The sequence below is a fragment of the Megascapheus bottae genome, chromosome 4, assembly GCF_031878675.1.
Source record: "Megascapheus bottae isolate mThoBot1 chromosome 4, mThoBot2.hap1, whole genome shotgun sequence".
In the NCBI taxonomy this organism is placed as follows: Eukaryota; Metazoa; Chordata; class Mammalia; order Rodentia; family Geomyidae; genus Megascapheus; species Megascapheus bottae.
The window spans coordinates 8,122,294-8,266,472 of NC_143512.1; the positions used below are offsets into that span (position 1 = coordinate 8,122,294).

At 39.7% G+C, this 144,179-nt stretch overlaps 1 protein-coding gene across 3 annotated transcripts; it reads left to right on the forward strand.

Moving 5' to 3' along the window:
• Positions 1-12,172: 12,172 nt before the first annotated feature.
• Prelid2 (PRELI domain containing 2) lies at positions 12,173-82,465 on the forward strand. 3 transcript variants are annotated; one of them, XM_090331091.1, is made up of 8 exons: positions 12,173-12,298; positions 27,611-27,668; positions 29,679-29,753; positions 30,460-30,494; positions 31,442-31,602; positions 47,174-47,279; positions 78,190-78,259; positions 82,252-82,465. In XM_090331091.1, the coding sequence occupies exons 1-7, from the start codon at positions 12,224-12,226 to the stop codon at positions 78,247-78,249; spliced, it is 570 nt and encodes a 189-aa protein (XP_090187217.1). In that variant the 5' UTR covers positions 12,173-12,223; the 3' UTR covers positions 78,250-78,259; positions 82,252-82,465. The 3 variants fall into 3 exon arrangements, with proteins under 3 accessions (XP_090187217.1, XP_090187216.1, XP_090187215.1); XM_090331090.1 differs by lacking the exon at positions 30,460-30,494 and having other exon boundaries at positions 29,679-29,752; XM_090331089.1 differs by lacking the exons at positions 30,460-30,494; positions 82,252-82,465 and adding an exon at positions 82,192-82,247 and having other exon boundaries at positions 29,679-29,752.
• Positions 82,466-144,179: the final 61,714 nt, after the last annotated feature.

A 144,179-nucleotide genomic window follows, 5' to 3' on the forward strand; every position in this document is an offset into this window, starting at 1 on the left:
AATAAAACAAAACCAACCAACCAAAGAGAAAACATGTAATTATTCAGACAGAGGCCAGAAACATTAAGCTAATCTATATTCCTGTAAGTAAAACAGTCAAAGTAAATGACTACCAAAAATACACATGTGTCCATGTAGAAAGTCCAAGTATGTGAAATACAAGCTTCAGGAAATTCTACTACAGTGTCAAGTGTGATAGTAATACAGTGTAGTTGGCCTTGTCAAATACTGCTTGCATACCTCTTCTGCCTAAGCTCTGTTTGAAGAAGCTCATTAGTTGTATTTGGAAGAAGAGATTTGGTGTGGAGAAATGTTCAACTCAGAGTAAGTCATGTGGACGTTGCAATGTGGGTGTCATCTGGGTCATTTTTCAGACAGGTGTTGTTGTGATGGACTTACCGGGAGTCACGTGCTTGATGCTGAGCACTAAATTCTCTTGGTGACCAGGGAGGTGAATCTGTGCTTCATCTGAGCCTAGATCTTAGGTGTACCCAGAAGCCGGGGAAGGTAGCAGTGTCACCAAATCACATAGGTGAGAATGCAAGTAGAGTATTTTCTCCAGGAAGACTTGGATACTGATTCCAGAAGAATATGTATGGATTCTGAGCCTTTGTAGATCTTTTCTTTCAAGTCTATGTTTGAAGTCTTTTCTTCATGAGAGCTTCTCTGGGTACCCAGGACTTTAATTCTCTCAGTATTTCCTTCATTTTTTTGAATTCCAGGCTACATATGCAATTCGTATTTTTGTGTGTTGAATTGTTTTGCACCTGTTTCTCTCACTAGGTAGATGTCTTAGACCTATTGTGTTCATTATGTTTCTTCATGCCTAGTGTGTTGTTTATTTAGTGAAGAAAACAATGACAAGAACTATGTGGATATTTTTTTTTTTGCCAGTCTGGGGGCTTGAACTCAGGGCCTGAGCTTTCACAAAGCTAGTGCTCTATCACTTAAGCCACAATACCGTTTCTGGCTTTTTCTGTGTATGTGGCACCAAGGGATTGAAACCATGGCTTCGTGCATGCGAGGCAAGCATTTTACTACTAGGCTCCACTCCTGGCCCAATATTTACTAATTTCTTTCTTTTTTTTTTTTGCCAGTCCTGGGCTGGAGCTCAGAGCCTGAGCACTTTCCTTGGATTTCTCAAGGCTAGAGCTCTACCACTTGAGCCTCAGCACCACTTCTGGCTTTTTTTTATGTATGTGGTACCAAGGAATCGAACCTGGGTCTTTGTGCATGCTAGGCAAGCACTCTACCACTAGGCCAAACTCCCGGCCCCTCTTTTTTCTTTTTTAATATTTAATGATTCTAAGAAAAGGATATGGAACATGTGATGCTATGTTAGTTTCTCATTGCCATGACAAATATCTGAAATAAATTGTATGTTTCTATATATATACATATACTAGGCATGTATATATATATATATACACTCTCTATTTAGAGAGTTTGATCTCAGTTCGTTTTGCTTGCTAGACAAGTGCTCCACCGCTTCAACCACATTCCTAACCCTTTTTGATTTTGGTTTTCAGATAGGGCCACAAGTTCTTATTTTTCCTTGGGCTACCATTTTTTGGTTTTTGTCTCGCAAGTAGCTAGGACAATAGGAAAGTCCTACCATGTCCAGCTCCTGAGAGAAACCATTTATAGCAAGAGGTAAATTTTGTGATCGTAGTTTCAGAGGTTTATGTATATGGCCAGGAGACTCCACCACTTTTAGGCTTGTGGCAAGGTAGAAACATGAGGAAGAAAGACCATGGCTGAGGACAAACTTTTTTTTGTTGTTGTTAGTTTAAATTTTTTTCATATATTTTTTATTGTAATTTAATAGAAGGGTTACATTATATTCACCAGATAGAAGGTGCATTACTTCACACACATAGATACACTTTCTCATATCTTGGTCCCCCATTTCCCTCCCCCACCCCTGCCCCTCATAGTACGTAGTACATTAAGGACAATAATCACTCATTATATGACTTTTGTTTCTATATCCTGGAGGTCCTTTCATTTAGTGTCATACTATATGGCCTTAGGTATCTAGGTTTTGTTCTATTGTAAATCTCTGCTGATTATGACAAATGAGGGAAACCATTGAGCCTAAGTTCCTTTGAGTCTGGCTTACTTCACTTAATATGATTTTTTCTAAGTCTTTCCATTTCCTTACAAATGGGGCGATGTCATTCTTTCTGACAGCAGCATAGAATTCCATTGTGTATAAATACCACAACTTGTTGATCCATTCTTCAACTGAGGGACATCTTTGCTATGGTAAATAGTGCTGCAATGAACATCGTTGTGCTAGTGGATTTAGTATGTCCTCGTTTCTGGATGATTGGGTAAATGCCAAATAGTGTAATGGCTGGGTCATAGGGGAGCTCTATGTTTAGTCTTTTGAGGAACTGCCATACTGATTTCCATAGTGGTTGAATGAGTTTGCACTCCCACCAACAGTGTAGTAGTGATCCCTCCTGGTCACATCCCCTCCAGCATCTGTTGTTATTAGATTTCTTGATCCTGGCCATTCTAACTGGAATAAGGTGAAATCTTAGAGTTGTTTTGATTTGCATTTCTTTTATGGCCGGAGATGTCAAGCATTTCTTCACGTGTCCATAGGCCATTCTTATTTCTTCTTCAGAGAAGTCTCTCTTTAAGTCTTTGGCTATGTTTTAATGGTTGTTTCTTTGGGGATTAGTTTTAGAGTGATTCAATTTTTTGAGCTGTTGATATATTTTAGATATGAGGCCTTTGTTTTTTGTATGGTTAGTGAAGGTCTTCTCCACTAGGTAGGCTTTCTAGTTAATTTGCTAGCTATAGGACAAACTCTTTGATTCATGGCAGAAGGAGTCAAAAAGGACTAAAAGGGAGAGGCAATGGCATGATCCATTGACTCACTTCCTGCAGCTAGACCCCACTCTCCACAATTGAATCACCTCCCAAAGGCTATCCAAGTTCTTAATCCATCAGTGTATTAAACCATCAGTAAGTTCAAAACGCTTATGGTCTGATTGTCTCTGGAATCATTCTTGTACACATATCTTGAAGTGCTTGACAAATCTCCTAGATGTGTCTCAATCTAATCATGTTGGCAATAAATGTTCACTATAATAGATGGTTAGTTTTATGTGTCAAATGGACTGAGTTAATGAATATCCATAAAACTGGTAAAATACCACTTCCTGGTGTATCTTCAAGGGTGTTCCTAGAAGAAGTCAATATTTGAATCAGTGGACTAAATAAAGATCTTTTTTTTGTCTCTTTTGTGAAAACATCACACGATCTGTTGACATTTTAGAAAAAGCAAAAAGGAAAAGGAAAGTGAACGTACACTTCTCTAGTGCTAGGACATCCTTTCATTATCAGAGCTCAATGCCCCCCCCCACACCTTAGTATTAGGATTCTCCAAAAAAGAAGCTAAATAGAAACAGTGGATTTATTATGGGGAATTCATGTGCTTTCTAAAGTTGAGAAGCACCAAGATCTGCCATCTACAGACATTTAAAAAGAAAAGAAAAGAAAAAAAGAAAAGGTAGTGGTATAACTCAGTCAGAGTCAAAGGCTTGGAACCAGTGAAGATGATTTCACAGCTCACAGTCCCCAGGTCAAGTGCATGAGACGCAGGAAATGAGTACCCAATGAGATATGGTGCAAGAATCAGACCCAGAGACCTGGAGCTGTGATATTCAATATTTCAATCAGTGGAAGCCAGGTGCCGGTGATTCATGCCTGTAATCCTTGCTGCTCAGGAGGCTGAGACATGAGGACCATTGTTGGGAGCTAGTCCAGGCAGAAAAGTCACTGGGAGACTCTTATCTCCAATTAACCATTCAAAACTGGAAGTAGTGCTGTGACTCAAGTGGCAGAGCCCTAGCCTTGATCATGAAGAAGCTCAAGGGCAGGGCCCAGGCCCTGAGTTTAAGGTCTACAACTGACAAAAAAAGTAATCAAATAATAAAAAAAAGCTTCCCTTTCATTTTGTTATTACGATTATCTGTGGTACTATTAAAACTGCCCTTCAGTAATGTCTGGCCTTCAGTCTGGTATGAGATCTGTCTTTCAAAATTGATCTTCCAAGACAGGAATATAATCTTAAATAGATGCTTTTAAAATGCATGTCATTAATTGCCACTGTTATTATAAAGAAAAGTTCCCCTTTGTTCTTATAGTGTGAGGCCGGTGGCCTTAAAGGATGAAATGTTACCAAACTAAGTGCATAAAATTATCATATTTCTAAACAGTGAAGGTGAAAACAAGGAGTCAAAAAAAAAAAGAAATATGAACAACAACTTATCTATCAAATCAGCTGGGCTGATTTGTAGAGAACAGGAAGACAGAGTGGTCCAAGGTTTTTTTTGTTTCCTTTTTTCCTTCCTCCCTTCCTTCTTTCCTTGCAGGTACTAGGACTTGAACTCATGGCCTGGTCACTGTCCCTTTGTTTTTTTCCCCTCAAGGTTGGCACTCGTACCTCTTCTTGCTTATTGCTGTTTAATTGCAGACAAGAGTCTCATGGGTTTTCCTGCCTGGATAGCTTTGAACCATGATCCTTAAATCTTCATCTCCTGAATAGATAGGATTATAAGTAGAGCCATTGGTGCCTAGCTCTTTTCTTTCTTTTAGCATATAAACTCACAAGTATGGAATTTTTTTTCTCCTTTATCATATTAAGTAGGACTCTGAGTTCAAAGTGATAGAAAATTCAAAGGAAGATGAGCACTAAAAGAGATTTACTAGTGGGATCCTGCTGGAGTTCAGAGAATCTAAGAAGTGATTATGAGACACAGGGTAGCATGCAATTCAGAGGCTGGAACCAGAGACCCAGTACCACAAGAATCTCTCTTCATCTTCATCTCTGCCTGATTATATCCAGTGTTATGGGTTAAATTGAATTATCCAAAAAGATGGTGACATCCCAACCCCCAGTAACTATTAATGTGATTTCTTTGGGAAAGAACGTTGAACCTAACTAAGAGGAAGGGAGTTTGGCCTAGTGGTAGAGTGCTTGCCTAGCATACATGAAGACCCAGGTTCAATTCCTTGGTATCACATACCAAGGAAGAGGTTCTGCGACTCAAGTGGTAGAGCCCAAGTGACAAAGCCCAAGGACAGTGCTCAGGCCCTGAGTTCAAGCTGAAGAACTGGCACACAAAAAAGAAGATGTATTGGTTTCTAGGTTTGTCATAACAACCTATCATGGGGTCTGATGACTGAAAAATAGAAAAGTACTTCCTCATCTTGCTGGAGGATATAAATCTGAGCTGAAGGTGTTAGCTGAGCTGGCTTCTCTTTGGCTTGGAGATAGATGACCATCTACTTCCTTTGTCTTCAAAAAAAAAGTATTTTCTCCCTATGTATCTGTTTCTTTGCTTATCTCTGCTAAAAAATGGGTCATATTGGATTGGGGCACACCTCATAATCCCATTTTATTTTAATACTATTCAGAGTCCTTGTTTCTAAGCACAGTGACATCAGCTTTGGTTGTTGCTCAGGGAAGTATGTGAAGTCAGCTTCCAGAACCCAAACCAAATAAATACCCAGAATTCTATCCTGAGGCTACCGGGAAGTTTGGACTCTAGAGTGACACAGTTTGGCCCATAAGTGTTGAAATCATTTGGGTAGATTTTAACCTGAGACAACTGACTTCCTTATTAAAATTCAGCCACAAAAACCAGATGTATAGGAAGAAGCTGGTGTGAAGACACTGTTATATTTCCATCTAGAGCTAATGAATACCTGAGGCTGTTTACTAGAAGCTGGGAGACAGGGCATAGGACAGTCTCCTTTATGGATCTCAGAAGGACCTCATTCCCTTGACAACACTTCACTTCTAAACTTCTGAACTCTAGAGCTATGAGGCAATCCATTGCCCTTGTGTAAGTCACCTGGTTTGTGACACTTGATTACAGCAACCCCAGAAAATGAATGCAGCTGGATTTCATTCCTTCTACAGACAGGCAAGCTTTCCCTAGGTGTAGTCAGTGAGACCCTAGCCTCCCTTTTACTCTTGGTATATCAGGCCATCTCTACCTAGAGATCTTTGCTCAGAGATATCAGAGACTCAGAATCTCTGCTGTTTCCACTTCCGGTTCCTGTAGTTTCAGCTACTATATCTTTCATCTGCATTATACCAGCCTCCTTTCTGGTCTCCTTTTTCCCTTGTCTATCATCAACAAGATATGACCAGAGAATACACCATCAGCATTCACAATTGCCTCCTTAGTGGGGACTTTGGGAATAGTAAGAGATCAGATATGAACAAGGTAGGGACACACTGGAAATGTGGCTTAGTGTGGAGTGCTTGCCTAACATGCATGAAGCCCTGGGTTCAATTCCTCAGTACTACATACACAGAATAGGCTGGAATTGGTGCTATGACTCAAGTGGTAGAGCTCTAGCCTTGAGCACAAAGAGGTTTAGGGACAGTCCTAGCTGTGAGTTCAAGCCCCAGAACCCACCAGTAAAAGAAAGAAAAAGAGGGTAAGGACAACGTTAACTTGGTCCATCGTGTAAGAAATGTCCCATATCTTTTGTTGTTGTTGTTGTTGTTGTTGTGGGACTTGAATTCTGGGCTTGGGCTCCGTCCCTGAGCTCGTCATCAAAAGTCTACCGCCCTACCCCTTAATCCACAGTGCCACTTCCAGTTTTCTGGTAGTTAATTGAAGAGTCTCAGACTTGCTGGCTTTGAACCTGATCCTGTGATCCTCAGATCTTTGCCTCCAGCATAGCTAGGTTATGGGTGTGAGCCACCCCCCGGCCCTGCCATCCCGTATCTTTTCTGTGTGTCATTCAGAAAACAAACAGGATGAAGAGTCATCAAACAAACTTTATAATCTAGTTCCCCATTATCACATTCCAATTCTGTGGCTGTGAACTAATCACTGAATATTAGATAAAATTATAAAATTGAAAAAAAATATAGTTCTTACAAATTAGCCTGTTGGTATTTATCTAGAATCTTAGCACTTTGAAGGCCGAGGCGGGAAGGTCAACTGCCTTGGCTTAAAGTTCTCCAGGACCTTCAAGTTCACTAAAAGCTGTCATCTTGGATTCTAGAAATCAGTGACAGGACTACTAATTAAACGTCCTGTGACAGTCTTTGGTGACAAAGACTTCTTTGTAGTGCTAAGGCCCAGTCTGAACAACTCTGAGATAACAATTAACCAGATCATGTCTTGGACTAGGACTGCCCAAGTATTCCCTTATTTAAACCTGAAGCTTCTGTCTGAGCAGAAGTGCTTTCTTGACCTCTCTCTGCTCTGCTGCTGTATTAATAAATCTTTTTCTCTGCTCTTCAATATCACTTGTTTCTTTAACTGGCATATGGAGCATGTATCTCTTTTTCCAGGACAGTGTTCTATCATCTGAGCCATAGCACCACTTCTGGTTTTTTCTGTACATATGGTACCAAGTACTCAAACCCCGGCTTTGTGTGTACTAGGCAAGCCCTCTACCACTAGGCTACACTCCCTCCCTCTTATTATTTTTTTCATAACTTTATTTTTCTCCTTAGCACCCATTCTTATCATACTGGGTATTTCCATATTTATTTGTTAGGCAGGCATTGAACTTGGATTGACCGTCAGATAATTAGATGAACTGTTTGCCATCTTGGCGTGAGGTATTTCTCCTCTAAATGACTGAAGCTTTTTAATTTCCTTTGAGTCTATTATTAATTAATCTATTACCCTTTTTCAGTGTCTTGTCTTTTTCCTAGAGCGTTTTTTTTTGTTTGTTTTTGTTTTTGTTTTTTTGCCTAGGACTTGAACTCAGAGTCTGGGCTCTATCCTTGGGTTTTCTCAAGGATAGTTCTATACCATTTGAGCCACAGCACCACTTCCAGCTTTTTCTGTGTATGTGGTATGGAGGAATCGAACAAAGGGCTTCTTGCATGCTAGGCAAAGACTCTACCACGAGGCCACACTCCTGTCCCTGTGCTCAAGGCTAGTGCTCTACCACTAGAGCCACGGCTCCATTTCTGGCTTTTGGTGGTTAAGTGGAGATTAAGAATTTCACCAGCATTCCTGTCTGAGTAGGCTTCAGACTGAGATCCTCAGATCACAACCTCCAGAGAAGATAGGACTACAGGCATGAGCCACTAGTAACTAGTTTATACATTTTTCTTCCTTCCTTCCTTTCTTCCTTTCTTTCTTCCTTCCTTCCTTTCTTTCTTTCTTTCTTTCTTTCTTTCTTTCTTTCTTTCTTTCTTTCTTTCTTTTTTATTATAATTAATAGAAGTTATATTCACAGTTATATATGCATTACTTCACAAACATTTCTATCCCTTCTCATGTTTTTGTCCCCATTTCCCTCCCCACCCCCACCCCTTATCTTGTTTTCCTCCCTTGCCTATCAGATTTCAAATAAACAAATAAACATATATACAATATATCAGATAACAGGGTAAGATACTGTAACAATATGAGATAAACAAGGGACAACAAAAGATATGAGAAATAACAGTATATTGAGAAAAACAGTCATACCTTATTGGCTCTTGTTTCTATATCTTGGAGGTCCTTTCATTTAGCCTCATCCTATATGGCCTTATGTATCTAGGTTTTGCTCTATTGTAAACCTTTGCTTGGAGAGTCCAAGTTTATACTAATTATGACAAAGGAGGGAAACCATTGAGCCTATGTTCCTTTGAGTCTGGCTTACTTCACTTAACAAGATTTTAAGTCTTTCCATTTCCTTACATTTGGGGTGATGTCGTTCTTTCTGATGGCAGCATAGAATTCCAGTCTGGTTAGCACAATAGCGTGTCAGTCTCATAATCCTTTTTTTTTTTTCCCTGTGGGTTGTAGGGCTTGAACTCTGGGCCTGGGTGCTCTCCCTGAGCTCTTTAGTTCAAGGCTACATCCCTACCGCTGGAGCCATAGCGCCACTTCCAGTTTTCTAGTGGTTAACTGGAGATAAGAGTCTCATTTTCTTTTGTGCCAAGGCTGGCTTTGAATCATGATTCCTAGATCTCAGCCTCCTTATTAGCTAGAGTTACAGACATGAGCCATTGTGCACAGCTAGTTTATCAATTTTTTAACTGAGAATGAAGAGAAAGAAAATGTTTGGTTCTTTGATGGTGTGGATTTTACTTATCCTCATTAAAATTGTTCTGAGATTTTGCATTGTTTTCCCTGTGAGTTCCTGTCTTGTACTTGGGTTCCATTCACCATCTACCTGTTGTCTATCCCTGTGTGTTTAGTGCGGGTCTAAAGGGAATTTAGAGATAATCTAGGCTGACTCAGTCATTTTGTTGGAAATCTAAGGTGTGGGGCAGAAAGGAAACTGTTCAACTGTATTACACGTTGGACTAAGTACATTCATATATTTATTTCATGTTTACTATGTCCCATGCCCTGGACAGAGAAGAGCAAATAACACATGATATCAGTCCCTAAGTCAAAACAATCTACTAAAAAATTTACACACTGACCATGATAAGGTGGGCTGCGTTCAGAAATGTGAACTGAATCACCAGAAGGTTCGGAAAGCAGAAGGGGAGGGTGAAAAGATAGTAAGGACTAAAACTATCCACTTAAATCTCTCAGAGTGTACAAAGTTTTCCCAATTCATCAATCCATTCATTCATTTATTCATTCAACTACCATGTATTGGATGTCTACTATTCAAATCAGTGAGCTTCATTCCAAAGACATAAAAGGCAGTTGATGTCTTAAAGACCAAATAAGTTCTATAAGCTAAGATGTCCAGCAAACTTCCAAATTCTAGTGACTGACCAAATAAGACATTCACTTTCAACACAAAGGAAATTGGTTTCACAGCTCTCTTTTTCTCCCCCAGGGGCTATACATAACAAGTTAGATTACAATTGTATAAACAGGCTTTGTTTCTAAGATCACAAGCTTAGCATGCATTTTCTACCTAGGGAGTGGCTGATGTCCTTGAAATGGGCGGGTGGTATTTGTTCTTGGACAAGTCACTCAGCCACTCAGATAAGAATTTAATATTCAGAACTCACTTCTTCCTAATTATGTTACTTCTGTTTTCTATTATCTATCTCTCTATGTCTGTCTGTCTGTCTGTCTATCTATCTATCTATCTGTTTATGATATTCCTGTCTCAGTCCTGGGACTTGAACTCAGGGCCTGAGCACTGTCCTTGGGCTTTCTCAAGGTTAAGAGATCTGCCACTTGAGCCATGGCACCACTTCTGGATTTTTCTATGTATGTGGTACTGAGGAATTGAATTGGGGTTTTCGTGCATGCTCTGCAAACACTCTACCACTAGGCCAAACTCCTGGCCCTGAATACATTTCTCTTTGGACAGTGTCACCCTTCCCTGGCTCTCCCCCATGTTTTTCCTCCTGGCCTCACCCACAAATTGTATAGTTCATTTCCAACACATTGTACATTTCTTTCTGTGCCCTCCACCCCCAAAGATAGGAAAATGAACAAATAAGACAGAAAACAAAAACAAAACATCCAGGCATGGTGGCTCAAGCCTGTAATCCTAGCTTCTCAGGGGGCTGAGATCTGAGGATCGAGGTTCAAAGCCAGCCCAAGCACTAAAGAACATAACAAGAAGTGGGGCTGAAGCTCAAGGGGTAGGATGGTAACCTTGAGCTGAAGAGCTCAGGGACAGTACCCAGGCCTAGAGTTCAAGCCCCATGCCCACCCCCCCACACACAAAAGAACACAACAGCTACAAAAACAACTTCATTTCCATTTCGTCTGGTGACTCTTTATGCCCATCATATGTAGATAGTAGACATATTATCATTGTTTCCAACTCTCTAGTGATTTCACATTGATAGCTTCAGTGGTGATAGAAGTTTTACACCGCAGTCATTGACAACCCTTAGACATCAAGCTTATATTTTAGTTGTCTCCTAGAGCGCTCCCTGTTAAGTTTCTGTGAGCCCTCCCTAGGATTCTGAGGAAAGGTGGAGGGATACCCAATACTAAATGTTGACAGTTTACCCACAAAGAAGAGAAGACACTGCTGGGTAAATGGGCCAGTATGTTTAATACGTTTCTGATTTTCTAAGTGGAAAAGGTAATTGCCTGAGAATTAAGCTGGGAAAGGAAGTGTTAGCGTCTTCATCTCTCTCTTTCTGTGCTAGTGCCAATGAATTTAAGGCATGGGCATTGTCTGTGAGCTTTTTTACTCACAGCTAGCACTCCACAGCTCGACTTGCTTTTTGGTAGTTAATTAGATAGAAGAGTCTGGCAGATTTTCCTGCCTGGCCCAGCTTGGAATAGGGATGTTCAGATCTCAGCCTCCCGAGTAGCTGTGATTACAGCTGTGGTCGCCCTACCGCAGTCCCTGCTCTTTCCAGTCTCTTTTAGAGGAACCTTTAGTGTAGCAGTGTGGTGCCCTGCTTGGCTGAGGCAACAGTGGAAGTTACCATTCACTAGGGCTACATACATCCCATCCAGTGTTCTGAAATGTTAGCCTTTTGTTTATGTACCTCCATGGTGGCGGGATGTCACCTCCTGGGGGCTTATCCACTCTAACCAGTGCGGAATCCTCCCTGCTTTTTGTTTATTAAAGAATTTATTAATATTGGTTTTTACATCATATTTCAAATGACATGTTTAACAAGTAATTCCTCCCTGTTTTACTGTAATGCCTGGCGCAGAGTCGGGCCTCTGAAACCCAGTGGAAACCTTACTGGCTATGATGGATCAATTTGTTTCTTCTAGTAACATCTGTTCATTGAAGCATACTCAGAATTCTTTGTATCCTTTTGTTCGTGGATCCCGGGTGTGTAACCTCCAGTGAGCAAAGACAGCTTTCTAGGAAACAAAGCCCGGGTTACTTCCCTGTGGCTCAGATGTGGGCCTCAGTTCGCTCTAGACCCAGCCAGGAAGTGTGGATGATCACGCCGGAGGCTTAAGGGTAGGTTAAGAATACGGATTTTTTTTTAATTCCTTAAAAGTTTCTTCTGGAGCCCTTCTCGGCAGTGTGGGTTTACTCTGTGACTCCCGATGACTTTAAACTGGCTAGAAAGTTCAAAGCTTTCGACCTGGGGCTGCAGGGAGAGCGAGGCGTGGCCTGGGCGGGTTCGGGTTCCCCACCCTCGGTCCACTCCTTAGGTTGGCGGAAGGGGTGTGGGCGCGGCGGGCGGCGCAGGCGGCACGGGCTGCTCTAGTGAGTGGACAATAAAGTTGGCCAAGTTTGAAGGAGGAGGCGGGGAAGTCCACGCCCCGCTCTGGGGCCTCGGAGCCGAGCCCCGGGCCTGCGCCGGCGGAGGCGTGGTGGGCGCGACATGGGGGTCACGGTGGACGTGCGCCAGGTCTACCAGTACCCCTTCGAGCAGGTGGTCGCCAGCTTCCTCCGCAAGGTACCCTTACGCCCCCCGCGCCCCTGCCGCGCGCGCGCCCTGGCCTCGGCTGCGCCCTCATCCGGACTCCGGGGCCCACCATCCCGCCTCCTCCCTCTCAGCAGTGCTGAGTGGATTCGTGGGGGATGGAGGGTGGCGATGGGGGTCCCGGGTCCTGGGGTGAGGGCGCTGGCGCCTTGCTCTGCGTCACTTTTGCATGGGGGGGGGGGGACTGAGCCTGGCCGCGCCCTGGACCGCGGCGTGGAGCGATCTATCCATCTCTCTAGGAAAAGTCGCTGCGGGCCGGGGAAGCTGTCTTGCACGTTTCCCGGGTGGAGGTAGACCAGAGAGCCCAGCGCTGTCTTCTTCTTGGAGAGCTGTGGGATTTAGGGCAAGATGATTTACAACCTCGGGCTTTTAAATTGGCTAATCTGGAACCAGTTTCTGGAGTGAAGCTTCTCAGTCGTGAGGTTGTTGTTGGCCTAGCTTTTAGGAACCCTTGTCATCCTGAACTGCAGTCCTCTGCCGAGTGCGGAGGCATGTACCCCGAACCAAACTCTGGTTTCTGCTAACTGGAAGCAGAGGAAAATTCTTTGAAAAACTCCAAGTGCCTTGATTCCCGTCTAGTTCTGTTTTGTTAGTTCTCCGAAGACTCTGGCCGAGGCTCTGTCTTATCACTTAAGATTTAGAAGTAATCTGTATAAGATGAGGGAGTCGAGGGTAGCGTTGGTACACACCTATAATCCCATCTACTTGCGACAACCGAGAGGTTGAGGCCAGCCTGGGCCACAGAATTGAGACACTTGGTCAAAAAATCCATCAGAAGGGTTAGAGGTGTGGTTCAAGTGGTAAAGTGGTTGCTTAGCTTGTGGAAAGTCCTGGGTTTAACTCCCGAATACTGAATAAAATATAATAATAATAATAATAATAATAATAATAATAATGATGATGATGATGATGATGATAAAAAGCCGGTCGAGATGGCTCAAGCCTAGCTACTCAGGAGGCTGAGATCGAAGGATCAAGGTTCAAAGCTAGCCCAGGCACTAACTACCATGAGACTCTTATCTCTAACCACTAGAAAACTGGAAGTGGAGCTGTGGCTCAAGGGGTAGGGTGGTAGCCTTGAGCTGAAGAGCTCAGGGACAGCACCTAGGCCCAGAGTTCAAGCCCCAAGCGTCCCCCCTCCCCAACACACACTAAAAGGAGATTGTAGCACAAAGTCTGTTAAGGCCCTTTGCTTTCACATCCTGTTGTGTATGTGCACACATAAACTCGTACTGGACTTAAACTCAGGGCCTCATACTCAAGTTTGGGGCCTTACCACTTGAGCCACAGCTTCACTTACAGCTTTTTGCTGGTTAATTAGAGATAACAAAATTTCACAGACTGCCCTGGTTGGCAGGCCTTAGATCTCAGTCTCCTCAGCAGCCAGGCTTATAGGCATGAGCCACTAGAGCCTGGCAGTTTTCATGTTCTTAAGCAAAATTGGCCGAGATCTAATTTGCCTTGGATAGTAGTCATGCAACTTGAATTAAAGGAGGTGCTGGGTAGATAATCAGGCTTTGCCCCATTACAGAGGGTGACCAGGGTCCTTGGTCACCCAAGAGAGAGTAAGGTGATAATAGGGAAGTCCATTTTAGAGAGAATGTCAACTGGATAATTGTGCTTGAGCTCTGGTATCAACCATTAGTGCCCCACTCTTACTAGGAAGGCAGTCAAAGAGCTGGTAAGTGAATAGTTGGAGAAAAGCATGGACACATTATGGGTAGATTTTGCCTTGGGTTAAGCTTCTGAATTCAGAACAAAATACCAGCACCCCACTTTTTGTCCTGACCAGCACATTTGGAATGTGCCACTTGTGCTAGTCAGTTTTCCATCATGATAAGGAAACAATGGAGACAATTTGTAAAGGAAAACGCTTTTTTCTTTCTTTTTTTCTTTCTTTTTTTGGGTCATGGGACTTGAACTTGGCCTGGGCACTGTCTCAGATCTCTTCAGCTTAAGGCTACCACTTTACCCCTGGGCCTGGGGCACTGTCACTGAGTTCTTTGGCTCAAGACTACTGCCTACCCTTGAGCCAAGCCCCACTTCCCCTCTTCTAGAGGTTATTTGGAGGTAAGAGTCTCAGGTTCTTTTGTGCCCGGGCTGGGTTTGAACACGATCATCAGATCTCAGCCTCCTGAATAGCTAGGATAACAGGTGTGAGCCATCATGTCCAGCTAGGAAAACGTTTCTTTTGTCTCATAGTAGAGATCCTAGTTCATCATCAGCTGACCGTGAGGAGGCTGCAAGTGGTGGCAGCAGCCCATAGTAGAGTATATCTCAGTCAGGGAGAAAAAACAGGGGTGAGGAGTGGGCTGGAGTCCCACAATACCCTTCAAGGACACACTCACAACGGCCTAAGGTCTTCCCACAAGGCATGGTGTCAGCCTGCAGATCCAACCTTTGGGGGTTATCCACATGATGGTACCTCTACTTCTTTGGAATGCTGCTCTGGGCTGTCATGTCCTCTTCCAGTGGAGTCGATGGTCTCAGGGGGTGAAATGCACATTAATAAGTTATTAATGTCAATAAATTAAAGAAATGAGCACATAGCTTCCATAGAGACTGCATATGTGACATGGTATGGTGGCTCAGGAGTGGAGCAGAGGCTTGCTGGAATCTCAGAGAATGGTTCTTAGGAAGGCTTTCCCACAGTACTGGAAAACGATGGCAATGCATGAATAGGAGTTTTGTAGATCAGCCTCTGTGTGTGTGTGTGTGTGTGTGTGTGTGTGTGTGTGTATAAGTGTATAATTCTGCTCTCCACATAATTTTTGTTTGATAATTTTGCCTTGGAATACTGGGGTTGAACTCAGGGGCTTGTTGCTTGCTAGGATCTCCTCCATTTAAGCCACATGCTCAGCCCTTTTGTTTCTATAATGAATATTTTCAAAATTAGCATTCATTATTATTATTTGCCCTTATTTGAGTTTGATCTCAAAACTTCAAACTTGCTCAGCTTGCTTGATTAGCTGGTACTGTACAACTTGAGCCATGCCTCCAGCCCTGCTTCTTGCTAATTATTATTATTATTATTGGTCATGGGGTTTGAACTCTGGGCCTAGGCATTGTCCCTGAGCTCTTCAGCTCAAGGCTACCACCCTACCCCTTGGAGCCACTGTTCCCCACTTCCTGTTTTCTAGTGGTTTATTGGAGATAAGAGTCTCGCTGTCTTTTCTGCTCGAGCTGGCCTTAAATTGAGCTGGCCTTGAACCGTGATCCTCAGATTTCCTGATTAGCTAGGATTATAGGTGTGAGCCACCACACCTGGCTTTGCTAATTATTTTGAAGATAAAGTCTTGAGACTTTTCTGGCTGTCCTCAAACTTAGGTCTTCCAAACCTCAGCCTCTCGAGTAGTTTGAATTACAGATGTTAGACACAGTGCCAGCTCTGTAGTTTGGTTCTTAACATAGGATTTGCTAACTTTGCTGAGCCTGGACTTAAACATATAATCTCCCATTCTATCCCCTGAGTAGGTGGGGTTATAGGCATGAGCCACAGTACCTAGCATTCTATACAGTATTATTTTTACTCTTTCCAGCTGCTTTATATATCATTACAACTGCCTTTTCTTTCACAGTATGGGTACATTGAGGTACTGAATTTTCACAACCTCTCCCAGCTTGTCAAGTAAGAAAACCAGGCCTTCAGTCCAGGGGACTCCAAGGCCCATATCTTTGCTTGTGGGCTGTGCTGCTCTGCCTGTGCGTAATGGGTAAACAGATGTGGGAGAACAGTAGCTCAGTCACCTTCTCCAGTCTCAATTTCCTGTGCCTGAGGTAGACATCCAACTTAGATATGTGTGAGCCTGGGCATCTACAGTGCCTCCATTTTCCATTGCAGTGGAGCAGAGCTCTCCGAAACATCGTATCTTAAGCTAGTGGCAGATGTTGAATTCTCATGATTCCAAAACCCACGAGGTTGGGTTTTGAATGCCATGTGGTAAAATTGAAGTTGCTTCCTAGCTGCATGGTGTTAGAATCTGCTGTGATTCCAGCAAGGTGCCTGGAATGTATAGAAGTGAAGGAGGCTCTGGGGACCAAGACATGTGAAAGGGTATCAATGTATGGGAATTAATGCACCATCTATCTGGCAAATATCATGTAACCCTTCTATTAGTTACAATAAAAAATATATGAAAAAAAAAGAAGTGAAGGAGGCTGGAATCCTAGTTACTCAGGAGTCTGAGATCTGAGGATCATGATTCAAAGCCAGCTGGAGCAGGAAAGTCTGTGTGACTCATTTCTCTATTAGCTATCACAAAAGCCAGAAGTAGAGCTCTGCCCAAGTGGTAGAGCACCAGCTTTGAGTAAAAAGCTGAAGGATAGAACCCAGGCCCTGAGTTCAAGGTCAGGACAGTCACACACAATTGTACAGAGTCACACATAGGTACACACACACACACACACACACACACACACACACACACACACACACACACACACACACAGCTTCTTCCTCTAGGTGGATGTCATCCTGGTACCATCCATAAGCCTGCTTGACCAGGGCCTTTGTATAGTGAGCAATCAAAGCAACTGTAAAAAATAGCTTCCACCTTTTTTTTTTTTTTAAGTTTTGTAGGGATTATGTCATTTATTCCAACTACCTTTTAGGAGGGTGTGAGGATCAAAAATGTAACAGTTTAACAAGGATATACATTTTCTTTTTTCTTTTTGTAAGCCTAAGGTAGAAAGAATTACCTTTTTTTAAAGATATGCTTTTATTTTTCTTTTATTGTCTGTAAATATATATATATATTTTTTTTTTTTTGAAAAAATACGGGAAAATCATGTGGGGATCTCCAGGAAATATTTAATCTGATTTTTTTTCACAGTGGTATTTTTGAAGTTGCTTTAGAACTGAGGAAGTTCTATTTTAAATAGAATGCTCTGATCTATGGCTTTTGGTATGTTAGGACTTGCCTTCCAAGTTATAATACACTTACTATTTTTAAAACCAGAAGAATCTTTGCTCTTCTTCCACCTGTCTGTTGGATATCACAGTCAAAATGTTGGCTCCATGCTTCCCGCGATAAGTGGCACCTTGAAAACAAACAGCACAATATTCTTTTTCTGTAGAAGGCAGCGCTTCTCCATTAGGACTTCATGGAAAAACACTGTGAAACCTCAAATGGTTTATTCATCAAATGCTAAACTGTAAAAATCAATGCACTTGTCAATGTGTTTTGGCTTCTTTCGTTGAGTCTTACTTTTCCTGCTCATCACTTACAGCTGTTTCCTTTTTTTGACTGAAAACCATCTACAAAGAGAACATGAAGTTACATGGGTAAACTCAGCAGAATAGAAACCCTGATTTTCCTGAAGGCTGTGTGTGTGTGTGTGTGTGTGTGTGTGTGTGTGTGTGTGTGTACTGCAGCTTGAAATCAGGACCTGGGCACTATCCCTTAGCTTTTCTACCAGCATTTTTTGGTGGTGAATTGGAGATGAGAGCTCTTCAGACTTTCCTATCCAGGCTGGCTTTGAACTGAGTGTCTGAGGTCCCAGACTTCTCGGATCCCAGGGGTGAGCCACCAGTCCCTGGCTCTACATGGCCTTTCACATGGCCTTGCTCTTTGTGAGTCAGGTGCCAAGAGATTGTCTTACCTTTCCTCTTCCTGCAATTTAAAGACACTTAAAAAGACCCAAGTGAAGTACTGCTTTGACGAGATTTTCTTGTGTGTATTTAAATGAGGGAAGGGAGATAAGTTGCTCAGGTTGACCTCCCTTATATTCTGTGAGGAAAGAGTCACTGGGAAGAGAATAGACTCCATGGGCAGGCATTTTTGTCATTTTTATCCTGAGTACCTAGAAAGGTCCTGGACTATAGTAAGTGCTCAGGAAATCCTTGATCCATGGAAGAAAGGAGTGTTAGCCTATAAAATTTCAGATTAAAGTCAGTACTTGGATGGTGTGGCAGGATAGCATAGATTACTCCTCTCTCGCTCTTCTTCTCCCTTCCTCTGATTCTCTCCCTCCCTCCACAAGAAATTCCACTAACTTCAGTGTAGGTCTCAGAAACATGTCCTTACTATGAATACTGAATAGAGAGATTAAAATAATTTCTTTGCTTCCATCCATGACCTAGGGCGTTATTTATGCTAGTGGGAAGCATGGTGCTCTGAATGAAATGACTTGAATGTTTACCCTTAAGCTCATAAAGGGGATTTATGAATGGCTATTTCCATTTAGAGTAGAAAGTTGATTGGGTAATTAATAATGTTTCCATTTCTGATCTTCTCTTCCTTTGCAAATCGGATCCTTACTAACGCATGCGAACATCTCTTCCCCACCTCCAGAAACATTTAGGGCCTGCCTGCATTTCCAAAGGAAATAGTTTGATAAGGCTTCAGCTCATGTACCGTAATGGTTGTCTGCAGATTCTACTCACATTTATCATCTCATCCTCAGTTCTAGGCATGGCATGGAGAAGGTTGACTCATGAGAGCAGGGCTCTGATGTCAGGCTAGAGTGCTGACAGCCAGGAGTGCATGAGAAGCTTGTCCACTGCCCCCTGCCCCCCTGTGTGTGCCTCAGTTTCCTCAGCTGCCAACAATGATAATGTATCTATTCTGGAGCTATTAGGAAAATGAAATTGGATGATGCATTCATGTATCTAGGTTTGTGTTGGGACAGAGTAGGTGCTTTTTTGAGGGGGCAGCACTGGAGTTTGAACAGAGAGCTAACCTCCCTGCTAGGCGTTCCCTCTACCACTCCTGCCAGTGGGGTACAGTACAACACAGTAGGTGCTTTTAAGTTACTTGAAGAATAATGGTAAAAATTCACTGTGTTTGCGTTATGAACTTGAAAATAAAAAGTTGGGGGAATAGTCTGTAGGAATCTCTATCAACTTAGAATAATACAGAAAGGTTAAACATGAACAATGACACACTTCTGCATGAGACTATTTTTAAAATGCAATTTAAATAATTTAAAATTGTAGTTAGCAGCATGTCTAGTGTCAGCTTATCTAATGCCACACTGAAGTAGATGGCAAGGTAAAAGCCAATGTTGACTTTAAGTTTTCAGAAGTATTGATTTTTTCTTCTTTTTGTATTTTCTGGTGAAGTTAGACTTCTCTTTTGTAGATCGGTAGATGCTCTACCATTTGAGTTACACTTAGCTCTTTTTTTGCTTTATTTATGCATTGTCTTTTTTTTTTCCAGTCCTGGGGCTTGAACTCAGGACCTGAGCATCAAGACTAGTGCTCTACTACTTGAACCACAGCACCACTTCCAGCTTTTTCTGTGTAGGTGGTACCAAGAAATTGAACCCAGGGGCTTGGTGCATGCTAGGCAAGAACTCTTACTATTAGGCCACTTATTCTTTGTCTTTTAAACAATGATAATGGGGTTACAAGTCAGAAGTCAGACTGTACATTGCTTCTTGGTCAATGTCACCTATTTTGGTTTATTTTTTTAGGTAGGGTCTCACATTCTGTTTAGGATGGATTTGGATCAGTCCTCCTGATATCTACTTCTAGTGGAATGGCAAGGCCAGAGCCACCACAACCAGCTGCAACCTCATTCTCTTTTTAATTTTAATTTTTTTTTGTGGTACTGGGGTTTAGTGGAACTCACAGCCCTGCGCTTGCTAGGCAGGTTCTCTTCTGCTTGAGTCCTGTCTCCAGCTCTGATTGATCTTTTAGCACCATAGGTAGCTGCCACTCAAATGACTTTCATGGTGCCTGAGATTATTTATTTTAATGTCTTTAATAGCTGTGTCAGGCAGGGATTTATTTTTATTTTACTGCAGAAGAAACTAAAGCTCATCAGAGTAATTTGCCCAAGACTTCCCAGATGGACTTTAAGCTCAGGTCTCTTACATTTTATAACATTCTATGTATATTTTTTAATTAAAAATTGATTGTATTTTTTTAAACTTTATATTTAGAAATATTTTGACTCCCAACACATTGCAAAACATTATCTTTCTTAGCTTCTCCAAATCATAGTATAATTTTTATCTTTTTTGTTTAGTGCTAGAGATTGAACCCAGGGCTCTGCACATCTTACGTATATACCACGATGGAGCTACAGTCAGTTTCTGAGAACATTGAAGGTAATATTAACACAATGTAGCTAATGTAGGAGCTTCATTCAAATTTTATTGCTTATTAATATCCTTACATTGGCAGTTCTGAGGGTTGACTCAGGATCCGAAGCTTGCTGAGTAGACAATTGGCCACTTAAGACATTTTGTCAGTCTATTTTGAAATCAGGTCTCAAGTTGTACCTGGAACAACCTAGACTGTCATCTTCCTATTTCTGCTTCCTCAGGTCACTGGAATGACAGGTGTACACCATTTGCAACCAACCTTTGATAGAGGATGTTAGGTGGGTCTTGAGCTACTTGTTCTCTCTGCCCCCTCCACCCTATTTCACCCCCACAAATAGCAAAGAATTACAGACCTGACCCACCTACCTTGCTTAAATATCCTTTATCTAGTTTCATGTTCAATACTGGATCCTGTATTGCACTTCATCATTATGCCTCCAGTGACCGTGAAGGTTGACACTTCTCAGTTTTTCTCATCTGTCTGAAGCATGGTGCTTTCCCCCCCACTTTTTAAAATTTTATATATTTTCTTTGTCCTGGTACCTGAGCTGGAACTCAGAGCCTTGCATTCTTGCTCATGGCTGCCAGTTTACTACTAGAGCTATACATCTAGTCTAGCATTTGGCTGGTTAATTAGAGATGGAGCCTCATATATTTTTCTGACTAGGCTGGTGTTGAACTGAGATCCTCATCTCTTGGCTTCTGGTGTAGCTAGAGTGACAGGCCTGAATGCTAATGAGCTGTTTTGTAGATTTTGATTGTTTTGAAAATCGTGTGTGGGCTGGGAGTTTGGCCTAGTGGTAGAGTGCTTGCCTAGCATGCACGAAGACCTGGGTTCAATTCCTCGGTACCACATACGTAGAAAAAAGCCAGAAGTGGTGCTGTGGCTAAAATGATGAGCTCTAGCCTTGAGAAAGTTTGAGGACAGAGCCTGAGCCTAAGTCCAAGACTGGTAAAAAAAATCTGAGAAAATCTGAGAAAAGAGAATTATCCTCTTTATAGAACTATGAATCATCTTTTCAAAAAATACCTTTGTCAGTTTTGATTATTGGAACATTTCTGGAAGGAAGAGGCTGCCACGGTGTTGGTCTACACTAGATAGAGTCATAGCTTGTCCTGAGTGGAAGGACTTGGAAGACTGTTGGGATTTGCTGTCTGGCTACATCAGGGTGTGCATGCCAGATTCTGGTCCTCCATTCCATCCTGCTGATCTGAATAACCATTCAAAACATATATGGACTTAAATACGTTTATGAGTTAGTCCTTCATTGGTTGAAGGTTTTGTTTTGTTTTGTTTTGTTTTTGTGCTCGTCCTGGGGCTTGAACTCAGGGTCTGGGTGCTGTGTCTGAACTTTTGTGGTCAAGACTAGGTCCCCTATCATTTGAGCCACAGCTCCACTTCCAGCTTTTTGGTGGTTAATTGGAGATAAGAGTCTCATAGACTTTCCTACCTTGGATGGCTTTGAAGTGGGGTCTTCAGATTTCAGCTTCAAGTAGCTACGATTACAAACAGAGCTACCAGTGCTCTCCCCCTACCTTACTTTTAAAATTTAATCCAGGCTGGTCTTGAACTCTAGTGATAGAGCACTAGCCATGAGAAAGCCCAAGGAAAATGTCCAGACCCCAAGTTCAAGCTCCATCTTCCAAGATGAGATTAAATGTGAGTACTGCAGATCATTGAGGTTTGAGTTGAACTTTACTCTTTTTATTTGCTCCATAAATTACACTATGAAGACTGAAAAAGGGATATGGAAGCCTATGGTTGTTTGGTGAATTTTTTAAAAAGAAATTTTATTGTAAAGGTGATATATAGAGTGGTTACAGTTACATGATTTAGGTAATGAGTCTGTTTCCTTTTGAACAGTCATCCCCTCCTTCATTCTCTCCTGACTTCCCTCCCCCAAAAGTTGCATAGTTCATTTCCAACACAGTGGCTAGTGGGTTTCACTGCTGAATTGGTTCACTGTTTGTCCCACCTTTTCTGTGCTCTGTGCTTCCCCTTCCCCTCTCCAAATCAGATAAACTTTTTTTTTTAATTGTCGGGATAATGTATAGAGGGGTTACAGTTACATTTGTCAGGTAGTAGGTGCATTACTTCTCACACATTGATAGTCCCCTCCCAGCTTTTTTCCCCCCATTTCTCTCCCTCTACCCCCTCCCATTCATCTTGTTTTCTCCCTTTCTCTTTCCTATTTCAAATATACAAATAAACATATATACAACATATCAGGCAACAAAGTCAGATTAGTAACAATATGAGATTAACCAAAGGACAACAAAAGAGAAGAGAAATAACATAGTACATGAAGAACAACAGTCACACAAGATAAAGCTCTTATTTCCATATCCTATAGATAAACTTATATACAAGACAAAGAGAACAGAAATTAAAAACAGCTACAGAAGGGAATAATGCAAAGAAAAATGGAAAGAAGAGAGGAAAAACAGTATAACAAAGAACCCTCATGAATTAATTAAACAGCAATATAAATATGCACACCGTGAGACTAAAGAGGGATATTCTTAGGAGAGGATCGCAAGGGCTCAATGGCTATGTGCATAAGATCTTTAAAATGATGCTTATCGAAATGAACTCCAAGAAATGGTCATTTCTTTTTGTTGCTAAACACCAGATCTCTTTACATCAGCTCAATTGCTTTGCATATACATGTTTGGAGGAAGCTGAAGGAAAGCAGATTTCCTTACAATAATAAAGCAAATGCATGTGTACTCACCTGCCAGGCTTTCTTTTAGGGGCCTCCTGCCTTCCTCACAGGACTCATCAGACAGATCAGTCAGTTCACAATCTTCCTGTACTTTCTTGGATAACCCAAGTTGAGAGTTGGTGTTCAGTGACTCCTTGGTGGGTTATTGACCTGTTGTTCGGGGAGAGGGTTTCATAAGGCAAGTATTTCTGGAAAGTCTATGAGACTGCTATCTCCAATTAAGCACCAAAAAGCCAGAATTGGAGCTGTGGCTCACTCAAGTGGTAGAGCATTATACTGGAGCACAAAAGCTCAGGGACAGCACTTAGGCCCTGAGTTCAAGCCCCAAGACTAACCCACACACACAACAGAAGAGGAGAGAGAGAAAGAGAGAGAGGGAGAGAGAGGGAGAGAGGGAGGGAGGGAGGAAGGGAGGGAGGGAGGGAGGGAGAGAGGGAGGGAGGGAGGGAGGGAGGGAGGGAGAGAGAGAGAGAGAGAGAGAGAGAGAGAGAGAGAGAGAGAGAGAGAGAGAGAGAGAGAGAGAGAGAGAGAGGGAGAGAGAGAGGGGCGCGGGGGGGGGAGGCATGTGAGCAAGCTAGGGCTTAAATTTAAATTAAGGGCCTTATAGTATTAAGCTTTTTTGCTCATGTCTGGTAGAGACATGCCTTTAATCTGGCATTTTGCTAGTTGATTGGAGATGGAATCTCCCAGACTTCAGTGCCCAAGTTAGTTTCAAATTGTGATCCTCCAGGTTTCAGCCTCCTCTGAGTAGCTAAGATTATAGATATGAGCTACTGGCAAATATTCAGCTGATATATCAACTGGTGTTCTGTGAGCAATTTGATGACTTTGGGGTTTGAATTCAGGGCTTCTTGGTTGCCAGGCAAGCACTCTATCACTTACACTATAGCTCTAGCTTAACAACTCCTTGCTCTTAAGAGTTGGCTTTCTAAAATATACATTTTCTTCTTCAGCAAGTAAGAAAAGTAAATGCAACATCATCATGAGGTTCCACCTACAAGAATATTAAATATCATTCCTATTATTAGGTAGATTTAATTTGTTGGTCCTCATTTTCATAATTATTGTATATTTGTTTCAGCTATGTTTCCTGTAGCATTATGACGTTTTTGTTCTCTTAATCTGTAATATGCAAAAAATATTACTGCAAGCAGATGTACATGCAGCCTTAGGACAGTGTACATTTTACCCTAGACTGATATGCATATATAACCTGTTTAATGATTTTTATTATTAATTTGGGGGTTACTATTGTCTTTTGAAAGGGGAGTTTGGTTTACTCATTCTAGGAAGAAAGTGAATTCACAAGGAACATGAAGTGCAGTGTGCCTTGAAAAATCCCTTAATTCATCCTTAAAATATAGTCTGTCTGGCGTGTGTGTATGCATAATAGCTATGCACACACTTGGACATCTGTATGCACACATGTACAAATACATGCATACATGCATGAACACACATTGCATATATGTGGCTATGCATATACATCTATGCATGCATTTATGCCTATAATGTGTGTATATACACTCATATATGTGTCTATATGCAACCTGCTGTATTGCAATTCTTGTACACGCTATAGCTTGTGAGTCCTTGAATCAGGTTCAAGAGAGACAAGGGCTTTAAATCTGGGTCATCTGACTCCTATGCTTTGAGGTCTCTAGTGTGGGGTGGTGACTGGGGGAAGCCCAGCCTGATCTGCTTGTCAGTAGGATTTCAGCACAAAGGCTTCATGTCTTCACACTTGTGAATGGGGTGGGGGAGAGGGAGGACTGAGATCACCTACATACCCTGCATGACAGAGTCGATGCTCAATGAGTCTTGGGCTAGATTGGTTCCATAGCCATAGGGTGTTTGTAAAGGTGCCCAGAAAAACCTATTTCCTGTCTTCACAGGTTGATGTACCTGTGGTGATCTTCTTTGAGCTGTCTTCCCTGTCTTAACCCCTTGTTGGGCTTTCAATAAATTTTGTGAATTAAATGATGAATATTCAAGTTACCACAAGGTGGCACCAGATCATTTTAAGTACAGGCCGACTGGGGCGGGGGGGGGGGAGGGCATGTGGAAAGGGGGCTCAGTTGGATATATCCTATTTTTTTTCAAGTTAAAATACATCCCATTTATTTCATGGTATTTAGCTAGTGTGTATGAACCTCTAGTTTTACCATCTTGCGTGAAAACTTGAAACTTGTTTCTCTTCAACTCCAAAAACAGTTGGATTTTGCAAAATGATCACTGAGAATTCAGTGGATACTTGTGTACAGCTAATGATATATTTATTTCACTTTGATTATTTAAAAATGTTGGGTAATTAAGTATTCTATAAGGCTCCCTCCATGGTTTTCTGTCTGGTGTACCTCAGTCTGATTTATTTTCTCCTGAGCTGGTCTGATGTACTTATTATTTATTTCCCCTACTAACATGTCAGCTCTCTGACAGTCTGCTTTTGTGAGTTTCATTACTTTATCCTCAGTGCCTGGAGCAGTATCTGGCACAGTAGTTCCTCAAGAAATTCAAATGAAGAATAGAGAGTTTTTATTACCATTTATATCAATATCCCCTTTGTCTTAGTAAAGAAATATTAAAATTATGTAAAAGTGAGATATTTGAGGTTAGGAATTTCACTGGCATAACTTAGTGAAGTAATCAGAACTTGAAAGTTTTTGGCAGTCTACTCCTCTGATGATCCCATTTCCAATGCTTATATAATTTAGGTTAGTAATCTTCCTGACTTAGAGTGCATTTGTGATGTCCAATCAGGATGTATTTATGGATATGTAATTGGAATGTAGTAAAGGGAACCCTGATATTATGTTAATATGCGCACGAAAATGTACACACCTGTACACACGAATCAGAGCACCTGTGTTGAGTCACTGATGTCTCTTACAAGATCCTTGTGCCGGTGAACATGTCCTCAGCTGAGGAACAGAATATCAGACCTGGACATTTATCTTGAAGGACTGAAGCTCCAGAAAGCGTCATTGTTTTGAGTCTTTTAGGGCTAAAATGAAGGAAGGAATGGATAGGTGTTTTCATGCACGTTTAGAAACCAGGATTTGTATGAGTCGACACAATGATGGTTATGGGAATGGAGTTGTGAATGACGTGTGCTCACAGGAAATGTGACAATGAGAGGAGTCAGTGAAGGGAGAGCTGCTCTCCTCATAGCCCCATTCCTCTTCTGATTCAATCCCTGAGGCCTGGGTGGCCTCCCAAGTTGTTACACCTTTAGCAAGTAGCCATTGAGCATTTCCTATATGCCAGACACTGCTGGTTAGTGGAGACACAGGAGGCGACTGAAAGAGACAATATTTCCACCTTTGAGAGCTGATGTTGTAATCAAGTGCCTGTCAGGCCACAGATATCTCCCTTTCTCCTCCTCCTCTTCTTCTTCTTTCTTCTCACCACTTCCAGCTTATTTCTATGTATGTGGTACCAAGGAATCAAACCCTGGTCTTCCTGCATGCTAGGCAAGCACTCTACTACTAGACCAAATTTCCAGTCAGGCCACAGATATCTTGAAGCATGTCTGTCTGCCTGACTGCTTGCCTGTCAGCCTGTCCGACTGTCTGTCTGTCTATCTGTCAGCCTGTGTTTTTCATATACACACAAACACACTGAGACATAGGGTGTGTGTGGCTGTTGTGGAATGAGAGATACACACTCATGTTATTCTGTTCCTGTCCTCCTGCCTTCTCCTCTGGAACCCTGGGACTGTTGGTGTTTATCACTAGGCATGGCTGAAGCCTTACTTCTTGCTGATAAAATGGAGGAACTAGCATATTTCTGTGAAATGGTTTTAAGAATTAGCTGAGATAATGCTTGAGATTGTCAAAGACAAAAAAAATATGGTAGCTACTATCTTGTCACATCTAACTTGTCTTTCAGGATCTAATCAAATATTTATTGAGCACCTATTTTCTATCCTGGCTGGTATACTAACTAATATGGGCTTTCTCCTGTCTTGCTAGCTCAGCCACAAGCAATGGTATAGAACAGTAGTGAAGGCATTTCTCAGTGAGAAACAAGACTGATTAGTTTTCTGGCTTCACCAGGAGCCAGCTGGTGACTCTCAAACAGTCTAGTCTTTATGCTGTTTCCATTTCTAAAAATGAAGATAATGGTATCACTTACTAGAGAGTAGCTGTTAAGTTTAGGCAAGATCATACAATTAAAGCATTTAGTGCAGGATAGGCACAGAGGGTGTTTGTGACTTATTAAGCTGGTTCACCATTAATAATAATTATTATTAACTAGCTTCATGTCCATCTCCCTCTGAATGCCAGGTTAGGTTGGATATGAAGTAAGTTTTCCCTCGATTTTGTACAAGCTCAGGTCTTTCACTTATCTTGGCCCAAGAGGTTGAATTAAGATGTTTGATTGAAACTAGCCTTTCCTTAAAAGGTGCTTGACTGAGTCTTTACTATTCCCACAGATAACTGTGGTTCCTACTAACTTTGATGAAAGATAAATGATAATGTTTCTCTTGTGTGTTTTGATTTAGTACCCGAACCCTATGGATAAAAATGTTGTGTCTGTGAATATTGTGGAGGAAAAAAAAGGTAAGTTTTTTGAAGATTAACTTCATTTGTGTGATGATTGTTAAATAAGATGTGTGCATCCATGTGCAAAAATGTGCGTGTCATGTATGCGTGTGTGAAGGGGCATGCCTTGTGTGCATGTGCTGCTTCCATGAGTATGTATGCATGTGTGTATGTATCCCAGTGTATCTTAAAACAGCACTCTTGTCATTTTCTGAGTTAATAAGTGATGACAAGATTGTACTACTCTAAATTGCAGCCAAGTAATATTTTGGAGACTGAGTAAGTTCCAGGCTTTTTTAAAACCCATTTTATCTTGGGAAGGATATTTGAAGTCTGTTTTTATAATTTTTCTTATTTAATGAATGAAGAAATGAGGCAAAGAGATACTAAAACAACTTGCCCAAGGTCAGATAGCAATATCTCTGTCATAGTTATGTAGCACTTTAGAGATGGCCAAGTTTGATAGTGTCTAGATGAAATAGGACAATAAAGTGATTAGACCATGCAATTACAACTGAACTTTGGCAAATGATGGCTCATGCTGCCTGTTTTGTCAATAAAGTTTTATTGGACTACAGCCACACCCATCCATTTATTGTCTATGGCTGCATCCTCTGTAGGAACATAGCTGAGTATTGGCCTTAGAGGCCTTATGACCCACAAAGCTTAAATTATTTACCATCTGGCTTCTTCCAGGAACCATTTTTTCACCCCTGAGTGTTGGAGTCCCCCAAATCTTTGCAGCCCCATTCCTAGAGGACACATTGTCACTGTCACTGTTTGACCTGGATGAGTGGTCTGTGCTTGCAATCAGTGCTTAAACTCATGGGGATATCCAGGTCCTGTCCAACATGCAATTCTGCTGCCTTAGCACTCAAAGGTGCTGTGGTTTGTTATGTAACCTAAGGCTGCTTTGTGACTGATCAACATAGAGCTGTCTTGTTTGTGAGGTTATTTTCTGTACTTTTGTAACTGAACATTTTCTTATTTACTTACACTTAGAGTAAGAGGAACTTGTTATTTGACAGGAGACAAATCTGATTGCAAGCCCCGATTTTCTTACTACTCATGCCCTATTTGGATACTTTTTAAAAATTTAATCTTCCAAATGGGAAAATAGTAACCTGGGTGCTGGTTGGTTCATAACTGTAATCCTAGCTATTCAGGAGGCTGAGATCTGAGCACTGAAATTTAGTCATTTCCAGGCAGCAAAGTCTGTGTGACTCTTGTTTCTTCTAACCAGCAAGAACTGAAAGTGGAGCTTTAGCTCAAGTGGTACTCAGCCTTGAGTAAAGAAGCTAAAGGGTAGCACTTTGATCCTGAGTTCAAGTCCCATTACTGGCATATTCACACACAACTGGATGGCAGAAAAAAAAATCTTGATTTTAGGTTGCTGTGAAGATCAGATAGAAAACAACAGGAATAATGGTTATCATTGTCAGGGACATCTTTGCCTCTGGGAATAGCTAACTCATTTGAGCTGCAAACATTGGATCAGATGGCCAAAAGGACTTCAGTGCATGGAGACTTTCTGGTGCTATTAGCAGCCATGAGTGAGTGTGTTTGCAAGGCAAGTTGGGATTGCCATAGTCAGAGCTTTGAGAAACGTGGTAGCAGTGTGACTGAGGTATAGTAAATGAGAATACTTCGAAGTTTATCTGTTTATAGACTTCTTTCTGTCTCTTTTTCTTAGCTAACATTTATTGTGTTCACACATTCTCTTTGTTAGGGTTGAGTGAAAGGCTCATTGCTACTGTCATTGGATATGGGTATTGACCTTCTAGAGTAATGAACAGATTGTGATTTTTAAAAGAAGTTTTTCCTCTTGACTGTCACATGTGCATTGACTTGCTATTTTCTCCCTAGTTTTGATCATAAAGAAATTGTAAACTGGACCAGAAAGGTGGTCAGGAAAACTGAGTTTTGAAAAAGTTCAGCATTTTCTCTAGGAATTCTACTGTTGTCTTCAAGACAACAGTACATTTTGTTGGGTAATATTTTTATAAGTATAGAATTTTCTTTTCCTAGATGAATCCACAGGAATCATCTATCGAAAGAGAATTGCAGTCTGTCGGAACGTGGTTCCAGAAATTTTAAGGAAGGTAAGTTTATTTCAGACTCTAACCACAGTGGATGTACTAGTTTTCTGATGTAATGCCATGTTGGGGCTTTCCCCCATTGTAGTTCCTCAGAGGAAGGAAACACTTCCATAACCTATCAGCTTTAAGATGATGTTTAAGTCTACCTCCTCTGTGAAGGATGTTGGTTGAGGGAGAGATGTTTCATGATTATTTTGAGGAAACTATTATGCATCATAATACTTTGTAATTTGTTCATGGAAAGAAAGGACTCTTAGCTTAGAAGTTAGAAGATATTTGTCTCATTTTTGGCAAGGAAGTGACAGATTCCCCCTTTTTTTTGGTTTGGTCAGTCAGGGGGCTTGAGCTCTGGTTCTGAGTGCTGTTCCTGAGCTCTTCAGCTCAGGGCTATGACTCTACCCCTTGAGCCACAGCGCCACTTCTGTTTTTTTGGCAGTTAACTGGAGATAAGAGTCTCATGGACTTCCATGCCCGAGCTGGCTTTGAACTGCGATCCTCAGATCTCAGCCCCCTGAGTAGCTAGGATTACAGGATTACAGAGCCCTGCAAGAGTTTCACTTTTTAATTTACTGTCTGAAATAATAGTTATTTCTGAGACCATAATGTGCACAGTGCTCTTTGTTGTTAGTCCTTTTGTGTGTGTTTTCGTAAAAATATTATTGTCAAAGATAAAATCTTCATGATAGTCAATTGCTTTCTCTCTTTGATACCCTTAAGCACACTGGGGATTCTTGGCTGGCAAAAGGTGAGTGGAAATATTTATTTAATTGCCTTTCTTGAGCCTTACAAGGATTGTTGACTGGGCTCTTTGGAGTCATTGGGAAGAGGAGATGAGATTATTGTGATAGGCTCTTTCAGAAATGTCCCAGTTGATTGTGTCAACCTGGAAGAGATTCTGCGTGTCATGTAGAGCTCAGCTGTGCCTGCTACTTAGCTTGCCAATCAGATTGCTGCGCTGACACAGGAAAAATGGCAGCTTTCGTCATTTTCTAGTCGTGGGTTAAAAAACTCTGTCATCTTCTTATTGGAAAGAAGGCTAATATGACAATGAACGTGAATGTTCTTTTATTTTTCAATAAAATGTGCTACATAGTAGCGGCAAATTATTACTGGCATTTTCCACAGAGTTCATCCTCTGCCTTTGCCCTATATACTCACTTGAATCTATTATTAAAAGGCATTCAACTCTGTCTTGTATCTCAATTCTTAAATAATTTAAGGATAGAGCTCTGACTTGTACAATTCTGCCTTTGTAGTTTGCCATGTCGTCTTCACCTTGGAGAGCACTCGCTTTGAGACATTGCACCAAGTTTAAAGTGAAGAAGTTCTTTCACCTGCTAGCTTCCTGCATGTGGCCCTATAAGTGGGCTCGATTAGAATCTATCAATTGAAGGAGGCCATGGCCAGCCCTAGAAGAGATGTGAAGGAGGCTGACTGATAATTTGCTTAGTGTTTAGCAGTTAGAAAATCGGGCCAGGAACAGCACAGGAGCACAAATCCTGAGCCATCTGCATGTCCTCTCCAGCTCTTCATAAGGTTATGGTAGGCTTGATTATCAAGGACTCAAAGCTATCTGTAGATCAGGATTGCTTATCTTCTTTATTCCCCAAGCCTGGAAGCAGCTCCAGACACAGTTCTTTTCATAACAGGCTCTTCCTGCCTTGAAAAGGTCCTTCTCCTTCTGTCGGACAGGTGAGCATTTTAAAGGTGCCTAGTATCCAGTTAGAAGAGGAATCATGGCTGAATCTTCGGGAGAGGAACATGGCTATACAGAGTCATTGCCTTACATGGACCCAATATGCATCCATGAAGGAAGAGTCTGTCTTTCGGGAAAGCATGGAAAATCCAAATTGGTAAGATTGTGTGTGTGTGTGTGTGTGTGTGTGTGTGTGTGTTTGTGTGTGTATGTGACATAAATTTTGTTTTGTTTTGTTTTTTGGTCAGTTGTGGGGCTTGAACTCTGGGCCTGGGCACTGTCTCTGAGCTCTTCATCTCAAGGCTAATACTTCACCACTTTGAGCACAGCACCACTTCCAGTTTTCTGGTGGTTAATTGGAGATAAGAGTCTCATGGACTTTTGTGCCAGGCTGGCTTTGAACCTTGATCCTCAGATCTCAGCCTCCTGAGTAGTTAGGATTATAGATGTGAGCCACAAGCGCCCAGCCCGCATATAGATCTAATTTACTTGAAATGTCTAAAGTGAGCAGACCATAGAATAGAAAGCAGATTACTGGTTGCCATGGGTAAGTAACACTAACAGATGAGTGAAGATTTACCCAGATGACCTAGGGAAAATGTCCCACCACCTAACTCCCACTGTGGGTTAAAGTTTCACTGTAAGTTCTGGGGTGGTTCAGCTCAGAGTTGAGTGCTTGCCTAGCATGCAGAGGCCCTGGGTTCCATCTGTGGCAACACACACACACACACACACACACACACACACACACACACACACACACACACACACACAGAGACATGCACATGTTTCAACATAGGATTTCTGGGGGCATATATTATCCGCCAATGTATTAGCACATTTATCTGTCTTCATTAACAACATAAAGTGTATATTGTCTAGCACTTACATTAGTCTGTGTTTCCAACTTTTGCCAGCATGATAGATTAGAAATGATTAATGACTTGGGAGATGAATTGGTGGCTGACATCTGGTAGCTCACATCTGTAATCCTAGCTACTCTAGAGGCTGAGGTCTCGAGGACTGTGTGTTGAAGCCAACTTAGAAAGACGGTGAAACTCCATCTCTGATCATTCATAAAAAAGCTGGACTAGAGATATGGCTCAAGTGTTAAAAGTACCAGCCAGGAGCAAGAAAACCCAGTGATTGCCTGGCCTTGAGTTCAAACCCTGGTACGAGCAAAAAAGATTTTGTTTTTGAGACAAGACCTTACTACGTTGGCTATGCTGCTCTCTGACTTCTGGGCTCAAGTGAACCTATTGCCTCAGCTTTTTGGGTATCTACGGGCATGTGTCACCATATCTAGTTCTTGAAAATACATTGTCAAACAAAAGTAAAATATCACAAGTACAGTCGACAACAATGATTGTGCTATGATTTCAGAAGATATTTACTGTTTTCTTTGTTGTTGTTCTGTGTGGCTTCAAGTTTTCATTATATACCTGTCATTTTAATGGAAATGGTAAAGCTTTCAAGAACATGTTTTAGTTAACATATTTAGTTAACATTTAGTCCCAAATCTAAAAGTTACCCTTAAGCCCCACTTTCTGTTTTTTTTTCTTTTTTTAATTGTAATTAATAGAAGGGTTACATTATATTAACCAGATAGAAGGAGCATTACTTCACAAACATTGATACTCCTCATGTTTTTGTCCCCATTTCCTTCCCTCTCCCTCTCCCCCATCTTGGTTTCCCCCCTTCCCTATCCTATTTCAAATAAACAAATAAACATATATACAGTATACCAGATAACAAGGGAAGATACTGTAACAATATGAGAATAACCAAGGGACAACAAAAAAGATGAGAAATAACATAGTACATTAAGAACAACAATCACACATTATATAGCTCTTCTTTCCATATCCTGGAGGTCCTTTCATTTAGCTTCATCCTATATGACCTTATGTATCTAGGTTTTGAGCTATTGTAGTCCTCTGCTAGGAAAGTCCGAATGAGGAAACCATTGAGAGTATGTTCCTTTGAAGCCCCACTTTCTCCAATCATAGGCATATCATGATAACAGTAGGTATTACAGTTGTTCTTCTTGATGAATGAGGATGCCAGTTCTTCTTAGCATCTGGGCTGACTTTGCTTAGAACCATTCAGTCCCTATTTCTTAATTTCCTTTTGACAAGAGATTACGGAGAACATGTATGTCTGGTAATAAGTACACAGACTATTACCAGAGAATGGAGATCACTTGTGTCCAATAAGAATGAAATAACGGAATTGTCTGATTTCATGCCAAATAGATCTCTGTCTACTTTATATACTAGTCTTAAATTTTGCAAGGAATTTTGGCTATTGGCCAATTCAGAAGTTGACCAGAACTTTTGTCTATTATAAGAACTGTCCATCATAATCTGGGGAAAATGTCCTTTAGGGAACCTTTTTACTTGGTACATTTCATGAACATTAGTTTTAAAAGGATGAGGAGGGAAAAGAACAGAGAGCAAATACCACCTAGAAGGACTCCTGAGGCAGGGCTATGAACCTCTCTTCTGATTGCTTCTTGGATTTCTCACATGCTCTTTGACTATAATGAAAGTTGATTTGAGTTTCCTTAAATAGTGATGTAAAGATTTTGGGTTTGGGGTCTTGGGATGTGGCTTAGTGGTAGAGTGCTTGCTTAGCATGCACGAAGCTCTGGATTTGATTCCTCAGTACCATGTACACAGCAAAAGCCAGAAGTGGCTCTGTGGCTTAAGTGGTAGAGTGCCAGCCTTGAGGGAAAAAACCTTGTGTTTTTTTTGTGCCAGTACTGGGGCTTGAATTCAGTGGTGGTTTGCTCTCCCTTAAATTTTTCTACTCAAAGTTGATACTCTACTATCTAAGCCATACCTCATTTTTGGGGGGGAGGGGTGGTTAATTTGAGATATGAATCTCACAGACTTTCCTGCCTATGCTGGCTTTGAACTGTGATCTCAGCTCTCAGCCTCCTGAAGAGCTATGATTACAGGCATGAGCCACTGGTGTACAACTGAAGATTTAATAAGATGACAAATGGTGCTGCTCTACATTTGGGAAATACAAAATACTAAATAAATGAAAGTTTGAATTAATGATGAATAAATGTTTTCAATGTAGAATAAGTATTTAAAGGCACTACATCGAAAAGAAATCTACTTTACGGAAAGGGAAGATAATAATTGCACTAGAAGCAGTGATATTTAGTTTAAGACAGCGTTCTTTAACATTTAAAAGCTGTGTGTTGAAACTAATCAGAAGACCACACAGACACAGTTATGTACAGCAAAGGGAGTTTATTGTCATTAATAAACTGACAAGGCCAGTTTTCTCATGGGAGAAGGACAAGTGGCACCTGCCTTTTGTTAGAGGCATTTCTGTACAGTCAGGGGACTAGAGGTGGGGCATTGTTGTTGTTGTTGTTGGTTGTGGGCTTAAACTCTAGGCCTGGGCGTTGTTCCCGAGCTCTTCAGCTTAAGGCTACTTCTCTACCACTTGAGCCATAGCGGCCATGTCCGGTTTTCTGATGATTAATTGGAGATAGGAGTCTCAAGAACTTTTGTTTCTGGGCTGGCTTTGAACTGAGATCCTCAGATCTCAGCCTCCTGAGTATCTAGGATTACAGGTGTGAGTCACAGACCCCTGTCAGGGCAGGGAAATTTTATTAAGGATGGGAAGCATTTGAAGATGAATGCTGAAGGTAGCACCTAGCTGGCATGGGGTTTTCTGATCACAATAGTTACAGTTAAGGCCTACAATAGTTACTGTTAATCTCTAGCTGGAAGCTAGATATGCCAGAACATTATAACAATTCTGGTTTGGTAGTCACAGCTGGCTCTGGGTGCATCTGCTGAGTAGCGAGGGTTTGGAAACTTCTGATAACTAGTCACCATCCTGTGTCTTTACTGATAAGCAGATCTTCAGTGGGCACCCCCTTCAGAACTCCATTTTTTTTGCACAGTTATTGTTAATCTTATAAAGCATGACCAGCTGATGATTCTACTCTCCAGTCAATAGCCAACATTTTTTTTTTACAGAAACACACTGTCATAAAGTTTAGAAAAATGCATGAGGGCCATTTTGAATTTCTGAGAGTCATTCTGATTAATGTCAAAATTGTACAGACTTCTGATGCTTCAAAGATGTACATTTTCCCTTTCCCATTTTTCATTCCTTCCCCCTCTCCTTCCCTTTCCTTTTTTCTTTGTATTAACTTGTACACCAATTATAAATAAAAACTTAAGCATTAAAAATGATAGTGTTTTTAATCAGCTAGACTTTGGTGAAATGTAAACAGCCTAAAGATCTTGAGAGAATTCAAAGGGATACAGTGGCAACTTGCTTAGCCTCAGGATTTGCCTCTGTCCTGGCTATATCGACATCTGTTGGGTTGTTGTCAGGGCTGTGGGTTTATTTATTTTTGTTTGTTCATTTTTTTGTCATAATGATGAAATAGATGATAAAAATCCACTTAATGGAGGAAAGATTGGTTTTTGCCCTGTGTTCTTAGAGGTTTTGTTTGTGGTCTGCAGGCCTCTTTGGTCTTAGACCTATGGAAAGGCAGACATCACTACAGAAACGTGTAGTAGAGGACAGCTGCTCACTTCATGGAAAACAGGGTGGAGGGAGAGGAAGAGACAGGCAAAGGAACGAGGGAGGGAGGTGAGAGAGAAAGAGAGAGAGACTGAATTAGAGACAGAGACAGGGATAAGACAGGCATACAGATGGACAGATGGATGAATGCCAGGCACAGGATGCAGCTCTGGAGTCTCACCCCCAGTGACCATGTTCCAGTCATATCCCAGCTTCCCTAGCTTCCACTGCCTGTCATTCATCTATTCAATTGTGAATCCTGCAATGGATCAATCTATTCATTAGGTCAGAGGATCCTGATCTTGTCTCTTCCCCATACCCCCTCCCCCCCCACACACATAGCATTTCAGTGAAAACCAGGCTTTCTAGCATGAGTCTTTGGGGGACATTTCCAGTTAAAATCATCACAAGGGGATACTATTTGTAACTAGATATGGGAGAGAGAACTTGACCGTGTCAAGCCAAGGGAAGCTTCCAGGTTTGCTATAGTTTGAGTTGTTTTCTGTGTTAGGGATGGAGTCTGGTCCATTTTCTATCTCTGACTTAAAAAAATTGTGGCAATGGAAGGAATTGACCTGAGCTATTTGGTCCTTTGTCTTTGCCTGAGGTGACTCAATAGGCTCTTTTTTTTTTTTTTTTTTTTTTTTTGCCAGTCCTGGGCTTGAGCTCAGGGCTTGAGCTCAGGGCTTGAGTACTGTCCGTGGACTTTCTCAAGGCTATATCTCTACCACTTGAGCCTCAGCACCACTTCTGGCTTTTTTCTATGTATGTGGTACCAAGGAATCAAACCCAGGTCTTCATGCATGCTAGGCAAGCACTTTAACCACTAGGCCAAACTCCCAGCCCTCAATAGGCTCTTAAACAGAGACAGGAAAACCTCTGAGGCCTCACATGGTATAGTTGGCAAAATTAAGAGTTCCTTGGAGAGTTTCTCCCTGTCCATTCAATTATGAATCCATCAGTGAATTTTTAAATATTTTAAACTAACTTTTCCTGTTTCCCCTAAGTTTTTATTATATGCTTGCTGTAGGAAAGTTATACAAATTACAATGAAAAACAGGGGTTTGTTCTTGCTCTCCTTAATTCTGCACCCTTCCCAGTCAGAGAAAATTGGTACTGACTTCTGCCCTGGTAGATTGGTTTGGCCTGCTGTTGATGTTCATGTGACTTGAAGGAGTCATATAGCATGTACCTGAATGGAATCTCTTTGCTTAGGTCAAGGCTGTGTCTGAGAGCAGTATCTTCTTTCTGTTGAATGGGCATGGTGCAGTTGATATAGTTCATCTGCTTATTCTGCAGAAAGATCTCCCAGCATAAACACAATTTCTGTGCAAAGCCCTTTGCCTTTATCTTCACACTACATTTGAATATATCATCATCATCATCATTTTGGTAGAACTTGTGTGTTTGTGTGTGTGTGTGTGTGTGTGTGTGTGTGTGTGCTGGTTTACCGGCTTAAACTCAAGGCTTGGGTATTTATCCTTGAGTTTTTGTGCTCAAGGCTGTCATTCTACCACTTGAGCCATATCTCTATTCTGGATTTAGGAGATAAGAGTCTCACAGATTTTCCTACTTGGCTGGCTTTGAACTGTGAGCCTCTTGGGTATGTAGGATTATAGCTAACACTGCCTGGCAGTATTGGTGTTTCAATTCATGGCCTTCTACTTTCTGAGCTTGCTTGCTGGGTTGATTTTAGAGATGGAATCTCAAGGACATTTCTGCCAGGCCAGCTTCAAACTTCAGTCCTCTGGATTTTAGCCTCCTTAATAGCTTATAATCCTTTGTGGATATGAGATACCTGTTCCTAATCTCTCTCTATTAATGTATCATTTCTAATGTTTTTGGTGACTATTCAGCTATTTTCATTATATCATATTATTGCAGTTGTTTTGTTAAGTGTCAAAGTTACTGGATATTTGTATTTTTACAATTATTTGTTCCTATAAATAATGTAATGAATCCTTTCATGGGTTGAAGGGATTTCAGACTTTTATTAGTTATAGCTAAATGGAAACACAGGTTCCTTAGCATTCTAGAAAAGTCCTCAGGGATGTGACCCTTGGGCCTTGTGTGTGGTGCTGATCTCTCCTTGAAAGGGTGTCACAGGCTGTGTTATCATTGTGTAATTTGTGGGCCCACTGCAAAATGAAAATCCAGAACCTACTTTCTTAAAGGTGGCTCAGTATTTCAAGATATCATTGTGAGAATATTCAGCCCAGTGTGTGGCCATTATGAACAGAATAAGCCCCCAGGTGTGACCCCACAGATAACAAACCCACAAGGCCTACCACGAGTGGGACTCCTGTACTGGGCCTGATAGCCTGAGACAAAACTAATTTGCCCCATTCACAAGCTCTGTTCACCAGGTCAGTGTCTGTCATCTTTCATTGAATAGGCATTTTTTCCAGGTGCTAGGTTATGGAAGGGCTGTGAGATCTGGAATTAATTCTAATTCAGAGTTGCTCTGCCATTTGCTTCTATGTGACCGTCAGCACGTTCTTCCCTCCCCCACTTTTTTGGCGTGTGTGTGTGTGTGTGTGTGTGTGTGTGTGTGTGTGTGTGTGTGTGTGTGTTTGAGATAGGGTCACACACAGTATGTAGCACAGGCTGGCCTGAAACTTCTGCTGAAACCTTCTGAGTATTGGGATTACACATGTGCATTATGGCACACAGCAAGTTTCCCTCTGAGCCTCAAGTTTCTTGTTCATCAGGTGGATCAGTATTACCTTGTGAGAGAATTAACCAAAATACATCTGTCTGTCCATTTGTCTGTCTGTTTATCTATCTATCATCTATCTATCTATCTATCTATCTATCTATCTATCTATCTATATTTATCTATACAGTGCTTTGTTATAATAGGCTGTTAGAAAGTATTTGCGGTTTTCTCTTGGCAATACTAGGGAGTGAACACAGAGCCCTCTTTTTTTCATATATTTTTTATTGTAATTAATAGAAGGGTTACATGATATTTGCCAGATAGAAGGTGCATTAATTCACATACACTGATATCCTTTCTCATGTCTTGGTCCCCAAGAGCCCTCTTGGTATTTGTTTATTAGGTAGGCACTCTAATGCCTCAGCCATGCTCTAGCCCCTTTTCTTTTTCTTTTTTCTTTTTTTTTTTGCCAGTCCTGGGCTTGAGCTCAGGGCCTGAGCACTGTCCTTGGGCTTTCTAAAGGCCAGAGCTCTACCACTTGAGCCTCAGCACCACTTCCGGCTTTTTCATATGTATGTGGTACCGAGGAATTGAACCCGAGTCTTGGTGCATGCTAGGTAAGCACTCTACCACTAGGCCAAACTCATGGACCCATCCTTTTTCTTTTGGTAAAAAATTAATTTAATTTTGTTGTAAAGGTAATGAGTACATTTCTTGTCAGACATTGTTATCCCCTTTCCTTTATTCTTCTCCCATTTTTCCCTCCCTCTCGACTCTCCACCCTCTGCAAGTTGCAAAGTTCATTTCCAGCATAGTGTTTTGTGAGTATTGCTGTTGCATTGTTTCACCCTTTGTACTTTGTCTTACCATTTTGTTCCCTTTTCCTTTCCCAAATCAAAGAAACATAGGGTAGTAAAATCAAAAACAATGACAACAGGTGATAAACCAAAATAAAAAAATGAAAGAAAAAAGAAATAAATTCACATAGTACATTAAAAATAACAACAACAAAAAGGACCTCTTCTTTCATACCTTGGAAATCATTTCGATTGGCATCCTTTTATATGATCATATGTACATAGCTATTGCGTGATTGTGATCCTTGGCTAGGATTATCCTACACATATACTAATTATTACAAATGAGGGAAATCGTGGAGCCTGTGGGTCTGGCTTACTTTACTTAATATGATTTTTTTAAGTCTTTCCATTTCCTTATGAATGAGGCATTATGATCCTTTCTGCTGAAGCATAAAATTCCATTGTGTATATATACCACATTTTCTTTTTTTCTTTTTTTTCTTGTCAGTCCTGGAGCTTGAACTCAGGGCCTGAGCTCTATCTTTGAGCTTTTTCAAGGGTGGCGTTCTACCACTTGAACCATAGCACATTTTGTGGCCCTTTCTGAATTGAACCCAGGGCTTCGTACATGCCAGCAAGTACTCCACTACTAGGCCATCGGCCCTATACCACATCTTCTCACTCCATTAATCTACTAAGGAGCATCTGGGTGGTTCCATATCTTAACTATGGTAAATAATTCTGCACTGAACATACCAAAGGGCTATCCCTAGCTGAGAATTCAAACATGCCATTGTATCAGGGTGGCATATGCATTTCATGCATGCTAGCATGTGCGCATACACATGCACCCATTATAAAATATTCTGAAAAGTACTGGATCCAGCAAGCTATAATCAAAATGGCTATTGAAATTTTTTTGAAAGGAGTGACATTGATCAAGATAAATTCTATAGAGATGGAGATCTTACTAATTTTTTTCCCCCAGACATGCCAGGAACTGTCATCTTACCTTCTCTGCCCTTTTAGTAGCTGGGATGATAGGTATAAGTTACTATACCTTGCTGATTTTTAATTCTTTCTTTCTTTTTTTTTGTGGGCCATTGGGCTTGAACTCTGGGCCTGGGAACTGTCCCTGAGCTCTTTAGCTCAAGGCTACCACCCTAGCCTTGAGCCACAGCCCCTCTTCCCATTCTCTAGTGATTAATTGGATATAAGAGTCTCAGGTTCTTTAGTACCTGGGCTGGCTTTGAACCATGATCCTCAGATCTTAGCCTTCTGAGTAGCTAGGATTACAGGGGTGAGCTACCGCACCTGGCTTTCAGTTCTTAAAATATTACATTTTAATGCATGGAGCTCAAATTTATACCTGCACGCAACTGCCTGTTTCGAGAGATTCCATCAGTTGATTTATTTAGTAGTGTGGTGACATTTCTTACTGATATTCACTGTTGATAATTAGGTGACAGCCACAGTTCTCTCAGAGAAGCTAAGAAAGAGCTCTAGGAGACAAGGTTAGCACTGATGTGAGCATGGATGTGGTGAACAAGGAGGAGGCAGGGAAGACTGGAGGGTTCCGCTACAGGCACTTTGCCAGAATCAGGGCAGGTAGAGGGCTCCTCCATCCAAGAGTCTGTGGTGACTGTGGCTGCCTTACAGTTTATGAAGGATAGGAGGTTTGGAGTTGAGTCTAGCTGGATGTGCAGTGCTAGCAATAAATGCCTTAGCCCCTCTTTCTCTGATTAATCAATGGGAGTAATACTGGCAGTGATGGCAGATTTGGATTATTCTTATTGTGACTAGTATTGTTAGTATTAGTGATTAATATGTTTTGATTGCTTACACAAACGACTTTGAGTGCTTTACAGAGATTATTCAGCCATGTTGAAGTTTCATTTTGTAGAAGAAACCTGGTATCCCAGACTTTTCAGGAATTTATTTATATGGGTTGGTAAGCCAGATGAGATACAATGTGAATCCAGGGGAGCAAATTCCAGCAACCAAATTCCATTTTTTCTCTCTCTCTCTCCCTCTCTCTCCCTCTACACATGTCTAGCTTGTTTTATATAAATATCTATGTGTATGTTATATCGCTCAATGCAGCATTCATATACATGCACGATATCTATTGGAGGCTCTATAGAGTAATGGTTCACCGAGGAAGTTCAGTTTTATAACATAAATGTGCCAGGTGCAGAGAGACCACCCAGAGGTGTGGTGTCTGTGAGTGGGAACTGTGCAGTGTCTCCAGCAGTGTTAGATACCCAGGGACTCACACAGCTGACCCCACCTCCTTGTTTTCCCTTTGGAGCTACTATTCCTCTTTGGTTACATAAATTCCCAAACACTGTGATTGTAACTGACCTATTATCACAAGAAGAATCTATCAGTGGAACCACTTTCTCTCTCCTCAAAGATGCCTTAATTAAATTCCCATCATGAAAACAATTAGGCAAAGATTTGCTATACATAGCCTGTCAATAATTCAGGGGCAAGATCTCATGAAAAGCTTTTGCTATTCTGGAAGGTGTCATGTAAAGGATTTAGGGATGTAGGTTTTACAGGGATGAAAGGCAGGTGTGGGGAAATCTGAATTATACTATCTCTTAAGTGAGACACAATACACTTCAAGCCTGATGTGGGAAGAAAGGCTCTGGACAAAATATGTGAAGTACTGAGATTCTATATTATAAGAAAAGAAAAGCTGAGAGGTAAGACATCTCATTTAAAGTCTCTTTTCAGTGAAGGGCATGTGCAAAGTTGGCAATCCACTTTGCCAGAAATGGTTCTTGATAGCACAGTGCCCACATTTGTTTATATAAAAAACTTGACTATTATTTTGTGTGATTCCCAAAGTGATACACAAGATGAACACGTAAACAATTAGCCTCTATACTCCAAATGCACACAGATTTTGTTTGTTAATCTATACTTCAGTCTATTAGCTCTTTTCCATCCATCCATCCATCCATCCATCCATCCATCCATCCATCCATCCATCCATCCATCCTTGTTTACACCCCCATATACTTTCATCCTTTCTGAGCTGAAATTGTATACTATATAATTAAAGCTATATACTACATACTATATAATTTAAGCTAGTTATGTGTGACAACAAGAAAATAATGTGATTTGCTTTGACAGTGAATGTTGAGGGAAGGTGTAGCATTTCCCCCCTCCCCAGCTTTCAACTGGTACTTGAACTCAGTATTTGCTGCTTTCACCCATTGGCTGTCACTGTTACTACCTGAGACAGGACTCCAAGCCCAAGTGTTGAATATTTTTTCTCTAACTCTGTTAAAATAGAATGGGGTCCTCTCACTGGTTGATGATAAGAGCATGCTCCATTGTTCTTTGACATGTGGACAAACCCTGAGCCTGTTATTTCTGAGGACTCACCCTTCACCCCTCTGGCAAAAGCAGCAGAAAGAAAGATTGGTTAGCATATGGCACCAGGGAGATTTTTTATTAATCCCTCGCCTACACTTGCCTTGAGGACTGAAAGAGTTCATCTCTCCTGAGAATGGGACACTGCTCAACTTTTCATTCTTAAATATTGAAATCACTGTAACATTCTACTCTGACAACTTGAGAATAGAGACAGGAAAGATTAGTGTCACTAGGATATAGTTTTACTCAAGCAAATCATTTTAAATAGGCTTAAATCTTAGAAGCTGCTTAGACTGAAAGTATTTGTGTCTGATTGGGTGGGATAATGTGTGTGTGTGTGTGTGTGTGTGTGTGTGTGTGTGTGTGTGTGCATGTCAGAGACAGAGAAAGGGAGAACATGGAGAGGGGAAAAACAGAGGGGAAGGAGAGAGGTTTTTTTTAAAGGTTTTCTTTTACTATGTACATGATCTAAATGTAGAGGCTTCTTTCTGCTAGAAGATCTGAGGTCATGTAGGTGAGTGGTAAAGTGATTGCTTGGCATGCATGAGGCCTTGGGTTCCATTAGCACTGAAAAAAAAAAGATTTTTTTCTTTAAAAATATTATCTTTACCCACAAATGGAGAGACAAAGAGTGAACAGAGGCCACAGTGGTATTCACTAGACCTTATGTAGAAAGTGAATTATATAGCTTGTGAGTTGCATATGGGTGGGAAAATCTGGGAGAGAGTGAGGGAAGGAAAGACATTGTCCATAAAGAAATGCACTCATTGTCCGATTTATGTAACTATAATCCCTCTGTACATCACCTTCATAATCACAATACAAATTATCTTTTCAGTAGGGATACAAAGGAGTTGTCACTTAATAAAGCAGCTTGTAAATGTGATATATCTTGCTCAGTGCCACTCCTTTCAATAAAAAGTTTTAATAGCCATTTTGATTACAGCCACAGCTTGTTGGAGCTGGTATTTTTTCTGAATCCTTTTTCTTCATGTGATGGGTTTTTTTTGTTGTTGTTGTTGTTGTTGTTGTTTTTGTTTTTGTTTTTGCCAGTCCTAGGCTTGAGCTCAGGGCCTGAGCACTGTCCTTGGACTTTCTCAGAGCTAGAGCTCTACCACTTGAGCCTCAACACCACTTCCAGCAAAATTTCTATGTATGTTGTACAGAGGAATTGAACCCAGGCGAGCACTCTACCACTAGGCCAAATTCCCAGCCCACTTCATGTGTTCTTTTAGTTGCTATTGTAAAGGGGTTACGGTTACATAAGTCAGATAGATGACTTGCTATCTATGATTACTGGTGACATTGTTTTCTTTTATCTCATTGAGTATTGTCTGTGACTTGGTATCTGAAGATGGAAGAAGACAGGAGAGAATTCTGTTACCCTTAGGATAAGATCTAACCTCAAAGTCCCAGATCATTTTTTACTGTGGTTCACTCTTACCCTTCCAGTCTTATCTCCTGACATCTCCTACATCTTTCTTTTGCTCCAGAATTTCTGGCAAGACCTCAGGTCTACACCGTGTACTGCATTTTTAGATCACCCAAATAGTTCCTGTTGCCTTCTGCCTCATTGCCTGGGTTTCCTCCTGTAGCATTGTGGTTTTCCTTTGCTGGAATCCTTTTGCCTCCATTTGTTGACACTTGCCTGGCTGTCTGCATTTCTTACTGGTCAGATCCTGAAGACAGCGATTCTTTCCCTCGCAATGGCTTCTAGCACTCCGTGCTTAGTATATAGTATGTAGTATGTAGTAGCTGTGCAGTCAGCGTGGTAGACAGATGGATGTGGTAAAATTAAGGGTTAATTAAATCTTCACAGATGCTGCCTGTACTCAGCTTGTATGTGTCCGCAAAAGTCATCATCATTTCTCCTGGGTTTTATTAGTGTATATTAGTAGCACAAAATAGTGGGTTTCATTTGACAATTTTTATCAGTGTATGTAACGAAACTTGATCATATTTATACTCCATTACCTTTTTTTTACTCCAAATACTTATCTCTCTCTCTCTCTCTCTCTTTTTTTTTTTTTTTTTTGGTGAGCCTGGTCACTGTCCCTGAGCTCTTCAGCTCCAGGCTACTGCCCTAATTCTGGGCCTGGGTGTTGTCCCTAAGCTCTTCAGCTCAAGGTTACCACCCTACCCTTGAGCCAAGCCCCACTTCCCATTTTCTCAGGGTTAATTGGAGATCAGAGTCTCAGGTCCTTTTGTGCCAGGGCTGGCTTTGAACCTTGATCCTCAGATCTCAGCCTCTTGAGTACAGGCATGAGCCACCATGCCAGGCCCATGTTTTTTTTTAAGTTCACCATTTTAAAGAAGAGTATTCAAAATACTTCATCAGGTAGTTCATAGTGCTTAGGGTTGGTTTGTAGCTATTTATTTGGTTTGATGATTGGGTCATGTGTGCTTGGTTCATTGTATGCATTGTGTTCTTCTGTTAAGATTTGGGCATATGAAAAAAACCCAGCCTTTCCCATCTTCATGGATTATAGTGCCTTGTACAGAAAACCTTCACCAGTCAGCCCAGTTAAAGACTCTAGGGGCTTCTGACACATTTGAGGACCAGTCTTCCCTTGTGAGTGATACTTCTCACTTGAGGAAGTCTGTTCTATTTTCAAGAGCCTATAATCAGTGTTCCCACTGGTGGTTTGTTCATGGCACTGCAGGCTTTTTAGTGCTGTAACAAGTGACATGTTTACTTTTATTCTGGTGGCTACCAGGCATGCCAAGTCTATTGCTTGCTGTTCCCTTTATGACTCCTGCTAAGTCATGCCTTAGGCCTCACCTTACAAAGCCAGGATGTGGGATGTACACTAATCTCCTCTGTTTCTGTCCTGATAGAGAAGCCGGAGGCTAGAAGTTTTCTCCTAATTGTGCAATGCTGTTTTGTTTTGGAGCAGTCTACCTTGGGAGAATGCAACAAACTTTATTATGTTTTGATGTGGCTCTTCTTGGCTTTTGCATTCACCTGGGGTGCTGACACTTCTTAATTGGTTTTTGGAGCTCTCACAAAGGCAATTTGGTTTTGTGTTTCTGTAAAGTCAGGGTCTCCATTGGGGAATGTTGGCTGGGGCTTCCTGTTCTTTGTCCTCCTTAGGTCATTCTCAAGTGTAGTCAAAATCTCTGTCTAATGAGATGGATATAATTAATCGTGATAGAAATTTGATAACTAATACTGGTAAGGATGGCAGCACATCTGTTCTCGCATCCTCTCCTCTAGTCAAGGATTAAAGAAGTCATTCCAGATTTCTGACAGTGTTGTCTCTGTCTTTGTCTGCTTGTCTGCTTTAGTATCAGTAGCTAATGTTTCATAAATGCAAGCTATGTTAGTCATTCCTATACTGCTATTACATGAACTAATTCCCTGGTCATAATAGGTATAAAGGGATATAGATGTGGTGATGATTCCTATTTTATAAGTGAGAAAATGAAGGCACAGAGAGTCTGAGTAACTTAGCCCGGCTCATAAAGCTGATAAATTATGTATAAGATTATGTATGTATGTATGTATGTATGTATATATGTATCTATCTCTCTATCTGTTCATCCACCCATCTATCTATCCTGGAAGTTGAACTTCAAGGCCTTGTACTTGCTTGCTATGTAGTTACTCTACCACACACAGCTGAGCCAACAGCTTTGTCTTTATTATTATTATTGTTGTTGTTATTATTATTTTGTTAGTTGTGGGGCTTGGACTCTGGGTCTGGGCATTGTCCCTTAGCTCTTCAGCTCAAGGCTAGTGCTCTACCATTTGAGCCACTGTGCCACTTCCAGTTTTCTAGTGGTTAGTTGGAGATAAGACTCTTATGGACTTTAGTGCCCAGGCTGGCTTTGAACCACGATCCTTAGATCTCAACCTCCTGAGTAAGTAGGATTACAGGCATGAGCCACAGTACCTGGCCTGTTATGTTTTTTATATAGTGGAGATGACTGGTAGACACCACTATACTTAACGACCAGATCCTTATTGGTTGAGAGCCTACTGATTTGTTTTGCCAGGGATTACGATCTTTCTGATCACTGCTTCTTGAGTAGCTGGGATTATAGGTATGAGCCAATGTACCTCTTGCCTGCCCGTCACATTAAATATTTATGGAGTACTTTACAACATAAATTGGCTATTCTTTAATTTACGATTGCTGTTTAACTGTGAGCCAATTTTAAATAGTACCTATTGTTGCAATATGATGGGATATTATTTTTTTATTTTAAGTTGGCATTGTGTTGCTAGAAATACCTGTAATTTACATATCCAAATCTAGTGACCTCAAAGTTGTATTTTTAATTTTATTTCCTTTTCTTTTTTTTTTTAGGACGGAGTTTATTCAAAGAGGTAGAATTTCCATCACAGGGGCTGGATTTCTCAACTGTATTTTGGAAACTTTTGCCAGCACATTTTTAAGACAGGGAGCCCAGAAGGTAAGCTTGCTTCCAATCAGAGCCAATATTAATTTTAAGAAACAATTTTTCTAAGAGAGTACTGGATAAGATGTACAGGAAAAATATAGTTAATGAACAAAAATATCCATAATCAATTCTTCTTAATAATTATTGTGAAATCCAAATCAAAGTAAAACTCAAGCACTACTTCTGACCCATTAGGTGGTAGGTAGTATGTCGAATACTTATAGCTTAATTATGTGAAATAACCAGAAAAATTATGTTAGATGAATACAATGACAACAGTTTAATAAAATAGATAATAATTGCTAATATTTATAGAGTGTGTACTATTTAGTACTGAATGCTGGAAGGATTTTTATTTAATTTTTCATCAGTTCTCATCAAGATTTGAAATAGATATTACCATCAGGCAGTGTGGATGAGAAAAGTAAAGAGGCATGTTTATTCTTATAGCTTCCTCTACTTGAGGATGTAAGGGCCTCTGTGACCACTGGGCAATTCTGAGGCCTGGTATATCCTGTTTTTTGTTTAATATGTCTTATATGGCAATATGCAGGACATTTAACTATCCTATATTCTTGCTTCCATGGAATTAATTTTAGAACTTCTTTAGGACTGAGTCTAATTTTTATGCATGCTTCTGTGCCTATTACAGTGCTCGGTATGTTTCTACATTCCTGGCTGAGTTGACCTTTTTTTGCATCTTTTATAAAAATTGTAATATAAAAATGATCATGATTATAGTAATATTAATAGAGTATACAATTTAGTAAACTAAGCCCGTTCATCAAGAGAGTAGAATGGCTTCTTTTGGGAGAAGCAATAACATTTAAAAGCCAAAGTAGGGTTCAAAGTTTTCCTTATCAAATTGATTGCAAGTATTCATTTATGAAAATCATCTCATCTGATTGGCCATAGAAAAGTGAATAGTGGTCTGAGTTTGGTCTAAGTGCCATGATTTTTCGACCTCTAGAGAGATAACTATTGTTCAATTAACATAAGCACATTCATATTTGATCTGCCCATCCATCTCAATCTCTTAATGATTTTGAATCATACAGTGGTTATGTACATTTGGATCCCAGGAGATGCAAAAGTGATTCACTTAAAGAGTTCTGTGAATAGCCGCTTGTCTACTTCCAAATGTATCTTGAATACATGCTAGACATGTGCTATTGGTAGGCTAAATGGCTTACCTTGGTCACAGAACTGGTATAGCAGGGACTTGGAGACCCCTCAACCCCCCATCTTCCCTTAACAAGACTTACCTCCTTACCTGCTGTTCTACTGGATAGCCCTCAGCACTATGGATTTCACAGTACTGTTGTGCAGGATGTGAATGTGTGATGGCTTTATGACCCTTGTATTTGTTGGGATCTTCTTTTTTTTGGATTCAAGTAATGAAAACCAACTTCGGCTAGCTCCTTGTACAGCTCCAAGGGTGGTGAGGTTGGCAGGATTCAGGAAAATCTATGACCGAAAGCTCCCAAGCACCACGTGGGCTTCCTTCTTCAGCTCTTCTGTAAAGTTGTATGTCTCTTTTTCTGAAGTTTTGTCATCTGTGCTCTTGAGGCTGTCTAGTGGGGTATGAGTGTTCACTGTCTGAGTGGATATTTTCTATAGAGTGTTGGTGGAATTATGGTACTGTTCACGATGATTGTGGATCAGAGTTGAGAGTTAATCTCAGAAAAGGGCAGTCGAAAGGGGCGAATGGTCCCAAAATGTTCTACACTAGATTCATTGTTCCTTGTGAGAAGAGAGTTTCCTGTGTGTGTGTGTGTGTGTGTGTGTGTGTGTGTGTGTGTGTGTGTGTAATTTTTAAATTTAATGTATTTCTTTGATGCTGGCCCTGGGGTTTAAACTCAGGGCCTACCCCCTGTCTTTTAGCTTTTTTCTTCAAAGCTAGAACTCTACTACTTAACTACTTCCAGGTTTTGTTTGGTGGTTAATTGGAAATAGGAGTCTCATGAACTTTCTTGCCCAGGCTGGCTTTGAACTGTGGTTCTTGGATCTCAGCCTCCTGAATCACTAGGATTATAAGCACGAGCCATTGGTGCCCAGCTAGCTTCATTCATCTTAATCCTAATTCCTAACCTGCAGTATTGGACAGTGTTCAATATATTTTGTGCAGAAATGAAGAGTAAAGAAGAGAAAGGAAATAATCACAGTGAGCTCCACACTTGATTTCTGATGAATGTTAACTGAGTTAAAAAAAAAAAAATCAAGCCGGGTATTAGTGATTTATGCTTGTAATCCTAGCTATTCAGGAGGCCAAGTTCTAAGGATCACGGTTTGAAGTCAGTCTTGGTAGGAAGGTCTGTGAAACTCTTTTGTTTTGTTTTGTTTTTTTGCCAGTCCTGGGCTTGAGCTCAGGGCCTGAGCACTGTCCTTGGACTTTCTCAAGGCTAGAGCTCTACCCCTTGAGCCTCAGCACCAGTTCCAGCATTTTTTTTTCTATGTATGTGAAACGGAGGAATCGAACCCAGGCCTTCATGCATGCTAGGCAAGCACGCTACCACTAGGCCAAACTCCTGGCCCAGGTCTGTGAAACTCTTACCTCCAATTAACCACTAGAAAACTGGAAATGTTTCCTTTCCAAAAAGGCTAAGTTTAATTAGCTTTTTAGTTTTAGAAGCCATTCATGCTAAAATGTGCCTTTTCTTTTATCCTGGGGAGATGTTTCCAGTGCCAGCCTGACTTCCTGTAAACCTTCACAGCTGAGCTTGCATAAATGTTTTTAGCAGCGGTGCCCTGAGAATGTGTTAGGTGATTTTATTTTCACTTGAGAACTTTATCCCTGAGGCTGTTTAGTAGATCGGCTAGGATATATCTATCTTTTCTTTTTTTCTGTAAAGGCAAAAACTAAGCATTCACGAACTTTTGTACTATGGTATTTGTAAATTTTAATCAGCCCAAGCTGAGGTCACTTGTGTGGCTCTGGGAACTTGTTCAGTTGCTTCTGTTTCTTTCCCTTCACTATGTGGAAGCTTACAAGTCACAGCCCTTTCTGACTCCCATGTAGGGTTTTCACACACTGGGTACCTACTCATCTGGTGGATTGGACCAGTGTGGCCAGGGGGTTTGTCTTAGGTAGTTAGGCTGGCAAGAGTGCCCCTGGAACTAACAGCAGTTTTGAACTTACTTCCTCCCTTTGCTTTTGTGACCCCGATACAAGGCACTGTAATCCCTCCTGCTGTGTTTGTTCATCCACAAAAGAAGAATCCTAATACAGTGCCCCACATATGTGTGAAAGATACGTTTTGATAAAGTGAAGAACATGGGTCAAGTATACAAAATACATGCTATCTCTCTTTCTTTTTCTTTTTTTTTTCTCTTGCCAGTCCTGGGGCTTGAATTCAGGGCCTGGGCACTGTTCTTGAACACTACTCAAGGCTAGCACTTTCCCACTTGAGCCACAGTGCCACTTCTGGCTTTTTCTGTGTATGTGGAACCGAGGAATCAAACCCAGGGCTTTGTGCATGCTAGGTGAGCACTCTACCATTAGGCTATGTTCTTGTCCCATCTCTCTCGTTCTTGATTTTTTTTTTTTTTTTTTTTTTTGCCAGTCGTGGGGCTTAAACTCAGGGCCTGAGCACTGTCCTTGGACTTTTCTCAAGGCTGGTGCCCGACCAGTTGAGTCACAGCACCACTTCCAGCTTTTTTTCTATGTAAAATCAAACCTGCATGCTAGGTGCATGCTAGGCAAGCACTGTACCACTAGGCCAAACTCCCAGCCCCCTCTCGTTTTTGTAATGAAGAAAGGAACCTCCTATTTCTATTTCCTGGCATATTCTCTTGAAGCATTAAAAAACCATGTTCACATGCTTTGTATAATATTTTCTTTTTCTTTTTTGATTGTTTTGAAGATGAGTCTGACAGGATTTTCTTCCCAGGCTGGTCTCAAACTTCTAACCTTTGGATCTCAATCTCCTGAGTATCTAGGATTATAGGCATGTGCTACTAGTGCTTGGGTTGGTTAATTTATTTCTAAGTGTATTTTTTTTTGTACATTGCAAATGGTTTTGCAAAGCTGTTTTAGATAGTTGTGAATGTACACAAATATTACTGGATTTTGCATATTTATTTTATATCCCAACACTTCACTGAATTTATTAGTTGCAATTGTTTTTTTTGTTGTTGTTGTTGTTGTTTTGGTTTGTTTGTTGGTTGTGGGGCTTGAACTCAGTGCCTATGTGCTGTCTCTGTCTACGAGTTCTTTCACCCAAGGCTAGCTCTCTACCACTCAGAGCCACAGCGTCACTTTGAGTTTTCTGGTGGTTAATTGGACATAAGAGTCTTTAAGACTTTTCTGCCCGGGTTGGCTTTGAACTGTGATCCTCAGACCTCAGCCCTTGAGTAACGAGGATTATAGATGGAAGCCACCAGCTCTGGACTTCTAAAAGTTTTCGATTTGTTTTTGGTTGAGTCTTTTAGGATTTTCATATACAAGATCATGTCATCAGCAGACAGTTTCACTTGCTTTCCTATTTGAATGCCCTGCACATTTCCCCCCTTTTTGCCTAATTGCTGACTCCTTTGTTGATAAAAGTGGGACATGAATGGGACATTGTTTCTTTTTGAAAATGTAGATGTTTTACTGTGTGCATGACAGCAGTGAGTTATACCCTTTCCACCACCTCTCTCAGTTCTGTACTGGAGTGAATACAGTTACACTAAGTTCTCTGTCACTAAGAGCACACACTGTGGGTGTGCCATATCTTGTGTGTTCCCCCAGTCTGAGAGCTTTAACACAGATACACTGGAATTTATATCCAGATTTCTGGCCCACAGAAACAGGGAGATACTAAATGTGTGTTGTTTTAACTTGTAAAGTTGGGACCATTTATAACACAGCAATCAAGAAGTAATATAGTTATTTTACAAGAACTTTGCCAGCAAATACTAGGCAGGAGTTATAGTTACCTCCTTGAGTTATACTTATTATATCTCTCCATTTTTCTTCAGCCCCGGGGGATTATATTGCATTGTTAAACAGGGCTTTTGTAGCATTACAAGTACACAACCTAAAGGAGTGACACGTTTAGATTCTTTAGCTGTAGCATGTCCATGCCAGACCTTCAAAGCAACTGCTCCAATTGTTTGACTTGACCACATTGTTTCCCTGACAAAAATTTCACAGGCTATTGAATTCCATCTGTCTCTGCTTCCACCTTCTGATCAGCACGGTAAAGAATAATAATGGAACTAATAACAGGCCTTGCTGGAAGAGTGGTTGAAATAAGAAATTATTGTATCACACATTGAAAATGTACTTCAGAACTTGAAAAGAAAGCACGTGCGTGCGATTGCATAATGAGAGGTCTGAATATCTACAGCATTTGTAGTTAGTAGTCCCAGAGCACGGAACAAACCAGGCTAAAAAAGGAACACTTGCATGACAAAATGGTCATCTCGCGTATTATTTCCTGAGCCGACTCAGAAAACTGATAGATGAAACTTCTTACTAACCATGTGCGAATATGGTGAATACACCATAAAAGCATTTGGACTTGTGGTCTGGAATTTGTTTTGTTTTGTTTTCGAGTCAGGGCAGGGGACTGACAGTTATTTTGCTTTGACTTGGTGGTGGGGGCGGGGCAGGGGGTGGTGAGAGCCAAAGTCCCCAAAGAAAGTTTGCTCTTTAGGGTGTATAACATACTTTCTCAGTAGAAGCACTATCAAAAAGGGATTAAATACTTGTTCTTAGAGGCAAAAGTAGGCTTTTTGTACAGTATAGAACATAAATAGTTAATAGATATATCTATGGCATTAAAATTTCATAAGGGGAACAATTAGAGGAAAAACATCTACAAAAGCTTTTTAGACAAGGTGATAATGAAAAATAAAAAGTTGCAAAGCCATGCTCAGATCAGGGAGTATCGGTGATGTGTTTTCCTGTATGGATTGCCATGGGCTGAGACTTTAACCTACCTCTGGCCTAATCCTTCCAGCTCTGCTTCTCATAGTGGGAAGTCTTAAGCCTTTCATGTATCCAAGGCTTCCACCCATTTCTATTTTCCTTGTGATTGTTCCTTAATCTGTGGGTTTTATTTATTTTGTATGGGTATTGGGACTTGAACTCTAGACTTGGGTATGTACCTTAGCTGTTTCGTTGGTGGTGGTGGCTGTGGGGCTCGGACTCTGGGCCTGGGTGCTCTCTGAGCTCTTTGGCTCAAAGCTAGTGCTCTACCACTTGAGCCACAATGCCACTTCCAGTCTTCCGGTAATTAATTAGAAATAAGAGTCTTATGGAGTTTAGTGCCCGGGCTGGCTTTGAACTCTGATCCTCAGATCTCAGTAGTTAGGTTACAGGTGTGAGCCACTGGCACCCTGCTGTACCTTAGCTTTTGTGCTCTAGACTGACTCTCAAATCAAACTATGATTTTTGTCTGCATGTGACTAAGTTAGATAGATAGATGCTAGGTAGGTAGGCACATAGATAATTGGGGATAATATTTCATGTCATCATAAGATGTCTTCCATTGGGGTCAATTTGTAACCAGTCCTTTTTCTTCTCCATCCTGAGTGAGATGGGATCTTCATGAGAATTTTCATGTTTTTGTTTTTGTTTTCTCCTAGGCTTAGGACTTGAACTCAGGACCCAAGCACTGTCATTGAGATATTATTTATTTTTATCAGTTGTGGGTTTGAACTCTGTGCCTGGCACTGTCCCTGAGTTCTTCTGCTCAAAGCTACTGCCCTACACCTGGGCCTGGGCATTGTCCCTGAGCTCCTCTGCTCAAGGCTACCTCCCTACCCCTAGCCGCACAGCTCCACTTCTGGTTTTCTGGTGAATAATTGGGGATAACTCTCATGGACTTTAGTGCCCAGGCTGGCTTTGAACTGTGATCCTTAGATCTCAGCCTTGTAAGTAGCTAGGATTACAGGTGTGAGCCATCGCACCCGGCTTCCCTGCGTTACTTTTGTTCCATGCTAGAGCTCTATCACTTGACCTCCAGCTCCTCTCTGGCTTTTTGATGGAGATTGGAGAGAAGGGTCTCAGACTTTTCCTGCCTAGACAAAACTTGATCTCCAGATCTCAGCTTCCTGAGTAACTAGGATTATAGGAAAAATGGGTCAGTGACAGGCCTTAATCTCTTTTTCTGAATGGGCTTGTTAAAATGAGAACTTATCACCCAATGGAATGTCTCTTCTGGTTTTCTGGTGGCTAATTGGAGATGAGTCTCACAGATGTTAGAGCCTGGCTGGCTTTGGACTGTGATCCTCAGATCTCAGCTTCCTGAATAGCTAGGATTACAGGCATGAGCCACGGGTGTCCAGCTTCTCATTTTATTCTTTAAAAACGAGTTAGTGATGCAGTTTACACTCAAGGCAAAATTATACAAAGGCATAAATACCCAGAGGCAGAGATCATCAGGAGTCATTTCAGAAGCTGCCTGCCACACTGACCTAAGCCAGTTTGCATGCAGAGTTGTATTTGTACAATTGTTAAGGTCTGTTGGTTACAGAGTAACAATTGGCGGCATTTCACTATATTAGATGGTGAGGGTCAGCTGAACATCCCAAACTCACTGTGATAGCTCCATCTGTTTGGGTATTGTGACCATGAGCGGCATGACTACTTTATTGACCATAGAATAGACAGCATTCTGAAAGGAATATTCAGATGATTTATAGATAGCATTAGGCAGTCAGTGTCTTCTGAACCAGATGCCCAGCACAGACAATGTAGGCCTGGACTGTGGCTGCCATCCCCAATGATGGAGAGAAGACCTTCCTTGGCTGGGACTTGTACTCTAATCATGAAAGAATGGGCACATCACAAGGATTTTGAGTGAATCTCTATAGTTAAGTCCCATTCATTGCATTAAAGAACATCTTTTCCTAATATCCATTATGGTAATGATTAAACCACGCTTTTCAAGAGTAAAAATTCACAGTCTTAACATTCTTGTGCTAATTACCTTTCAAGGATAAAGATAATTGAGATTTCTGGAGAGTAAGGTGGCTGATTAGAGTGCTCACAGACGGCCCCTGGAGTGTGAATCCCACGTTAGGGTAGCAGATTGTGCATGACTGGATCTCATTCACACACTACAAGATTACACTGTCGGTGCTGAACTGTTTTCCAGCAAACCATAGATATCTTAACAATCAAGTGCCAAGTGTCAACTCCTGGACTAGAAGCACAGTATGTCATGCTTTTGGAAAGATTATTGTGGGTACAAATGCTCTGGCTGTATGTTTAACATAGAGATAGCATGTAAAACTCTGAAGCTTTTTGCTGGCTCCTTGGTCTCCAGTCGATTTGCATTGCTTCCAGATGTTACAGTTTACTTCGAATGTCTGGATTGTGATCTGCCTTCTTTGGGCTTTTGTATTTTCTTTTTTCCTCTTTCTTTTCTTTTCTTTTGGTTGGTCGTGGGACTCAAACTCTGGGCCTGGGCCTTGTCTCCGAGCTCTTTAGCTCAAAGCTACTGCCCTACCCCTTGGGCCACAGCACCACTTCTGGTTTTCTAGTCATTAATTGGAGATAAGAGTCTCATGGACTTCCATGCCTAGGCTGGCTTTGAACTTTAATCTTCAGATCTCAGCCTCCTGAATAGTTAGGATTACAGGTGTGAGCCACCATGCTTGGCTTAATCTTTTTATATTTTCACAGCACTCTGTGCACCTTCCTTCTGTGGAGATGGAGACTCTAAGACTTTTGTGCCCAGGTCCAGCCTTTAGCTATAGTCCTTCTTTTTAGCCTCTCAAGTAGCTACAGTTGTACACTATTGGAGCATGGCCTAAGTGATATATTTTAAAAGTGAAGCTGGGTGCTGGTAGTGCATGTGTTTAGTGCTAGGTACTCAGGAGGCTGAAATCTGAGGACCATGACTTGAATCTAGTCTTAGGCAGGAAAGCCTGTGAGAATCTTTTCTCTAGTTAACTACCAAAAAAGTTGAAAGTGAACAATGCTCCAATGAATATGGTTGTGCTGGTGGCTTTCCTGTAACCTTGGTTATGATCTGTTGGATAAATGCCCAGGAATGGAATTGCTGGGTCATAGGGTAGTTCTATATTTCATATTTTTGAGGAACTTCCATACTGCTTTCCAGAGTGACTGAACAAGCTGACATTCCTACCAACAGTGTAGAAGAGTCCCTTTTTGGCCACATCCCTGCCAACATCTGTTACTATTTGTTTTCTTGGTAATGGCCATTCTAACTGGGGTGAGGTAAAATCCTAATGTTGTTTTGATTAGCATTTCCTTTGTGGCCAGAGATGCTGATAATTTCTTCATGTGTCTCTTGGCCATTCTGATGAATTGATGAATTGGATTATTTCTTTGAGGGTTTAATTTTTAAGCTTTTAATTTTTGAGCTCTACGTATACTCTGGATAGTAGGCCCTTGTCTGAGATGACCTGTCAATGGACAAATGGATCAAGAAAATGTGGTAAATGTATACATGGTATTTTACATATTTATCAGAAAGAATGATATTGTAAAGAAATGGAAAGACATGTTAAGTGAAGTAAGTTAGACCCAGAGAAACAAAAATTGCATGTTTTCCCTCATTTGTGGTAGACAGAATGAGCCTATAAACCTGTAAGTAAAACAACAGGTGGGGATGGGGCCAAAAGAAGAGGAGTAATGGAATGAAGAGAGGACTTTGGGTGTGGAAGAGCACTGAAGTCAGGAACTCATGGTACATATCACGAAATTTTACAGAGCAAGAGAAGGGGCCAGGAGTGTAGTCTAGTAGTAGAGTGCTTGCCTAGCATGTATGAAGACACTGGTTTGGTTCCTCGGGACTACATATTCAGGAAAAAAAAGCCAGAAGTGGCATTGTGGCAGGGTGCTAGCCTTGAGTAGAAAGTATTCAAGGACAGTGCTCTGAATTCAAGCCCCAGGACTGACCAAAATAAAAAAGAAGAAAAGAAAAGTAAGAGGAGGGATGGGTTGAAGTGGGGAGAGAATGGATGACACTGATTGAAATGCATTGTACTTACAAGCTGCTTTGTCAAATGACACCTCTTTTGCTCAAAGGATAGTTTTTTAAAGAATTTTTTAACTGATTTTCATGTCATATTTCAGATGACATGTTTAACAAACAAGTGTTCAAGAAGGGAATCTCTGTATACAATCACTGGCTCTTAGTTTTTAGAATATAATTAAAATTAGGCTAAGGGTTTGTATATCATAGATACATATTAATTTGTGAAATAAAACATTATGTCTATGGAGTCCTAGGTTTTTATGTCTATGTAGTTATGTTTATATTTCCAATACCATGTCCATAGCATTGGGTATGCAAATATTAGTCCTCGCTCTTGTACTATTTGGATCTAATGGCCACATATTAAGGATACCATGCACCTTTTGTTCCTTTTGCCCATCTAGGAGCTTGAACTCTGAGCCTAGGCACTAATCCTGAGCTCTTTAGCTCAAGGCTCTCTCTCTACCACTTGAGCCACAGTACCACTTCCTTGTGTACATTTCTTGTTGCTTCTTGGATTAAGACTTATTTTCTTTTAAAATAGTTCTACCCACTTATAGCTGTCATTACTAGTTGGTGTTGGATATTGTCAGGCTTCTTGTGTGACTACAAGGAATGATTTCCTCTCTTAGGACTTCCCTTGGCCAGTAGGAAAGTGGAACTGGTTATTATTACTTTCTATGTTGTGTTAACATTGATCTGGCTGCCAAGGGATGCTCTGTTTCTTAATGATAACTTGAGTGTTGAATGCTTGGATAATCATTCTGGTAAAAAAAAGAGTAGACATTTTGACTCAGTAATTCCAGGGTAGAGGAAAAGCACACATAGAGCTCATCCAGCATAATAAATAAAAGCCACGAGCTTAAGAACACCAGGGAAGCCAGGATGTTGACAGTGTGCGGAAACCTGCATTTTCTAAATGTTCACGTGCGTTCTTTTAAGATTCTTTATATTACTTGCACCACTTGAGAGAACTGATGAAATATATTCTCTCTTTAGTTCCACAGCGGTTATTTCCCAGTTCTAAATTTACCTCTGCTGATAATACTTTCTAATCCCACTCTTGAGTGCTCAAATAGATTGATTTAGTTGATATTTATTCATTAGATGCCATGAGAACAGTACAAAGAATTCTCATTTTTAAGCAACTTATTTCTAGAATCAGTTAAATCCATGGTAGCTGCTTCTTCTTCCATAACCCCCTCCCTACTAGCTCTGCCCATCCTGTTGTATCTAGAGTTTCCCTCTCTTAAAAGTACTGCCTTTGCAGCATTTTGGAGAAAAATGAGTATTCAGTGAGTGATCACAGTCTCTCCCTCCCCCTAGCCTATCCCTCCCCCCAACTCCCCTTCCTTCCACTGAGTTTAAAATCAATGCTTTTACCTTGACTGTGAGACTTAGAAATTCAAAATCCCTTGATGGCTCATCCAGGTCATAATAGACTTTGCTCAGTGGTAAAGCTTTTGGGAATCCCCTAAATCAGCCAACTGCAATTCTTGGACATGCCTTCTATGAAACTAAAATCTTGGAAGCTGAGTTTTTTTGGCTGTTTCCCCTTGAAATGACAGAAAATGCATTCCTGAGCTCCTGATGATTTTCGTGTCATGATTTGTATAGTATGTCTGCACCCAGTGTGGTGGGTGTGGGCCCTTCTTTTGACTGTTCTCTAATGCTGGGGTGCTTGTTCAGCGACTCTGAGCTTTGCAAATGTTTTTGGGTAGAATCAGATTAAACTAAGTCATTATTAACTCACAAATTGTATGATTTTTAAAAAATCTTTGTTTTTCTTCCTGATTCCTAAATACCTGTATGTTTTGTTTCGTTTTACTTTCATCTTTTAGGTTTCTCCCCCTCCCCTGCCTCCCCCCCCCCACTATGTCAGTTTGAACTCAGGATTTGCCCTTGCTAGGGTAGTCTGCCACTTTGAGCCATGTTTTATCCCAGCTGTTCTGCGAGTAAATTTGGAGATGGAGTCTCATTTTGTTTTCTGCATAAACTGGCTTCAACGTATGATCTTCTGGCTCTCAGCCTCCTGAGTAGCCAGGACTATAGGCACAATCGTTGACACCTGGCATGTCTTCTAGTCTTTAAGCCTGTCTAAAGATTCAGTAGTTAAAAAACTAAGTAGGGGACTCTATAGACATAATTTTTTATTTCATAAATTAATATGTATCTATGATATACAAACCCTTAGCCTAATTTTGATTATGTTCTAAAAACTAAGTGCCAATGATTGTATATAGAGATTCCCTTCTTGAACAGTTGTTTGTTAAACATGTCATTTGAAATATGATGTAAAAATCAATGTTAATAAATTCTTTAAAAAAAAAAGCAACGAAGTAGGGGAGGGAGCACTGGGAATGTGGCTTAAGTGGTAGAGTGCTTGCCTAGCATGCATGAAGCTGGAAGTGACTCAAGTGGTAGAGCACTAGCCTTGAGCAAAAGAAGCTCAAGACATTGCCGAGGCCCTGAGTTCAAGCCCAAGGACTGTCCAAAACAAAATAATGAAAGTAAGTAGGGAATCCAAGAGCATTTCAATGCAAAAATAAGTGGTTGAGGGTTGAAGAGGAAATAAAATATTTTAAAAATAAGAAACCTTACTGCAGGGAGTTTGGCCTAGTGGTAGATTACTTGGCCAGCATGCACGAAGACCCAGGTTTGATTCCTCAGTAACACATACATAGAAAAAAGCCAGAAGTGGTGCTGAGGCTCAAGTGGTAGAGCTCTAGCCTTGAAAAGTCCAAGGACAGTGCTTAGGCCCTGAGCCAAGCCCAGGACTGGCAGAAAAAAAAAAAGAAAGAAACCTTTATACAATACTAATCAGAATGGTAAGTTTATATAATAGAGATTGTACAGTTGTTTTGTGTGTGTGTGTGTGTGTGTGTGTGTGTGTGTGTGTGTGTGTGTGTGTAGATGCTGTGTGTGTGCCAGTCCTGGGACTTGAACTCGGGGTCTGGGTTCTGTTCCTAAGCTTTTTTGCTGAAAGCTTCTGTTCTAAGTGCTCTATCACTCGAATCACACCTCCACTTCTGGCTTTTTGCTAGTTAATTGGAGATATGCATCTCATGGACTTTCTTCCCTGGATTGGTTTTGAATTGTGATCCCCAAATCTCAGTCTCCTGAGCAGCTTGGTGTATAATAAGCATGAGCCACCAGCCCTCTGGTTTACAGTTATATCTTATAATCCTATTCATGTTAGGTGAAGTGCATTTAAAGTCTTTGTAGGTTTTTGAGACTTGGTGTCTAGTAAAGGGTATTTTGGCTTATCTTAAATATATTCCTTCTATAATATATTGTTCTGGAAAGTTTGGGGCAGACCAGTTATAATAATAATAGTGATTATTAATGGCCTATTTGCCATGATTCAAGAATGGAATAGTTTTATGGCCATTTAGTCTTACCAATAGCTATCTGAAAGTAACTGTTCTTATTCCCATTATTTTATTATAAAGAAGAGAGAAATAGAGGCCAACAAGGGTTACATAATTATTATTTTTCATGTTATTATAGAGGTGATGTGCAAAAGGATTACAGTTATATAAGTCAGATGATTTCAGAATACATTTTGTTCTGGACAGTGTTACCTTTCTCATGCTCTCTCCCAGTTTTTCCTTCCTGTCCCCACCCAAAAGTTGTAAAGTTCATTTTCAACATAATGACTGCCCTGCTGCATTTATTCATCCTTTGTAAGGGTTAAATTATTTGCACAAAGTCATCAGCCAGTCAGTGGGAGGGCTGGAATTCAAATCCAGGTGTTATGATCTCAGAGCCCACTCTTGGTACTATTATTCCCTTCCAATTCCCAAAGGACAGAGTCCTTTTCCCTAAAGAGTTTAAATGAAGAGACAAGGCAATGCATCACCATCTCTGTCAGTACATGTGCCCAGATGACCTTAAAAAAGACACTTGTTAGACTAAATATGTGTCTTCATCACATTTCCTGCGAAACATATGTTTCTAAAGCCATTTAACAGTTCAACAAGGCTGCGATGTGATATCAAAAAAGAAAGAATATGAGCCTTGTCTGTACATTATATGGGCTAAAGTGCATTTGAGATACAAATCTGGATAAAGCATATTATTTGTAGAATTGAGATTGGCTTCAGCTAGGCTCTCTGTGTTAAATTAAGGCTTATAGTTTGATCAAAAAACCACAAAAATGTCATTCAGTTGTCTCAGCTCAGGGGTTAACACAGGATTCTGAATATAACTGAATTGAATTCTGAATGTAAATGAATTGGTAATACAATTTCACTTTCTTGTTTGCCAGTCCTTGAATTTAGGGGCTGGGTACTGTCCTTGAGGGATTTTTTGGTAAGGTGTTAACCTCTGCCTAGTTAATTAAAAATAAGAGCCTCTGACTTTTACTGCTGGGTCTGGCTTTGAACTGTGATCCTCAGATTTCAGCCTCCTGAGTAGCTAGGATGATACTCATGAGCCAGTGGTGAGTACCTGGTGCAGATTCACTTCTTTTTTTGTTTGTTTCATTTTGTTTTAATACTTTAAATTATTATCTTTTTATCCTATTTTTTATATATACCACATTTTCTAGATCCATTCATCTACTGAGGGGCACATGGGTTGGTTCCATATCTTGGCTATGGTAAATAATGCTTCAATGAACATGGTTGTGCTGGTAGCTTTAGTGTGGCATTGTTTGTGGTTATTAGGGCCCTAGGAGTGGGATTGCTGGTTGTAGCAAAGCTCTCTATGTTTTGTCTTTTGAGGAGCCTCCATACAGCTTTCCTGAGTGGTTGAACAAGTTTACATTCCCTGGGACAGTGTAATAGCATTTCCTTTTGGCCACAGCCCTGCCAGCTTCTAGCATTGTTAGTTTTCTTAATAATAGCCATTCTAACTGGAATAAGGTGAAATCTCAATGGTGTTTTGATTTGCATTTCTTTTATGGCCAGACATATTAAACATTTCTTTTCATGTGTCTATTAGCCATTCTTATTTCTTCCTCAAAAGAATCTCTCATGTCTTTTTTTGGGGGGGGGGGTCATGGGGCTTGAACTCTGGGCCTGGATGCTGTCCCTGTGTTCTTCAGCTCAAGGCTACTGCCCTACCCCTGGACCTGGGCATTGTCCCTGAGCTCTTCAGCTCAAGGCTACTTCCCTACTCTTGAGCCACAGTCCCACTTTCTAGTGGTTAATTGGAGATAAGAGTCTCAATGTTCTTTAGTGCCTGGGCTGGCTTTGAACTGTGATCCTTCAGACCTCAGCCTCCTGAGTATCAATGATTACAGGCATGAGCCACTGCACCTGGCTTTCTCTTTAAGTCTTTAGCTCACTTACTAGTGAGGTTGTTATTTCTTTGAGGATTTGTTTTTTTTGGGGGGGGGTTAATTTTTTGAGCTCTAAGCATATTTTGGATATGAGACACTTAACTGCTGTATAGCTAGAAAGAACTTCTAATCTGTGGGCTTTTTATTTATCTTGCTAGCTATGTCCTATGCCATGCAGAATATCTTCAGTTTAATGCTATCCCACATTCTTTGATTTGTTGTGTTTCTGTTGTGTGTGCCAAAGAGCCCTGGTGTTTCCATCAGAAAGAATGACATTTCCTCATTTGTAAGGGACTGGAAAGATGTGGAAAAAAGTCATATTAAGCAAAGTCAATTCCAAAGAAATGTGGGCTGCATGGTCTCCTTTTGTCATAACTAGAATATGTCTAGGATATTCTTAGCAGAGGATCATAATAGCTCAATAGCTATGTGCGTATGACCATATAAAATGATGCTGATGGAAATGAACTCCAAGAAATGGAAGCAAGAGGTTTTTCTAGGGTACAGTCTTCCTTTCCTTTCTTTTCCTTTCCCTTCCCTTCCTTCCCTTCCAACCCCTCTTTCTCCTTTCTTCCTTCTTTCTCCCACTTTGGTTTATAACCTCTTGTTATTGGTCTTGGATTCTGTATCTTTTGTTTTGTATATAAGTTTCTTTTTGCTCAAGGCTAGCACTCTACCACCTTGAGTCACAGTGCCACTTCCAGTTTTTGCGTGGTTGATTGGGGACTTTTCTATCTGGGTTGGCTTCCAACTGCAATCCTCAGATCTCAGCCTCCTGACTAGCTAAGATTATTGCAGGCATGAGCCACTGACACTTGGCTAAAATTATCTTTTAAATAGTTGTTCAAAGCAGCAACCACCACGTTCAGTATTCTCCCCCTCTTTCCTTCCCTATTCCTTCCCTCACTCTGCTTAATTTTGTAGGATATACACTGTAATTTCTCATCCCTCCTTCCTTCCTTTTGTGATGGTACTAAGGTTTGAACTCAGGGCCTCATGTTTGCTAAGTAGGCTTTCTACCCTGTCACATTCCAGCCTTTTAGTCTTTTTTTTTTTGTTGTTGTTGTTTTGTTAATTTTATTGTTAGGGTGATATACAAAGAGGTTCCTGTTACATCCATAAGGCTGAGAGTACATTATTTCTTAAACATTGTTACCCCTTCCCATGTTTTTCTCTCACTTTCCTTCACCGTACCTTTTAGTTGTTGATATGCAGATTTTAAGCATTTATCATCACCATATTAATATGTTTTCATGTCCTGTTTTTCAAGTAATACTTTCTATCATGAATGCCTTTCACTGTAACTACATAAACTTCAAGGCTATTGGTTTTTTAAAAATTTATTGTCAAGATATGTGAAAGGGGGGCCGGGAGTTTGGCCTAGTGGTTAAAGTGCTTGCCTAGCATGCATGAAGACCCGGGTTCGATTCCTCGGTACCACATACATAGAAAAAAGCCGGAAGTGGTGCTGAGGCTCAAGTGGTAGAGTGCTACCCTTGAGAAAGTCCAAGGACAGTGCTCAGGCCCTGAGCTCAAGCCCAGGACTGGCAAAAACAAACAAACAAACAAACAAACAAACAAACAAACAAAAAAAGATATGTGAAAGGGGGGGGAGGGAAATGGGTACCAAGACATGTGAAAGGTTATCAATGTATGTGAATTAATGCACCTTCTATCTGGCAAATATCATGTAACCCTTTTACTAATTACAATAAAAAAAAGATATGTGAAAGGGTATCAATGTATGTGAATTAATGCACCTTCCATCTGGCAAATATCATGTAACCCTTCTATTACTTACAATAAAAATACATGAAAAAAGAAAAAAATATTGTTAAGGTAATGTATAAAGAGGTTACAGTTACCTACCTAAGGTAATGAGTTCATTTCTTGTCAAACATTGTTACCCTCCTCTCTTGTTTATCTTCCACTTTCCCTAACCCCTCTAACCCTCCTCCCTAAGTTGTAAAATTCATTTCCAACAGATTGTCTTGTGAGTATTGCTGTTGCATTGGTTTGTGTTCTTGGTCTTATCATTCTGTTATTTTCTTTCCCTTCCCCAAATCAGATGAACATATATACAAGACACAGGGTATCAAACAAATACAGTGACAACAGGGCATATGCCAAAAGAAGAACAATGGAGGATAAAAGAAATAACTTCACACAGTACATTGAAAACAACAACAGCAAAGAAAAACCTCTTGTTCCCTTATCTTGGAGTTCATTTCTTCTACCATCATCTTATGTGGTCATATGTTCATAGCTATTGCTAGGACTATCCCAGGCTTATTCTAATTATTACAAATGAAGAAACCATGGAGTTTATGTTTCTTTGGGTCTGATTTACTTCACTTAATATGAGTTTTTTCCCAAGTCTTTCCATTTCCTTATGAATGGGGCAATGCCATTCTTTCTGCTAAAGGCATAGAATTTTGTTGTGTAAACATACCACATTTTCTTGATTCATTCATCTACTGAAGGGCATCTAGGTTGGCTCCATATCTTAGCTATGATAAATAATGCTGCAGTGAATATGGTTGTGCTGGTAGCTTTAGTATGTAGACTTGTTTGTCATCATTTGGGTGAATTCAAAGCTATTGTTTTAATGACTGCAGGATGTTTCATTAAGCAGTTACACAAATGTGTTTCATTCTTTAGTAGTGAGTGTTGAGATTAATTCACACTTCTTGATTATAAATGACACAGTGGGAAACTTTCTCATACATATAGCTTCTTAGAAAAGATTCCCCAGAATATATATATATATATATATATATATTTTGGTCAGTCCTGGGGCATGAACTCAGGGCCTCTGTCCTTGAGCTTTTTCCTCAAGGCTAGCACTCTGCCACTTGAGCCACAGCACCATTTCTGTTCTTTTCTATGTATGTGGTACCAAGGAATCGAGCCTGGGTTTTCATGCATGCCAGGCAAGCACTCTACCACTAGGCCAAACTCCTGGCCCTCCCTGGAATATTTTTATCCATACGTAACTATTCTCGTGTGTGTTGTTTTAAAATTTTTTACTACATTGTCTTCTTTACTGAGCATTCTGAGTATGTGGCTTGCCTTTTAACCTTCAGTATCTTAGTACCTCATCAGTGTTTAATAGCTATTTATTGATTTATTGAATATATTATTAGACTGTTTTCCCCAAAAGGCAAGGTTTCTTTATGATTCCTTTTTTTCTCCCGTACTGGGGCTTGATGCTGTCTCTTAGCTGTTATGCTCAAGTCTAGCACTCTGTCACTTGAGCTACAGCGCCACTTCTGGCACTTTGGATGGTGAATTAGGGATAAACATCTCATGAGCTTTCCTTCCCAGGGTTTGAACCTCAACCAGCTGATCTCAGCTTCTTGAATAGCTTGGGACACTAGTGCCTGTCTTTCTGTTTTAATTATAGTGTTTTTTTCCTTTTCCTTTTCCTTTTCTTTTTCTTTCTTTCTTTTTTTTTTGGTACTAGGAATCAAACCCAGGCCATTGTACTTGCTAGCCAAGCACTTTGTCACTGAGTCACATACCAGACCTTAATTATAGTTTTACAAAAATACTGTCAAGCATAGCAGCAGTGGTAATAATATTAAACATACGTAATATTTATTGAGCAATTTTTATGCCCCAGGCATTATCATGAGTACTTGTATATGTAGATTTATTCAATCTGCTCAACATTGATTTGTGGTGAGTACCATTTTATAAATGAGAACACATAGAGAGGTGAGGTGATTTTTCTACTATTACACAGGTGCCATGTGACATTATCCAGAACCAAACAAGTACTTGGAGCACTTGACTAGGTGTAGCTTCCTCGTACTACCTACATAAAAAGAAAGAAAAACTGGAAGTGATGCTGAGGCTCAAATGGTAGAGCTGTAGCTTTGAGAAAGCCCATTAGCTTTGAGAAAGCCCAAGGGCAGTGTTCAGGCCCTGAGTTCACGCCCCGAGACTGTCCAAAAAAAAAAAAAAAGGAAAGATCCTGAGAATTCTTCCTAATTTTACTCTTCCAAGAGCCTAACCATCCCTTTACTTCTGCCAGAGAATCAGAGCGGTTGGCCAAATTCCCAACTAGGTATACATCATAGCTGTCCCCAGTTTCCAACCAGGATCAAGCATCAGTTTCCTAAAAAATTCCTGAATTGATTATAAAGCTTGGGCTTAAAAGTAATCTCTCCTTTACACCACACTGAGTGAAGGATTGTGAATGTGTTTTTAAGTAAGCTTAAGACTTTTTATTGAAGGAAAGAATTTCATGACATTGCCTAACATTAAAGACAGCTGGGGAATTTATAACTTCACCCATGCAGGAGTTATTATCATAAAGGAATATACCTGAGATCAAACAATACAAAAGACTTGATCCTAAGAATCAATTCAGTACTGTTTTCTTATTTAGCAGATGACATAGAGTGATTTTCAATGAGTTTTGCTTATGTCACGATTGCATGCATTTCCTCAGCTTCTTTTTCGTCTTACTTTCTAGTTTACTTTGGGGCTTGGGAGTTTTAAAAACATTTATCTCAGTAGCACTGTACTACTTCTTGGAGTGTAGACTTAAGACAGCAGGTGGGCTAGGATGTACATGTTGGTGACATACATGTACAATATTATCCTACTCCTCTAGTTGCTGAGGCAAGATGGAGGATCACAAGTTTGAAGCCTTCATGGGCTGCCTAGAAAGATCCAGTCTTAACCTGCTCTCACCCAAAATAAACATACAACAACAAAAAAAAATCAAATAAAGCTAGCAGGTGGCTTATTTTTAGATTATAATTACCTATATTTGGAGATTTAATTTCTGAAATCATTTAGTAGCTTTCCTCCATGCAGTTTTTATTCTGATTAAGCAGGTGAATTTGTAAAGCTAAATGTTTGAAATTACAAAAAAAAAATCACTGCTTCTTAAGTTCACTCTGGACTAACTATTCACTCCTCAGACAAATGAAAAGGCATCATGGGTAGGGTGTGATCTTAATTACAGCACTTCAGCTTCAAGTTGTAATTGGATATCTTACTCATCAGTTATGAGTTTTGTCACCAAGAGAAGTTGATTATAGCACCAAAAGTCCTTCAATAGGTAGCAAAGGAATTTTGTAGTTAATGATAGACAGCTGATCAAGACATCTGACTTAGGGAATTATAACCCTTTTGTACAGCTACCTCATCATCATCATCATTGAATAATAATAATTAAAATGTTGAAATTATGATTGATAGACACTGTATTGGAACAGAAATGATTCATGTGTCCTTCAGCTTCTCCAGGCCACACGAGTCAGCTTTGAAGTAGGAAGCCAAGTAGAATTGTGGTGAGATGCTTTTGTTCTTGGGGTAATTTCAGGAACTAGGTGGTTTGTTCTCACCCTGCCTCACCTAAATTTATAAAATTAAGACCACCGAGATATAGATGGAATATCTTCGAGAAGGTAGGAAGAACCAGGCCTAAAATGGCAGGTTGTTTCTAGCAATTTGAGAAGAGAGCTCATACACAGACATTTTAAAGAAAGTAGTGTCTTGAGGGCTTAAAGTCACAAAAATCTGAATATGAATCTAAATTGTGCTAACTTCTTAGTTGAATAGCATTGGTCAAGTTCTTACCTGTCCTACTTTCATTTCCTCCTGCAACTGACTGGAAGGAAGGTGGGAGTTAGGTAAACCAGGTGTGTGAGGTTTTCTGGCACCTTGTAGTGGGAGTTCCATTGTGAGAAGCCCCCCATCCAATCAGATCTAGTTCTCAGAGAAATAAGTAGGTGCTTTTAGGCCTCGGAAAAATGGAAGGTAATGGTAAGTCTTTTGAGTACAGTAGTCTTATATATTGTTTCACTAGATTCTTTCTTTCTTTTTTTTTTTTTTTGCCAGTCCTGGGCTTGAGCTCAGGGCCTGAGCACTGTCCTTGGACTTTCTCAAGGCTAGAGCTCTACCACTTGAGCTTCAGCACCACTTCTGGCTTTTTTCTATATATGTGGTACCGAGGAATCGAACCTGGGTCTTCGTGCATGCTAGGCAAGCACTTTAACCACTAGGCCAAACTCCCGGCCCCTAGATTCTTTCTTAAGAGTAGTTCTTCAAAGAAGTGTATCTCATACCACTCATTTTAGATTAAACAACCACAACATGTTGGGTAAGATAACTAGCCCTTTAAAAAAGTTAAGAAACTTCAATTTAAATTGGGTCTTACACCTTCTAGTTATCAGGTTTCAATAGGTTCCCCCCCCCATCCTGATCCTGCTTTCTTACTTGGCAAATGAGAGCAAAAGTATCTAACCTGGTAGGAATGTACCTATCATGTTGGTATGATAGGTTTTTGACAGAAATACAGCTTTAGAAAATTGCATTTTGTTCAAAAGGAATTCCTGATGTGAAGACTCAAGAGAGTAACCCTCAATGTGAACATCATAGTTTATAGAGAAATTCATGAATCTAGGGAAGGAAAAGGGTAGAAATAAAAAGTAAAAAAAAAAAAAGAAGAATTATCTGGGCATCAGTTGGATTTATTGATTCTGTTAGAGACAATTCATTAACAAATTACACCAGTAGATTTCTGTCCATTTTACCTCAGAATAAGGAAGAAACAAGAAACATAGCTAGGCTTAAGTCTGATGAACAGTGAAAACATAGCTCATAACAATCAACAACAACAACTTTGTTAGATTTTGGTTTGTTACAGGTGAGAGTTGGTGCTGGGGACACTCTTGACCCAGGCACTGAAGCAGTTCTGCTTGGGTTTAGTGAAGCATTGTCTTATCATTAGAACAGCCATGAATGGAATGGTCAGAATACCATGAGTGGATGTTTCTGAGAAGTAACAAATGTTCTGTTGACAGCAGTGTTACGTGCATAGTGTAGTGCTTAGTTCAGGATGAAGAAACTGTATTATACATGTAGTCCCAGTCAGGAAAAAGAAACAAACCATGTAAAGGTCACATTTTTCTTGTTTCTTGGTGGTACTTGGGATTGAACAGAGAGCGCCACACTTGCTACACAGGTGCTTTTACCATTGAGTCATTCCTCCAACCCTGCTTTTTTCTGGTTAGGTTTGAGATAAGGTGTTACTTCCTTCCCAGGAGTGTGATTCACAGGTGTTAGGCTTTGTCTTCTAGCTAGGACTAAAGGTACTTACCACAGGGCCCAGTGGAGAGGTCTTGTGAACTTTTCTGCCTGCATTGACCTTAAACTGCCATCTTCTCAGTCTCAGCTTTCCCAGGCAGCTAGGATTACAGGGGTGGGCCATTGTGCCCAATTTAAGGTCACATTAAAAAATGGATTATGTCACATTGGAGGGTGAGGAAGAATTTTATAAAACGAGAAACACATCCATGACGTCAGTATTTATGTCAGGTGAGGATATTTTTGTGTGGATGAACTCTTCGGAACTGGGATCTGTCTCTTAGCTGTTTTTGATCCTCTACCACTTAAGCCAAGCCTCCACATTTGACTTTTTTGGTGCTTTTGAGAGCCACACTTTCTCGCTCAGGTTGGCTTTGAAATGCCTCCTGAGTAGCTAGGCTGGCGGGTAGGAGTTTATTTGGAAATTGCTAATAATGGAAATGACTGTTTCCTTTTCTCTATTGTTTTGGCACAGGCATCTTTCTACATCAGCTGGGCCATGTTCAGTTCTTTGCTGAGAATTTCCTGTGTAGATTAAATAATAAAAAGTCATCTCCCCTCTTTAGATGTTATTTGCAGATATACTTTTTCTGTTACAAATTGTGAGGATTAAATATTCTCTTTGGGGAGAGAAAGATTTATAATGTGAACCAAAGAGATCTGAATCATTGCATCAATTTCATGTTCTACAGTTATACCTAAAGAGGCTGGGTTATTAGTGAAAATAAAAATGAATCTCACTCAATGGCCTATTTGCCATAAATGAAAAATTATATTCAAGCTGTACATTTTAACAGGCTATTCCTACTGAGAAAATGTTGTATTTAAAATAATTTGTAGATGAAATTAGGTATTGATTTATGTATTAAGATTCATGACATTTGTTTGGGAATAGGACTCACATACCTGATTTATTTATCAGGATTTTTGTATAGAATCAATAAAAGAAAGTCTCTTGCTGTGTATACAGTATTGTGTGGATGTTTTTGAATTCACATTCTAATGTAAACTTGCAACCTCCCTCCCAAGATCTCACATTTTAGGCTCTCCTGTCTGATTGCCTTGAGCCAACTCCACACTCTATTGCTTAGTTATTATGAGGTTCTGGACAGTAATTTTCATTTCTCTGAGCTCTGGTCTCATCTCTCGACCTCCCAAAAGGTAATAATCCCCTAAGGCAGATGGAAGGGCAAAATAAATCAATGATGAAAAAACACTCAGCATAGTGTTTGGCATGATTTATATATATATATTGCATATATTGTATTTATGTATATATAAATTGTATTATTGTTAGTTGGTATATAGATGATATATAAATGAAGACCTGAATTTTAAAATAATTGGGCAGCATCAGATTAAAAATGTTTCATTGTGACAGAAGATCTCTTCTTGAGAGCTTTGCTAAGTGCTTTTTTCATCTTTCTATGAGCAAGCTTATCTTTCTGTCCACCACTTCATTCTCTTCCTCTGCCTCCTCCTCGTCTTGCCCTCTCCCTCTCGAGATGGTGTTCACGGGGTGCTGAGTTATGGTGCATTCCATGGTGAACATTAACCAGAGTTCTCCTCCACCTTAGTGGAGTATGACAAGTTGGCAGTATGGCACAGGTGGACACAGGTGGACACAGGGTTGAGAAAGTGGCCTAGAAGCAAACTCGACAGCCTGATAACTAGAACAAGGAGCTAATGCCATTGTAAGAGCAATGGGACCTCAAGGGAAGGTTGACTGGGAGGATGACATATTTGGGCTCTTATTCCAGTGTCATGATTCTACATAAAGGCAACAAAAATATTTGGAGATAATTTTTAATATGAGACCCCCCCCAATTAGAAAACTATAGTCAAAGAGAAGTGAGGTTTTTTTGCAGCCAACTTGGTGCAAATGTTTGTCGTATAAGTGGCTGGGCTATTTTACAGTGCAAATTTCGACATTTGCAAACTGTCCCATCTCTTAGTGCCTCTGGCTTATTCTGGATTGTTCCTCAGAACTCAGCCTCTGTTGCTGGTTCTGTCTGCATCTCTGCATCCTTTTGCTTTCTTTCTTTTGTCTCTCATTCTTCCTTTGTTCTACCTTTCTGTTTTTGGTAGCAGCTGTTGAGATGATGACCTTTCCCACCACATTTCACAGTTATTACTAGACAGATTGCCATGTAAGTCTAAGTTCAATCTAGGACACCATTGGCTCATTCCTGTCACCCTAGCTACTCAGGAAGCTGAGATCTGAGGATCATAGTTCAAAACCAACTTGGGCATGAAAGTCCATGAGATTCTTATTTCTAATAAACTGTTCAGAAAAAGCCAGAAATGGCACTATGGCTCAAGTGGTGGAATGCTAACTTTGAGCACAAGGAGGCTAGGGAAAGTGCCCAGGCCCTGAGTTCAAGCCCCAAGACCAGAAAAAAAAAAAAAAACAACAACAAAAGAAAAACATAGCAACCAGGAGTTTGGCCTAGTGGTAGAGTGCTTTCCTATCATGCACGAAGATCCAGATTCGATTTCTTGGTACCACATACATAGAAAAAAAATCCAGAAGTGGTACTGTGTCTCAAGTGATAGAGCTCTAGCCTTGAGAAAACCTAAGGGTAGTGCTCACGCCCTGAGTTCAAGCCCAGGACTGGCAAAGAAAAAAAAGAAGAAGAAAAAGAAAAACATAGGAAGTGAAGCTGTGACTTAAAATGGTAGTGCACTAGCCTTGAGCAAAACAAAAATCTCAGGTGTGGTATTTATACACAATGGAATTCTATGCTGCTGTCAGAAAGAACGACATCACCCCATTTGTAAAGAAATGGAAAGACTTAGAAAAAATCATATTAAGTGAAGTAAGCCAGACTCAAAGGAACATAGGCTCAATGGTTTCCCTCATTTGTCATAATCAGTAGAAACCCTGGGCTCTCCTAACAGAGATTTGCAATAGAGCAAAACCTAGATACTTAAGGCCATGTAGTATGACGCTAAATGAAAGGACCTCCAGGATATAGAAACAAAAGCCATATGAGTGATTGTTGTCTTTAATGTACTATGTTATGTCTCAGCTCTTTTGCTGTCCCTTGGTTATCTAATATTGTTACAGTATTTAACTATGTGTTCTGATATATTGGATATAGTTGTATTTGGTTATTTGAAATTGGATAGGGAAGGTGGGAAAATAAGATGAGGGGTAGGGATGTGGGGACCAAGACATGTGAATGGGTATCAATGTATGTGAAGTAATACACCTTCTATCTGGCGAATATAATGTAACCCTTCTATTAATTACAATAAAAAATATATGAAAAAAAATCTCAGGGACAGGGCTTTGGCCCTGAGGTCAAGCCCCACAACTAACTAACTAACTAACTAACTAACTGCCAGTACCAGGTATTTATTTACCAAGCACTTACTAGTTTTAACACTAAATATTGTGATAAGCAGATGAGGTAGGATTTTAACTAATGTTTTGGACAAGTCTGTGTTTTATCACGGTTATTCAGAGATAAGATTGTTAAGGTTTATAGAATTTAAGATCTTGTGCAAAGTCGCAAAACTAGTTTGAACATAATCCTAATTCTCTTTGAGTCGTTCATTGATAAATGTAGGGAGGGTTTCTTTTTCGAGCTTGAACTCAGGGCTGAACCACAGCACCACTTCCAGCTTTTCTATGTATTTGGTTCCAAGGATCAAACCTGGGTCTTTGTGCATGTAAGGCAAGCACTCTACCACTAGGCCAAACTCCCCGCCCCCTGTAGGGAGGATTTCTGTGCTGCTATCTTTCCTCAGGAAAATGGTAGACCTCAGGTGTTGGAAGATGAGTACCAGGAAGCTGAAGATGTCAGCACTAGCATTCTTGTGGCTTCCCTCGAGTCCCTTACATTTTTTATTGTTATTATGAAGGTGATGTACAGAGTGGTTACAGTTACATAAGTCAGATAAAGAACACATTTCTTTTTGGACAGTGTCACCTCTTTTCTCACTCTTTCCCAGTTTTTCTCTCCTATCACTGTCTACAAGTTGTTCATTTTTAACATACTGTCTAATGAGTATCATTGCTGCATTTGTTTACCATTTCTTCCTCCATTTCTCCCCTCCCCAAGTCCCAAAGACATAGAAATGAAGCAACAAGACAAAAAGAAAGGAAAACAAAAACAGCAACAAAGAAAAGATCTCATTTGTATTTCCTGGAGTTCATTTTGATACATATTATTTTGTATGATCAGAGGCACATAAACATTTTACCTTTCTGTTCATCTCCTAAGAGAATCTTTCTTTTGTTCTAAGTTTGAATGCTTAGAGACCTGTATAATTTATTATGTCCCAGCATATTTAGACATAGCTTCCACTTATGAGAGAAAACATGTACTCATTTGTCTCTCTGAGCTTGGCTTACCTCACTTAACTTAAATGAATTAATACTATTCCTTCTAATTGTTGTATAAAATTTCACTGGGTGAAAAAAATACTACATTTTTTTTTAAAACCGTGTGTCTTACACTGGACTGGCCTCTGTTACTTCTCTCCTCTCCCAGTAACACCTCATATCCTTCCTGCAAGATTACTTTCTTTCTTTTGCCCTGTGATTTATCTAATTTGTAGCAATTCTCAGGTGGTTTTCATCCCTCCATTTTCTCCCAAGAGTCCAGTAGCCCCTTGAATAGGGACATTATTTCCTTTACACATCCCTGTGTCCTTAGCATCTGTACAACCCCTTACACCCTGTGGCTGCTGGTACAATTGATGGTATTTGCTCCCAAATCTTGACCCACCAGAAAGAGTTATTTCTAGTGGGGTCTTCACCACTAGTCTTTTTTATCACTGTGATAATTAAGAGAGTATCTCTCTTTTGTTAAGAGCTGAGTATGAATGTGCCTTTTGGGAACTGCTTTAGAAGTTTGCGATTTTTGTGAGGTTTAATATTACTCTCTTTGGTGCCTCTTAGGTAAATCAGAGCTCCTCAAGGATGCATCAGTGTTTGATAACAAAGTAAATATACCATCTGCATTTAGCCATCTTCGCTTCTAACTTATTCTTGTTCCTCTTAAGACCCAGCTTTTTTTTCCCCAGTAATTACCAGTAATGCCTCAGAAACAGAGTGAGGAATTAGTAAAATGTTTTGAATCTGAAGGGCTTAAAGTTTCCTTTGTGGCAATACCTCTGGACAGCAATGTTTTGAATCTGAAGGGCTTAAAGTCTCATTTGTGGCAATACCTCTGGACAGCATAGCCCTGGTTTTAGAGAAAAGAGACTATTAGTGCAGTTACCCATACACTGACAAATAAAGATAGCCTTGAGGGGAGAGAAATAATAAAATAGAGTTGGATTATGGTTTGCCAGTCCAAATGCTTTTACACTATACCTGCGAAGGCAGCTCCCTTTAATATATGTTCTACATTTTGGGTATGGTTGTGTGGTAAATGGTGTAAATTTAGGCCCTGTAAGCTTGATCTCTTGGGGTTGAGATTTAAACGTGTTGGAATGAACATTATTTGAGGGAACTCTATTGATTAGATTAGCCTTTCCTTACCAAAGAGTGATACTAAATAATGACCATCCTCCCTCTTTTTTGTTGTTTTTTATTCACCTTATTTCCCTCTCTTCCTGTTCTCATTCCCTGCTTTTTATTTCTAACATTCTTCTAAAAAATATCCATGGTGGTATGAGAAAGGAGAAAAGAGGGAAAGAAAATCAACTGTCACACTGTGAACATAATTGATTCAATAAATAACGTCTTTCGGTTCCCAAGGCAAACCTCAGATCTTCACTAATGTCAATTAGTGTTCAGCTCAATAAGTGAAGGCAGTCTTAATTTAGATGGATGGGAGAGTTCCCAGGTTCTTCCTTTCTAAGGAAGGACTGTGCTTTTCTTGTTCTAAAGAGATACTGTCCACATTTACTCATTGACTGTACAACAAGGTTACAAAGCAATTTATATAACAGTTTCTTTTTTCCCCTTAAAACTAGGAGAATGGTTGATTACATTACCCTGGTGTTTGTTAGAAACTAAAGCTGAGGAAAGTAAATGGGAGTTCTCTGGAATTCACTAGTCTGTAAACTCTGTGAGAGCCAGGCCTGTGTCTTGTTTGTTTAGTATTTAATCTCCAGTGCAGATAGTAGCACTTACATGTTTCTTACTTGGATTTGTGGCTGAGTGAAAGAGGATAGAAATGAGCACTAGCTGAGCCTTATGATTTGGTTAAATTAGTTAAAATATTTTGTGTGTGTTACCTGTAACTAGTTATAAAAATCAGTTACCATTTAACAAAGCAGTTTATGAATACAATTATTTTTGCCCATCTTGAGGAATGAACTCAGGGCCTGTGCACTGTCCTTGAGCTTTCTCAAGGCTAGTATTCCACCACTTGAGCTACAGCACCATGTCTGGTTTTTACTGTATATGTGGCACTGAGGAATGAAACCCAAGGCTTTGTACATGCTAGGCAAAGACTCTACCACTAGGCCACATTCCTGGCCTACAATGTGTTTTGATCAGTGTTGAAAAATTCTCACCCATCCCTCAAAATTAAGTCCACTGGGTATTTCATCTCTGGTATCCAATTCTCTTAGAGGCGAGTAACTTAAAGAATATATTATACAGTGTGTATGAGTACAGTATACACTGTGTGGTACAATGTACACTATGTATAAGATGACTAAGGATAACCTATTCCATTACTTCTTAGATTAGTGTGTTGCAAGAGATCTCACAGGCGATGCTATTTGTAAGTTCTTTGTGTGTGTGTGTGTGTGTGTGTGTGTGTGTGTGTGTGTGTGTATACCAGTACTGGGGTTTGAACTTGTCGGTTGGGCACTGTTACTTCCCTTTTTTGCTCAAAGCTATCAGTTGAGCCTCAGCTCCACTTCCAGTTTTTTATTGTTTAATTGGAAATGAGTCTCTTGGAATTGTCTGCCTGGGCTGGCTTCAAATAGTTATCCTCAGATGCATCTTCTGAGTAACTAGGATTACAGGTATGAGCCACTTAGAATTGGCTTCCCAATTCTAGAAAAGAACCCATTGTGTCTTAGCATCATGGGAAGCGTGTTTTAATCACAGATTCTGGGCTTCTGCGCTGGAATTTCTGTTTGAGTCACTGGTAGGGATTGGGGTCTCTGTTTGCTTCTGGGGTTTACCTAGTCTTTTTGTTTTCCAGATGGGTATAGAAGTTGGTCCAGTTTTTCTCATGGTGTCCCGACCTTTGTAAGTCTAAGGCAGTCCCTGGTAAAAGAGATCAGCCTCAGGAACTCCCAAGAATGTCTAGTGATGCTATACCTGGGGCCCACATCCCTCGGCTCTGATTGTAGTGATCCTCTAGTTGGCTATTTTTGTTCAGTAAACCCCCATCCTCCTTAGCTCCTCTCAACTCCTTCAATATTTCCTCCTTCTAATACAGTGGCAGCATTTAGGGTGAGGGCCCTGGTAGAATCTGAAGGACCTTCTGAGTCAGACCTTGTTTTATATTCATTAAATATAATTTATTTTATTCTCTAGTAATGCTTATTTTTTTTGCCACCAGCAGCATGTTTATTGGGCCTCTAGTAATGCTTTTGATTGTACCACATCCCTTCTCTTGGCTCAAAACAAACCCCAGTTGGAAGACCCTGCCTCTCTCCTGCAGGCCCATTCAGCATTTCTAAGTCATGCATCACTGTATGAGAACCACATAAGTGTTTATTAAAGGTGGAAAGCTCTGGGGCCTTCTTAAGGACTATATAATCACCATCTTCCTAGGAGGAGCCTGGGGAAATGTATTTTAAAGTTCTCTCCATTATTCTTTGCACTCTTTTGCAGTCCTGAGAAGAATAGGTCCTTTTCCCACTATTTGAGGTCCTTAATTATAGTTAAGTCCAGTCTTTCCAATCGAAGATTTGTCCTCTAACATGTAACACTATAGTTATTTTCACATTTTTGTTAACATCAATTAGTTGTGCAAGAGAGTTTTATTTTGATGTGTTCATATACGCATACAAACTAGCTTGATTAGATTCACCCACTCCATCTTTCTTCCTGCTTCCCCAAACCATGCAGGCAGGCTGGTATGGATAGTCATGGAAGGAGAGGTACGAGTAGGCAAAGGTGGCCGCTGAACACTGTGTGGTGTGCTATGTGTCTTCTCTAGCTACACTGCTTAACAGCTGTTTATCTTGAGTGAATGTGGTAAACCTGTTTGACTTTTTGTTTCCCTACCAGTGAAGTGGGGCTGAAAGTAGCACTTCTTAGGAGTTTTGTGGGTTTCAGATCAGGTGGGCTCAGGGATATGGCTCAGAGATAAAGATTGGCTTGTGGGTGTATTGGACATAGCTCCCAGGCACAGCTCTCTGAGTACCTTGGCCACTGTTAAGTTGTTTAACTTCTCTTAAGTTCTTTTCTTATGATTAAAATAAGTGCTAAATTGTCCCCTCTCAAGAAGTTCTAAGCATGTGTGGAGAAATTATACATGAAACTACTGTGTAAAATATTACAAAATTGGAGATGTTATAAGAAATTACCATAACTCTACTTTTCTGAAATGACTATGCGGCCAGAACCTGGATTTCCTGAAGAGAGAAGGTTGTGATAAATGTAAAAGTGCTTGTCTATGAAATATTGCATTTGTAGCTTTCTTTCTTCTCTCTACAGGGCATTAGAATAATGGAGATGCTGCTAAAGGAACAATGTGGTGCCCCCATAGCTGAATAAAGAACCATCAGTGAGTACCAAAATCAACCTCAGAATTACTCACTCAGGCCATGTTTTTTGCTTTATAAACCTGGTATTATGTATCAGACTCCCTGGGCTATTCCCATAGCACATTTCTCAGTTATATAGACAACATACGATCACACAGATATTTTCTCATCTGCTTAGTACCTTTAGTTACTTGGTTCTTTGATTTTTAGAGCTGTTCTGTGCTACGTGCTGGGTTACAACTTCATTCAAATTGCTAAAATGGTTCAGCATAATCTACAGTGATTGAGACCCTGAAGGTGACATAGATTTGTAAAGATTTCGGCTGAGGATGAACTGAAGCTTTCTTTTACTGTTCAACAATGAGAGGAGAGATTTAAAGCTATAATTGGAACAGGAAGGATAGCAAACAAGGAATATATTGATGAACCCAGATCTTATTAGTCTGAAGACTAACGTGGAAAAGGAAAAGCTCAGTTATAAAATGCTTCAAAACCACAAGTTTGTTGAATGTCAACATCATGCCACAAATGGAAGTATTTATAATAGAGCTTCTGTTACAAGAACTAAGGTACAGATGTGTTAAAAAATACTATATAAAGTTACCTTTGGACTATCAGTGTATAGTGTTTATGAAAAATGAGTGAAGACTGTGTTTAAACATTAGTCCCATTCTCACATCTATTTATATAGATTGCACTCTGTACATGCACATATGTCAAAATCAGAAACATCTCCAAATCCCAAACATTTCTAGTCCTAAGCATTTTGGAGAAGCAATAGTTACCACTTTGGAGGATTCTGAATCTTGTGGGCAATTTTGCAGTTAAACCTCAGTTTTCAGGGCTTTGGGCTTTTCTGCTGGTGGTGCTCTACCACGTCAACCACTACGTCCACTTCTGGCTTTTCACTGGTATACTGGAGATAAACATCTTGTTGACACTTGTGTCTCCTATGCCTTCTATAACTTCTGTTTAAACCACGCCCCTCAGATCTCAGCCTCTTGAGTAGCCTGAAGAATAATAGGCTTCATTCCTTCGTCTTGACAGGAGAAGTCAAGCAATACATGAAACGTAATGAAAGTGAGATGAGGATTTCTTTGGCAGGAACTCTGATGGGCAGGTTAATTGACACCTGAAGCTTATACAACAGCTAGGCCTCTGTCCACCCTTCCAGGTTTTGTGGGAAGGCTGCACACATATTACTCATAAGTCTTGGTCACCAGGGGACCAAAATGTCATCACAGGGCCATCATTCCTGCCCTTGCTCCTGTATACCTGTAGGGCTTGGTTTTGCTGGACCAACTCTCTGGTTATGGACCTGGTGCTCACTCCATTTAGCCTCAGAAAATTTTCAGCATCCCCCCCCTTTAAAAAATACAGTTTTATTGTTAGGGCAGTGTTGTACAGAGGGATTATCATTTCATAAGTCCAATGATGAGTGTATTTCATCTTTGGACAATATCACCCCTTCCTTTGCTTTCTGTGATTGTCCTTCCCATCTCTGAATTAGATAGCCTTATATGTAAGACAAAGGGTAATGAAATCCGAAACAGTGACCATTAGGAATAAACCAGGAGAGAAACAAAGGAGGACAAAAGAAATAATTGCAAAAGAAAAAGAAAAACAAAACAACAGGAAAAACTTTGGTTTCAATATTGGGGAAATCATTTGATTAGTATTTTTTCCATGGTCATATGTGCATAGCTATTGGGCTATTGTGACCCACTGCTAGGACTATCCGAGGCATATACTAATTGTTACAAGTGTCCCTGAGCTTTTTCTCCTAAGACTAGCACTCTGTCCCTTGGAGCCACAACACCACTTCTGGTTTCCTGGTTGTTAATAGGCGATAAGAATCTCATGGACGGGCCGGGAGTTTGGCCTAGTGGTTAAAGTGCTTGCTTAGCATGCATGAAGACCCGGGTTCGATTCCTCGGTACCACATACATAGAAAAAAGCCGGAAGTGGTGCTGAGGCTCAAGTGGTAGAGCTCTAGCCTTGAGAAAGTCCAAGGACAGTGCTCAGGCCCTGAGCTCAAGCCCAGGACTGGCAAAAAAAAAAAAAAAAAGAATCTCATGGACTTTACTTCCTGGGCTGGCTTTGAATGGGATCCTCCAGTCTCACTTTCCTGAGTAGGTAGAACGATAGGTATGAGGCACTGGGACCTGGCTTATGTGCTTTTAGCATTTGAGAGAAGATAAAACCTTTGAATATAGCCAACATTACCTTGAATGAATCAGTGTAACCGTCTGTTAGCTTAAAAGTACAGTATACATAGATTTGCATAAGCAACTTGACATTCCAGTTGTGATGCACAATGAGCTTTAAGAACAATTAACGGAAGAAGAAAAAGAAATGAACACTCTCAGGCAAGTATCTTGGTGTGCCAGGATAGGCCTATGAATGAATATCTGTTAGAGAATAGTATTTCTGCTTGTTTGCCTGTTGGATTCCATGCTGGCTGATATTAATCTTCTATATACTTCACACATATTAACTGTTTTTATTATTGCTAGAAAGGCTAAACAAGATAATGTCATTTAGTAAAGCATATGGCAGGTAGTCATAATGTGCTGGAATTGAAACTAAATATGGTTTACTGCTGCATCTAGCCCATTCCATAGAGGATTGTGAAGAAAATCTTGGCCACACCCCTATTTTCTAGGCTGGTATTTTTATGAGGCTCATTAAGCACCAATTGTGGCTGGGTACCACTGACTCAAGCCTATAATCTTAGGCACTCGGGAGGCTGAAGTATGAAGATCCAATTCCAAGCCAGCCTGTGCAGGAATATCTGTGAGACTTACATCAAGTTAGCTACCCAAAGCTGGAAACAGAGTTGCAGTGCAAGTGGTGGAGCATCAGCCTTGAGAAAATAAAATCCCTAAGCTCCAGTACTGACACATACAGAACAAAGTGTCAGTTGGGCTTGTGCATTGGGACACATCTTCAATTTCTTTTTTTGTTGTTGTAGTTGTTATGTGCTGGTCCTGGGGCTTGAACTCGGGGCCTGGGTACTGTTTCTGAGCTTTTGTGGGAAGGATAGCACTCTGCCACTTGAGCCACAGCTCCATTTCCGACTTTATGGTGGTTAATTGAGGGTAAGAGTCTCATAGACTTTCTCGTCTGGACTCATTTAGAACAATGATCCTCTCTCTGCCTCCTGAGTAGCTAGGGTTACAGGCATGAACCATCAGTGCTTGGCCACTCCTCAATTTTTGAAAGACATTTTGTGCTTTCATAAGTAAAGGTGTTTTGGAAAGCAGCTGTGGTATTGATTGTGTCCAAAACTACAATAGCAGAGTTGAATCATTGTTCCTGGCATATTTCATATCTGATCCTTTAAGGAAACAAATGCTCCTAGGAAGAAATGAAGTAATATTTTCATATTACATAGAATATGACTATGTGGTATATGGCATTAAAGACACTTTCTGACAACATCCTGTTCTGTACCAAGTGGACAATTAAAAATCTCTGAAGGTGATTTTGTCATGAGCTAAATGGAGATGTATAAATCTCACTAACCAATATGCTTGTGGCATTGCTCCTGACACATCCATTCCATGGAGTTTTGATTTCCTGTCATTTTTGAATAAAACAAATAGCTCTGACATCTGTTTGTTCTTGCCACTGGCAGTCAGGAGTTAGGGCTTGGTGCGGTTTGATAGTATAGTGTGGTTGTGTCACATTGGAATGATTAAGACCTCAAATTTAGCTATATCTTAGAATTCTCTCTGAGCTACCTCCGCTGGGCAGTTGAACTTAATAAAATAAGGTGCTTTCTCTGTTCGAAGATCATAAGGAGGTAGGAATGCAATTTCTTCCAGAATTATCCATAGTGATAGAATTCAAGTGACTCCCTGGAGTTACCTCAGCAAAGAGGCAAATAAGTATTGATTGGTGAGACATGTTTATTAGGTGATAAAGCTTGTTTTCTTTTCTCTTGCAGGGGAGCTGTAGCTGTGTCTCTTTTTGTTTTGTTTTATTTTAATTTTTTTTTTTTTTAAAGAATCTCATCTGAGCCATGACACATCACTGGAGCAGCAATACGGGTTTGAGGACACAGTGTTAATGGTTTAAAGAGGAACTTTGCCTGCTAGGATATGAAGTGATTTGCTTTCCGGGGACGTGCTTCAAATCATGGCACTCTTGGACATGAGACTTTATACCTGGATTCTAATGACCTGGTCCCTTTATAATTTTACAAATAAAGGAAAAACCTGTATAGGATGACGTGTGTGCTTCCTGAAGATATCTTGTGGTGGTGCGTGGTGGTGTCAGGGCAGTCCAAGATGAGATCAAGGTTACGGAGGGGTCTTGTGCCCATATTTTATGGGCTTCATTGTTTTCAGGGTTTCATGAGAGTAACTGGAACAAATAAAGTTGTCAGCTTTGGTGCCTTATTCCTGGGGTTGGAGGGGTCTGGAACAAACAGATATGGACCATATGTACATCAGCATTTGAGAGACTCAGAAATGAGAAGAGTTTTATTTGATTTCTATTCATCTGTGAGGCGCAGCTGCCATTAGTAAGCATATCTTTGTACTGTAACCATGTGTGCTGTGTTTGGTGGTCACTGTGTCCTACATCTGGGCTGTGACACCATGTGAATTGACATTTGATCCTCTCAAAGAACTTGGAATGGAGGGAGGAAGACAGGTATTGTTGTGGATTCTGCTAACTCACTCGGTGATATGAAAATGATTTACCTTTCAGATTTATACAAGCATGATGGGGATAATCAGTTTGAGAACCAGATACACAAAGATGTGAGTTCGAATCCATGTGCTGATTATTTCTATTCGGTGCTCAAAGACATAGTTTTAATCTTTTTCTAAAGCTCATTTAAAACAGATTTTCTAGGTAAGCTGATAACATGGACTCTGGGGACTTATTGGACGGATTTAAGATCCTGTAGATGAAATATCGAACATTCTGCCTGATGCATGATGGTTGTCTAGTCAGTGGATGGTATCAGGACAGACAGAGAATGTTCAAGGACTATTATTATGTGAAACACTGTTGAATATCTATCTTTCCAGCTGTGATTTAAGGTAATATTAGAGGATAGTAGTTTGCATATCCCATGAGGAAAGCCAAAATATAAATGCATGTTACGTACAGAAAACTTGAAGATCAGTAATAATGTGGAATTCATCTTAAGGCAGACATTGGGCCATTAATAGAATGGCTTGTTCTTTTCTTTTATATCAAAATTTTTTTTCCAGCTTAGTACATTGACTAGTTTCAGAGCAATTATACCTGTTCATACAAACCTTCTATTGTGCACTTCTTTGTGTATTTAAGCTATTTGTGCAACCCGAGTTTTGTCTCTTGGGCTATCCACCCCCCATGCTTTTTTTTTTTTGTATTTTAATTCTCCACTTAGGTTGGAAGGAAAACGGGTGGTAGAAAGTAGAATATATTTTGAGTATCTTCTCCAGTTTGTAAATGACATTTGGCAGGCTTTTGGAATCACAGCTTTTCTCAAAGTAAGGGTTGGTCTAAATTGCAGTGGCCATGAAAGGCAGCAAATCTGTGCATGAAGTAATCTTTAACTCTTCATAGTCAACAAACTAGCATCCTGTGAAGGCTCGATTTCTCAACCTTGACTGTCCATTAGGATTACCTGGGGACCTGTATAACATTCCTGATAACCAGGAATGCATCCCAGAAAACCAACACCTCCCTCCCCAAAAATCAGAATCTGTGGAGATAAGACATAGATTTTTATTTTCTTCACATGGTTCTAATGGGTATCTGAGGACAGGGAAACTCTACATGAAATTCTAGGTCATTTGCAGACATGATCCAGTTTCTTTCTTAACCCCCTCTGAAGTAGAAACAGATCTTTGTAGCATGATTTCTTGCTAGGAATAGGGTAAGGCACAGAGAGGCTAAATTGGTCAGGATTGCCAAATGCATGCAGATACTTGGCAGCCATTTTGCAGAGACCTCAGTGGCTAAAGGTGAGAGATCAGAGTAGCTCTATGGCTGATTTTTCTAGTTCTTTCATTTTTAAACTTTCTAGGAAAACATCCAAAACTTAATTTTTTACATGTTGATAACAAATTCAAAAATGTTTAAAACTTTGAAACCAAACACTTGAGTTTGATTTCAGAGTGTTAAAGACTGGCCTAAACATCTCAAATCTTCATCGATTTGCCTTTTTGTTTTCTGGCTGTACACTGAATTCTTCCCTTCTTCCAAGGCTGCTTTGTAAAATGCGCTATTCTCTGAACTTGCCTCACACACTCTTTCTTACTCAATATTTTCCCCAACTGCAGACATTTGTTGCTTTTAGGCATCCCATGTATTACTGAGAAGTCTTACTGTCTTTTTGGAACTAATTAAGGCATTACAATTTTTAAGTTATGTGTAGGCTACAGAATTTTACAGATAGCTTTGTATTTACCGTGTATGTATTGCAAGACACACCATTACTCGCATCCCTAGCAGGCACAGTAGGAACAGGATGGGAGGGTTAGTGCACACATCTGGAGACCATTCTCCTCCTCCTGGGCGGCTGAGCCTCCACTGCAATGTGAGCATGCCCTGTGTGGTTTCAGACTGTCACACACATCCTTCAGCAGGTGTGGTGGCTTCCCAGGTGAGGAAAATGTAGACCTTTCCTTTAGAGTTCTGCGCAGTTTCAGTGGGAATTCAAATCTGCGTTTTGCATCAAGTTCTCTGGGACATCTGCTGGTTCTGTTCTTCAGACCCTATTTTGAGAAACTCTGGTTTGAGGGAAGTATTTTGGTTGCTTTGTCATTGGTTGGTTTTGCCTACCCATTAATCAATATGGCTAATCACTTAGGACCCAGTATCAAATTCCCATGCAGAGCAAAGTTGACTTAAGTTCTCCCTAACACAGTTGAGGTACTTTTTTGTTTTTAAACTAAGTAAGCTTATAATGTATTCAATAGTAAGTAGATGAAAAACATTCTGTATTCTTTTTTATATAATTACTTTGGGTAGTTTAAAAATAACAGATATGTAATATTTATCCTGTTTCTGGGACATTGTAAGGCATATAGTGCAGCAGCCAAGTTAAGATTATTCTTTTAAGTCACACATCCATTTTGCTAAATTTCAATTATTTACATGGAATTTTTCTCATTTATTTGGTTTTATTTTCTTTTGTTTGATACTTTTCCTGTTCTTGTGAGCAGAATACTGAATACTGATCTTTCGGAGGCTCATCATTTTTTGTTTTGAATTATTTTTTCAGTTCTTATCTAGGTTCATTAAAGCTCCCACACTGAGAGCTCAGATATGTTTATTTCTTGAGTTTTCCTTTCTCCTCGCTGTTTCCTGTCACTTTTCTCTGCCATTACCCACTGGCCTCTAGGAGCCATCCTCTATAACCTTGGCCTTTGGAAGTCCTGACACCACACACTGTATGATAACTAGCAGAAAACAGCATCTGAGGAGGCTTTGGGAGGCCTTGCTCACTTTAAAATGAGTGAATTTCATTATTACAGTGAATCAGCTACCTTCCTCTAGCTTCATCTTTAGCTACAATTGGCAGACCTGTGATGTCAACATAAGTGAGGTGTGGCTAGGAATCACTTCCTGAGATTTATAAGCCATTGCCTTCCCCAGTTTTATCTATCCATATGTTTATATATGCATATGTATGTGTGTATATACACATGTATTTATATCCTACATATAAACATGCTTATATGTATATATATGTACATTCTGTTTTATAATATAGTGAATTAAAATTCAAACAAATTTCTTAGGCCAGGTTTTTATACTGCATCATGTTTTTCATTCAATGTAATTGTAATGTGGAATTACAAATCAGTTGCGTGCATCTACAACTCCATCTGGCAGTTGTTCTGATGTAGAGTCCTTATGACTGATATTTATGTGTGCATTGCAGTTGTTGTTGCATCACATCTCCTAGAATAGCATATATTTACTGTTTGTAGTAAGGAACTGGCTCTTTCCAGTTGTACCAAATGGAAATGTTGAAGCAAACATATGCTGTTAGCTTTCTCCTTGCCCCAAGGTGAGCTTCTAAAGCTCCTAGACATAAGCGAGGGCGGGATGCTATTATTGAGTGACTAGGTAAATCATGTGGAAAAAACAAGGATTAGCAGGGGAAAAGAAACAAGAGCACAGTGTAGAGAAAGAGCAGCATGCATCCAGGTGGTCCCAGGGAGGACGGGCGCCGCCTGTTCACCTGCTGCACTTTCTGTTTCTTGTTTCTGAGACTCATGTAATTTTTTTTCCACTTGTGCTCTTTTATGTGTGTTTCTATGCTTTGTGACTACAAGGACTTGTTCCAGTCTTATAGATGCTCTACTTTTGTTAACACCATTGTGTGTATGGACGACTTTAAAGGATAGAATCCTTAGTTTTATGCACCTGATAGGTACAAGAGAAAAAGTTTTGTCTTCTATTTTGCTTTAATCCAGTGCATCACTGAAAGGCTTGTGCCATCTGTCTATCAACAGATGGCTCTCCTTGATGATGGCACCAGTTGATGATAAGATTGGGTATAGTTGCTTTGGTAAAGCAAATGAGAATTACTGTTTTGAAGGATGCAGGCAAAAAAATGTCAACATGAACTGCACAGTGGGGACATCACACAGATGTGTAATGTGTATGGGTGGGGAGGAATAGAGGGATGGAAGGAGAAAGGACAGGAGCAGCCACACAGAGGCAATATGTATGTGGTACCGAGGAATCTGGGTCTCTCTACCACTAGGCCAAACTCCCGGCCTCCATGGCTACAATTTTTAACTACACGTTTAAGCTGCATTAACCACACTGAGCATCAGGTTCTGATCGGAGCCAGTCCACCATGGAGAGTAGACTTCGTATGAGTGAACTCAGAGCAATCTTCCTAAGTTGCTTCGTCAGGTGTTAATTGCTCTGTCAAATGGTAAGAGAACTATTTCTTCCTAGAAAATTCACATTCACACCTTTTTTTTAGGCCTTCTTAAGGGAAGGGTTTTGCGGAGATGAATTGGAGAAGAGCAGGGTCAGGTGGAAGTTTTCTTTTGCTTTGACTGGTCTATGATTCTCAGAACAGGACATTTGTTTCCTTGGAGAGCTAGGGTCATCTGATATTGATGAGCTGTGTTGGGCCATTCATTTTGCTGGGGAAAAAGTTTTTTTTTTTACTTGAAAAAAGATGAATATGTTGCAAACTGTGATGTAATAAAATTGGAATAGACTCTCAGAAATGGGGAGAAAGATGTATTATTTTTTGTTTTCTTTCCGTCTCGTTTGTCTGTCTTAGAGGAGGGTAAGAAGAGGCACAAGAATAGAGAGACAAAGTGTGAATAAATGCAGCCATGGTGCTCACTAGATGCTATATTGAAAATGAATTATATAACTTGTAGGCAAAGATGGGAGGGAAAAATTGGGAGAGAACAAAGAAATGTACTTATCTGACTTATGAAACAGTAGCTCATCTGTATTTCACCTTTATAATCACAATAAAATATTTAATTAGGTTCTTTATTTAAAGGGGGAACCAACGGCTATGGTGGAGGATGTGGTTCAATGGTGGAGTGATTGCTTTGCAAACACAAGGTCATGTGTTCAAACTATTCAGGTACCTCAAAAAAAGTAAGGAGGGTTGAATTAAAAGAAAATTTCTGGAGGGACATTAAACATACTCAAAATGCTTCCATGCACAGAGCAAGTGCTGTAGGGGTTTAGACATAATGGCTATGCTGAAGAATGTCATTTTGGCTTCTTACACATGCTTGCAGGTACAACCCTAAAGCTCCAAGGCTCTGTTTTACTGGCAGAACAATGTGTGGGCATTGAGTCCAGTGTCTCTTCCTAGAAACACTGGAGATCCCTGAGTAAAGGCATCCTCAATCGCAGGGAAACCCAGAAGTCTCCGTTCTGTAACACACAAAACATGACTTTACCTACATCATAAACACAAAATAGAGCAAATATCCAGTACTTTGGATTACTAGTAACTTTGCCATCATGGATTACTTTGATTACTGAATTAATGTAGAAGTCTTAGTTGTTGAAGGGAATTATGTATCGAGAACATTTATTGAATGTGATCTTCGAAATTATTTTTCTTCATAATATATTTGGCAGTGATGTGTCTTTCTATTTTCCTGGTCAGAAAAATATTGCCAATATACTGCTCAAAATGTATTTTGTTTTAAAAATGGAAGCAGTTCAGCTACACTTAGTAACCCAATTTTCCCCAGTCAGTCAGTCTGTAGTGTTCCATCCAGGGTGCTTATTAAATTCAATGGGAAGGAGTATAATTAGTCTTGAAGGGTACAATAACAAACACAAGAGAAAAAAATTAATGAAGCACTGTTTTGATTCTTAGTTGTAATTATAGTGGTGTGGCTGGCTCTGCTATAGTGAGGCTCTTATCATTTCCTACAACACACCTCTTTTCTAGTTCATTCTCTCATGTATCTTTTCTCTGTCATCTAGAGGAGAAACATATGACAGTTACCTGCAGGAATAACCATCCTTTATTTATAAAATCATACACATCTTTCTATTAAGGATGGTCAACAGGATAGTACTCTAATGTCTCCGTTGAAATAGTTTGTCTTGAACTGAATTCCCCGTCACACAAGTGAAACTTAAATATAAGTTTTGTACCAGAGAAGACACCATAGCATCTGACTTGGATCCTGCAAGTGCCACATGCTGGCTGCCTATTTCAAGCTTGGTAGGGCTCATTTTTCTCAGACAAGAGAGGATAATAAATGTATTTATTTTATTGCATCGTTGAAAGGATCAAATAGGGAAATGCAATCATTATATCGAATGTATAATTTATGAAGTTAAGAAAATTTATAAGAGGGGTCCAGTTGAATGAGATGACAGAAAATGGTGAGAGGGGTGATATTGATCAAGATGCACTGTATTTATGAACTGATTTGTTGAATGGTAACTTCTTTGTATGCCTACTTCAAGATAATAAAATATAATAGTAAAAAAGACATGACAACAATGTAACAACCATGTAATCGCTCAGTGAGAACTCAGCTGTCTCTACAAGCCATAGTGCAAAATTGATATGAATTTGGTTTTTTAAATTGTATTTTATGTCAGAATGATGTATAGGAGGGTTACAGTTACATTTGTCAGGCAGTGGGTGTATTACTTCTCACACATTGATATACCTTCTCATGTTTTTGTCCTCATTTTCCTCCCCCACCCCCTCCCAATCATCTTGTTTCCTCGCCTTCCCTCCCCTATTTAAATAAATAAATAAACTTATATACACTACACCAGGTAACAAAGTCAGATACATAAGCACATGAGATTAACCATAAGGGGAAAAAAGAGAAGAGATATAACATAGTACATTAAGAACAACAATCACAAAGATAAACCTATTTCCATATCCTAGAGTTCATTTACTCTCATCCTATATGACCTCATGTTCATACCTTTTATGCTATTGTAATCCTCTGCTAGGAGAATCCTAGATGTATAAGTACCACATCTTCTTGATCCATTCATCTTCTGAGAAGCATCTGGGTTGGTTCCATATCTCAGTTGCAGCAAATAATGATGCAATGAGCATCATTGTGCTAGTAGCTTTAGTATGGCCTTATTTCTGGACATTGGGGTAAATACCTAGGAGTGGGATTTATGGGTCATAGGGGAGCTCTACGTTTGATCTTTTGATGAACCTCCATACTGTTTTTCATAGTGGTTGAACGAGTTTTCACTCCCACCAACTGTGTACTAGGTTGCTTTCTGGCCACATCCCCACTAGCATCTGTTATCATTAGATTTCTTGATCATGGCCATTCTAACTGGAATGTGGTAGAATCTCAAAGTTGTTTTGATTTGCATCTTTTATGGTCAGAGATGTCTAGCATTTCTTCATATGTCTATAGGTCATTCTTATTTTCTGTTGAGAGAAGTCTCTCCTTAAGTCTTTTAGCCCATCTGTTAATGGGATGGTTGTTTCTTTTATTATTATTATTTTTGTTGTTGTTGTTAGTCATGGGGCTTGAACTCGGTCTTGGTGCTGGCCTTTAGCGCTTCAGCTCAAAGGTAGGCTACCACCCTACCCTTGAGCCAAGCCCCACTTCCTGTTGTCTAGAGGTTAATTGGAGATAAGAGTCTCAGGTCCTTTTGTGCATGGGCTGGCTTTGAACCTTGATCCTCAAATCTCAGCCTCCTGAGTAGCTAGGATTACAGGTGTGAGCCACTTCGCCTGGTGAGTGATTCAATTTTTTGAGCTGTAGGTATATTTTAATTTTAGATATGAGGCCCTTGTATGTTGTATGGCTAGTGAAGATCTCCCACTCTGTGGGCTTTCTATTTAACTTGCTACCTATGGCCTTTGCCATACAGCTCTGCAGTTTAGTGCAGTCCCATTGACCACATTGTCTTTAATTTGTTGTGTTTCTGGGCCTTTATTAAGAAAATTTCTGCCAAGGAGTCCTACTGTATCTCCTATTAATTCCTGTAAAGTTTTCAGAGTATCTACTTTTCCTCAAGGTCTCTGATCTGTTTGGAATTAATTCTGGTGCAGGGTGACATATAAGAATCCAACTTAAGTTTTCTACAGATGTTTAGCCAATTCTGTCAACACCATTTCTTGAAGAATTTGTCTTTCTTCTATCCATTTTTTGGGGGCTCCCTTATTGAAGATTAGGTGGCCATAGGTCTGTGGGTTAATTTCTGGGTCTTCAATTCTACTCTACTGGTCCTCAGGCCTGTGTTTGTGCCAATACCAAGCTGTTTATTTATTTTTCTTCAGCTCTGTAATAGAGTCTGAAGCTTGATATTACTCTACCGTTTTTCTTTCTGGTAAAGATTGCTTTGGGTATGTGGGATTTTTTTATTGTTACCTATGAATTTTTGGATTGCTTTCTTTATTTCATTAAAGAATGATGTTGAGATATTGATAGGTATTGCATTGAATTTGTAGATAGCCCTTGTCAGGATTGCCATTTTCACAATGTTAATCTTCCCAATTCCGGAGTATGGGAGATTTTTTCACTTCCTTAGGTCTGCTTTAAAATTCCTTTTAAAATGTGATTTTACTGTTACTTTCGAGTTCTACAGAGGGGTTACAATTCCATAAGTCAGGTTGTAAGTACAATTCCTTTGATCAATGCCACTTGTTCCTTCCTTCTCCTCCATTCCCTACCATCAAGTTACATAGTTCATTTTTTAACACTATGTACAATAAATAGAAAGACTCTATTTGCTCACCTTTTCTTCCTCAACTCCTGTTCCTTTTCCCATCTTGCAAATCATATTTCCGCTTCCTCATATTCATTTTGATAAACAGTACTTCAGTACTTTATGCTTTTAGAATCCTTCCCTCAGGGTACCCTCTTACATGAATTCTTTAAACATTTGGTAGATTTTTTTTGTCAGTCCTGAGCTTGAACTCAGGGCCTAAGCACTGTCCTTGGGTTTTCTCAATGCTAGAACTCTACCACTTGAGCCACAGCACTACTTTGGACTTTTTCTATGTATGTGGTACTGAGGGATTGAACTCAGGTCTTTTTGCATGCTAGGCAGGCACTCTACCACTAGGCCAAACTCCCGGCCCTGGTAGAATTCTTTAATAAAACCATCTTATCTTGGAAATTACTGTTTGAGAGAGAATTATAAATAAATTTAATTCTCCTTGCCATTATAAAGCTGATTGAATATGTTATTTCCTATTGAGTGAACTGTAATAATCTATTTAAATCTGAATTGTAAATTTTCATACTTTGTATATATTTTATTATTGATGTCTATCTGGACTATATTGATTATTTATAGCATTGGTCATTTGTGTCTCTTTAAAAAGTTTTGTTAGATATTTGTCAATTTTATTGATCTTACCTATGCACTTTCATAGCTTATGTCTGCTCGATTTCTTTTTTCTCTTTCTTTTTCTCTCTATTTCTTTCTCTCTGCTCACTTTTTCTTTCTCTCTCTCTTTCTCTCTCTCTTTCTCTCTCCTTCTTTCTATCCTTCCTTCCTTCTTTCCTTCCTTCCTTCCTTCCTTCCTTCCTTCCTTCCTTCCTTCCTTCCTTCCTTCCTTCCTTCCTTCCTTCCTTCCATTCTACCAGTCCTTGGATTTAATCTCAGGGCCTGAGCACTGTCCTTGCACTTGTTTTGCTCAAGGCTACCTCCCTACCACTTGAGCTATACTGCCACTTCTGACTTTTACTGAGTATGTGGCACTGAGGAATCAACCCAGGGTTTCATGCCTACTAGGCAAGCAATCTACCACTATGCCACCCAGCTCTCGCTTTGCTTCTTCTGGGGCACTCCCTCAGCTTGCATAGGAGCCTGACTTCCTTATTATACCCTCCCACAGCACTCTGCAGTGCTTCTTGTGTAAACTTGGCTGAACACCTGTTTCCTCTACTTGATTCTGCTCCTTGAGGGGCAGTGATGGATCTTGTCTTGACATCCTCATTTGGAAAAGGAAGAAAATAGGATAAAGGAACTTTCTCTTTTCCTCCTTCCCCTCTTCTTTATTACCCTTTCTCCATTCAAATTTCTCTCTCCCGCCCCTTCTCCCTCTCTCCCTCCCTCTCTCTCTCTCTCTCTCTCTCTCTCTCTCTCTCTCTCTCTCTCTCTCTCTCTCTCTCTCTCTCTCTCTCTCTCTCTCTCTCTTGCTCTCTCTCTCTCTCCATCACTGAGTATCCCAAATAGAATCCTATTTAAGAGTTTTCTCCTTTTGCCAACATTAGGTTTTATGATTTAAAAATTAGAGTTGAAATTGTAGTTGTCTCTTATTTGAACGATTTCACCAAATTATGGCTTTAGTTTACACATATTTGAATATGAGTAAATTTATTCATCTCATTCACAATGTTTGGGGTCTTACTCTTGGCAGTAGGAGGCATTGGAGGTAAGAATAGTTCACAAAAGAAAGTCCTTTTTCTCTTGGATCTTATGAAGTTATTCCCCCCATGGTTTCTTGCATATCTTTTGTGAATTACTTCTCCAAATAGAAGCTCATCTTGTTGTCACCCTTCTCATACTCCCTTATGATATTTTTAACTAATATTTTGCTCAGGTCTATGAGATATATAAAATTAAAACAGTCATTTTCATGATTCACTTAGCATGTTATTCTGCTATACCAGCTTATCTATTAATTTTATGTAATATTTCCTTTTTTCTCAGAGAAAGATTTCACAGTTACATTTCCACACATGTTTACAGTATATTCTAATCAGTCTCCTGGCCCTCTATCATTCTCCCTTTGTATCCTCCCTGCCCAAAACAATGTCAAAGACTCTCAGTGTTCTGTTTTCATAGATGCGAAGATCTACTTGTGTGATTATATTAGCTAGAAGCTCGTAGTTGCTGTGTAGTTTGGTGGAGTCATATGCTCTTAGGCACATTATCCCGTTTGAGTCCTTGACTTATCATGTTGATAAATAAAATAAGATGAGAAATGAAATGTAAAGAACACTGGTAAACAATTTTATTGAGAAAATAAGGGCCTATTTACTCTTTGACTTTAGGCATTTGGTCATTATAAGTCCTGTGTGATTCCATTGAAGAGCCACAATCAGACACCATACCTTACAAGAGGGAATTGAATGGCCAGTTGTAATGTTGAGTTGTAATTACAAAGGCCTGTGCCTAGACATTAATTTGTTATCTTGTTTTATTTTAAAATGATGGTTGATTTTCATTTCCTAGATGTCAGAAGCAGTGAGGAGAGATTCTAGGTAATAAGCCTGTAATATTGGCAAGGTTTTTTCCTATAGTGTTTTGTTTTTGTTTTTTTTTTTATCTTTAAGTAGCTGTACAAAAGAGTTGATGTTTAACAAAATACTTTATGAATACAATGCTACATTTTGATCAATGTCACTACTTGCAAAATTTTCATTCATCCCTCCCTTACCCATTCCTTCACTCAGTCTGAATACATTGAATTCTTGACTATACTATTCATAATTATATGAAATTTTAGACTATTTGGCAAGGTTTTTTAAAAATATTTTTATTGTATTTAATAAAAGGGTTACATGATATTTGCCAGATAGAAGGTGCATTAATTCACATACATTGATAACCTTCCACATGTCTTGGTCCCCATTACCCTCCCCCTACCCCCCTCTTGGTTTTCCCCCTTCCCTGTCCAATTTCAAGTAACCAAATACAAATGTATCCAATATATCAGATAACAAAGTGAGATACTGTAACAATATGAGATAACAAAGGAACAGCAAAAGAGATGAGAGATATCATAGCACCTTAAGGACAGCAATCATTTGTTATATGGCTTTTGTTTCAATATCCTAGAGGTCCATTCAATTAGCTTCATACTATATGGCCTTATGTATCAAGTTTTTGCTCTGTTGCAAATCTTTACTATTGGAGCCCAAAGTTTCTACTGGTTATGATGAATGAGGGAAACCATTGAGCCTAAGTTCCTTTGAGTCTGGCTTACTTCGCTTAATATGATTTTTTCTAAGTCTTTCCATTTCCTAACAAATGGGGCGATGTCATTCTTTCTGACAGCAGCATAGAATTCCATTGTGTACAAATACTACATCTTGTGGATCCATTAATCAACTGAGGGACATCTAGGTTGGTTCCATATCATTGCTATGGTGAATAATGCTGCAATGAACATTGATGTGCTAGTGGATTTAGTATGCCCTAGTTTCTGGATGGTTGGGTGAATGCCAAGTAGTGGAATTTCTGGGTCATAGGGAAGCTCTATGTTTAGCCTTTTGAGGCACTGCCATACTGCTTTCCATAGTGGTTGAACGAGTTTGCACTCCCACCAACAGTGTAGTAGTGATCCCTCCTGGCCACATCCCCTCTAGCATCTGTTGTTATTAGTTTTCCTGATCCTGGCCATTTTAACTGGAGTGAGGTGGAATCTTAGAGTTGTTTTGATTTGCATTTCTTTTATGATCAGAGATGTTGAGCATTTCTTCATGTGTCTATAGGCCATTTTTGTTTCTTCTTCAGAGAAGACTCTCTTTAAGTCTTTGGCCCATTTTTTAATGGGATGGTTGTTACTTTGGAGATTAGTTTTGGAGTGATTTAATTTTTTGAGCTGTTGATATATTTTAGATATGAGGCCTTTGTCCGTTGTTTGGTTGGTGAAGATCTTCTCCCACTCTGTAGGCTTCCTAACTAGTTTACTAGCTATGTGCTTTGCCATACAAAAGCTCCGCAGTTTAATGCAGTCCCACTTATCCAGCCTTTCTCTGATTTGTTGTGATTCTTGGTCCTTATTAAGAAAGTTTCGACCTGTGCCAAGGAGGCCTAGTGTATCTCCTACTCCTTCTTGTAAAGTTTTCAGTGTGTCAGCTTTTACCTCCAAGTCTTTGATCCATTTGGAGTTAATTCTAGTGCAGTGTGACAAAGGAGGATCCAACTTTAGTTTTCTGCAGGTGCTTAACCAGTTCTGCCAGCACAACTTGTTGAAGAGGCTGTCTTTCTTCCATTCTATTTTTTTGGCTCCCTTGTCAAAGATTAGGTGGTCATAGGTCTGTGGTTTAATATCTGGGTCCTCAGTTCTATTCCATTGGTCTTCAGGCCTGTTCTTGTGCCAGTACCAAGCTGTTTTGATAATTGTAGCTCTGTAATAGAGTCTAAAGTTTGGTATTGAAATTCCTCCTGTGCTGTTCTTTCTGCTAAGAAGTGTTTTCGCCATACGTGGTCTTTTATTATTCCATATGAAATTTTGGATTGCCTCTTCTATTTCTTTAAAGAATGCCATTGGGATATTGATGGGTATTGCGCTGAATTTGTAGATAGCCCTTGGCAAGATTGTCAGTTTCTTGATGTTGATTCTTCCAATCCAGGAGTATGGGAGGTTTTTCCATTTCCTTAGTTCTGCTTTAATTTCCTTTTTCAGGGTTTTAAAGTTTTCATCAAAAAGGTCCTTTACATTCTTAGTTAAGCTAATTCCTAGGTACTTTATTTATTTTGAGGCTATTGCAAAAGGAGTTGCTTTCCTGATTGTTGCCTCGTTCCACTCACTGTTGGTGTAGAGGAAGGCAGTTGATTTTTGAGGGTTAATTTTATAGCCTGCTACCCTTCCAAAGTTTTGAATCAGCTCAAGGAGCTTAGGAGTAGAGTCCATAGGATTCTTTTTCTTTTTTTTTTTTTTCTTTTTGCCAGTCCTGGGCTTGAGCTCAGGGCCTGAGCACTGACCTTGGACTTTCTCAAGGCTAGAGCTCTACCACTTGAGCCTCAGCACCACTTCCAGCTTTTTTCTATGTATGTGGTTCCGAGGAATCAAACCCGGGTCTTCATGCATGCTAGGCAAGCACTTTAACCACTAGGCCAAACTCCCGGCCCCTATAGGATTCTTTAAATGCAGAATCATGTCATCTGCAAAGAGGGATAGTTTTACTTCCTCTTTCCCTATTTGGATCCCCTTTATGCTTGCTTCTTGCCTTATTTCATTAGCTAGGAATTCTAATACTATGTTAAAGAGGAGTGGAGAGAGTGGGCATCCTTGTCTCGTTCCTGATTTTAGAGGGAATGGCTTTAGCTTTTTCGCCATTAAGTATAATACTAGTTGTGGGTTTGTCATACACAGCCTTTATTATATTGAGGAATGTTCCTGGATTCCTAGTTTCTCCAGAGTTTTTAACATAAAGGGGTGTTGGATCTTGTCAAATGCCTTTTCCGCGTCTATTGAGACAATCATGTGATTTTTGTTCTTGCTCCTGTTGATGTGTTGAATTATATTAATTGATTTGTGTATGTTGAACCAGCTTTGCCTCCCTGTGATGAATCCTGTTTGATCATAGTGTAGAATTTTTTTGATAAGTTGTTGTAGACGGTTGGCCAGTATTTTGTTGAGAAGTTGCATCGATGTTCATCAAAGAAACAGGTCTATAGTTCTCTTTCTTTGATGAATCTCTGTCTGGTTTGGGGATGAGGGTTATACTGACTTCATAGAATGAGTTTGGTAAAGAACCTTCATTTTCAATTTTGTTGAAGAGCATGAGGAGTATTGGTGTGAGCTCTGCTTTGAAGACCTTATAGAATTCAGCGGTGAATCCATCTGGCCCTGGGCTTTTCTTAGGTGGAAGTTCTCTAATTGCCATTTCTATTTCAGTGCTTGAAATAGGCCTGTTTACTTGGGTCAGTTCTTCTTGGTTTGGTGTGGGTATGTTAATATTGGCTAGGAATTCATCCATTTCTTCTAGATTCTCAAATTTGTTGGCATAAAGGTTTGAGAAGTATTCCCTCATGATACTCTGGATCTTGGTAATTTCTGTCTTGATATTACCATTTTCATCTGTGATTTTGTTTATTTTGGTATGCTCTTTTCTTTTTTTGGTAAGGTTTGCTAAGGGTTTGTCCATTTTATTAATTCTTTCAAAGAACCAACTCCTTGTTTTGTTGATTTTTTCTATACTTTTTTTGGATTCCAAATCATTTAATTCTGCTTTGATTTTGATAATTTGCTTTCTTCTACTGGGATTAGGGTTGGTTTGTTGCTCTTTTTCCAGGAGCTTAAGGTGAGACATTAACTTGTTGGTTTGCAATTTTTCCAACTTGTTGTTGTAGGCACTCAGAGCTATAAATTTTCCTCTGAGTACTGCCTTTGCTGTGTCCCAAAGGAGTTGGTATTTTGTGTGCTCCTTATTGTTAAATTTCATAAACTGTTGGATTTCTGTTCTGATCTCTTTGATGACCCATTGGTGATTCAACAATGTGTTGTTTACTCTCCAGGAGTTTCAGGGTTTTCGTTGGTGGAGATGTGTGTTCAGTTCCAATTTGATGCCTTTGTGGTCTGAGAGCATGCAGGGAATAATTTCAGTGTTTCTGAATCTGTCCAGGTTTATTTTATGGCCTAAGATGTGGTCTGTTTTGGAAAATGTTTCATGTGCTGCTGAAAAAAACATATATTGTGTTGTTACTGGGTGGAATATTCTCCAGATGTCTGTTAGATCTAGTTGGTCTATATAGTTGTTCAATTTTAAGGTTTCTCTGTTGAGTTTTTGCCTTGTTGATCTGTCCATAGGTGAAAGTGGTGTGTTAAAGTCACCGACAATCACTGTGTTTGATCTATGTATGGTTTCAGTGAAAGTAAAGTTTGTTTGATGAAGTTTGGAGCTCCGGGATTGGGTGTGTAGATATTTAGGATCGTTATGTCTACCTGGAGGAAAGATCCCTTTAGTAGTATGTAGTGACCTTCTTTGTCTTTTCTTACTAATTTTAGTTTGAAGTCTATTTTATCTGATATGAGGATGGCACTCCAGCCTGTTTATGGGGGCTGTTAGCTTGATAGAGTTTATTCCAACCTCTCACTTTCAAAAAATGTTTGTTTTTTGGGGTAAGATGTGTCTCTTGAAGACAGCAGAATGATGGATTTTTCTTTTTGATCCAACTAGACAGTCTATGCCATGTAAGTGGAGCATTAAGTCCATTGATATTGAGCGTTAGGATTGAGAGATATTTATTAGCTCCTACCATTTTAAAAAGCTTTTATTAGGGCCTGTGTCTGGACAGTTCTTGTGGTCCTTAGGTGGTATGCTGTTTCTTTCCCTATATTGCATTTATTTTGGTTTTCTATGTGTAGAACATCTTTGAGAATTCTCTATAGTGTCGGTTTTGTTGCTACATATTGTTGCAGGTTTTTCCTGAAATGGAATGTTTTTATTGTTCCCTCAGTTATGAATGAGAGCTTAGCTGGGTACAGTATTCTTGGTTGGTAGTTATTTGACTTCAGGGCATGACATATACGCTTCCAGACACTTCTTGCTTGCATGGTCTCTGCTGAGAAATCTAGGGCTATTCTGATTGATTTGCTTTTATAGGTTATTGATCCCTTTTCCCTGGATGCCTTTAGGATCCTTTCTTTGGTCTCTATTGATCCAGTTCGGATTACAATGTGGGAGTGGGATGTTCTTTTCTGATCTGGTCTGTTTGGGGTTCTAAAAGCTTCTTGTATCTGGATGGGCCTGCCCTTCTGGATATTTGGGAAATTCTTTGAGATGATTCCCTGAAGTATATTTCCAATACCATTGACCTCTTTCTCCAGACCCTCCTCAATACCAATTAGCCTTAAATTAGGCTTCCTAATTGTATCTTGGACCTCCTGAAGCGCTCTCTCATATTTCCTAGATTTGGATTGACTCATTTTCTGTTCTTTCTCTATAACAACTAAATTATCTTCAGCCCCATAAATTCTCTCTTCTGCATTGTCTAACCTGCTATCAAAGCTATCTACTTTATTCTTTGTCTCCCTTGCTTCTAATTGGTCAGTTTTGATGCCTTGCATCTCTTCTTTTAGATCATGTAAGGATTTCTTTAGCTCCTTTATTTCCTTTTGAGTGGTTAGCTCAGTAGCTTTATTCTCTTTGGACATTTGCTGGAGTTCGGTCACCTTTTTGTTTGTGGTTTCTATGAATTCATCCATTTTTCTTTGAAAAACCTTTATTATGGCCTCCTTTATGGCTTCTCCTTTTTCACTTATCACCTTGTTTGTGGTTTCCTCTTGTTTAGCTATGGGTTCCTCCCTTATGTCTTTCTTTATATTTTCACATTTTTCATTAATGATGTTTATCAATTGCATTTGTAAAGCACTTGGAAGACTCTCCTCTAGGTTTGCCAGTGACTGTTCCATTGTCTGTTTATATTGGGTGGGGGATGTTATTCCTTGATTTGACATTTTTCTTGAGTTTCTTGTTCTGCCCATTTGAAAATGGGAGCACGATTAATACTGAACACAATTATAGTTTTTCAGATATAACCAACCCAGACCTCTGTAGCTGGCAGACTCTAGATGTTCACAATTTTTGATTGGTATTATCACTCTTTCTTTTTGTACACTTACAGACCAGTCTAATACAACCACTAGTCACTGATTTATGACCAAAACAATAAGCCTCTCAATCCAATCTCTAGTATATTTAAGTCCCTCTGGACCTTGAATACCTAGATATACAGTATTGCTCAACAGCCATCAAGTGTAGATTTATGCATTATAAGGGCTGAAAGATGAAAAGAGGACCAGAGATAAAAAAAAAATAGTATGAGAGAGATCAGGGGTTGTTTGGGGTTTTTTTCTTTTTTTTCTTCCACCCCTTCTTTCATTTGCATTTATAGGTGTTCTTATTTTATCTTTACCATCCTACCATTTTATCTTTACCATCCTACCTGCACTTTTTTTTTCTGTCTTTTCTCTCCTGCATCCCTCTGTCACTGTGGTCATTCCTGGAAACATAGTGACAGCTCTGGGTACATTTTGAATACAAATGATATCTATATTGATACAGTCACCTGCTTTTTAATCTCCTGGTCTCAACCCTAGTATTTCTTAAGTAAGAGCTCATAATAGTGAGGAAACTCCCCCCACCATTTTCTTTCTCTTTTCTTTTTTTTTTTTGATTTTTTTGTTGTTGTTCTTTTTGCTTTTTTTGTTTTTCTTTTTTGTTTCTCTGTTTTTTTGTTCTGTATGGTTTTTTTTTTGTGCTTGTTGTTGTCTTATTTTCCTTTTTTTTTTTTTTTTGCCAGTTCTGGGCTTGAGCTCAGGGCCTGAGCACTGTCCTTGGACTTTCTCAAGGCTAGAGCTCTACCACTTGAGCCTGAGCACCACTTCCGGCTTTTATCTATGTATGTGGTACCGAGGAATCGAACCCGGGTCTTCATGCATGCTAGGCAAGCACTTTAACCACTAGGCAAAACTCCCGGCCCGCTTACTTTCCTTTTTTTTCTTTCTTTATTTTTAAAATTCTCCATCATTGAAATCTCCTATATCTACCTCCCTCTTTTCTTCTTACTTTCATAAGTTTTATCTAATACTAATATCTACCTCCTTCTTTTCTTCTTACTTTCATAAGTTTTATCTAATACTTTCCAAACTTTGTACTCAAATACGCTACCTGCTAATCAACTAGGTCAGATATCCTTATGCTATACCTTTTCTTTATTACTATAATAATCTTACATTCTTACTTTATTTGGCAAGGTTTTTAAGCAAACTGATGAACTAAGTCTCTTCTTCCTGAGCAAAATCATTTTAGCCTTTCATTATTGTAGGCCATGTTCTCTATTTCACTCATTTCACATGTAATTGTAGCACTTCATATTTGCAGAGGGCATTGTCTTTTCCTAAGCACTTTCCACCTGTTGCCTTCCTGAAAGCAAGCCTGTGGAATTGGGAGCTGGTGATTTAAAGATGAAGAGTCAGAAGCTCATATGGAGTTAGTGATTTGTTCAAGAGAACACAGCTATGAGCTGTCCAGTGGAGTCCTTGTGTGATTGCATACAATCCAGCCTTCATGCATCTCTGGAAATGCTTCATAGTAACATCATGTGATGACATGTATAACCAAGATAAATAGCTCTACATCTCCCTTTAGACTACGCTCTTTATACTATGCCAAATTATGGGCATGCAGTTTCTTCTCCCTTCCTCACTCCACTTTGACTCACTTGATATGTTTCTGAGTACGTACAGAAATTCATCTTTGTTGTGATAATGCTATTTCGTGTGTGGTGTTAACTGCTATCGTTAGGGAGAAATGGTAAGTTAGACTAGCTGTCAGTTTTTCATCTGTAAGATGAGATGCTGGGCAAAGATATGGAACCAACCCAGATGCCCCTCAGTTGATGAATGGATCAACAAGATGTGGTGATTATACACAATGGAATTCAATGCTGCTGCCAGAAAGAATGACATCACCCCATTTGTAAGGAAATGGAAAGACTTAGAAAAAATCATATTAAGTGAAGTAAGTGAGACTCAAAGGGACATATGCTCAATGGTTTCCCTCATTTGTCATAATCAGTAAAAACGTTGGGCTCTCCTACCAGAGATTTACAATAGAACAAAACCTAGGTACATAAGGCCATATAGCAGGAGCTAAATGAAAGGACCTCCAGGATATAGAAACAAAAGCCATATAATGAGTGGTTGTTGTCCTTAATGTACTAATGTTATCTCTCATCTCTTTTGCTATCCCTTGGCTATCTCATATTGTTTCAGTATTTCACCTTTTTAACTGATATACTGTATATATGCATATTTGGTTATTTGAAATCGGATAGGGAAGGGGGGAAAACAAGATGTGGGGTGGGGGTGGGGGAAGGGAAATGGGGACCAAGACATGAGAAAGGGTATCAATGTTTGTGAAGTAATGCACCTTCTATCTGGTGAATATAATGTAACCCTCTATTAATTACAATAAAAATATATGGAAAAAAAGATGAAATGCTAGGCTTGGTTAGCATCTGGGAAATCGGGAAACTTTCAGATAAGGAAGACCACAGTTCAGTGCTGGCTAGTCTTTTCCATTTGGATGTAAGAGATGAAATAACCTATTTAAACACTCTGAATTCAGGTTTCTTTTTTTTAATTAACAAAACAAAATCAGGAATGATGTCTACAGGGTTGTAGAAATGGTTGGCCCAAGATGGCATGTATTGGTCTGTCAGTAATAATTAGCCACTAAAATAATGGGTTTGTTAGTTGTGTTGGTGAATATTCTCCATTTTTCCTGCATAATATTGTGATTAACACATCATTCTAACTAATCTTGGCTTGCACACATCACTTATTTTCGTATGCAGTTTTGGACTCAAAAGTTGAGATATGTATTTCCCAAGACTCACTTAAAACATTGTGCTCATTGTACATGCACTTAGTTATTTAATTAACTGTCGTGAAAGCTGATACATTAGTTTCTTTCTTTTTCGTTTTTCTTTTGGATGGCATGGGAGCTTGAATTAAAGGCCTTTTACTTGCTTGCTCTATGATTTGAGCCATGCATCTAGTATAGCTTTTTGCTAGTTGACTTCAAAATATCATTTTCCAGGATCAGTCTCCTGAGTATAGAATCACAGGCTTTCTGAGCCACGGCCTCCTGGCTTACATGTAGGCTTCATATTGTTGCTTTTACAGCTCACTATAGTCTTCAGCTGCCAGTGGTTCACACTTGTAATATTTATTACTCAGGAAGTAAAAGCCCCAAAGATTGTAGTTTGGGATCAACTGCCCAGGCAGAAAACACAAAACTCCATCCCCACTTACAATCTGAAAAATGCCATACTGGAGGTATGGCTAAATTGGTAGAATGTCAGCCAAGCAACAAAACTGAGCAAGAGCATGAGACCCTGACTTCAAGCCACTGCAGCAGCACAAAATCAAACCAACAAAATGAAAATCACTGTCAACAATGCAAATTTATTGTTTTACTGGAGGTCTGGAGTCTGAAACAGGCTTTATTAGGCTAAAATCAATGTGATAACAAGGCTGTGATCCTGCAGAATCTCCAAGAGAGAAACTAACTGTTCTCTTGCCTTCTCTAACTTCTAGGAGCTAAGTCTATTCTTGTGCTTGTGGCTGGGTCCTTAAACTTCAGAGCAATCATTACAATACCTAGTACTTTGTCTCATATCACATTCTTGAACAATTTGGGACAAATGATTCCACAGTGCCTTGATTCATTGTAATGCATGACTGCCTCTCTAACTGATGTTCTTGATTCCCCTCTGCTTGTGGCTTTATCATTGAGTTCTAATGCTTAGAGCCACATTTTGACTGAGAACTGAAGCTAACATAGATGCTATCAGCAGATGAATGAAAATTATATCTATCTTTAAAACTAGACATGTTCCAAGAATTCTTGGAATTTCCAAATTTACAGCCAATGTGATATGTCAGTGATGAGTTTTATTACCTATGCCTAAACTGAGAACAATGAAGCTGAAATCTTGGCCACTCACAGGTAAGACTAGCTTCTGTGTTCCCTGTCTTATCCTGATTTTCATTATATGGTGATGCAACCTCATGCTTTAGAGAAATTGCACATGACTCCTTGTCGTAAATTGTGGTGCATACATGAAGAGTCAAGACCACCTGAGTTTGGCATTTTGAGGGTAGGCTAGTCATTAGTTCTGAGCATTAAATATGACCTTCTTTCTCTCTTGAGCTTGTTGCAGAATTGCACTTCATTTCCCTTCTTTGAAATTGGACATGACTGTGAGGGTTAACTTTGGCTGATGAAATGTTACTGGATGAGACAAGAGTCACTTCAACAGCGAGCCTGAAGAGTGGGTGTACAATGTGTGTGGGCAGAGCAATTTCCCACAGTGTAGAGGAAAACTCTAAGCAGTTGTTAAATGCATACCAGGGGCTTAATGTACAAAGCTGCCTGTGTGAAAATGTAAGGTTATTGTTAAAACTGGACAAAGGGATTGGCACAGGCCAAAAGCTGCATGATTTAGTTTGTGTATCCACCATAATTTTCCTATCCTCCCACAGAAGAGCACATTGGGGGACTCCAACTTCCTGTTTCTGGTTCTCAATGTAGTGACTCAGTGCGCATACTTCTGCATAGTCTTCTGTCTAGTTATCTGTCCATGTATCTATTGTCTATTATCATCTGTCAGTCATCTAGTATCATCTGTCTTCAGTCTAGCACATAGAATCTACTATCTTCATCTATTATCTATTTACCTACCATCTATTTATCTTTCTCTATCTCTGTCTCTCTCTCTCAAACCATGTATCCATCTTTAGAAGTAGATTTTTCCGATAGTGTTGACCCATACTCTCTTACTATTCCCTTTAACATGACTAAATTTCACAGAGAGAGCTATCTTTCTGACAGTAGACCCCTGGCTTCCATTTTAATAGATTTTTTTCATCTTAGATCATTATTTTAGAAAATATGAAAATGTGAATTCTTTCCGCTTGAATTCTCATATACGTTATTTTATTTCATTCTAGTTTTGAAAAACCATACTGATGTTTGAACTCAGGGTCTCACACATGCTAGGCAGGCACTCTATTACTTGAGCCTTACAGCTAGACTACCCCTTGGCTTTTTGCCTTGGTTATTTTTCAAAGAGCATAAGGTCTTATCCCTCAAGAATACAATGTCCTATGTCTCTTTTAGCATAGCTAGCTAGACTCACAGGTATGCACCATGCATGTCATGTTTATTGAACTTGAGTCTTGTTAAGTTTTGTTTGAGCTAACCTTTAACGTGATTCCCCTAGTTTTTACCTACATGGGACTACGAGTATGAATCACTGCCTTCTGGCTTTCAAAAATAATTTTTTTTGTGGTGCTAGGGTTTGAAGTCATATCTTTTCCAGGTTACTCACCTACTTTGCTCCCAATATCCTTAATTCTACTTGTTCACTTGTCTCTGAGTTGGAAATCTACAACTCGGAAATATCTTTAAGGACCTTGAAGTGATTTGCTTTACAATGTAATAATTGGAAGAGAGGATGCCTTCATATCTGTGTATCTGCAAGAGAATAGAAACATAACCTAAAGAAGTGAGATCCAGGTGTGACATCATCACACAGATCCTGCTGCCTGCCAATGTCTGCTAGGACTCTGCATTGACTTATCCCAGCACTGGGAAGTCTTCTTGGTTTTTGTTTCAGTAGAGTTGAGTTCAAAGTCTCTTTTGTTGCAGGAGTCTTAAATAAAGTCTTCATTTCCATCTGGAAAGACGGAATGGGAGAATGTATGATAGATGAGGGAGGGGGTGACACTGAGATGCTTTGGACTCATAAATTGACATGTGCCTGGAAACCCCTTTGTACAACTACTTAAAGATAAAAAATAAAATGACATTAGAATCTAAACAACAGCAAAAAGCAAACAAACAAACGTCTTGTGCAGTTTTTCAACCACAAGAAGTTTGTATTGAATTTGAGTAACAGTGCTACTTATTTTCCAGAATAATTACACCAGATTCTCTTCCCATAGTTCCCTGTCACAGATGCATACGAGTACTAGCAGTGCTACCTTTCTACACACTCTAAGTATTGTTCAGAATTCCATTTGTGACACACACACACACACACACACACACACACTTTAAAGAACATTTTGCTGGTGCTAGTGTTTGAATTTATGGCTTCTAGTGCTCTATCACTTGAGCCATACCTTCAGTCAAGGTTTTTGTTGGTTAATTTTGGAGGTAAAGTCTTGTATACTTTTCTTTTTTGCCTGTAATGGTTTCAAAGCACAATCCTCCAGATGTCTGCCTCCTGAGTAGGTAAGATTACAAGAATGAAGCACTTATGCCTGGCCCATTTTTCTTCTTAAACTGGTATTTTAAAAGTTCATTTGCAAATAAGTTAACATCATAATCTTCCTTGACTTATAGTCATTTCAGGGTGTTCCTTAAGAAGAGCAGCATGGAATCAAGAAATTTAACATGAATTTAATTTTATTATCATATCTAAATTTTGCCCATTGTTTCCATTTTGAGGGTTTTTGTTTGTTTTCCTTTTTGTTGTTTGTTTTGGTCATGGGGCTTGAACTCTGGGCCTGGGCATTGTTCCTGAGCTCTTCAACTCAAAGCTAGCACTCTATCACTGTGAATCACAGCACCACTACAAGTTTTCTGGTGGTTAATTGCAGAAAAGAGTCTCACAGACTTTTATACCCCGGCTAGCATTGAACTGTGATCCTCAGATCTCAGCCTTCTAAGTAGCTAGGATTACAGGCATGAGCCACTGGCACCTGGCACCACATTGGATTTTATAGCTACTTTCCCCAATAATTCAGGATGACATCTATCAAGTCTCTTTGTTCCTTTTCATGGTTATTTTTCTCTCATGCCCTTACCTGAACATTTTATTCTGTAGACTGTTAGTTCAGGTTTATATGATATTTTCATGAGGGTGAATTTTCTACAGAAATGCTACTACAAAGGTGTTACCATGTCCTCTCAGGCTCAAGGTGTGAGCTTAGGCCATTGATTGAAGATGATATGGTCTGCCAATACCCAGTTTGTCCTTCATAATTAACTATGTTCTTGTAGACACTTTGGAAATAAAAATATATTGGCAAAGTGCATCTGCCACTTATCAATATTTGCTTAACTCAGCTTAGCACAGCCCTTCATTTATGTGTATATCAGAATTTATTCTAGTAAGTTCCGATGTATAGACATTTAGCCTATCTCCAATATTTTGCATTTATAAATAAAATAGCAATAGGTAAGCAAATGTAAGTGTGTTTTATTGTTGGAGTCATACCTTTAGGGTAAATTTTGGAATTGAGATTGCTGAGTTCAACAGAAAATACATATGTAATTTTGTTACAGGTTGCCAAATTCCCCTAACATAAGGGTTGTAACATTTACATTTCTACCAGCAATGAGTAGGAGTAGCTCACAGCTCTGCCAAGTATGCTACCAACCTTTCAATTATTTTTTCCAATTTGCTAGCAAATAAATGATATGTCAGTGTAATTTTATTTGCATTTTCTCTTACGATGAGTAAAAATAGTTTCATGTGATTTAGGACATTTTCTGTTCTTTTTATGAATTCCTTTAATTCACTGTCTGACAAAGGTTGATCATTTCCCTGTTTTTATTTTAATTTATTTTGTTTTATTCTTGAGACTCCATCCCAGGCTCGTCTCAAGCTCAAAATAAGGCTGCCTTAGCCAACAGAGTGTAGGATTACCATGGCTGACTTTTCTTACATTTTTTGCATAGTTAAATTTATCTTTTTTTGAAATAGATTTCTCATTTTAAAATGTTTTTTTGATCCAGGTTGTAGGGTAAATTTAAACATAATTTTTCCAAGTACTTCTAGGCTTTTATTTTCTACATTTAGATCTCTGGATCTAAGTTTATTATTATGCAATGTGAGTAATGGACTTAATTATGCCTCTGCTTTTTTGTGTGTGTGATAAGACTGTCCATTTATCTCAGACCCATTAACACCAAGTTCATCTTAGTCCAGTGTTTTGAGGGTGACCTTTATTGAATATCAATTTTGCTCATCTACTTGGATCTCTGTCCAGGAATCCACCTATTGTGCTTGTTTACCTGTGTATTGGGTGACAGTTCCATACTGCTTGGGTCAGAGACACTGTAGATCTTGTGAGTACAACTGGGAGGGCTCTCCTTTACCGAGGTCTGTTCTATTTTTTCTAGTTATTGACTCCTGTTTATTTTCCAATACAAATTTTCCTTGCCACATATCCAGCTCCTTTATTGTTCTTGCTTTAAATTTCTAATTTAGTCTAGGAAGAAGTAATTATTTTATGTGGCTATATTATGCTGTCCCAAAACAAGGAAACCTCTCTGTTAGTTCAAACCTGCGTTTATGGTTTTCAGTAGTGGTTAAAGTATTATTGAAGCAGATGGAGGGACAGGACATCAGACTCTGGGTCTTTAACCATTGAAAACATACTTTTGCCAGGAGGCTCACATGTAGTTACTTAGGAGGCTCATCTGAGGAGTGTAGTTCAAAGCTAGGCTAACCAGGAAACTCTTTTTTTTATTTTTTATTTTTTATTGTAATTAGTAAAAGGGTTACATGATATTTGCCAGATAGAAGGTGCATTAATTCACATACATTGATACCCTTTCACATGTCTTAGTACCCGTTTCCCTCCCCCCCCACACCCCCCACCCATCTTGGTTTTCCCCCCTTCCCTATCAAATTTCAAATATTCAAATAAAAATAAATTCAATATATCAGATAACAAAGTGAGATACTATACCAATATGAGATAACCAAGGGACAGCAAAGGAGATGAGAGACAACATAGTACATTAAGGACAACAATCATTCATTATATGGCTTTTGTTTCACTATCCTTAACCAGGAAACTCTTATGTCAAATTAACCACCAAAATCCAGAAATGGAGCTGTGGCTTAAGTGGCAGAGTGCTAGCCTTGATCATAAGAAGCTCAGGGTTAGCACCTAGACCCTAAGTTCATGCCCCACAATTAACAAAGAAATGAAGAAAAACACTCACTTTCCAGTCCTGTCCTAAAACTTCAGAATAAGTCATAAAACCAGAATGTTTACAGCCACTATGGCTAAGCCAACCCAAAACTAATAAAGTTTAAGGTGGCAATCTAATGACAAGGTAAGGGAAGTTGTTACTGAAAGAATATTTAAATAAGTCCTCTAGCTTCAAATAAATCACTAATTTTGAAAAACACAAAGCAAAATAATATATAATTAGTCTCCCACTAGACTTCAGAGGATGTCTTTGATGTGTGAGGTGCTATTTAGTAGAAACTGTGGACATCTGATGCATGACTGAAATGAGAGAAATCTTGGTATCTCTGTCTGAGCCCTTTCAACCTTTATGTCAGATTCTACTCAGCTCTGTGTACAGACATATTGATCCGTGAAGAAATATTCTGTCTAAGACTATAACAGGGATAACTTGTGTCTGTCTCTCTTACCTGTCTGCTTATATTTATGTTCATGGATTTCCTAAATTGAATGTATTTTGCATTCATGGAACAAACTCTGGTTGGTCATTATATTTGTTTTCACAGCATAGTGATGAATTATGTTTTCACAATAAGTAGTTACTAGTCTGTGTTACTATTCAAAGCTGGATTAGTCTATAATTTTATTTAATTTTTCTATGGCTTTAGGCATTACTGAAAATCCAGATGATCAGATTTAAGTATTTATACCAATTCTCTATGTACTTTGAAAGATGACAGATAGAAAAGTACAGAGTATTTGTAGGTGCATGTGAAGAGTCACTGCTTTTGAGCAAAAGTACTTGTCATCTGTTATCAGCTACTTCTTAGGCATTTGTTGGGAAATCCCAAGAGCAGCCTATTATATTTTACTCTTATCAACCTAAAGAATAGCATGGGGATGAGGGTATGGCTAAAGCAGTAAATCACCTACCTCATAAGATGAGAACGTAAGTTCTAACCCCAATAAAACCCCTGCTTCTCCCCAGAAGAATCTTCGCAGGTCTATTATAAGTTACAATTTTTTCAGCTTTTGTCTAGTAAAAATACACTTATTTCATACACATGCCTCTTCAAATTCTGGAATTTGAATTCTACTTGACATGATTTCCCCTATCCTTCTTTCAGCACTTAGAAGATGTAGTTTAGCTGAATCCTAGCACTTGGGCGGCTGAGTCAGTAGTACCTCAAACTTGAGGCTAGCCTGGGTTACATAATCTCAAAGAAGAAAAGGTAATGATGTTGTCTTCTGGTGAGTATATTTCCTTGTTAGAAGATCAGATCAAGATTCTTATAGTTGTTCTTTTGGATGCAATGTTCTCTTTCTCCACCACTTTTAAGATTTCTTGTTTATCTATGGCTTTTAGTGGTTAGCTGTCAAGTACTCAGTTGTGATTTCCCTGCATTTCTCTTGTTGAAAATTGTCTCTGTTTTCATGGATATGCAGTTGGAATTTTGTCATCAGTTTGGAGAAAATTCTCAAGCACTATTAGTAATTTACATGTTTCTTTTGTTTTCTCTTCTATAGAGATTCCAAGATTTTGTGTTTGGGCTGGGAGTATAGTCTAGTGGTAGAGTGATAGCCTAGCTTGCACGAAGACTCGGGTTCAAGTTGTCAGTACCACATACATAGAAAAAGCCAGAAGTGGTGCTGTGGCCCAAGAGGTAGAGCTGTAGCCTTGAGAAAGCCCAAGGACAGTGCTCAGGCCCTGAGTTCAAGACCTGGGACTGGCAAAAAAAGAATTTATTAACTAGCATTTGTTTTTTTTTTTTTTTGCAGTTCTGTGGTGCTTGTTTCTGCACTAATTACCTAGTCATTTTTTCCCCAAGTCCTCTACTACTTAAGCCACACACTTCTTCAGTCCTTTTGGTTCTAGTTATTTTTCAGTAGGATCTTGAAGTTTTACTTTGCCTAGCCTAGACTCAGATCCTCTTAATAAGGCTTTTCAAACAGCTGAGATGATAGGCGTGTGGTAAAATGCCTAATCATTAGTTGAACGGAGGCTCTAGCTAGCCTTTTTGCTGGGCCAGTCTTGAATTGCGATCTCATGATCTTTGTTCTCCTCATTCTCTCTGTAGCTAAGATTATATAATTTGCCACCAGACTTGCCTCGTATCCACATATTTTAATCAGAGTATTTTCTATTGACTTTTCTTTAGAGTAATGGATTCTCTCATCCGCTGTGTCATTTTGCTGAGAAGCCTATCTAATAAACCATCCCTGTGATGTCATCTTTCAAGGTTCATATTTCTATTCTTTCCATAGACAGTACATGTTAATATTTCTCATTTGCATAAAATACTTTTCAACTCTACTGAAATAGCCTCCTTTTGTTCACTTTCAGCTCTAGATCCATTTCTCTTCATTCTTGAATGTTAAGTCTTCCATTTTGTAACATTTCTGTGTACATTACACTGGGTCTGCTTCTATTGACTATTTTCTTTCTTGACTATAGTTTGCAATTTCTTCACATATGTTTTACTTTGGTCTAGGCCTCATTATGTATTTCAAGTTGACATTGAACTTTCTCAGCCACAGTGCAGGGAATACAGGCACGTTTGTGCTTCTAAAAATTGTGTGTTTGATATCTATGTAATTGAACATTAACAGCTGAAGTACATGGCACTTGGCTTCAAGAAACATGCTGTTTCTTTTTTTGTAAAGCTGATGAGATGTGTGTATGTGTGTGTTGTGTGTGCTTGTGTATTTGCACATTTTATATAGGAGGGCATGGCAGAGTCTATTTAACTTGACAGTAGTGCTAATAAATGTTTAGCATGTGGATCTTTAATAAGGGAAGAAGCCGTGTATCACTGTGTTTACTAGCTTCTACTCGGCCAGTTTCTAACTGTGACCATGGGATCATGGAACACAGAACAGGGAGAAGCCTGAGACTATAATGTGACATTTTATTTCTCATATGTATACAAAAGAGGAGCATATGACTTTGAAGAGACTATAGAAGGATCAATTACAGCAAAATAATTAGGAATTTGAAGAAATTATATATCTTTAAATTTTTTCCATATATATTTTATTGTAATTAATATAAGGGTCACATTATATTCACCAGAGAGGACGTGCATTACTTCACATACATTGATACCCTTTCTCATGTCTTGGTCCCCATTTCCCTTTCCCCAACCCTGCCCCCATCTTGTTTTTCCCCCTTTCCTATCCTATTTCAAATAACCAGATATGCATATATACAAGAGATCAGTTAACAAGGTGAAATACTATAACAATATGAGAGCCAAGGGACAGCAAGAGGGATAACATTAATACAACAATCACTCATTATATGGCTTTTGTTTCTATATCCTAGAGGTCTTTTCATTTAGCATCACCCTATCTGACCTTACGTATCTAGGCTTTGTTCTATTGTAAATCTCTGCTAGTAGAGCCCAAGTTTTCAACTGATTATGACAAATGAGGGAAACTATTGAGCCTATGTGCCTTTGAGTCTAGCTTACTTCACTTAATATGATTTTTTCTAAGTCTTTTCATTTCCTTACAAATGGGACAATGTCATTCTTTCTGACAGCAGCATAGAATCCCACTGTGGATAAATACCACACTTGTTGATCCATTCATCAACTGATTGGCATCAGGGTTGGTTGCATATCTTTGCTATGGTGAATAGTGCTACAATGAACATTGTTGTGCTAGTGGATTTAGTATGTCCATATTTCTGGACGATTGGGTAAATGCCAAGTAGTGGAATTGCTGGGTCATAGGGGAGCTCTATGTTTAGTCTTTTGAGGAACTGCCATACTGCTTTCCATAGTGGTTGAGGGAGTTTGCTCTCCCACCAACAGTGTAGTAGCGATCCCTCCTGGCCACATCCCGGCCAGCATCATTATTAGATTTCTTGATCCTGGCCATTCTAACTGGAGTGAGGTAGAATCTCAGGGTTGTTTTTATTTGCATTTCTTTTATGGCCAGAGATGTCGAGCATTTCTTCGTGTGTCTATAGGACATTCTTATTTCTTTTTCAGAGAAGACTCTCTAAGTCTTTGGCCCATTTTTAATGGGATGGTTTTTTCTTTGAAGATTAGTTTTAGAGTGATTCAATTTTTTGAGCAGTTGATATATTTTAGATATGAGGCATTTGTCTTTTGTATGGTTAGTGAAAGCCACTCTGTAGGCTTTCTAGTTAATTTGCTAGCTATATCCTTTGCCATACAGAAGCTCTGCATTTTAATGGAGTCCCACTTATCCAGATTTCTCTGATTTGTTGTGTTTCTGGGTCCTTATTAAGAATGTTTCAATCTGTGACAAGGAGACCTAGTATATCTCCTATTCCTTCTGGTAAACTTTTCAGATATATGCTTTTACCTACAGGTCTTTGATCCATTTGGAGTTAATCCTGTTGCAGCGTGACAAAAAAGGATCCAACTTTAGCTTTCTGCAGGTGCTTAACCAGTTCTGCCAGGACCACTTGTTGAAGAGGCTGTCTTTCTTCCATTCTATTTTTTTTTGCTCCCTTATCAAAGATTAGATGGCAATAGGTCTGTGGGTTAATATCTGGGTCCTCAGTTCTATTCCATTTGTCTTTAGGCCTGTTTTTGTGCCAGTACCAAGCTGTTTGGTAACTATAGCTCTGTAATAGGGTCTAAAGTTTGGTATTGAAATTCCTCCTGTGCTGTTCTTTCTGTTAAGAATTGTTTTTGCTATATGGGGGCTTTTATTATTCCATATGAAATTTTGGATTGCCTTTGAAATTCTTCCTGTGCTGTTCTTTCTGTTAAGAATTGTTTTTGCTATATGGGGGCTTTTATTATTCCATATGAAATTTTGGATTGCCTTTGAAATTCTTCCTGTGCTGTTCTTTCTGTTAAGAATTGTTTTTGCTATATGGGGGCTTTTATTATTCCATATGAAATTTTGGATTGCCTTTTCTACTTCTTTAAAGAATGACTTCAGGGTATTGATGAGTATTGCACTGAATTAGTAGACAGCCCTTGGCAAGATTGCCATTTTCACGATGTTAATTCTTCCAATCCAGGAGCATGGGAGGTTTTTCCATTTCCTCAGTTCTGCTTTAATTTCCTTTTTCAGGGTTTTAAAGTTTTCATCAAAATGGTCCTTTACATTCTTAGTTAAGTTAATTCCTAGATACTTCATTTTCTTTGATGCTATTGCAAAAGGAGTTGCTTTCCTGATTGTTGCCTCGTTTCTCTCATTGTTGGCATATAGGAAGACAGTTGACTTTTGAGGGTTAATTTTATGCTCTGCTACCTTGCCAAAGTTTTGAATCAACTCAAGCAGCTTGGGAGTGGAGCCTATAGGGTTCTTTAAATACAGAATCATATCATCTGCACAAAGGGAAAGTTTCACTTTCCTCTTTTCGCCTTTATGCTTGCTTCTTGCCTTATTGCTCTGGCTAGGAATTCCAATACTGTGTTAAAGAGGAGTGGAGAGAGTGGGTATCCCTGTCTTGTTCCTGATTTTAGAGGGCAAGACTTTAGCTTTTCGCCATTAAGTATAATACTAGCTGTGGGTTTGTCATACACAGCCTTTATTATATTGAGGAATGTTCCATGGATTCCTAGTTTCTCCAGAGCTTTTAACACAAAGGGATGTTGGATCTTGTCAAATGACTTTTCTGCATCTATTGAGACAATTATGTGATTCTTGTCTTTGCTCCTGTTGATGTGTTGAATTATATTAATTGACTTGCGTATGTTGAACCAGCTTTGCATCCCTGTGATGAATCTTGTTTGATCATAGTGTATAATTTTTTTGACAACTTGCTCAAGATGGTTGGCCAGTGTTTTGTTGAGGAGTTTTGCATCAATATTCACCAAAGAAACGGGTCTATTGTTCTCTTTCTTTGATGAATCTCTGTCTGGTTTTGGGATGAGAGTTATAGTGGCTTCGTAGAATGAGTTTGGCAAAGAACCTTCATTTTCAATTTTGTTGAAGAGCTTGAGGAGTATTGGTGTGAGCTCAGCGGTGAATCCATCTTGCCCTAGGCTTTTCTTGGATGGGAGGTCTCTTATTGTTATTTCTATTTCAGTGCTTGAAATAGGTCTATTATTTGGATTAGGTCTTCTTGGTTCAGTGTGGGTATGTTAATATTGGCTAGAAATTCATCCATTTCTTCTAGATTCCCAAATTTTTTGTTATAAAGATATGAAAAGTATTCTCTTATGATGATCTGGATATTCGTAGTTTGTGTTGTGATATTACCATTCTCATCTGTGATTTTGTTTATTTGGGTGTACTCCCTTCTTTTTTGTTTAAGATTTGCTAAGGGTCTGTCAATTTTGTTAATTTTTTCAAAGAACCAACTCCTTGTTTTGTTGATTCTCTCTACAGTTTTTTTGAACTCCAAATCATTTAATTCTGCTTTGATTTTTAATAATTTGCTTCCTTCTACTGGGATAGGGTTGGTTTGTTGCTCTTTCCCCAAGAGCTTAAGGTGACACATTAAATTGTTGGTTTTTGATTTTTCCAATTTGTTAATGTAATCACTCAGAGCTATAAATTTTCCTAAACTGTTGAATTTCTGTTCTGATCTCCTTGATGACCCATTGGTAATTCAACAATGTGTTGTTCAATCTCCATGAGTTACAGGGTTTTCGTTGGTGGAGATTGGTGTTCAGTTCCAATTTGATGCCCTTGTGGTCTGAGAGAATGCAGGGAATAGTTTCAGTGTTTCTGAATCTGCACAGGTTTTTTTTTATGCCCCAAAAGGTGGTCTAACAATTTGGAAAATGTTCCATGTGCTGCTGAAAAAAATGTATATTGTGATGTTGCTGGGTGAAATATTCTGCAGATGTCTGTTAAATCTAGTTGGTCTATTCAGTTGTTCAATTCTGAGTTTTCTCTGTTGAGTTTTTGCCTGGTTGATCTGTCCATAGGTGTTACCAACCATCACTGTGTTTTGATCCATGTATGGTTTCAATGAAAGTAAAGTTTGCTTGATGAAGTTTGGTGCTCTGGATTAGGTGGGCACATATTTTAGGATGGTTATGTCCTCATGGAGGAGAGATCCCTTTATTAGTATGAAATCACCCTCTTTGTCTTTTCTCACTAATTTTAGTTCTAGGTCTATTTTATCTGATATGAGGATGGCAACTCCAGCCTGTTTTGGGGGGCCTTGGCTTGATAAACTTTATTCCAACCTCTCACTTTCAAAAAAATGTTTGTTTTGGGGGCAAGATGTGCTCTTGAAGACAGCAGAACAATGGATCTTGCTTTTTGATCCAACAAGACAGTCAATGACATTGAATTGGAGAATTAAGTCCATTGATATTGAGAGGATTGAAAAATATTACTAGTTCCTGCCATTTTTAAAAGCTTTCATTAGGGCCTGTTGCTTGACAGTTCTTGCAGTAATTAGCAAGTATGATTTTTAGGTGCCATTTCTTTGTCAGTACCATATTTGTGTTGGTTTTCAATGTGTAGAACATCTTTGATAATTTTCCGTAATGCTGGTTTGGTTCGTATGTAATGTTGTAACTTTTCCTTGGAATGGAAGATTTTTATTGTTCCCTCAGTTATGAATGAGAGCTTAGCTGGGTACAGTATTCTTGGTTGGTAGTTATTTGTCTTAAGGTCATGACATATATCCTCCCAATCTCTTCTTCCTTGCATGCTCACTGTTGAGAAATCTGTGGTTATTCTTATTTGTTTTCCTTTGTAGATGATTGTTCTCTTCTCCCTGGCTGCTGTTTGGATCTTTTCTTTGGTGTCTATTGATCCTGTATGGATTATAATGTGGTTGTGGGATATCCTTTTCTGGTCAGGTCTGTTTGGAGTTCTAAAAGCTTCTTGTATTTGGATGGGCCTGCCCTTCTGGATATTTAGGAAGTACTCTGAGATGATTCCCTGAAATATATTTCCAATACCATTGACCTCTTTCTCCAGGTTTTCCTCAATACCAATTAGCCTTAAATTAGGCTTCCTAATTGCATTTTGGACCTCCTGAAGCATTCTCTCATATTTTCTAGGTTTGGTTTGACTCATTTTCTGTTCTTTCTCTATGTCAACTAGATTATCTTCAACCCCGGATATTCTCTCTTCTGCATTGTCTAACCTGCTATCAATACTTTCTACTTCATTTTTCCTCTCCCTTCCTTCCAATTGGTCTTTTTTTTTTTTGAATTCAAGATTTATCTCTAGAACACTTTATTTCAAGCCCCAAACACAAAATAACCCATTTTTCCTAACAGATCATATTTAATTTTTACTGCATGAATACTTAGGGTTTTGCTATTCACAAGGCAGACTGAACTTCAGGCCCAAATGAAAAATTGGTCATCTTTGAAGCCTTGCTTCTCATTTTAAATCGTGTATGGAATTCTTTAACTACTTGATTTCCAGCTGAGTGGTCTCTTTGAAGTCATTTAGCTCAGCAGCTTTACTCTCATTTGACATTTGTTGGATTTCGGTCAGCGTTTTGTTTGTGGATTCTACGAATTTGTCCATTTGTCTAGCTTCCTCACATTCACGTAATTCCTTTATTATGGCCTCCTTTATGGCTTCCTCACATTCACATATCACCTTCTTTATGGTTTCATCTCTTTTAGGTATGGCCTCCTAACGTATCTCTTTTGTATGTTTTCAAACTTTTCATTAATCATGTTTATCGATTGCATTTGTGTAGCATTTAGAGGACTCTCTGCTCGTTTTGCCATTGACTGCTCCATTGCCTGTTTATATTGGGTGGGAGATGCTATTCCTTGATTTTCCATTTTTCTTGAGTTTCTTGTTTTGCCCATTTGAAATTGGGAGCAAGATTAATACTGCACAAGATTACAATTTTTAAGATATAACCAACCTAGAGCTCTGTAGTTGGGCAGACAGTCAAAGTTCACAATTTCAGATTGGTATTATCTCTCTCTCTCTCTCTTTTTGTGCATTTACAGACAAATCTAATACCAGCACCAATCACCATTTTATGACCCCCCCAATCCAATCTCTATTGTATTTAAGTCCCTCTAGACCTAGAGTATAATTGAACACCTAGATACACAGTATTGTTCAACAACCATCAACTGTAGATCCATGCATTATAAAAGTCGAAGGATGAAGAGAGAATCAGAGATAGAAAAACAGTATGAAAGACAAGAGGGGAGGTAAGAAAAGAGTAATGTATAAGTATAAGATTAATATAGTAATAAAGGAAAGGGATAGAATAAGGACAACTGACCTAAGGTGATAGAAAGGTATAGTTGAGTATAAAATTTAGAAAAAATAAGATAATACTTATGAAAATAAGAAGAGTATTAACAAGAATATATAAAGAAAAGAGGAAGGTATATATAGGAGAGATCTATAATAAAAAATTTAAAAAAGTAAAAATTAAAAAAATAAAACAAAAAACAAAGGAAAACAAGAAAAAAAGGTTGGGGGTTTTCCCACACAGTTGTGAATTCTTAAACAATAAATACTAGGGTTAAGAACCAACAGATTAAAAAGCAAGTGACTGCATCAATAAAAATATTATTTGTATCCAGTCTGTACCCAGTGCTGTCACTATGTTTCTAGGAAGGACCACAATGACAGAAAGAAAGCGAGGAAGGGGGGGCGGGGGAGGGGGGTGTGGAATTGAAAGAACATTAACATTTTAACAAAAGCAGGGGGTGGAGGTCAAATGACAAAAAAAAGAACACATAAAAATGCAAATGAAAAAATGTAGAAAAAAAGAGGTGTATTCTTCAGGGTTTTTTTTGGCTGGGGGAGGGGCGGAGTATGTAACGTGTGTCTCCACTAAATTCAGGATCCAAACACTTTAAAAAGTCTTTTTCTCCTGCGATTTGGCTTTGCGGTTTTTCAGATCAGTTTGCTTGATTGATCAAAAAAAAAAAAAATAAGCCAGGGGAATGCAAGTGGGTTTGTTTACCAGGAGAGCCCCCCGCCCAAGGGGAGGAACTTCCGCTAGCTTTGGGGGCGGACATCTGGCTAAGGTGCCTCTGGGAAAATCTTTGCTTTTTGAATGATGGCACTGCCAGCATCACTTCTCAGGCTCCAGTTTGTTCGCCAGGGTTTTTGCCAGCAGTCAAGATGGCACTGCTCTCAGCTGGTGGGGGAGGGGATTTCTTCCCAATGCTGTTCTGTGAGCAGAAGTGGAAACTTCTCCATGGAGTTACTCACAAATTGCTGGGTTTTCTGGTTCCATGAAGCTGGCAGGTCCACTCCACGGCAACCTGATGGCCCTGGGCTCTCGCAGACTCTGTCTGGCTCTGTCTGGAGCCAGCAGGTCTGTGCTGCAGAGAAGCACTGCCTGCTCAGGTTCAGGAAGGAGGCTTTGTCTCCGCAGCAGCTCTGAGCGACTCTATACTGTCTTCTTGTGCTGGTTTCCTGCCTTTCTGTTCTCTGATTGAGATCTCTGTGGTGCTAAGGCTTTCTTAGGATGGATCTTTGCGTATGAACTTTCCCCTACAATGCTAGAACTAGTATCTTGGAGAGAGCTCAGAAAGACTCACGCTGAACCCTCACAGTCTTCTGCCGATCCTGCGTCTTTTCTTTTTCACCTTTGAAACTGAAACATGAACTCAGGGCCTTTTGCTTTCCCTTAGCTCTCCCTCAAGGCTGGTACTCTACCATTTCCATTTCTGATCTTTTGGTGGCTAATTGGTGATAAAAGGTTCATAGACATTTGTACCTGGGCTGGCTTTGATACTCAATTCTCAGATCTCAGCCACCTGACTAGCTAGGATTACAGGTGTGAACCACCAACACCTAGCTCTTACATAGTTCCCTGTAAAATTTAATTCACATGTGTAAGTTTAACAATACATGTGCAACATTGCTGGAAATAGGGCCATCCATTCTTACAAGCTTGTGTAGAGGGCTGGGGCTAGCTGAGGTGAGCAGAATTCTCAGCTCAGTTACTGTGTTGTTACAGTTAGTTCACTGCTAGAATTAAAGGATGTCCCTTGCACCCAAGAGAATCTGTAACTATGTTGTGTTTGGAGACCATCTTCTTCCCATGGGAAAAGACTGCTTGGTGGTCAGTTTGTTGACTCTGGGGAGTTCTCTTTGCCCTTCAATTTTTTTTAAATTCCCTGAACTGTATCCTGCCTCTATCTCTACCTCGGCCAGAGGCACAGACTGCACACCTGTTCTTCCAGAGCATCCCACAGTGTTAGTCTACTCTGCCTACAAATTCCACACCCATGGCCAATGAAGGCCTGCCTAGAAGACTTAGCAAGTGGCTATAGATTTGTGGCATTCTTATAAGGATGAGATGTTTTACTAATTTTCTGTGTGAAAGTGAGGTTTAACTCTGAACATGAGGGTGGGTTTGGTTTTTGGTTTTGATGGTACTAGGGATTCAATGCAGAGCTTCATGGTTGCTTGCCCTTTTTGATCATGGCTGGTGTTCTACTACTTGAGTCATATGCAAGTCTGCCTTTTGACTGGTTAACTAGAGATGAAGTCTCATGGATTTTTCTGCATGAGCTGGCTTTGAACTGTGTCTTAGTGTGCCAAATAGCTAGGGTTATAGGCATGAAACACCAAAGCCTGGCTGGGCATGTATGTTTTATTACATTTAGTTGTATACCTGTGGTTGGAAAATTGATATTAAAATGATCAGAGAAAAATAGCTCTAGAACTTCTTGAGTTATTTGCTTTGGGAAATTAAACTATTTTGAGCTGAAGGCCATGAGTATAAACAAGGGTAAATAAAATCATAGTATGTGGCGTCATAACATGGGTAACAAAGACTACTAATATTTTACTCTCATCTTCTTCCTCAGCAACAAAACGTTTAGTTGGATTGATGGTTACCAGAGCACAATCATGTGTATACATAATTTGTGTAGACAAATTAGGTATGTAAGTTCTGGCCAGTGAGATGTAAATAAAGATATAAGTAGAGGCTATGAGCAAAGAAGGAGATGCACAACATAAAGATTTATTACTTAAGTTAGACTGTACAGGGTTAGTGTCTCTAGAAAAAAGCCGCATGACTCTCAGGTTACTGGGCAGACAACCACAGGACCATATCAGTGCCCAGCCACAGTTGGTGATTCCAGGTAGCAGGTGTGATCTCTTTTCATGCCCTTTAACCCTTCTGACTGGATACTCATCTTGATGCACACCACTGCGCTGCAATCAGTCAGCTGTCCAGGATTCCCAGGGCAGTGGGCCAGGATGAGATGGCTAGGCTTGTCTATATATCTGCTCAGGGCCAGGGTAAGGGATGCAGAAGCTGTATGGGAGGGGGCCTTTGCCCTGATTGCTGATCCAGGCCTTTTTCTTTTTTCTACTGTCAATTCTGCTCACTTGGATAATGTGATATTAGACAAAAGGAATCTGAGCCCTGATGGCACAGAGTATTTATTCCAGGTCTGATTTGCCTGCTCCTGTTTCATGGAAGACAATAGTAAATTCTTTTTTTGTGTGTGTGTTGACCATAATTTGAGGGGCAAGGAAATCTTTTCCTTTGTGGAACAGGCTGGCCTCAAACAGGCAATCATGCTAGCCCAGCCTCCTGAGTATCTGGGAATCTAGGTATGTGTTCCTGTGACTGGTCTTAGATCCTTTCTGTAAATTCTTGTCACAGTATTTCTTCTATCTCATTGTACTGAACAATGCAATGCAGCTGACTAAAGCCAGTCTTGCCCTTATGGAAGATGGCAGCTCTGGTATGATTTTGGTTTCCTCAGCCCTGGAAACTCTTTCCTCCCTCCAGTCTCATTAAAATTAGAAACGTCCCAAGTAGAAAGATATTCTTAAGTTTCCATTATAAGTGCAATCTCCTACAGGAGGTATCATCTGAAGCCACATAATTATTCATGTTTTACAATGACAGGCCCTGCTGAGACAGTGCCCAGGCCCTGAGTTTGAGTCCCAGTGCTGGTATATAAAAGAAAAAAAACAATTGATCCCTCACTCAGTGAAGCATCAGTGAAGAGAAGGGAGAAGGTAGGATTAACCATACATTCATGGGGGGAAAGGATCTGAGTACCACTTAAGTCTTTCAGTGGATGAGATTGGGGTGGGGTTTGCTGAGAGGGTCAAAAAAAGACAGGAACTCTAGGTCTAGCTGCTCAGGAGGCTGACATTTGGGGATCATTGTTCAAAGCCAACTGGGACAGTAAAGCCCATGAGACTCTTGTCTCCAGTTTCCTAGCAGAAACCTGGGAGTGGAGCTGTATCTCAAGGTGACAGAGTACAAGCCTTGAGCAGAAAAGCTTGAGGACAGTGCCCAGGCCTGAGATCAAGCCACAAAGGCTTGAAAATGGAGACTGGAGGTCTTTGTCCAGATGTTATCCTGAACCAGATGTGTTCTGCTCATTTCACTTTCAGTTCTGGAACTCCAGCCATGCTGACTTCCCATACTGGAGAGCAGTCTGGTGCTCCCTGGGTGACCTCATGGCATCTTTCCACCTTTGTGTGGCTTTCTGGCCATACACAGAGACAGCCATTCAGTGTCCTTGGTGCCAGCTTGCCAAGGGAATTTTCCACAAAAGCACACGAGGATTTGTCCCACCCGACTGAGAATGCTATTTTGCTGGATGGATCTCTATTTATGCATGAGAAGACTTGGCACTGGTGAGCGGTAGCTTATTTATTTATTTATTTTAGTTTGATTTTGTTTTGTGCTTTGGAAATAGAACAGATTAAGCACTACTGGCTTTTGAAGGCTCCAGCTCTTTCAACATCAGGATTTTAAATTCTGTTCTCCCCAGGGGAGAATGTGGACAACATCTCTTCTGGCTTTTGTTAAAAGTGGTGCAAATGCAGAAAACTTGGGAGGGAATTCTGTGTTTAATGTAATTTATATGTCTTTGAAAATGTCTCTTTTTTGAGCAAAGAAAACAGCATAACCATTGGGAAGAAATTAGAACAAATCAGAAAATGCACAAAGGAGAAGTCAATAAAGAAAATTGGGTAGTAATTAAAATGATGAAATAAAATCACATTAGACTGGAAAAGAACTTTAAAAGTAATATAGCTCAATGGAAGGATTTTGTCAAGTATGGAACCGGCTTCCAGAGACATTAAATAATTTGTTCAAGGTCACACAGATAAGGTAGAATGAAAGAAAATCTGATTTTTTTCTTCTTTTTTTTTTTTTTAGCATTCTCTCTTTTTTCTTTCTCTTTCTCTCCTTCCTTCCTTCCTTCCTAACATTGCTTTGCTCAGGTTGACTTTAAACTTCCTATCCTGCATAGGCCTCTTGACCAAGTGGAATAATAGGCATGTGCAACTATAGTTGGTGCCTGCTTCTCTCTCTCCCTCTCCTTTTCTCCTTCTCTCTCTCCATCTTTCCCTTTATTGCTTTCTTTATCTCTTTCCCTCCCTCCCTCTCTCTCCCCCTCTCTCTCCTTCTTTCTTTGTTTCCTTCCTTCCTTCCTTCCTTCCTTCCTTCCTTCCTTCCTTCCTTCCTTCCTTCCTTCTTTCTTTCCCTGTTGTTACCCGTGATTGTACATTTAGGATTCTATCTTGCTCTGCTTACTGATCAGCTGGTGATCAATCACTTAAGCTAGACCTCTAGCCAAGCTTTTTATTGGTTATTTTGGAGATGGGATCTAGAAAATTGTTCTACCTGGGCTGACATTGAACAACTGTTCTCCAGATCTCAGTTTAATATGTAGCTCAGATTACAGCTATGTGTTACCAGAACCTAGCTGTTTGTGTTTTTTTGTTTGTTTCTGGTGCCAGTCCTGGAGCCTGAAGTAAGGGCCTGGATTGTTGTCCCTGAGTTTCTTTTGCTCCAGGCGAGTGCTTTATCAATTGAACCACAGTTCTACTTCTGGCTTTCATTGGTAGTTTATTGGAGATAAGTTTTATGGACCGTCCTGCCCAGGTTGGCTTCAAAATGATATCCTCAGATTTCAGCCTCCTGTGTAGTTTGAATTACAGTCATGAACCACCCTGGTAACTCCCTCCCCAATTTGTTCTTTCTCACGGCTCTTGCTCCTTCTCTTCCTCCTCTTCTTTTTCTTCTGCTGCTTCTTTTCCTCATCTTCATCCTCTTCTTCCTCCTCCTTCTTTTCTTGTATAGGTGATTTTAAAAAATTTAACTTTTCTTTTTAATAAGGGATTTTTTTGCCAGTCCTGGGGAAGGCAAAAGCTCTGTTCTGGGGCTTTTTCCTCAAGGATAGCACTCTGCCACTTGAGACACAGTACCATTTCTGGTTTTTTTCCTATGTATATGGTAAGCAAGGAATCAAACCCAGGTCTTCATGCATGCTAGGCATGCACTCTACCACTAGGCCAAACTCCCAGCCCTGGAACTTTTTTGTAAAAAAAGATATTACCCTGAAGCCCAATATATAAAGTAGGCATGTACTAGCTGGATGGAAAATTGCCAAGCAGAAAATGCAAGCCTGGTTACCTCGTGCCCATTGCCCTAAGAATTCTCCATCAACACCACTTATGTATCTTCTTGAAGATCATGTGATGCCTTCTTCATAATGGGTGATACCATGCAGGCAGTTATTTAATAATTATTTGTCAAAGGTGCCATATGCCCGTCACCTTTGCAGATATGAAGAATACTACCTTGAACAAAACAGACAAGAGGAGAGGTGGCTGGTGAGGGGGAGAGGAGGCTCACACACAGTCTTCCTCAGAGTCTTGTCTCATGCTGGGTCAGGGCCACTGCATTTTGTCTTGCAGGCTTGTGTATTCCTTATTATTTGAACCAAAGACAACACCCAATATAAACTTCCCCAGGAACTTTCACAGCAGTGCTTTAAATTTTTTTCTGACTTGAATATTCTTTGATTTTTTTTTGTAAATTTCAAAACTACCAACTTTTTTTTTGTCCAGACAGAAGAGAGTTTATTAGAAAGAAAAGTGCTGGCCCATCTATGTAAGAAGTGTAGGCCCACAGAGAAGGCCAAGCCCTGGTAGAGCCCAGGTTTAAGTCGGGGCGGGGGGATAGGAGGAGGTGTGATCAGGGTGGTCCAGGATGTTATCTGAGAAAAAGGGAAAGTGCCTGCCTCTAGGTGTGCCAGTTACCTAGGTAACACAGGCACTGTGAGGCAACATTTTGATTGTATGTTCAGAACATTGCTCCTCAGGGAATGGTAGACGTGGTAGTTGCCCTGAAACTAATTTTTGTTTCCGTTTCCATGAGAAAAGAGTATCTGGCTAGTTCCAATATCCTATAGATAAACTGCATCAGGAATATCAGCATGTGAATTTAACACATTTTAGAACATCTCATTCTTGGTGGAATTTAAGTTTAAGTCATAAGTGAGCTTAACCATAAAGAAAACAGCAACTAAGAATAAACTAGAACAATTATAATAATATACCATAATAAAAGTTATGTAAAACCAACAGTGGCTTATTTCTTGAATTTTCTACTTAGTCTTTTTAATCTGAGAACTGGGCACCTGCACATAAGAAGTGATGGCTCAGGGGCTGGGAGTTTGGCCTAGTGGTAGAGTGCTTGCCTAGCATGCAGGAAGACCAGGGTTTGATTCCTTGGTACCACAGACATAGAAAAGCCGGAAGTGGTATTGTGTCTCAAGTGATAGAGTGCTAGCCCTGAGGAAACCCTAAAGACAGTGCTCAGGCCATGGGCTCAAACCCCAGGACTGGCAAAAAAATAAAAATAAAAAAAAAGAAAGTAGGGCTGGCTGAAATACAGTTAAAAAAAAAGAAAAACTATAGGAACATAATGAAAACTGGAAGGATGAAGGAAACACAGACAATCTTATACTATATCACCTGGGATTGGGTGAGGAGGGGCTCATTAACACTGTTTTACACTTTGAATATTTCTTCTAGGAACTTTAGGTCATTTGTACATTTCCTAATTATTTGGCATTATCTATGCCAAATAATCATCTTACCTGGTTGGTATATTCAGAGGTGACAGTGGTGTGTTAAAGTCACCAACAATTACTGTGTTGGATCTATTTGTGGCTCTCGTGTAAGGTTTTTTGATGAATCTGAGTACTCCTGCATTAGGTATGTATATATTTAGGATGGTTATATAATCCTGAAGAAGAGATCCCTTCAGTAGTATTCAATAACATTGTTTGTCTCTTCTCACTAATTTTAGTTTGAAGTCTATTTTGTCTAATAAGAGGATGGCAACTCCAGCCTGTTTATGGCGGATGTGTTAGCTTGATAGATTTTATTCCAGCCTCTCACTCTCAGAATATGTTTGTATTTTAGGACAAGATGTGTCTCTTGAAGATAGCAGAAAGATGGATCTTGCCTTTTGATTCAACTAGACAGTCTATGCTGTTTAATTGGAGAGTTAAGTCCATTGATACTGAGGGTTAGGATTGAAAAATTTTTACTAGTTCCTGCCATTTTTTCTATTTCATTAAGGCCTGTGACTTGTCAATTTTTGCTGCAATTAGTTGGTATGCTTTTTAGGTGCCATTTTCATGTCAATAACATGTTTGTGTTGATTTTCAATGTGTAGAACATTTTTGAGAATTGTTTGTAATGCTGATTTGATCATTATAACCTGTTTCAATTTTTCTTTGCTGTGGAAGATTTTTATTTTCCCCTCAGCTATGAATGAGAGCTTAGCTGGGTACAGTATTCTTGGTTGGTAGATATTTGTCTTTTGGGCATGGTATACATCATTCCAAGCTCTTCTTGCTTGCATGGTCTCTGCTGAGAAATCTGTGGTTATTCTGATTGGTTCTCCTTTGTACATGACTTCTCTCTGACTACTTTAAGGATCCTTTCCTTGGTCTCTATTAATCCTGTGTGGATTATAATGTGGTGGTGGGATGTCCTTTTCTGGTCAGGTCTGTTTGGGATTCTAAAAGCTTCTTGTATCTGGATGGGCCTGTCCTTCTGGATATTTGGGACATTCTCTGAGATGATTCCCTGAAGTATATTTCCAATTCCATTAAACTCCTTATCCAGTCCCTCCTCAATACTAATTAGCCTTAAATTAGGCTTCCTAATTGTATCTTGGAGCTCCTGAAGAGTTCTGTCATATTTCTTACACTTGGTTTAACTAACAAGCTTCATTTAAAGCTCCTCTACCTACATCAATTGCTTCAGCTGAGTTTCAAACAACTTGCCTCATATTTAATATCACTCAATATCTGCTTTGGAAAGATTATATTTGCTTAGTTATTGGCTTCTTCCAAAGGTTCAGGGTACCTGTCACTGAATGGAGAATGGAAGCTGCTTAGCCATGTAGAGGAAAGGGCACTCAAGCTCTCAACACAAGTTTAGCTTTCTGCATGCATGTTTATTGGATGTTTTGTCAAGGTTGAGAAGTGAATGATTACATTATTTGACAGTATTTTCTGTCTCTTGATAGAAAGGGATATAATTATATCTCACTTTATTAAGTGACTTCTTTTCCTTTTTCCACTTATGATCTCCCTTTAAGAATTTTTCAAGAACTTTTTTCCCCCGTAGGACTTAAATCCAAGTGGCATCTTCTCTGACTTTTGGCAGAGTGACATTTCACTAAGGATGCTCTGAAAGGAAGCTAGGGAAAGCCTTCACGAGTCTGCCCTTGTAGAGCCAAGTTATTTCCCTTTATCTTTGATTGGTTCACATGGGTGCACGTGACTGACTTTGGGCCAGTTGAAGTGAATTTGGAATCTCTTGGGAGTGAGCATGCACTGCAGGAAATGGCTACTTAGTTCTGTAAAGAGAAGGAGCATGTGGAATTATTCTACCACTCTGCTTCTTGTTATGTGAGATTTTGAAGCTCATTGACAGGTTTTTCTACCTGTCCCATTTTTTGCTTTCCTAATTGTGTCATGGAAAGCATGATACATTCTACCAGAAAAACTGCACCTTTTGTAGTAGTTACTTTATAATTGTTTAAAAATATTCCGACTGTTTTTTTTTCTCAGCAGAAAATGAGATGAAGCATGATCTGACTAATTGGTAGGTTTGGGGCGCTCTTTTGTGCCACGTTGTATACTGCTTGAATACTGGGCACAGAGGATCATAAATTCAGAAGCTTACTGTCATGTACACTTAAGAAAACCTCATCTTTATGAACATATGTAAGTTAATATTTAAATCAAGTTATAAATAAAAAATTACCCATGTATCCTTTGTTATTTTCTAATCTAAACTTATAAAACTGCTTACCAAGTAATAGAAGACACACCGTTCATTAAAATGGTAATGATTTATAGATCATGTGTTGGTTCTTAGAAATTGTTGTTGCAATATTTATTTTTAATTTATATAATTTAAAGAATTATCTTTGTATAGTCATAAAAGAGGTTTGAATGCAACACATCAGTTTATGAATACAATGCATCTTGATCAATGTTATCCCTTCCATCATTATCCCCATCTCTTCCAGCCCCCAGCCTCCCCTCAAGTTACCTGTCTCCATTTCACATAAGTACAGTGAATATTGTGATTGTATTTGTCCACCTTGCCTCTTTCGATTATTCTGCCCTCCTCCTTTTGAAATCCCTCCCCCAAGATACATGTTCCAGCTTCCTGGCATTCATTTTATTAAACTGTTAGTTTCTCAAAGGAGTTACAACACTGTAGTCCTGTGTCTACGTCATACTTTTTCAATCTATATACACACAAACTTACATGTTTTCACATATATTTATTATTTAGATCTAACTTTATGGTGTGATCTTTCCCCCAATTAGAGACCAGGACTCAAAGTTGCTATCTGATGCTTTAGCTCATTGGAAGGTACCTTATCACCTGAGCCAGGCCTCTAAATCATTGGTGTGATCTTTTGGTGGCATGGCTGTCCCCTGTAGCTCGACATAAGGAATCACACCAAAGGGTTCCATCAGTCTCTCTGTTCAGTTGATCATTTTTAGGAGACCTGTAGTCTTAAAAAGTAGAGAATTTCTTGTAAAACCAGTAATATTATTCATGGTTCTACAACCTCTCTCAACTTCTGCTGAACTAAGCAATTACATTAAAATTCTTTCCTAGGTTTTATAATGTTGCCTAAGATTTTTTTATATGGTCAAATTCTCTTTTATCAACTAACCCATGAAAATCATTTACTGGAATGTCATTTCTAATTAAGTAAGTTGAAAGAATTCTCAGGGCCAAATGAGAGGATGTGTCGTGTGAAGGTTAAATGCAGACCTTCTGTAGTTGAGGTGGCTGGGTTTGGGTGAAGACTCTACTTCTCACATTTCAAATAGGTCTTAGTTTCTCAGTTTATCTGTAAAACAGAAAAATCATGATAATTGTGAGACTCCCCAAAACATACTCTCCTTAGTTGGTAGTGCCAGTGATGCCTCTAGCCATGGACACAAGCCTACCGTAACTCTTTGCTCCCAAGAACATCCAGGATCTAGTTGTAATTTTCACGAGTGATCATGGAAGTCACCATTCTGGGAATGGTGGACTTAGATGGACAGTCACAACCACAATGTGCCAGGAAAGCATGGAGAGGTGGGTTAGTTGTCAGAGCTATCCTGTCCTTGGTTTCCTGTCAAATAGGATGGACTCTGATAGGTGAAAGGCTCTGGCATCTTGAATAGGAATGGATTAGCTGCTCCTATGTGTGAGGCAAGGAGGCCTGGTTGTGCTCCCTTGAGGCATCCCTAAGTCCAGAAGAATGATGCAGCGCCAGGGCTAGGCCCTGGAGGCCTTGAGGAAGAACCAATGGTCAGGACCAAAGACAGTTACTTTGCCTTAGCATTAACCAAGGGGAAAAGATGCCAGCTGTGGCAGTAGACATCCCAGATGTGTGATTATTCATTCTTTTGTAGTTGGATTTTGGAGAGATTCTGGCAGTACTGGGAAGGGCATTCCTTGGAGTTACCGATAAATTAGTCATTCACCAAAACTACTAATGTATTTATATTAAATCACTGCGATTGGTGGAGACACACAGAAAATCAATTCTCAATGTTGAGACTAAGTGTAAGGAACAATGAGGATTTGAGAAAGTATTTTTTTTTTTACCAGTCCTGGGCTTGAAGAGCTCTACCACTTGAGCACAGCACCACTTCTGGCTTTTTCAATATATGTGGTACTGGGGAATCGAACCCTGGTCTTGGTGCATGCTAACCAAGCACTCTACCACTAGGCCACACTCCCAGCCCAGAAACTAAATCTTTAAAAAAAATATATAAGTAGGTGCCGGGAGTGTGGCCTAGTGGTAGTGTGCTTGCCTAGCATGCACAAAGCCCTGGGTCTGATTCCCCAGAAACACATACACAAAAAATTATCCAACGATAGTGCTCAGGTCCTGAGTTCAAGCTCCAGGACTGGCAAAAACATGTAAGTAGTTATACAAAGGGGTTAATTCAACATGTCAGTTTATGAGTACAATGCATCTTGAACAATGTCATCCCTTCCATCATTCCCTGCCCTCTCCACCAACCCCACCCATCCCTTCAATTTACATGGTAAGAAGGCAAATAGTTTGTCAGGTGCTGGTGGCTCATGCCTATAATTCTGGCTATTTGGGAGGCTGACATATAATAATTGTGGCTCAGGTACTGAGCCTAGGCCCTGTGTTCAAGCTCTAGGACCAACCAGAAATAAAAGTAAATAATTTTGTTTTTGAGTATGTAGTATCAGTAAGATGTGATTCATATATATCAGGAATAGTTAACCAGTATCACACAGTTAACAGGGAGCATTTGTCTCCAGGCCTCAGAATGATTCCAGTTTGATGTCTAGAGAGGGGAGGAAGAATATGTTCTTAATGGGCACGAATGCTGATTCTAGTCTGTGTTCTGATAAATATCTGTCAGGCTGCAAATGTCACTTCATTTCACTCCAACCATCTTTCTTCACCTGTCAACTATGGACGAAATGAGCACAATTAGATACCTGGTGGTGTCTCCCTATGAATTTGGTTGTTCAAAGTAAAATGGCTTTCTGCTTGGATGCATTTAGAGGCTTGCAGAGCTCACATCCAGCTCTGTGAGCCTAAGTTTTACATCTGCAGGGAACTGTCCCATGAGGATCCCAGGATACCAGGGAGGTGCAGCTACATTTTTTAAAAAATATTTTTGAACATCACAATCTGTTTCTTGGATCTCCAAAAATCTAAAACATGGAGGGTGATATTTTCTTTCCTTTTTATTGAGAAGAGATTTGTGAAATTTGTGTTGGTGTTGGTGGGTGAGTGGGTTGCTTGAATACAGGAGTCTGGGGCTAGCTTAGTTTAAATGACAGCTTTTGACATTTTACTCCATGCATTTAGAAATCTTAAAGAAAAAAATATCACATGTCTATGAGATGAAGGTTTTTTTTTCCCCCTCTTGAAGTAGCCTGTGTCCCAGGAGCTGAACCAGGTCATGTACAGGTTTCCTGAGTTTATTGGTACATTTTGGGGCTATGGCTACAGGAGTCAGTGTAGATTTTACCCTCAGATCTGAAATTTACTAATAAAATGGGCAAACCAATTCCTCTCCCTTAAGATATTTCTTCTTTCTTTTTATTGTGAGACAGCCTTGGGGCTTGAACTGAGGGACTGGAAGCTATCCTTGACCATTCTTTTTTCTCGAGATTAGTCTTCTATCAATTGAGCCACAGCTCTATTTCCTGCTTTTTAACTGGAGATAAGAGTTTCATGGACTTTTACCCAGGCTGGCTTCAAATCAAGATCCTCAGATCTCAGCCTCCTGAGCAATTAGGAATGGAGGTATGAGTCATCTGGCTCTCCCATAGTTTTGACTAGGCTTGCGTAGTAATTCTAATAGCATACTTGCAAATATTAAACATCATACCCTGTCCTTAGTTTCCCCAAATCACTAGTATTTTGGTATGCAAACACTGTGGCAAAGATGTTCTTCTCCAAGTAACTTCCTTGAGGTTTCCTGGGTCCTCCCTTGTGCCCCTTCTTAGATGTCACTTCCTCCCGGCCAGGCCTTCCAGAGTCCTATGGGACTCAGATGCCCTTTCTTGTCATTCTTAACATCTTTAGAAAAGATTTTTCCACTATGCTTGTGTCTCTCCCAGACTCTTATGCTGAGATTCTACCTTTAACCTGATAACATTAGGAGGTGGGATCTTCCGTGTATGATTATTTTGTGAGGTTAGAACCATCACCAATGGAATTAGTGCTATTACAAAAGAGGCCCCCAAGCTGCTTTGCTCTGCTTGATGTGAACACAGAAAATGAACTTTCACTAGATATTGAATCTTCCCATGACTTGATATGGGATGGGATGTTACAGCCTCCAGCACCATGAGAACCTTCAGGACCATGAGAAATAAATTCTATATTCCACCTAGTTTATAACGATTTGTGATTCATTACAGTAGCCCAAACCAGTAAGATGATTACAATGATATGTACATTGATGGGAGCAGGATGGGGGAGGAGGAGTATTAGGGTTTGAACTCAAGCCCTCACACTTGCTGGGCAAGCATTCTACCATTGGAATCATGTTCCCAGCAGTTTTGCCTTAGCATTTTTTCAAATAGATTCTTCTGTTAAGTCTGGGACAACCAGGGCCATGATTTTCCAATCCTCTTATTTGTGTTCTACAAACAGTTGTGATGATGTATATGCCATTATGCTCAGAATTTTATTGGTTGAGACACGGATCTTGAAAGCTTATTTTCCCAAGCTGGCCTCCAGTCTCAATCATCCTGAATTCCATCATCCAAGTATCTAGGATTACAGGAGTATTTCATCACACTCAGCTCAGGACATCCAGTTTACACATCTCATTGCAAATGAGTGGTAAGGGGTACCCACCACAGACAAGGTCACTGTCGCTTGACATGCAAATTCTCTGTAAGCAGTGACAGTGTTCTGTATACAACAGATCCTCAGTAAAAGTGTGCGGAATGAATGAATGCATGAGGTTGTATGGACTGGAATTGTAACTTACACTTTTATGTAGATTTATAATAGACACATATATAATAAAAATTTCAAATAGGCCGGGATGCTATTTTTAGTTTATAACAGCAACAGTTGAGAGTGCATAAATTTTTCATTGCCTTGTAACCCATAACATCTCTAAAATCATTTCTTTTTAAATCTGAGTGGTGTAAGAGAATCACAAGTCTTCTATGTGAGCTTTGAAGTAAGTAGACTGCAAAGTTTTAGTGATTTTATTCTGGAGTGTCAGATAACAGGGAACTGAGATGGAAACAGCTCCAAATGTCACAAAATGTCTTCTTGTAATTCTTCTCAGGCGTTAAATGCATTAAACCTTAAAGACACAGTCTGCGTTTCCTAACTCTGTGTAGATTTAAATTGCATGAGAGACGCAACCACATCCAAAAGACATCTTTCATCTGAATGGACTGTGTCAATGATAATTTTATCCAAATCTTCAAATTAGTTTTACAGATCAGATAACAGCAAGAAAGCAGAAACTGAGAAACATTGGAAAGTAGCAGACAGAAAGTATTTTAGAATTTGCAGGGTGCACCATTTCTATCACCACTCTCCAGCACCACTGTGCTAGCATAAAAGTAGAAGCAGCAGTATACAAAGAAAAATTGCTGTAGGTTGTTTTGGTAAAACTTTATTTAAAGAAAAAACCAAGCAGTAAAAGAATTCATCCAGAGGCAATTAGTTTGCTGGTCTGTGGTTCGCATATGGCTCTGGATTCCAAGTATGTATAGCTTCAAATCCTGAGTCTACCATTGAGAAATTTGGATAGCTTGAGCAAATTTCTTGCCCCTACTGTACTTACTTACCTGTGAATGCACTGACTGCTAGGAGAGTTGTCCCATAAATGAGGAATTCGGGGCTAGTATTTGGAGAGAAGGCTGTAAGGAAGATGGAGGTGCAACCTCAATCTACATCTATCTATACCCATTCACAAATCTATCGAAACTTGACTATGTGCCTGACCCTAGACAGATGCATAGTGCAGAGGTAAACATAGCTAAGCAGATGTCCTTATCATATCTTGGGTTATGATGTTAGGGGTAGATGCCCAGAAGTGGTATGGCGGAATTGTAGCAAAGGCCAATTTTCAGTTCTTTAAGAAACCTCCACACTGCTTTCCAGAGTGGCTAAACTGGTTTAAAATCCCTCCAGTCGTGTAGTAGGGTTCCTTTTTCTCCACAACCCGGCCAGCATCTGTCATTGTCTGAGTTCAAAATCTTGGCCATTCTTGTTGGGGTAAGGTGGTATCTTAGGGTTGTTTTTATTTGCATTTCCTTGATGACCATGGATGATGAACATTTTCTCATATGCTTTTCTGCCATTTTAATCTCTTCATTTGATAAGTCTCTCTTTAGTTCCCTTGCCCATTTAGTGAATGGTTTGTTGGGTTTGGGGGGATTAGTTTCTTGAGTTCCCTGTAGATACTGGATATTAAGCATTTGTCTGATGTATTATTGGTAAATATCTTTTCCCAATTGGTTGGCTGTCTCTCTTCTTTTGCAACTATGCTTTTATCTGAGCAGAAACTTGTTATTTTTAGGTAGTCCCATTTATCAAGTCTCTCTCCAATCTGTTGTGACCCTGGGTTTCTGTTCAGAAATCTTTTGTCTGTGACTATAAGTTCCAGTGTCTCTCCTACTCGATCATGTAGCAGTTTCACGGTTTCCGGTCTGACATTGAGGTCTTTGATCCACTTTGAGTTAATGCTGTGCATGGCGAAAGGCTAGGGTCTATTTTTAGTTTTCTGCATGTGGCTGCCCAGTTTTGCCAGCACCAATAATTGAATAGACTGTGTTTGTTCCAGTGTATATCTTTGGCTCCTTTGTCAAATACAAGTTGTCTATAAGTATGTGGTTTTATTTCTGGAACTTCTATACTGTTCCATTGATCTTCTGGTCTATTTTTGTGCCAATACTAAGCAGTTTTTGTTAACATGACTCTATAGTAGAGTTTGAAGTTTGGTATTGTAATACTACCTACATTGCTCTTTTTACCTAGAATTGTTTTAGCTATTCTAGGTCTTTTCTTGTTCCATATGAACCTTTGGATTGTATCTTCTATTTCAGTAAAGAATGTCTTTGGGATTTTGATGAGGATTGCATTGAATTTGTATATCAATTTTGACAGTATAGCCATTTTCACCATGTTGGTTCTCCCTAGCTATGAGCATGGGATGTCCTTCCATTTCCTGTTGTCCTCTAGTATTTTATTGAGGAGTTTTGTGTCTGTGTTCATTGGAGAGATAGGTCTGTAGTTTTCTTTATTTGTTGGGTCTTTCCCTGGTTTGGGGATGAATATAATATTAGCTTCATAAAATGGGGTGCTGGGTCTTAGCGCCCGCCTGTCAATCTCCAGTCAATGGCCTGGGGGAAGAGGCTGTTGGGGGAAGGGATAGGATTCTGAATTCCTTGCCCCTTGCACTTGCCAATCTTTCTTGGGTGGGGTGGAGGGGTCTGGGTTAAGTTCTGTAGCTCGCCACCAGCTCTGCTTTCCCTATGGGTTTTGGGTATCCCATTGGATTACTTACTCCTTGGGGTTTGGCTGTGAGCTGCTCCACAGTGTTGGAGAGTCATTTGCTTCCTCAGTGGTCTCCGCTGCCATTCTTTTCCAGTTTGTGTACTTCTCCGTTGCTTCTTGAATTTTTAGTTGTGGATTTCTTAAGATAGTTGGCTCGTGGGATTCCAATTCTCTCTTTTTGTGGGAGAGAGCTCCGCTGGGTCTCTATTGTCTCAGCGTCATTTTCCGACCTCCCCTAATCATGTCAGTCTTATTTTATACTAGTTATGTATGTTTTATAATGCATCTTTTCCTCATTGTATTTTATAGTATGCATTTCAAATTCTGAAGACAAAATGGATTTTTATTTGATTTCAAATAAAATTTGCAACTGTACATTATTTTACAGTGCAATTAATATGTTTGTAATAATATTTACTTAGTGGTGCTGTGGCTCAAGTGATAGAGCTCTAGCCTTGAGCTGAAGAGCTCACAGGAACAATGTCAAGGCCCAGAGTTAAAGCCCCATGACCAGCCGCACCTAAAAAATATGCTTAGCTTATATTTTAAGAAAACAAACAGGCAAAAAAGAGATTGAAAATTGTTAACATTAAAAAAAAATCACAAAAATGGGGCCATGAGCATAGCTTAGTGGTAGAGTGCTTTCTTAGTATGCACAAAGCTTTGGGTTCAGTTTCTTGGTACCACATAGTGGTAGCACAAGTGGTTCTGTGGCTCAAGTGGCAGAGTGCTAGCCTCGAGAACAAAGTGTCCAAGGACAGTGCTCAGGCCTTGAGTTCAAGCCCCAGGACTGGCAAAAAAATTTAAAAAAAATGGTGCCTTTCTAATCCAAAATGTAAAAACATCAATATAAAGGGGGGAAAACACCTAAAAATTGTCCTTGGTCTCATTAGAAGATAATCATTGTTAGTATTTTGAAGCATACACAGGTTATTCATATACAACATTTAAAAATAGAAATATAGCCGAGCAAGAATGAGAGCCTCTCTGTTCAAGCCACAGTACAAGCACAATGAGACTTATATTGCTTGTTTGTTTTGAGTTTTACTTGAGACAGACCTCTAGTCTGTTCTTTTTTTCTCATTAATTGAGATGGAGTCTCCTGGACTCTCCTGCCTGGACTGGCTGTGAATTGCCATTAGATCTCAGCCTGAGTAGCTAAGATGACAGGTGTGAGCCACTGGTCCCTGACTTGTACCGTCCCTCTTACACCCATATTACAGATGAGAAGTTGAAGCCCTCAGAGATCAAGTAAACTTGTGTTGCAGTAATCTAGCTCTGTGCGCAAGAACTAGACTTCCTTAGCCTAAATTTCTCAGCTAGGTATAGAAAGTTCAGCATAATTATGCACTAGAAGGAATTTATGAGGAAATGAATATAAAGAGAGGAGGATTTTTGGTTTTATGCATCTGGAGTGTTATGTAGTTTTTTAAAAATGAATTTATTTAAATGAGATCCACCTGTAATGCGATTTGTTTTTTTTCATCAAACGTCTGTTCTGTTCCACATGCTAACATGTAAACATGAAGACAGATGCCAAACAAAGCATCCACAGACCTATAACTGCTCATGGGATGTTGAGAAGTAAAATCAAGACAAAAAGTGAGCAAGTCAAATAAAACAAATCTGTACTTAATACTGCAAGAAAATTAAAGAGAATTTCAAGGCCAACCCTGATCCTGCATTGTAAAGATGCAGAGCTAATTAATCTATGTCAAATTGTTTTTTAAATACTGCCTTTTGGAATAATTCAAGTTCACTTTTGCAGGCATAAATTTATCTTCTCATTGCCACTTGTAATTGTTGACATGAGAGGCATTTACTATTTTTTTTTGGTAGTATAAAGTGTTTGTGGTAGAAAATTAACATTATTAGACAAAGTGACACCATTGGGCAAAAACCTTGAGTATTTTGCCTTCTGACATATCAGCCAAACCCTGCTGATGGATGCATAGTGTTTTTGAACACGAAAAAGGAGTCCATTTGATCAAATATCCTCTTTGCAAATATTCTATAGCACACAACATGGCTATACACGAGGCTGATGAAATGTACATGTGTGTGCACATATATGTGAGTGAACACGTTTACACATGAGCTTATAGAACTTCCCTGACAAAACACATCTATTTTCTGCCTCATTAACAACAATTCTTCGGAAATGGTCCATTGTAATTAGTTTAAAGCTTATTAAATATTCAAGTCAATGAGTATTTATTGAGCATCGCATGAGCTCAGCACTGTTCCAAACACAAATAGAAAAGTTAATGAAAACTTCAAGGACTTTATGGCATCATGGAAAAGTAAGCCAGCTAAAGGAGTAATTGGAGATGATAGGATGGTACCCCCAATAATGAGAAGTGCTAGGGACAACATTGGTATGGGTCAGGAAGCGCCGCTTGTGCTGGATCTTGAAGGAGGCATTCTTCATACGGTGTAGGAGAGGGAAAAAAATGTTCAAAAGCACAGGGGTATAAAATAGCCTGGGATATGCAGTAGCTTGATATTCAGCACTGATTGCTGCTCTGATTCTACTGTTCACATTGGTTTGCTTAAGATTAATTTGGACTCCTTCTATTCATTTAAGTGCCTGTATTCCAGGAAGACATGCATCATAGTTTCTGTATGTGACTGTGCGCATTCCTGTATTAGCTATTTGTGCAATTTCTACTTCATAGTTTGTTGGAAGCAAAGTGTGTTTGTGTGTGTGTGTGTGTGTGTGTGTGTGTGTGTGTGTGTGTGCTGATACTGGGGCTTGAACTCAGGGTCTCCTACTTGATTCTTTTGCTCGAGGCTATTACTGTACTATCTGAGCCACATCTCTACTTCTGGCTTTTTATTTACCTGGGTGTGATTAGAACCTTGATATACTCAGATCTCAGACTCCTGAGTAGCTAGGATTGAAGCCTTAGGCCACTTGTGCCTAACTCTAAACATTTCTTTACTGAAATGCTGTTAGAAAGAAGGACTTCAAGAATATCCCAATGTTGGAGAGATGGATCATCAACACATAAAAGATGGTAACATGCAAAGAGATTTCAAAAGATTGTTCTAAGTCCCAAGAGAAAAACAGTTAACCTAAACTCAACTAGTATGCACAGAAATACTACTCAGGATGATGAAAAATGGAATTGACTGCATTCTACCATGTGTAGACTGTTTCAGTAATTGGTCCTTAAATAGGATGTTGATGAGTTAGAGTTAGACAAGGGTGTCAAGCACAAGAGGTCTAAATCATTATTATAGGTAAATTCATAGGGGAAGACTTATGGAGTCAAAAGGCCATAAGCAGTCTTAGGCACACATTGCAATGTGTATTTTCAAAATGACTGTAGGAATTTCCACTATCACATGTGATATATAAAGTATTCTCGTTTCACATAACTTTGCTAGAGATGGTTATTGCCATTTTCAGGGCTATGGTCTCAGGGGGCCATTTAATCAGGATGAGATCATTCTCATTGTAATTTGTATCTCCTTGTTTCCAAGTGAGGTTGCTTAGTTTTCTTTTGCTTAATCGTGCTATTTTCTGGTGTGTGAAGTCATTTTGCTGCTGGCACTGTAATCCAAAAGCAGGGAAAGGAAAAGCTGATTTTGCAAATGGGAAAAAGTGGAGAGACAGGTGCAAGACACTAGGGCTGGCTCAGTGTCTATTGGGGTTGTATTTTGTGAGGGATGGGGAGATGCCAAACTAAAGAGAACCTCACTTGCTCTGTTTTTTTTTTTTTTTCAGTTGTCTGTCTTACTTGAATTCTGGACCTGAACAGTGTCTCTTAGCACCTCAGCTCAAGGCTAGAGCTCTACCACTAAGCCATAGCACCACTTTTAGTTTTCTGCCAGTTGATTGGAGATAGAATCTCATGGTCTTTTATGCAGGAGCTGGCTTTGAACCACGATCCTCAGATTTCAGCCTCCTGAGTAGCTAGGATTACAAGTGTGAGCCACCAGCACACAGGATGGACAAGTCTTGACAGTAGATTTATCTTCCTGTACAGCTCACAGCTCAAACAATGCTTCTTCAGCCATCTGGACCTGTTCCCTGAATTGTGATGAAGAAGCTGACAGACGAACCAAGGAAAGCTTTGTGATTGTTATGGAACTTCAGCAGATCCTATATTCTCTTAATTCAGATTAAGTTTTACTTTCTTAATCTGAGTGGGTTGCCTAAATGCTCCTAAACACCACCCCAAACCAGTCAGTGGCTGGGTAATGTGTAATGTGGTTTTTAATTGTGTGTGTGTGTGTGTGTGTGTGTGTGTGTGTGTGTGTATGTGCGCTCACGCGTGCATATGTGCTGATGTCAGGGCTCAAACTCAGGGCCTGGGAAGTGTTCCTTGGCTTTTTTTTTTTCCTCAAGGCTGATGCTCTACCCTTGAGCCACAGCTCTACATCATACTTTTGGTAAGATTATTCGTCTCATAGACTTTTCTTGCTCTGGCTGGCTTCAAACTGTGATCCTCATTATCTCAGCCTCCTGAGTGGCTGGGATTACAGGTGTGAGCCACCAGTTCCCGGCAGGATTGTGGTGTTTTGACTTCACTCTAAACTGTGCCTCCTGCACAGTTGAGTGAACCAGAGCTCCACCCAAGCATTAAGGCTGAGCAAAGAGGATCTGTAGAAGGAAGCTGGAGTAAAGTGAGAGTCATTGTTTGGGAAAAGATGCCAGTTTGTGATGGTGTCACATTGAGGGGTACCAGTGGAGACACAGGATGGAAGGAATCAATGCCTATTGTCCCCATGGTCTCAGTTTTCTTTTGATTAAAGCTGTGTCCTTCCAGCAGGGCAGTGGAAATAGGGCTGCCACAATCTTACAAATGTTGTTTTCTCCCTCCTGTTGGGAGGATATGCAGTTTCTCACAATTACGAGGGTGTGCATGGTCTCTGCTTTATGCTCGCCTTCTCCCAGAACTTGCATGTATGTCCATTGTACCCCAACCTGCATGTAGAGTTCTGCAGGAGATCTGCAGACCTTTGATGTGATGGTTACTAAGCTATTGTCTCTAAGTTGCAAAGCTATCTTTGTTACCCAGTGTGTGTGTGTGTGTTTGTGTGTGTGTGTGTGTGTGTGTGTGTGTGTGTGTCTGGGCATTGAAACAAAGTTCTTATGAATACTAGTCAAATGCTCTACAAGTGAGCTACACTTTCAGCTTTTACGTACTGGGATGGGGGCTTGGCAAACCACACTTTTTTGCTGGTTGGCTCCCCATTGGTCTCTGGCTGTGGGAGAGGGGAAGGCAGCCCATGTGGAGCTAGAGGAGGAACTAGCACCCTGCTCTTTTCTGTTTTTGAGAATCAGCATTTCTTTTCACCTTGGTGGTGATGCTTGCGTCCAGTAGCAGCAGGGAGTTCTAGTTTGTAATTTTACTCAGGCTCCTCCAACCAGCCTCATAGCACCCTTAGAGATATTAACACCTGCCAGCCAGCCTCTCCTGGGAAATGTAAATCCCAGTTCTGCCAGATCCTTGAAACTCCGAAGGGTTCAGCTTGATCTCTTAAGCACTTCCCTCCAAGCTTGTAAAATTTAATACTACCCAGCTCTTTTCTTTGTTTCTGTAGTCCTTGAAACAGTAGCTACTTCTTTCAGTTCATACTTTCTTAGAGAGGGATAGGGGGAGCAGGAAGGGCAGTACTGGGGTTTGAACTCAGGGCCTCCTCAGTTCAGTACCTTCTGAGTACAGTACCACTGGAGCCACACTTTTGACACTACATTGATGAGTAACATCAAGTCTTTTCAGCTTTGTGATATCTGGCTAGTTCTTTCATTTAATTATTTCCCCAAAAACAATTAGTGAGGCTTCCTGTTTCCTAACTAGGCCCTGATTGAAGCAGCTCCAGTGTTTGTCTACCTATATTGTCTTGCCATTCTCTGAACAAAGCCTGGAAAAGCTCATTCTTATGGGAAATTAATGTCGACACCCTTTTCTGAGGATGAAATCCAAACTTACATGCCCTGCCTCATTCCTATAACTATTAAAATCTTGAAAATTATGATCTTGGTGTGTGTGTGTGTGTGTGTGTGTGTGTGTGTGTGTGTGTGTGTGTGTGTGTGTGTGTGTATGCCTGAATGTGCAGGCAAGTACAGTGGCTTCAATCCTGTACTCAGGACCAGTGTGTTGTCCCTTAGGTTTTTAACTTAAGACTGGCACATGTCTATGCCTGGCTTTTTGCTTGTTAATTGGAGATAAAAGTCTCACAGATATTTCTGTCTGGGATGGCTTTGAACCTTGATCCTCAGATGCCAACTTTCTGAGGAGCTAGGATTACAGATGTGAGCCACCAGTACCTGGCTTGCACATTATCTTCTCAGCACATAGGACTCTCTTAATCTCTTCTAGTGTGCCATGTTCTGTTGCCATCCAGCTACTGAGTGCACAGTTCCTTTCACTAACAACACCGATATTTTCTACCCTTTCCAGAGATAACTCACGTAACTTTCAGGAGACATCATTTCTTCTGGAAAGACTCTCTCACCTGCCCTCCTGTCCTGAGATATCTCTCAATGCTTGTTTCGAGGGCACATGTACTTTGCTGTTTTTTTCCCTTCTACTACATATCAAGCAGCCTGAGGTCCATGCCTGTAGATCAACAGGTATCTTACTCTAAATTTGAAAGGATTTCTTCCTTTCATGTGTATGTGTTCTATCCCTTAGCTTTTTTTGTTTTGCTTGAAGTAGGTACTCTACCATTTGAGTCACCACTCTATTTCTGCTTTTTTTTCTGATTCATTCGAGATATGACTCTCAGAAACTTTCCTACCTGGGCTGGCTTCAAATCACAAGCCTCAGATCATAGCCTCCTAAGTAGATAGGATGACAGGAGCGAGTCACTGGTGTATGGCTTTGCAAAGACTTTAGAAAATTGCAATGTTCCCTTTTTACTTTTATGGAGCAAGGACAAAACTCCAACTACTGTTACCGCTGGTGCAAGTCATGGCCTAAATGATTACTGAGGGTTTCATCTCCCATGCAGAGGACAAGCTAATGTTGCAAAAATTGCCAAAGTGAGACTCGAGGGCAACAAACAAGGTGCCTTAAAGACCTGAGACGTCTTTGTGGCTCCGGTGTGTCATTCTGGTGATGGAGGTTGACAGGGATCAACTATTGATTCAGCAGGTTAAAAGCCTTCCCATCACCCCAGCAGTTGAAGGTCTCGTGTCAGAGGTAAGAAGCAGAAGAAAATGAAGCCCTGTCAAGCCCTTCCTCACACAGGACTTCAGGATGCTAATGAGAGGCACAGACTTAGAGGGGAAAAGTGAATGTGCCTGTTTCCTTGAGGCTTCACCGTGTGATAAAAACACAACAATGTGGGAATCCACACATGGTTCAAATCTTGGCTTTTGTGAGAGATAAGTGATTTTGGTGGGATTCTTGATTTATGCATTTGTAAGATAGGAGTGATGGCATGGACTTCAATTTATTTATCTATTTAGTACGAGATAAAGGGGCCTAAGGTATCTGGTGTTGAGTTGGGACATATTAGTAGTTTGTGGGTTAGGCTTCAGTTGGCAGAGCAGGGCCAGTCATTTATTCATTCATTACTTATTCAAAAGCTGCCACTGAACATCTCATAAATGCTAATGATATATCAGCAAATAAATCACAAAAGGGGCTTTCTCTCATAAGTTTCTTTTGGGAGAAGACATTCTGGAAAAGTAACAAGTATGTCAGTAAACAGAAGATGGCTTTAGCAATTGTCTTAAAAATGTCCTTGACACTATTTTTTTTTCCTGATTTGGGTTCCCGTCCAATATCACACATTACACTGGCCTTCTTCACTATTTTTCTCGAGTAGTTCCTTGAAGAATAAATGGTTCCTTGACCTTTAATGACATTGACACTTTTTAAAGAGTTCAAGCTAGTTATTTTGTAGACTTTCTCTCCATTTGGGTTTGGATGGCTGTTTTGCCACTCAGCTAGCAAATGGCAGGGCTAAGCCTGAAAGCTAGAATTCCTGACCCTATGTCTTGTGACCTTTCCTTTTAAAAGCTTCCAGGAAATGTACAGGTCAGAAAACCTCATAGCTGTACTTCTCAAACATTTCTGTTAACACAGCCATGTTAAATAACAGGAGTATTGAGTGGGTGTGAACTAGAGAGTACAATTCCTCCCAGATAAGAGTCTTGGTCCTTGTTTGGCATTACCAGGTCTGACAAGTTTTGGGAAAAAATACAGCTATTTTTATTACTTTTGTGTCTTCATCTCTCAAGGTGATAATTTGTCCTGCTTTACTAAAACAACAGGGAGAAAAGTATTAGGAAAATTATACTGAACACATGCAGAAGGCACCAAGACCATTTCAGTTCTATTAGAATATGCTTTTCAAAACTTCAGGACATCAAATAAAATGCACTGAATTAATTTTTTTATTTAGAAAATGCTTTTTGAAAAGCCGAACAACTACTGCAGCTAATCTACAATTTACCCAATTATTGGCTCTATTATATTTACATGCTAGGAGTTAGCTCACTAAATTCTCACTAAGAAATCAGGGGACAAAGTAACAAATAAAAATTGCTGCTGAGAGCCTATGTTCTGATTTCCATTTCATGAATTGGACCACAAGTGCATTTTAAAACCTGTCCAGATGCTATTTAAAGAGAAGTGCATACCCCAAAGTCTTCAAAGAAGCACTAATTGAACTCTGCCTCTTCAAAGTTTCCCACATGGAGTGACATCCTTTTGTTTAGCTGTCCTGTATGAGATTGGGAGACTGACTCCAGTTGGGTCTGAGGTCAGGTCTGCTTCCACTTAATTCTTGTTGCTATAGGATCTGGCAAGAACCTTTTGATATATTAAAAGTGGTGCAAGTACAAATGCTCAATAGCTATGTGCGTATGATCATATAAAATAATATTTAAAAAATGAACTCAAAGAATTCATGGAAATGCAGTTTTTTTCTGTTTTTGTTGTCTTGCCTTTCATCTCCTCTCCTCGCCTTTCCTTTCCTTTCCTTCCCTTGCCTTGCCTTTTTTCTTTTACTTTCTGTCAGTACTGGGACTTGAACTCTGGACCTAGGTGCTCTTAAGGAACTAGTA

Bases quoted from the DNA above. Each gene is read 5' to 3' on its own strand.
- Prelid2 (XM_090331091.1), top strand. From the start codon at position 12,224: ATGGGGGTCACGGTGGACGTGCGCCAGGTCTACCAGTACCCCTTCGAG. The intron at 27,669-29,678 runs GTAAGTTTTTTG...TTCTTTTCCTAG, and splicing joins TATTGTGGAGGAAAAAAAAG to ATGAATCCACAGGAATCATC. The intron at 47,280-78,189 runs GTAAGCTTGCTT...TTCTCTCTACAG, and splicing joins TAAGACAGGGAGCCCAGAAG to GGCATTAGAATAATGGAGAT.